Here is a 122,778-nt window from a genome sequence, read left to right on the forward strand (position 1 = left end):
GGTCTCTGATCACAGCTTTTTGTGCAGTGCTGGCGGACCTCCACGCTGACAACAGCCCTGCTAGGAAACTGTATTCTGATCACAACGGTATCAGCGTCTGTTAAGGAGACCACATCTGCTGGGAGGACATTGTAGGTGCTACAGATGTTAATTCAGGCAAACTGAAAATCTTCTGGTACCCCAGAAAGACACATTTTATTTAAAAACACAGTATACAACTTCACAGCAAACAGAAAAGTGAGAAAAAAAAAAGAGTTATGGCTGGTCAATCAATCAGAGACTTTTTCGGTTTAGGGGTGATCACTCCCCAAGCGCCTGGTGAGTTGGCGAGGCCCCTGGAGGGTTTGGAGCAGAGGGGGACCTGGTCTGACTTGCGTGGCCGCTGTGTGGGAAGGAGGCTACGAGGGGACCAGGCAGAGGCTGTGGTGACAGGCCAGCCAGGACCGTGGGCTCCCAGCAGGGCGGGGGTGGCGATGAGTTCTGAGCAGGAGCTGACAGCGCTGGTATGAGCCGCCCACAGCGGGACGTGGGGAAACAGAGGAGCCAGCAGGGGGCGACGGATGTGGTTTGAGTGACACAGGAGGAGGGCCATTTACCGGGACGGGGAGGGAGGTTGCTTTGGGCACCTTAACTACCCACTGTCCATGTGAAGATGCCCAGCAGGGTTCAGGGGAAAGGTGTGGACGTGGGCGGTCAGCAGCACTGGCTGAGGGAAAGGCAGGGTCTGGTGGCATCACCCAGGATGCAAGTGGGCCACTAGCCCTCTGCGTGGAGACTTGGGGACTGGAAATGAGATTGGGGGGAGGAAGCACCAGCTGGGTGTGCTCTGGCAACGTCCCTCCACGGAGGAGCGAAAGGCTATCTTGCTGAGCTAAGATGGCCAAGTGGGAGGCCTGGACCCCAGAGATGGCCACACGGGGTCAGCGGAGACCCAAGGAAGCAGAGTCCAGAGAGGATGGAAAGAAGGAGGGAAGGCCACAGGGGCGACAACTCTGGGGGCTCTGCTCTAAGAGGGCGAGGCAGGCAGCTGACGGTCAGGGCACCTGAGTCGAGAGGGCTTTGTCCTCCAGATGGGGGGGCAGCGTGCCCCCCACCGTGACCTTCCCCCCACCTCGCTGTGAGCAGATGCTCACCTCACAGCCAAGTCGGGGTCAGGAAGCAGGCGTCGCTTTCACTCCTGTGCCCAATTCCACTCACTACCCACGGCTGTGGTGTCACCTACCAAGTATTTTCCCAGGGAGGGCTTGGGAGGTCAAGCCCTCCTCACTTCCTGTTAGTTAGACACTGCCCACTGCACACGTGCCCTGTCCCATCCCTGCTCTTTGCCCTGTATCTCATGGCACTTGGGGTGACACTGCTGTCCCCAGTGCCCCCAGGGTCCCTTGCTACACACTCAATCCGGGGCCCAGACCCTTCCTTCTGCATGGCTGTGGAGGCAGGGTCATCCGGGCACCAGAGCAACAGACATTAGCCCTCGGGAAGCACGGAGGGAGGCTGGGCAGAGCCCTGCACAGTGCCAGGCGGGGCCAGCCCGCCCAGGTGGCGGTAGGAGAGCCCTGGAAGAAAGCCCGTCCTACCTGGGCAGAGGGCGCTCCCCAGGGCCAACACCGTGTGTGAAGCGCGCTCCCCCAGCAGCAGGCTGACGACGTCCACATCGTGCACGGTGGCCGCACTGTAGAAAACCCCACCTGGACGGACACACCTGGGCACCCCCACGGGCTCCCTGCTCGAGTAGGCGAGAGCATCTCCACCACGGGGTCCCACACCTGACTCCCTCAGGAGAAGCTGCCGGGTATACACTGCTGACGACAGTGACCCGATAGAGCCGCCCCAGGGCACGGCCATCCCAGACCTTCTTGTGTAAGAAACGGACACAGGGTCCATGCGCCTGCAGGAGGAGAAACAAGCGGGGAGCCCACCCCACAGCCCATGGACCTCAGCAAGTCTGGCCAGCCGAGCTCCCAGGGCGCATTCAATGCCAGAGTCTCTCCTGGGTCACATCCCTCAAAACCCTTTTAAGGCATGAAACCTGGAATCTCATGATAGCAGCTGGATGCAGGGCCGACAGGAGCAACGGGCAGCCTCCCGGACACTTTTCTTAAGGCTCTATCCTACCTCGTTTGCATCCGAACACTTCGAGCACCATGCAGTTTTTCTGGTGCCATATCGGGCCGTTGATTGCTCTGCCGCTGTCCCTGTCTCCAGGTCGCAAGCTCACGGGCAAGGCCATTCTGTTTCATTCTCAGTGACACCCAGCATGGCTCCTGGAGACCAACTCTGGTCAATAAGCAGTAGTGACCACACTGTCTGCGCTGCACAGAAGGCACACAGGCCCTGACGGTTCCGTGGCAGAGGCAAGCCACAGCACTGGTGACCGGCAGAGCCACAGTCAGAACCTCGCTGGGCTCACTCTGAAGTCTGCCCTCTTCCTGTGGGACCCCTACTGCTATCTCTTTAGAACGAATACTAGTCCCACAAAAAGCCAGTAATAAAAATAATACCTATTTATCACCTCTGGATACGAGAATCTCAGTTAGGGATTGCAGGTTAGCTTTTTTTAAAAAGGACCCTGAACGTTTCACAGAATTTTACTTAGAAATCTTTTCATCACTAGGACGTTGCTCTGACTTGTAACATCCACAGAGCAGAGCCTTGCCTCGTGCGTCTGTCAGCTTCTCAGAAGCAGAGCTCAGCAGTCTGCCTGTCCAAAGTGGGCAGATCCTCACAGAGCACCCCCTTCCCCGAAAATCATAAGGACACCGGGAGGTCACGGCACGGACAGCACACAGAAATTCCCAACCTCGGTTTTCTCTGCCCCAAGGTCTGGCAGCTGTCACCTGGAGCCTTATTTCTGGTGACAAAAGGCGTAGGACACATTGCTTTAAGGATGGCCCAAGGCAGGGAAAAAAACACATCCATCTCGACCTTTAGAAATACAGATATAATTTCTATCAGTGTTTCTCAAGCCTGAATGAGACACGGACTCCTTTTAGAGGGAAACAAATTCTCACACCTGCCCGGTGCTGACTGACTCCGCCCCAAATGTAACACATACAACGCAAAACCAGGTATCCGTTCCTCTCATTAACTATTAACCAAAACTAACGTATAAGCTGAATGTATAAACGCGAAACCAACTACATTCAGGTAAACATTTATTTGATGTGCAGAGGCTTTGCTGAAGTGTGACACCTCCACGCAGGTTTCCGTGTGACGTGCTGCCTGTGGACCCCGAGTCCCCGTCACCTTTCTCTGTTCAAATCACTGCCGATCCTTCCCCGGGTCTCAGTGCCGCTCACAACAAACTCCCACAACAATTAACGTCTATGGCTTCCTGACAACGTGTCAACAGACCCCACAAGCTGGTCACTGAAATGACGTGGCAGTACTGGCTCCCATGTGGTCACCCAGCTGGCAGGAGCAGTGCCAAGAGCTGCAGCCTGCGGGGCATGGTGGGGAGCTGGCTGCTGTTAACACCCGGACTGGCTTCCTTTTCGTAACGTGGCAGAGGGTGAGAAAGGCGCCCAGGGTCATGCAGCCCGCAAGGGGCCAGCCAGGGCGGGACCCCAGCACAGTGGCTCGAGTCTATGTGGCCCCGACAAATGACCAAACGTGTCTAATTTCCTTTAGCTCACCAAAACGTAGAGGCTGAATTAGGAAGTGTTTATGGAGAATGCCCAGATCTCAAAGAATACCCCAGCTTGAGAATCACAGTGCCCTGTTTTTCACTACGCCTTCCCCAGGTGAGGTGGTACTTCTGGGAGAATTAATTTCAAGCAATGTCCATATCATGCAATGCAGACCTAGCTGAGGCCGTAAGGACCCCTGGAGCTTTTCCAAGTCTTCTTTGAATAGGTAACGGTCAGCCTGCAGTTCCTGAATGAAAAGGTTACGACTTGAGAGCCTAAGCTAGGGCCCTTTTGTGGAACACTGAAATATTCTGAAGATAAGATCCAGTTACAAAGACTTAGCGTCCACCTCAAGCAGCAAGGCTTGACAAACCGGACCTAGGTCTGTGTGTGTACATCCTAGGGAGCTAAGAGTCCGAGGCTCACCCCAGAGGGGGACATTACAGCACTACAAGTACCTCTCATGCACAAAGACACACAACTACTTAAGAACTCAGCAAGAGGAAAGCACCAGTACAAACACGGGTAACACAGCATGACTAAGTGAGCTCACCCCAGGAAAGCAAGCACTGGAAGTTTTGAGGAGAACCATTCATCGCCCCAGTACGTGCAGAAACAGCAATTGACAAACTCCACATCCACTCGTGACAAAGCCTCCCAGCTCAGCGGGAACCGAGGCAAACGTCTCAAGCTGCTAGACCCCCTGTTCACAGCACCGTGACTCACAACAGCCCCGAAGTGAAAGCAACCCGTGTCCACTGACAAACGGAAGGATACACAAGACGTGGTCCATCCACACACGGAGTATTCTGAAGAAGGAAGGAGATTCTCACACACGCTGCAGCGTGGACGGAGCCCGAGGACACTGGGCTGAAATAAGTCAGCCTCGAGGGGCTACACACCGTACGATTCCCCGGACGTGAAACGCCTCGGGGAGTCAGCTTCGTGGGAACACAGAGGGTGGGGGCCAGGGCGGGGCAGTCAGTGTTTCACGGGGACGATGGAAGGCGCGCTGCAGATGGTGGCGATTCGGCTGCACAACAGTGTGAATGTACCTGATGCCCCTGAACTTGCACTTAACGACGGTCAGGATGGTGAATTGTATGTTCTGTGCATTTGAACACAACTGAAACAGAATGGTAGCACACACACTACATGGTGGGGAGGTGTCAGATTCTCAGGGACACTGCCACATAACGCCGGAAAGGCCATGTATGTCATGATCTTGTCTCAATCACCTCGTTTCCCCCACAAAGTACTGGCAAGCAAAACCTCTCCCTTCCCCAGTACAGCGCCAATTAAAGAATACGCTGTACAAAGTGCTAACCAGGTACCAGGTACCTGGGAGCCTCCCGGATTTCCAAGGTTCTCGTTTTCGTGTACACCCCCACCCACCTCAGCAGACAGCTGCTGCCCACGGGAAACCACAGGCGTGACGGGGTGGACAGATGCACTCCGGCCCTTACCTGCTCGCACAGCGTCCGTCACTTTGAGAAGCTGCCTCTGGTGGGGAACAGTCGACTCCGGAGACACTGCAGGAATTAAATGGAATGGTAAGTGGGTGTTTCAATTTGAGAGGTAGAAAGTTCCAGAATCCATGCTGTCAACACCACTCTATCCACTGCTCTATATCTCGGTGCAATGCAGGGTCTCAGCTCCCGCTCCCTGCACAACAATGCAAGATACGGTGAGGCCAAAAAGTAACACCAACGGAGCCCTGGGGTTCACACCACTATACGCTCGCCGGTGGCTGGGTTGGAGACACAGGAAGCAGGAGCCACACGACCCACAATCCGCCGTCCGCTTCTCTGCCAACGAACTAACCAACCAGCGTAGCCACAGCAGTTATATTAGTGGCTAATGGCTAACCGGTAACAGCTGAGGCCAAGTACTACTTGAGCCAGCACCTTTCCACGTGAGGCCGAGAGCTTGGAAACTGCTCTCTGGGACCGTGTCCCCACATTCAGGCACAGCAGAATAATGAACTAAGAAATAACTAAGAATTAAGACAGAGGCTTGACATAAGGAGCTGCAAAAACAGTTCCAGAGACCATGCCTCGTTAACTTTCACTAAAGAACTCTGAGAAAATTGTGGACCCTACTCGAGACAGAGAGTATCACAGAATTCCCTGAATTAAATACTATTAAGATTTCCAGAATGACAATCTATCAGCACTTGAACTCCTTCCTCAGCCAACAGTGTTACCCCGGGGTCTGGACTGGAAGGGGCCCCAGGGGCCTCCTGGGAACTGAGAAGTTTCGAGGGGGGGTCACACAGGTCGTGTGTGAAACACACGGAGCTCAGGCACCCTCCTGTGTGTATGTTACGTAAGAATGTGTGCATTCCATGTGTGCCACACTTTGATTAAAAGTGGAAACTTTCCTAAGAACGGAGGTACCAGAAGGGCTGTCACTAAGACCTAACATTCGCCAGCTTTCCATAAACATACATTTTAAATGTTCATAAATGTGCTTATGTGATAAAAATGAGACTTTATCATCAAACTAGACCATTCCACTAAACATGTGCAATAACAAGTGGGATTAAACTTTCTTAATGTGTTATTACAACATATTTAGCATTAAGAGTAGCTAAGGAGTTGGGAGAGTCAGCAGTGGGGTGCAAGCTGGCCAGGCCTGTTGTGTACCAGCCAGCTCTGTGACATGAGCCTGGGAAGTGCCAGGCCCTCCCCTGCCCACCTGGGCCCCTGTGCTCGTGCCAGTCAGCGTTGGCAGCAAGTGTAGAGTACTGCCCCCCAGGGTTCCGCTCAGTTGTTGGGGATACCGTTACCCCAAGCAGGGTGGGTTATTCCGCTCTGCTGGCGTGTCAGAAACGAAGCCGTTTCATCTCCCACATGTAAGCCCAATGCCACCTGGTCCGGCCCTGAACTACAGGCATTTGCGCCGCTTTACTTCACAGGTGCTACGTTTTTACAAATTGAAGGTTGGACCCTCCACCAGCAAAAGGATTACGACTCACTTTATTGTTATTGCACATGTTTAGCTGAATGGTCTGTCTGATGATAAAGTCTCACAATAAAGTGAGTCGTAATCCTTTTGCTGGTGGAGGGTCCAGCCTTCCACCACCCCAGGCCTCCCTGCCTCCTTCCATCCTTGGCCCCCTAGAGTGTGGCCTCCAGCAGCACGGAAGGAACCTGCCAGAGCAATGCTTTCAAAATGTGAGTCACATCAGCCTTCTGCTCACGTGCCCAGTGGCCCCTAGAGGCTCTGTGCCTGGGACCCTGGCCACCACTCTGAGCTTACGTTCCACCCCTCACCCCAACTTTGCTGCACTCCTGCCAGCTTGGTCACACTAGTCCTTGAACAAGCTACACTGGCTCCTACTTCAGGGCCTTTTGAGGACTCAGTATCCTGCCTGTCTAGAGGGCTTGTCCCCCAGACACCTGCAGGGCCAGCTCACTTGCTCACTCAGGTCCCTGCTCCAACGCCCCCCTCCTCTCCAGCAGCCCCCCTGCACGCTCCCTCTCCCCACCGGCTCGACCTCTCATCATGGAACGTTGTACTGCCCCTGACACCCGGCTCCACCTGTGTCTCTGCACCAAGTTCAGTCGCACAGGATGGGGACTAAGCTGCATGGGGAGCAGAGCCTGCCCACAGCAGGTGGTGGATGAAACCTGCAAATGGACTGAAACCGCACCGCTGGTCGGTCAGGACCACTTCTGCATCCTGTTCTGGAACCACCCATGTGTTGGACAGACACTCGGCCCTGAAGGCTCGCTCCACATCACACAGCTGGTCCTCCACCACGTAAAGCAGGAAGCAGCTGCTGTCGTCCACTAAACTCTGCAACAGTGCTTTGCTCCCGTACCCCACCCCAAAGCCAGCCCGGCCAAGGCGGCCGGATGGCCCGGCTCGGACATCGCGAAACCATCTCGTGCTGCCTCCAGACGCCGTGGTGTTGGAGGCTTCCAAGAGAAGTGTCTGGTGGGCCTGCTTTGAGGGGACCAATGGCCTTTTCACTTGGAGGGCAGAAAATGCTACAAGGGGGCAGAGCTAGATGGCACTTGGTCCTCTCGGGCAGGCACATGACTGGTGGGGGAGGTGATGGCACTGGGGGTCCCGGGAGCAGAGATGTGTGGCCAGCGGGAGGAGAGAGCACCACAATGCAGGCCGTGCCCCGAGAATGAGTGGAGGCTGAGGCGGGAGCAGTGGGTGAGTGGGTGAGAGCGCTGGGAGGCGAGGCTACCCAGTTAGAACAGGGCAGACCCGGCACACAACGACCGGGGCAAGACTCCATGTCCCCGGCCCGAATCACCCCACAGGCGCTACCAGTCCGGATCTGCTCACTCTGTAATGTCTCCAGTGTGCGATCTAAGGAGGCGTTCAGAGAACAGGTCACAACCGAACACAAGCTGCAGGATTTCCTCTCCGACTGAACAAACTCGCGTCTGATGGGGCCGCCCGGCCACGCGGTAGAGCCCCCTGCAGGGCAGAGTCCTAGAGTCAACGAGGCGCCCTCCCTCGGCCCACTCGGGTGTCTCGGGTCCGCGTGGGGCCGTGCAGGCGGGGTGACACGTCCATGAGAGGGCGTCGGAGGCTGTGCGGCTCGCAGAGCCTGCGGTTCCCGTAGAGCCAGCCCGAGGCAGGTGCTCCAGGATGCGGCCCCGCCTGCCCTCCTGGGCGGCCCCCAGGCCTGGCGTCCAGTCTCGGCCACAGACGCGTCCCCTCGCTGTGCTCCATCACGTGCTGCTTCCCCACCAAGTCCGTGAACTCGGCCGCACGATCCTGTAACGTCTTCTTCGTCCGGCCCCTCGTGGGGGTCACCGGGCCCCCGGGGGGTCAGGGCGGCGGCAGGGTCCTCGCTGAGCGGCCGCCGGAGCCGCGCTCTCCGCTGGGGGCCGCCGACGGGGCGGGACTCGCGAGGCAGGTCCCACGTGAGACGGGGTCCCGCGGGAGGGGCAGCTGGCGCTCGGAGGGGCTGCTCCCTCAGGCCCCGGTTCCTGAGAGGCGGGGGTCGGCGCAGGCTACGGGGACCGCGGTGGCCCCGGCCCGCAGCCGGCCGCGCCCGCCACCTGCCGGGCCACGGAGCAGCCTCAGCACCAGCCCCGCGGGGCCCCCGCCCGTCCCCGAATGCCTCCCGCGGGAGGGGTCCCACCACGGGCACTGACCCACCACGGGGGCCACCTTCCACTGAGGCGCCACGGTTTAAAGTCCCCGCGAGCCCGCAATGACTCGGAACCGGAAGCTAGGGCGCGGCATCGGGGCGAGGCCCAGGCGGGGGGCGGGGCTCGCGGGGCTCTGGAGGCGGGGCCCTGGGCATGGGGCGGGGCCTGAAGTGGAGGCCCCACGTGCTCGCACAAACACCTGCCTCCGGGTGTCGGCCATCTCCCGACCCAAGCGTCTTTTGTGCGCCTGTTATCTGCACCTGGAGCCTCTCCCACCAACCACATGATGTCCCTGATCAGCAAGATGGCTTTTTTACTTAAGTATTTTTGCAAAAATTGACTTAGGAATTAAACTAGCCTTAAATAGGGGCAGCCCATCGGTCAGTTGGTTAGAGCGCCAGCTCTGAACAACAGGGTAGCGCATTCCATTCCCAGATGGGCAGCTGAGCCGCACCCTCCACGACTACATTGAAGGAGAATGACTTGGATCTGATGGGCCCTGGAGAGACACACTGCTCCCCAATATTCCCCAATAAAACTTATTTTAAAAATAAGTGAATGAAATAGTTTTAAATAACCAAAATCATGGGCTTTTTGGCCATCTGAATTTCCACTCGAGTTTTATTAACAAGATCCCTGAACCACAAGCCTGCTCTTTTCCTTGAGTCAACGGACACTGGACACTCCGCAAGGTGTGCAGCTCTGAGCTCAAGCCGGCCTCTGGCCTGGGTGCTGGCAACAAGACGCAGGTGTGCCTGCCCTTATTTCACACTAGCCCAGCAACACCCCTCCACCCCCGAAAATGGGACTGTAGCAGGAGATAGGGGCAGCTACCCCCACCCCCAAGACGCCCTGACTCCAGGGTACATTTTCTGGTGCTACCTAGCCTGTGTTTATGCCAACTCCAAATATATCCTCCATATTTGGGGAAAATCGAGCCCTTTTCTCATAAAGTGACAACACCAGAAACCTTGTTTTGTTTACATAATGGCATGTCTACCTCAAGGCAAGTTTTCTATTTATTGCCTTCTCCATTGATTGAACTGTCACTTTGGGCTTCTGTTAATTGAATCAGAAATCTACTTAAGTGTTTTAATATATAAGGATCTGGTTAAACTGAATTTAAAAGACCAGTGTAAAAACCAAAGGAAGGACAAGATGTGATTTTCAAACATGTTGGATCTCAGGTGAGTTGAGAAAAGTTCATGTGGTTCCCTATCTGAAAACAATTAGAAATTACATGTGAAAGATACAAAGTCATTTTACCAAAAACTAAATCAAGAAGATGAAAATTATTTCTCAGTATTTGAGGCCAGTGAAACAGGGCCACTTGTTATCCAAATATATCAAAAGTTCAAATATATAATAAGCTTGTTTAGTAATTTCATACTTGGTGGCAAAATTAATCTGACACATAGACACAGACAATAGTTTAGTGGTTATCAGAGGGTAAGGGGGGAGGGGGACGGTAGATGAGGGTAAGGGGGATCAAATATATGGTGATGGAAGGAGAACTGACTGGGTGGTGAACACACAATGGGATTTATAGATGATGTAATACACAATTGTACACCTGAAATCTATGTAACTTTACTAAAAAAATTGTCATCCCAATTAATTTAAAAAATAATAATAATAATCTGACAGCATTTCGGGCTAGTAAATTTATTATTTTTTTAACAATATTTTCTTGGAAAGAATCGTATCCTGAATTTCCTTCCCCCAGCCAGGAAAGATGCCACCCAACTAAAGGCTTGTATAATTAGGATTTTGCTTCTGTGACATTGAAGACGTCCTGAAAGGCATTTGAGGGCCGGAATCTCCGGACATTGCTTTAAAGATGGAAAAATGGAGCCCCTCCCCACTGAAAGAGCTCTCCCATAACCCAGTGACTCCTTCTCAAGGACTCCTTCCCAACAGCTGGGAAGTGTGATGTCAGAACGCAGGATGACTGCTTGGGTCACAGTTGTGAACAGAAAAGGGTCTGTATGCTAAGTAACCTCACAGGGTGGTCTGACCCTAAATTCCTAACTGGGGAGGTCAGGGTGGGTAGCCACTCACGCACCAGGCATGTAATAACTTTTTTACTAAAAAGCTTATCTTTGCCTTCCTGTTCATTGTTTCTGTGCCTCTAGATTAACACACCTTTGAAATGCCCCCTTTCAGACCCCTCCTTCTAAAACATAATACCCTGAAAGAGCAAATAATCCTAACTATCCTATAATCCAGTCCCCAACTTGCTTTCTCCCACTTCGTGTAATCTTCCTTGTGTTCCCTCTGTAATTCCAAATGCATAAAGGAAACTGCACAACAGTCACACTCCGCAGCATGTGAGACCTTGCTCCCCAGTACATATTGTCAGTTTACATCAAATAAACTCTTCTAAAACTTCTCTGCAGGTTTGGACGTTTCTGACATCAACACAGTTGAGTAAAAATAAAGGTGAAGACCAAATGTCAGACCAGGGTGTAAGCTCCATGGGACAGAGACTGTCTTGTTTTCTTTCACCCCCACTGTCCCCAGAACCGAAAACAAGGCTGGCGTTTTACCTGCCTTAAGAATTTACCGAATTAAAGTTTGAAAATAAGCCGGAATGTCCTCAGCTTTTACTGCACTTTTCAACAGGAAGTCTCATAACTCAGAAATACTACTTCACTCATCTGACCCAATACTTTTCAAACACCAGGGATGTGCCAGGCACGTTTTTAGGTGCTCTGAGGCTCGGAATTGCGTCTGGAGCACATCCCAGACCAGCTCATGGCTTGTCAAAGGGAACAACGAGCAGAATGAAGTTGGAGGACCCACAGGTGGACTCTGGGGCAGCACATTGATTCCCTTGAAAGAAATCGAGGTCACTTAAGAACGCAGCTCCACTGAGTCTTCAGGGTCTGACATTTTCCATCCACCTGAAGGATGGGCGGGAAGAATGGCGGGCTCCAACTACCATTTTCTTTTAATGGAGATAAAAACCACCACTGTAAAGTGCACCATCATGGCCTGTGACCCATTCACAGAGGTGATCCACCATCACTACTGTCCAGTTCTAGAGCGTTCCATCCCCCAAAAGGAGACCCCACACCCATCAGCAGTCGCTCCCTCCTCCCTTCCCCAACCCCAAGCTCCCACCACTAATGTGTGTCCTGTCTCTGGATTTGCCCGCTGAGGACATTGCATCGAAATGCAATCCCACCTGACGTGGCCTTTTCAGCATGGTTCCTTTCACTGATCGTCACATTTTCACAGCCTGACTTGCAGCTTGAGAAACATGAAACGGTTGTACAGAAACATCTTCAGGAGGCAGCCTGGATGCAGGGACGCCCGTCCTGAAGTCCTCAGCAATCCTGACACCTGTGTGTCCAGGAACCTGGGATGGGAGGTTTAACAAAATCACAGTGAGCCTAAGCGGTCTCTCCCATCTCCATCCCAGTTCTGTTTTTTAAACAAGAATTACAGTGTTGGGGCCGGCCCGGTGGCTCAGGCGGTTAGAGCTCTATGTTCCTAACTCCAAAGGCTGCCAGTTTGATTCCCACATGGGCCAGTGGGCTCTCAACCACAAGGTTGCCGGTTCGATTCCCACAAGGGATGGTGGGCTGCGCTCCCTGCAACTAGTAACGGCAACTGGACCTGGAGCTGAGCTGCGCCCTCCACAACTAAGATTGAAAGGACAACAAGTTGACTTGGAAAAAAGTCCTGGAAGTACACACTATTCCCCAATAAAGTCCTGTTCCCCTTCCCCAATAAAATCTTTAAAAAAAAAAAAAAGAATTACAGTGTCGGGTGTTAAGAAATGCTTCCACATTGTGGATATTAACCAAGGACGTCTAATTTTCATGTCAGAGCCACTGACCTAGTGTCGGATTTTCAAAAGGCAAAATACTGGTGATGGGAAAAAAGAAAACAAGAGAATGTCTGCTGGTGCCTCAGGCCACTTCTCCAACCTCTGGGGCCCCTGCCTGGTAGAAAGTAAAGACCAATGAGCTGCTGCGTTTCCATGGAGACGTCTGTGACGCCCTGCACTGCTCCTGGGATCCCGAAGGAAGCTGGTCTTCTCCAGGCCTGTGCCAGGAGTTAGGTCCAGGGTGGCGCCTTTCCCTCAACAGCCTGCTCCAGACCCAAGGCCCACAGGAGTGTCTGTCCGGAAATCACTCAGGTGGCAAAGCTTGGTCCTTTGTCGCCCTCTCCTGATGTTGCCTCTCGGGGCCAGGAGGCCACAGAAGCCGAATCTGCTTCCCAGCTTAATGGACAAGGGGCTGATGGCCCTCCGGAGGGTGGCCAACCGGGACTGCCGAGCCCAAGAGCTGAAACAGTGCTCCCTCAGCAGTCCGGCTGAGGCTGTCAACCTGTACTACAGAAGGCTGGTACGGCTGAGTCTCCTGCTTGAAAGGCCTGGGGGGAGGGGGCAGGAGGGGGGGGAGGTCAGCCCAATTGCTCTCCAAACAAGTGTGGTGATGCATCAGACAGGTTGGTTCTGGGAGTGCAGAGCGTGGAGAGGACCCAGAGCCTGGAGGAGAAGGGGCGCCCTGGCCCTGAGCCTTCCTTAGGGGCTTCTTGACGAGGACCACAGCGGGGAGAAGAGAAGTTAGGAAGGGAAGGCTCAGGCGGAGAAGATGAGGCGTCTGCTGAGGGCGACTGAGGGCCCCCATCCTCGCCCCAGGGCTTCCTACATGGATGTGTCATCTGGGCTCTACCAGCTCCATGGCTGTCCGCAAGCTCACTGTGTGCGGGGACAGGGGACAGAACGATGATGCCCTCACCATCAGGTCCTTTCTCTCCGTGACTGTCTTCTTTATCCCACCCCACCAGAACGGCCTCGAGCAGGAGGCCGGCCTGGAGGACAGGAGTTTCGCGCAGGAAATGGAGGAGCTGCGGAAAGTGTTTCTCAGGCGTCCTGGCTGCCCCCAGTTCTGCAGCCGGTCCACGTCCATGTCGCATTACGGTGAGAGCTGCCAACACCGCCCCCTCGGGAAAGCCGGTGGGGACCTTCCCGGCACGTGAGCCTGGAGGGGTGGTCAGCTGCTGTTTCCGAATCCCTGCGTCCATCCATCACTGTGTGTGGAGCCGGGTGTGTATGTGGTGGGAGGGCAGGGGGTGGTGGAGGAAAAGAGAGAAGGAAAGGACCCCCGCTCCCTTTCACTATTCCTGTGGGTATTTGTCTCCCAGCCTCTTGCTTTTCTGTCTCATTCAGCAGAGACTGAGTAGGGTTGTGGGGCAGAGGAGAGGGGAAAGTTTGAAGATTCTGGAAGCTTCAGGCAAGAAGTCCATAAGGCCTAAGATAACTCCTGAGGAACCAATCCCTGTAAGGAACTTTAGCAACCTTCAAACCCCACGTGTTCTGATTGGAACATGAGGCTCAGAGAGGGCAGCTAAGGCGCTCAGCGGTCACCAGGGGTCAGCCCAGACCGGGGCTGGGCCCATTTCCCCCCACCGCACGGGGCTCTCCTGAGCAACGGTGTGAGGGTGGTTATGATCTGCTGCCAGCAACTGAGGTTCTGTTCGTGTGTGGACCTCAGCCAGGACCCCACCCACTGGTTGGCGCTCTGGGCTGTCCCGTCTCAGCGCCAGGCTGCGGAGAGTGGCCGGTGCTCCAGAACCAGGGCTGTGGGCAGATCTCTGGGCAGAGCTGAGGGTCCACACATTCCTGGGTACGGGGTCTGCCCCCTGGCGGGAGGCACTTCTGCCACACTTTGAGGAGGGGCTGTTTTTATAGACTATAGATGGGAACATGGGTCACCTGTCATTCCGTGCGCATCCACTTAGATAAGGTGGCACCTGGTCTGTTTCCGGTGGACCTGCCAGTGATGGATGGGTAGGAGGCATAAGAAGTTTCGATCGAGCCCCAGGATTCAGTCCCATGCTTCCACTGAGAAAAGTCACCTTAATGCTACCCCATGTTTAAAAAGAAATGAAATAAAAACGCCTGCCCCAGAGGTCTTGGGGTCAGAGGCTGGCATTTTTAACGTCCTGCAGGTTCAGCCACGACCGTCTCTTTGCCCGAGGAGCTGTGCACATGCTCTGAGGCCAGGAAGATGACCGAGAACTCCCTTTGCAACCAGCATGGCTTGGACACGCAGGTGGACGGTAAGGGCAGGCCTTGCTGGGCACTGGGCCCTCTCCTTGGCACCCAAGCCCTGAGGGCCTCTACCTGCACCTGCCGGGGACCCTGCACCCCCTAGGGCTACCTGTCTTCACTGTGGAACGCCCGACCCTGAGCACGTGCCTGGCCCCATGTCCCTTACAGGGGCCCCGGGGACACATCCCTCCTTGACTAGAGACACCAATATGCACTGTTCCTACAGACAAATACACTTCCTTTTATTTATCCATGTGGAAATCCACAGCCAGGTGTCCCCTTTGCCTGAATGCAAGGAAACCCCTGGCAAGTGTCCGGGGCCACCTGTGCACGGGACAGCAACAGGATGACCCCGTCGTCCTGACTCCCAGGCTCTGGGAATCTTACAGGCTGCTGGGAGGATTCCCTCCCTCTCTCCAGCACCCACACTGGGCTGGGTGTCCGGGGAAGGGCTTGGGCATGTGGAGGAGCCTAGCTGGGCCGTGAAGGGTTTCTGAGGGGGTCTTGAAAGGTGGACGTTTTCGTGGAAGACTCCAGGGCCACTCGACCTGGGAAGAGCCTGACTCCCCCTGCTTCTTGACAGGGCGCCTCCTTTCCTTGAGTAAGAGCGCCTGCGAGTTCAATTACTTGGGGGACAGGAGTGAGTCCCCGGTCTCCAGCAGCCCAGTCCTGGCATGCAGCCACCTGAGAAAGCGGATCCCTTGGTACATGTTGGTCATCCATGAGAAGGTACCACTGGACACGGGCCCCGGGGACAGACTCTGGCCCTCATGCCCCAGCTCTGCGTCCTGGTGCAGAGGGTACCCTCTCCACACCAGAGGCTCTCTTTCTAGAGTCTGGTTAGCAGTGCAAGCAGGTCCCCAGACGTGGTCTCATTGGACCTCCAAGCCCCTCCTTTGGCATCTGTGAATCAGACACTTTATAAACCTTCTGGCCCCTGTTCATTGCCATCCACAGGCTGGCACTTTGAACTGCAGTGGACGTCCCCCACTCGTGTGCAGCTCGCCAACGTAGTAGTGACCTTCCCCGTCTGTACACCTTTGGACACAGTCATCGCCCTGGGGAGAATGTGTCCTTAAAGCTAGTAATAATCAGGGGCGGCCGGTTAGCTCAACGCCAAGGTTGCCAGTTCGATCCCCGCATGGGACACTATGAGCTGTGCCCTCCTTAAAAAAAAAAAAAAAGTAATAATCAGCATGATATGCAAACACCTACCCACGAGTCAGTATTTATTTCATCGATGTTGATGAGGAAAACTCACCCACAATTTACCGGTCTGGTAATTCCCTTGTTCGTGATTTTAGTGGCAGAGGTATTCTGGCCTCATAACCAAAAAGAAAGTTGGGAAGCATTTCCCTTTTTTCTATTCTCTGAAAAGCGTTTGCATGAAGATTGGTGTTATTTCTTTGTTAAATTCTGAAGAATTCATCACCGAAGCCATCTATGCCTAGAGAGGTCTTACATGGTTGGTTTTTAAAGTAACAAATTCAATTCCTTTTAAGATACTCAGATTTCCTTTTTCCTCTTGCTTACATTTTGGTAAGCTGTGTTTTTCTAGCAATGGGTCCATTTCATGTAAATTTTCAAAGTATTTGCCTAACACTGTGCGTAATAATCTCTGGCTATCCTCCCAAGACCTGCAGGAGATTCTGCAGGAGGTGGCCTCTTTTTCATCCCTGACACTGCTAACTCGTGCCTTCTCTTTTTCTCTCCATCTGTCTTGCTAGAGGTTTATCAATGTTAATAGTCTTTTCTTAGAATCAGCTTCTGTTTTGGTTTTTTAAGCTGGTGAAGTTTTAGTGACAGTTATGGAAACGAGTAATGCCAGAGGCTGGGTGGTTGCTCAGAATGGGGACTGACAGGCCGGGGGAGTGTGGGTTCATGAGTACTCACTTTACATTTATTCCCGAAACTCGACCTCTACATTTTATGATAGATTTCACAGTTGAAAAAGTGTTGATACCCTCTGACCAAGCAATTCCACTATGGGGAAATAGCCTGAGGATATAACTCGATAGAGATAAATGTAAAAGGATGTCTTTTGCAGTGCGGTTACTAACTTAAACAGGAGGAATGGAATTGTCTGCTCATGTATGTGAACCGGCCAAGGAAGGGGCTACAGGCATGGCTGCCTCCAGCAGTTCGAACAGTATACTTAGGGTTCTCTTTCTCTCATCTCTGCCGTCATCTGAACTGTCGCAGGCGAGTACATCTCTGGAGGCAAGACGGCAACAACACGCGTGTGCTGTGTACTCAGCAGCCCCTTGCGAGCACCTCCTCCAGTAATCACTGTCTTGTTCAAGACACATGTGTAGGACACATGTTCTGAGTCACCATGGCCAGTCACCAAAAAAAACCCACATATGATTTGTGCGTGATTATTTTCCCCTTTTATCCTAATAGTACAAATAATCCCCACCTACCCTTCAGGTTCCCCAAATATTAACATGCTGCCATGTTTGCTCTATCCTTCTCTCTTCTCCCTCTCTGTAGCATTCATTCTTGCACTTATCTGTGTTATGCCCTTCCTTCTACATGCTTTAAGTTTAATTTGCAGTTCTTTGTCTGAATTCGAGAGATGGATACTTAGATCATTACTTTTCCTTTGTATCCCCTAGTACATAAATTTGAAGGCTATAAATTTTTCCGTAAGCACAGCTTTAGCTGCACCCCACAAGCATTGATATGTCCAAGTGTTCATTATTGTTCAGTTTACAATATTTTCTAACTTCCATTGTGATTTCTTCTTTGACTTTTGAGCTACATGGAAGCCTATTGCTAAATTTCCAAATTTTTGGAGAACTTTCTATTTACCTTTCCTTCCAGAACTCTGTCTGGGACCATCTCCCGCCTGCCTGAAGAATTCCCTTTATATTTCTCTAAGTTCAGATCAGCTGAGGACAAATTCTTTCAGTTTCTGTTTGTCTGAAAACAGCCATCGTCTTGTGTCTCCCAGTTTGAAGAATGGAGGGTGTTGAGATTTAGAGAATGGAAGTTTGAGGAGCCAAGGGCCCCTAGCAGTGGCTCTGGGAGAGAGTCGCTGGTTAGGTGTGGGGCCGTACAGAAGACTGGTGTCCTCAGTCATTACTGAGGGCTGGCCAGGAGCCAGGCTGAAGGGGAGACTGCCAGAAATCTCCTGGGACGAGGATTTCAGATCTGCCCTGTTAGGGTGTGGCTGCAGCAAAGAAGCATACATCTGGGGCTTGGGATTTCGGGGTCCCAGGACAGCAAGCCTGCTCTTCCTGGGCCTGGAGCTGCTGTCCTGCAGGTGGCTGGGGTGGAGGGTGGGAAGCGTCTGTGCCTGTATGCACATGGGGCTGCCCCCGCTTCCTGCCCAGGATCGCTCCCTGTCCGTGCTGGGGGAGGAGGTCCAGCGTCTCTCCGCGCTGGAGGACCAGGTGCAGAAGAAAGATGAGGAGATCCTGGCGCTCCAGGAGGAGAGGGAGGTCCTGAAGAAGGAGCTGAAATACCTCCTCAGCAGCAAAGGTCAAGGGACACTCGTGTGCCCAGGCATGAAGGTGAGCTGGGGGCTCTGTTTCCAAAGTGCCCAAACCTCCTGGGGACCCCAGGGGCAGGCCGTGGCCCTCTCTAGACTCAGGTTCCTTCCCTGTAACATGAGGGCCAGCTCCTCTGACGTCCTGGAGGACGGAAGGCCCCTGCAGGTGGAGTCCCCAGACTCCTGGCTGTTACCCCGAGGTGGTGGTGACTTGGATTAGCCTGACCTGTTCTGACTGCAGGACCTCAGTGTCCTTGCCTGTGAATGGGCTTGGGGACGCTGTCTCTGCCCAGGTCTGGGTGGAGGACTGGACAAGGACGGGGCCCAGGGGCAGCTCTGCATGGCCCTAGTGAGCAGTTGCCCAGTCTTTCTGCGATCTTTTCTTTCACACCTGAGGCTATAGCCTGATGTTGTGCTGAGAGCACACAGGAGTGGGGGTGGGGGCTTCAGACCATCCCGAATCCCCTGGCCACCTCCAAAGGAAACCGCCCAGACGCCGATATGGCCCGGGGGCAGCAGGAGTCTGGGGAGTCCTGGAAGCACTGGCCAGTCTCCCCAGGGCCGTGAGATAGCTGCGAGTGGGCAGAACACAGGGCATGATGTGCCAGGTGGGCACGTCTGAGGCTGGCCCCACGACTCTCTAAGTGACTGTGCCCATTACTGCACGGCCACTGCCCCCAGGACTGCCACCTGGGGGTCACCTACCGCCTCCTCCTGATGTGGAGAGGCTGCTGTCCTCCTTCCAGAGAGCCGAGGGAGCCGTGTGAGGTCCTGAGGCTCCCACGGGCGTCTTGTAGGAGCGGCCCCCTGAGTCGGCATCCAAGCCGTTTGTGAAACTGAGCCTCCTGAAAGCCTTTTGCAGGGACAACGAGGAGCTGCAGCGCTGGAGGCAGGTACGCTGGCCGGGCTGCTGAGCGAGCGCCACGGGGTCCCACCTGCAGCCCTCCCCTGCTGGCCCTCTGCCAGGCGCGGCCCGTCGTCACTCTGGAGGGGAACAGGTGCGGGTGGTGGGCAGCTCCCTGAAAAGCAGCTCCAGCGCTCCCCCCCCAGGGGTGCTGGGCACTTGCGGTCCCCGAGACTGAGGCTGGAGGCCTGGGCTGGGGTGGTGGCACCGTGCCCAGGGTGCTCCCTGCCCCTGCACTGCCCTGCGGTGCCCCAGGCCCCGCCCAGCACCCGTCCCTCTCTCAGATGCAGGAGGAGTATGCCATGGTGGACAGAGACAGGGACCTGGAAGGAGACTTTGAAGAGGAGGACGGCCTGGAAGGGGAGCCCGAGTCGGAGGAGGGAGCCCAGGGTGGGGTGGGCAGGAAGGGATCTTTGCAGGAGGCGGGGGCTATGGAGCTGGAGGAGGACATGGAGCTGGAGGAGGAAATGGAACAGGAGGCTGAGGGGTACAAGCATGGCAGCAGGAGAAGGACCTTCTCCCTGGACGAGCTGTTTGAGGAGGAGCTGATGGCCCAGCTGGAGGAGTACGAGCGGGTGATCCAGGAAGTCCAGTTCGGGCTGGAAGACACCAGGAGGGAAAACTCCCTTGCAACAGGTAGGCTGTGGGAGGAGGCAGAGGAAGGACCAGCGGCCCGGGCTCAGCAGCTGACCCGCCCAGGCCCCACGGCCTTTGCCGGGCAGGCGGGATGGGAGGACAGGGGGGCCCCGTGACCCCAGCCTGCTCACCCCTCCCTGTCTTCATCATCCCGCTCGTTCTCATCTCTCTCCCTTCCCACTGCTCACTCAGGAGCCATCACGTCTTTACAACGACAAATAGATTTCCAAGAATCCCAACTGCAAAAGATGAACGCAGAAAACGAGCTGCTGCAGAAAGAGCTTCGAGAACGGAACCGTCAATTACAGGCCATGTCCGACAAGGTGCTGACAAGGTGGCAGTGTCCTTAATCACGCCGGGCACCCACATGGCTTCACTCGCCCTCCCAGCAGCTCTGGGGTGGGTGCCAGCTCTCCCATCCCACTGATGGAGACGCTGAACCTAGGGATCTGAAGTGACTTTTCCAGGGTCTCGCCACCACGCCCCATGCTGCCCTCTGGCCCCAAAGGTCATCCCTGTCTCCCGGGCCTCTTGGTTTCTGATCAATTCTCAGGCATCTCCTGGCCTGAGTCCCAAGGGTGAGAAGCCCACCCACTCTTAGAGAGGTTGCCACTCTGCTGAGTTCACTCCTTGTTAAGCATTTTTAGTTTTTATTTTATAGAAGTTTTTCACCCACGTAGCTGAGAGAACCAAAGGAGAGCTCCACAGGCTTGTGATTCACAGAACGGGAGCGTCCCACCCTTCTTCCTCTCATTTGCCCTCACCCCAAGGTGACTACTTCCAACTCTTCTAGCTCATTCCTTAGAAATCACCTTCCAAGTCTCTAGGTAGTGCGCATCCAATGTCCAGACGAGATTTTCCTCCGTCTTAGCGTTACTTATCGCTGCCCTCAGTCCTCCCCGGCCTTTCCCAATCCCACCCCATCACGATGGCAGTGAGCTGACACTTGACACGATGACGACAGTTATTGGTAGCTCACGCACCGAACTGAAACACAAGCCTGTGAAACAGTATGAAGATGCATAAACCGTGTTTTAATACTGCTGCAGCCCACATCTTTCTCTTTCTTGATCTACTCGCTTATTTGCTCTGGAGCACATCCTCCAGTAGTTTTTTGAGAAAAGATGAGTGGGGGTAAAATTGGGAGGACACCATATATCTGCAAATGTCTTTATTCTACACATTAAAACAGTTCGGTTGGATACAGAATTCCAGCTTGGAAAGCACGTGCCCTCGGCAGTGTGAAGGCATTTTGTTCAGGTCTCCTTGCTTCTAGGGTTGCTGGTCTGAACCCAAAGTCATCCTGATTCTTGTACTTTCACACAGCACGGTCTTGATAGTGGATGCTTCGTCTCTGGAAAGGTGCAAGGTCCTGCCTTTGTCCCAGGTGTTCTGGAGATTCACAAAGTTGTGCCTTTTTGAGGGTCTATTTTCATCGTCCGGGGCACTCAGTGGCCAGCTAGAAGCTTGCGTCCATTCATTCTGGAATTTTTCTTGTGTACATTGTTTTTTATTTCCACCCCTCTCCTCTGAATTCTCCGCTGGCTTTCCAGTCACGGGCCCAGCAGGTCTCCAGTTTTGGTTCTATTCTCTCCTTCCTGTCCCTTCCCTCTTACTTTTCACCCCCGTGTTTTTTCCTTCTACTTTGCGAAGGTTCCCTTAACTTCATCAACAGCCCTCCTCCTGAGTTTTGATTTTGCTACAATGTTTACAATGTCTGAGGTCTCTCTTTTGTTCTCTGAATGCTCCTTTTTCCTTTTTTCCCTTTTTCAGTTGCAGCATCTTCTCTCACCTTGATGAGCACCTTCAGGATTGTCATGGCTTTTAACTTCTTGCACCATTTCTATTTCCTGCAAATTCTTTTTGTAACTTTGTTTTGGTCTCTGTCATTCATGCGAGAACTTGGCTCCAATGTCAGAGCACGTGGTGGCAATTTTGTGCTTCACGGCACAGGGGTGTGCATGGGCATTTCAACGGAGAGTTCAAAGGTAGTCTTTTCAGGTCATTCCCCCGGGATCTGAGAAACGGGAAGAATTTCTTGCTTGGGATGTGAAGTCTTCACCCAGTGGGGAAGAAGGCTGCAGCCTCCACCGTCATCACCCACACCCCACACCTGGAGTCTGGGGTCTCCACCCTCAGCTCTGCCTGGCATCTTCCAGGCAGAGACCCCCTGACATGAGTCTCCTGCCAGGTGGAGAGGGGGCAGGCACCCGACAGTTTAAGGTCGGGAACCAGTGTGTGGCTCTGTTTCTGAATCTTCATCCCACCACGCCTCCTCTGTTTCACCTGCACGACCACAAGAACCGGCACCACCACTTCCTGAGGCTTCCAGGGATCCTGAAAAGTGTGAATCGGGCTTGTTTTCAGCTCTCCCTGCTGCCGTCTTAGGATCCTACATTTTTGGGTCCACTTTCATGCCAGCCCCAGTGTTTTTGGTACTCTTCCTCCTCTTCTCCCACCCTCATCAGAAATCCCGCTGCTTTGATCTCACTGAAGGTCAGGGAGGGAGCAGTTAGACCCGGGTGTTGCTGCTGTGACCGCGCCCTGGAGTCCCCTGAGCCAGCTGCCCCTCCACCTTCCAGTTCTCCAATCTCCGAGAAGATAAGAAGCACCAAGAGGTGATGGGGCTCATCGAGAAGGACAACATTGTCCTCCGACAGGTGACCGCGGGGGTGGGTGACCGGTCAGCCTGACACAGCGACAGGGAGTTAGCTGGCACCCCTCTCACAGTTGAGTTGGGGCCCACTTCTCTTAGGCCGTGCCCCATTCGACAAATCAGGAGGGCCCACACACAGGCTCTGAGCGAGCCAGGGCTGGGTCCAGATTTGACCTGAGGGACTCAGAGCGGGCTGTCTTTGGGAAAGAAGAGGTGGGGACATGTGTCACGGTTTGGGCCAGGTGGACCTACTCCCGGGTTCTTCCCCAGCAAGTGTGGGAGCTGGAGCAGGAACTCACCAAGCAGAAACACACCATCTCGGAGTCCAAGGCCAAGATCAACTACCTGCAAGCCCAGCTAAACCAGAGTGAGAAGCACCTGCAGGGACAGAAGCAGCTGGAGGGGGAGATGCAGGGCAAGATGGAGCTGGTCCAGTACTCTGAGCAGCAGGCCCGTGTGGCCCTGGAGAGCGCCCAGTCCAGGGTATGCCCGGCCCCGCCCCCTGAGGTCCGGCCCCTCCCCCTGAAGACTACCCTGTAGCAGGCACCCCAGGGGCCCAGGACCCTCACCCACCTTGAGTTACAGTAGTGGGGACCACCAAATGTTTGGTTAAATGCCCCAAGTGAGAGCTGCCCGAGCACACAGGACTTCCCCCTGGGCCAGGGGGCGTCTCCCCTGGGGTCAGGAGGAGACTGTGCCTGAAGCTCCTTCAGGGAAGGGAGGATACCTGGGGTCTTTCAGAGCTTTGATGCTGTTTTTGTTTTGTTTTGTTTACCATGTGCAGGTTTTACTTCTTCAATTTAAAAAAGTTGGTAGAAAGAGGTAGAAAGTCTTTGGTGTTAGGCCACGCTGTCTGGGTTTTGATCTGGAACCTTCTAGCTCGCAGGCTGAGCTTGTTGACTTCTCCACCCTCAGTTGCTAGTCCCTAAAGCCATGCGGAGTGAGGACGGTTCGGCCGCCTTCTGTAGAACTTGAATGGGCTCCGGGCACCTTCCTTCCTCCCGCCAAGAAAAGTGGCGGTATTTTCCCTTTGCTCGCAGCTTGAAAGGCTAAGAAACAAGATCATCCAGGCCACCTTTAGCATCTCCGGGATCAAGCCCTCGGCCATCGAGATCTCTGATAATGACGTCCTGGAAGCCTTACAGGTATAACCCGCACTCAGCTGCCTCCCAGTCCCTGGGCCAGACTCCAGGCCAGAGCTCCCGGCATGGAGGGTGGACGGAGAGGCCAGGATGGAATGCTGGGGACGTCTGTGCTTATCCCAGCCTGTTGTCACTGTCACTGTGAGCCCGGGCTTGCCCTTTCTCTCTGCTCAGGCAGAGGAGACCCCATCTCATGACGGGGTGGGGATGTTGTGGAGCCCGCAAGGCGAGGATGCTCTCAGCACTGAGCTGCTGGGGTCCTGGAGGGTCTCTGGTGGCAGGAGCCTGTCCCCAGGCTCGGCCCAGCTCGGCCTCCTCAGCATGCCTCCAGGCTCCTCCGTGTAATTGTCATCCGCTGAGCCAGAACCCTGGCACACATCCCCGTCCCCAGCCTGGGCCCATGCCAGCTCCTCACAGACCCCAAGCAGAGGACTCCGGGCAGGGAGGTGTGGCAGAAACAGTGCAGGTTTTAGGGCCTGCAGTGGAGTCACCACCCACCCGCCCTTTGGTGGAGAAGCTGTAGGTCCAACTTGGCTTCACTGAGCCCAGGGCGTCCCCATGAAAAGGAGACAGTGTGCCGGCCACACGGGGTCTCGGGCCAGAGCCCTGGGAGAGTGCCTGTGGTCCTTGTGCACTTGTCACTAGGGGCTGCTTCTGCCCCAGGCCCCAAACCCCCTCTGAGGTCACAGCCCTTGGACCCCAGCAGATGCCCTTGGCCTTCCAGCACCACATTTCCCTGAGACCTGGTTTCTTTCCTCTGTAAACTGCAGTGGTCTACGGTACTCCTGCAGGGGGGCAACAGTGCTGGGGGCGGGGGGACTCCTGCAGGGGGTCTGGGGAGAGGTCTCTGTGGCCTGCCTACTGTTTGGGCAAAGGGAAGAGGGAGAGAAGGGAAGGGGAAAGGAGGGGAGAGAGAAAGAGGGGGCAAGAGGGAAGAGAAAGGGTGAGGGGCGGTGGGAAGGGAGGGGGAGAGAGTAGGAGGGAGGAAGGGGGGATGGGAGGGAGAGGTGGGGGGATGGGCAGGGGGGAAGGAGAAGGGGGTAGGGGGTTGGGAGGCAAAGAAGGAGAGGGAGTGAGGGAGGGTAGATGGGAAGGAGGGAAGGAGAGAGTGGACGGGAGGAGTCAGGACCGCCCAGGAGCCTGGAAGCAGGCCTTTCCTTTGCCAAAGCCTGGCATACAATGGCAAGGGGCCAGAGGAGGTTTAGGGAGGTGATGGGACCGCCTCCCTGGGAGGCACAGGAGGGACCTGAGGGACAGACCACAGGCCTCGGGGTCTCTGAGTCTCAGCGGACTGCACAGGTGGAATTGGGGCTTGTCAGCCGGGGGCGGGGGGTTCTCAGCATAGAAGGTGGCGGTGCTACAACCCAGAGCGTTCTCCCTGACCTCTCCCTGACCCCGGCGCACCAGTGGGAAACACTTCTCAGCGGCTGCCGCCCTCCTGGGAAGGACAGGTGGTGTCCGGCCTGAGCAGCCCCTACTGCATTCCTGTCCTAGAGGATCATCGCGGAGAGAACCGACTACTACAATCAGCTGAAACAGAAGGGTGTCAAGGTGCCCCCCCTGCCGGAGCTCCTGTCCTCGCCCAGCAAATCCAGGAAGCTGGCCCCCTCCAAATAGGCCCAGCCAGCTGAGGTCACAAAGCAGTTTGGAAGCCACCCCAGGGGCCCGCTTTTGCCGATTCACAATTAAACCCCGTTTTTGGCCACGGTCTCGCCTTTTCCTCCTCCAGGACTCAAACGGGGGCTTGGGCTCCATCAACACCCCCCATTCATGGCATCAGATACCAGCCCCCCTCACATGGCTCCTTCCCGGGAGACCCCACACCGAGCAGGGTGCCCTCGGCGGCCCCAGGTTTAGGCTTCCCCACTGCATTCAGGTCCGTCCCTCCCCCGCTGCACACACCTGTGAAGGCGCCCCACCCCATCCCCCATCGTCAGGGCTCCCCTGCCTGGGGCCCCTGCCTTGCTGGTGTGACCCCTTTGGAAGGAGATGGGTGGGGTTGGGTACTTCCGTTCTGTGGACGGAAAAGGGGCCACATGTTAAACCTGACAAACTCAGGAGACTGAAAATAACCACGTAAGATGCGTGAGCGTAAGAAATTTCCTAACTAAGTGGGCCATGGCAGGAAGTCTCATCTTTAGCTTCCTTCATAAAGTCAATCTGTGCCCTTAAGAGGGCCTGTCTATTGTCTTTTTGCCCGTATGATGACATCCTTGGAATGTCAGTAATCCTTTTTCTGGACCTGAGCAGGAAAGTCCAGAATCCCTCATTATTATTCTTGTCTCTTGATTAACATCTCTATGTGAACTATTAACTATCCTGCACCACCTCTGTAAAAGAAGTACCTGTCTGTCCAGTTTACTTTTATCCAAGCCCAAAAATTTCCCTGCTTTGCTCTCTCCCACCCCCCTTAATCTGTCACCAGTGGATTTCATGTAACCCTCCTCCTCTGATTCTATGTATAAAAGAAGCTGCAAACTGCCATTTCGCGGATCATTTTCTGTATCCGTTGAGATTTTGCTTCCCAGCAATTGTCAGTTTGGCTCAGATAAACTCTTAGCAGCTGTCTCTTAGTCTGGATGTTTTTTGTCCACAGTTCTCACCATCGCTCCTGGGATGAGTCTCCAGGAGGGCAGACCCGCTTGTCTGTCATGCTGACTGAGGTCTGTCTGTCCACAGTCCACCGCCCACGGCAGGCTCTGGGCACAGAAGCACGTGCTGAATGCAGGAGGCCCACCGGGCATTTCCCTCTGCTCTCTGCACATCCTGTCCTTTCATCCGTGCAGCACGGTTCGCTGAGTGCAGGCCGCCTCCGCCTCCGGCCCCTCACAGCCAGGAGCTCTGATGACCAGCCTCGAGCCATTGAGGCCCCGAGGCGCCCCAGCCCAGCCACCTCCTCTGTTGCACACGGAGGCTCCGAAACCCGCTTCTGCGCTCCAGGGAGTATTGCTGTTCTAAGGCCTGTGTGCTCAGTGCATCAGCGTTTGGGACAAGAAAGTACAGAGTTCAGCCGTCTTTAACCACGAGAAGGGAGGAGGGGCGGGCACGAGGCGGGTGAGGTTTCCCGACAGCCAGGCGCCCACAGGGGTCCGAGCGAGAGCACGAAACCTCCAGCTGTCTGTTCCCCGTGGATTCCCGACCCCCGCTGATCTGCGTCTGCTCCTGAGATTCTTCTCTTTGATAACCAGTCAAGGCTTTGCTTATCTTTCCCCACCTATTCAGGAGGCTGTTTTTGCAGAATTCCTCAAGTCGATTAGCATATCTACAGTAAGAGCTATTTGCGGGAAGGCTGGGGGAAATGCAGGCTAGACTGTGCGGTAGGAGTCAGACAGGACAGAAGCAGAAGCATTCCACACATTTACAGGGGGACGCGGCGCCCTCGAGGGGCTGCAACGGGGAGACGGGGCTCAGAGATCTTGGCGGCGACTGGCTCTGGGGAGCAGCGCGCCCTGAGACCCCTCCCTCTGCTACTCCTCGGTCTCGCGGTCCCCGCGCCCCACCCCCTGAGGCCCTAGTCCTGCGGCCCAACGCCCTGCAGCTCCGCCCCTGAGGCCTCTCCGCCTGCAGCGCCCACCTCCTCGGTGGTGCGGTCGGGGAGGGCCCCGCTCGCCCCGCCCCCCGCCCCGCCGGCGGGCACAGCCCCGCTCGCCCCGCCCCCCGCCCCGCCCGCCCCTCCCCAGGTCCCTCAGTCTTTTCGGGAGCCTCGCAGCCTCCCAGCAGCCGCCCCGCCGAGACTCTGTGCGTCCCTTGGCTCCCGGGACCAGGCTGCGCCACGCGGAGCGTTGGGGGGGGCGGAGGCGCCAGGTGAGACGCGGGGTCGTGGTGTAGTTTCTTCGTGCAGTGGGGGTCGGGGGGACTTGCTGTGGCTGCTCCCGGCCCTCCGAGGAGGCGGCCAACCTGGCCTGAGTGGCCGGCCTGGGACAGGGGTTGCGGGGGTGGGGGTGTGGGGGGAAGTGGGGTTGTCCCTGGCGGAGGGACGCAGGGCCTGACCCGCCGAGGAGCGGCCAGGTGCGGGCCGCCTGGGGACACCTCGGGGCCAGTTCCCTTTCGACCCCTTACAGGGCCGCTTCTTTTTTTAAGGTTGGAGGCATCAGCAGCGGGCGGGAAGGAGGTGAGATCCGCTGGCCCGGCTCTGAACATCTATCTTCCTGGGCCCCAGAGGCTTCAGCCCCCCCCCCCCCCCGCCCCCCTCCCCGACTCTCCCTTTGTAAACTCTGGGCTCCTCAGAGGTGCTTTGGGGGTGAGGGGGTCTAAGGTATGTGCAGCCCGCGTCCTCACAAGCTCCCGGGAGGTGCTGGGTGGTACCCGAGGCTCCCAGGGCTTGGCAGGCCGCCCTGCCAGGCAGCAGAGCCCCAGGCTTCTGGACACAGTGTGACCATCACGGGGCTGGACAGACAGTGACTGAGCACGTGAGGGAAGCCCTCAGGAGCCCAGCTCTAGGCACCTCGCCAGCTTCCCGTGGCTCTGTCCCAGCAGGACAACTTGAGAGCCATAATCTACATCAGTTTGGAACACATTCTGCTGCCATGGCCCGAGCCCATCGTCCCCGGCTGGAATAGATTGTGGTTGACTACCCTCACACCAGGAAGCCCCCGCTGGGCCCTCGGTGTGTTCTCAGAGGCTGTATCATCAGGGCTGGGGTTGCAGGCTATTTGGGGTTGCAAGGCGGCTGCTGCAGCTCCAGCCATCACATCAAGGTAGGAAGAAGGAGGTGGCTGCTGTTTGTCTCATGAAAGCAAAAGTGCTCCCCCCCCCACTGCACCTCCCAGCACCTTGCCCACATCTGGGTGACAGGAAAGCAGGCATCAGGGGATTAAGCTTGTGTTAGCCCATGGCTGTCACTTAGGGCTGGCACATTGCTACCTGGAACAAGACAAAGATTGTGCCCACTGGAGGGAAAGGGTGGACGTGAGGTAGGTAGCTAACCGAGTTGACGCATAGCCCCTCTCCAGGACACACCCTGGGAAAGAACCCATACTCTACAAATGCGTGACCTCCCTCGGGCCTGAGAACTGGCCTGAGTGGCCGCCTCTGAGCAAGTGCCCCCACCAATGATAGGCTTTGTGGCCCAGGGTCAGGCTCCTTCCTTCCTCCCCGCTGGCCTGGGGTTCGGGAAGGGTGAACACGAGGCGTGGCAGGAGTAAGACCTGCCTGGCTTCGTGACTTTCTGGGTTGGCTTGTAGCAGCTAAGTGGCCCACTGTGACTTGAAGCCTGTGTGTCCAGGGTCACCTGGGATCAAGGTCAGTGTTTCCCAGGCTGGTGGGGGCTGAGCCAGGTCTTAGCCCTGCTGCCCCCTGCCTCCCCAGCCCCTGAACCCCCAGCAGGCCCAGATACCCCCCAAGCCCTGGCTTCTCCCACAGGCAGTGGGGAGGAGGGACTAAGGCTAACAGGCCAGAGCACACAGCTGCTGTCAGGCCTCCCCCAACCGGACAGGCCGTACCAGCTGCCGCCCCATCCCTTTCCTTCCCAACCCCCAGAGATGGCCCTGGGGCCTTATCTGTCCGGAATACGGAAGGAAGGAGGAAAGCAGTTATCGGCCAGCCAAAGACCCATGCTGTCCTACCCCGGCTGGGGGGGCCCCCAGGGAGGGCTGGGTGGACACTCAGCCTCTCACATATCTGAGGGCAGGGTTCTCGGGCTTCAGCCTCCTCAGGTTAGAATTTCCAAGCTTTGCCTCCTGTGTGGCCCTGGGCAAGTGGCTTAACCATTCTGCTTCTGGTCCCGTTAGAAGGCAGAAGGCAGAAGGCAGACGAGAGGATGTGCGTAAGGAGCCAGCCCACCTTAGTGCCACCCCAGCCCCCTGCCAGGCCTTCACCCTGAAAGAGCCCTCCCCACACTGTCCTCGCCAGGGCTGTGCTCTACAGTGAGGTCAGTCCTGAACGCCTGCCTCCATCTCCCCGGCCGACCCTGAAGGCCCCGGCCGCCCTCTGCCCGCTCGCTGCAGCCCCCCCCCCCCGGCCCCAATATGCAGCTCCAGGACAGTGGCGTCCAGTACAGCAGGTGGGACGACAGCAGCCGGGATGAAGTCAGCGCGGCGGCTGTGTCCAGCACAGAGGAGGCCTCGAGCTGGGAGAGGTGAGGGTGGGGGAAGAGCTGCCTCCGTCCCTCCCGGTGGCCTCTGCCCTCTTGACAGTCTGAGCCAGCCTGTGCCCTCCACCTCCCTGGCCACCTCCTTCGGAGGACCCCTGCTGGGCTCCTCAGGACTCCTCCTCCCCCAGCCCAGCCTCCCGGTCCACTTGGGCCGCCTGGGGCTCACTTGCTGGCAGTTCTCACTCTAGGTTCTCCCGGAAGCTGTGCTCGGGCAAGCTGGGCATCGCCATGAAGGTGCTAGGCGGCATGGCCATCTTCTGGGCCGTCTTCATCCTGGGCTACGTCACCGGCTACTTCGTGCACAAGTGCAAATAACTGCCGGCCACATGCGATTGGGGGACAGGTTGGGAGGGACACCGCCCGGCTACGAGAACCCACCATATGCGCGGACCCCCACATACATGGACCCCTGGATACACACACCTCGTGGACATAGACTCCCCTCGCCATGTGCCCAGCCCCTCCCCGCAGTCACAGGCCCCTCTACTCCATACACAGACCCCAGGGGCAGACCCAGCACACAGGATACACGCAGACACCGCTGCAGTTTTCACGGCCCCTACATGGGCGCGGAGGCAGCCCCCAGGGGCACACGTAGCCTGGACACCAGGGATCACCCCGCACTGGGGCTGCAGCACGTACCGAGGCTGGGCCCACAGGCCAGGGCCCCGGCACATTGGGCGGGCCCAGGCCTGGCTGCCCCAGGTGTGGGTCCTTCCTGGGCGATGGTGTGGCCCTGGCAGGGCCCTTGCCCTCTGGGCCTTCCGACTCTGCTGGGCAAGAATGGCTGTCAGGGTAGCTGTGTCCCTCTGCCCTCCTTCCCAGGGCCTGAGACCCGCCCTGGCCTTGGCCTAGGTTCCAGACCACCACCTGCTCCCCCCCAGTAGCCAGTACGGGGCCATGGCTCTCCCTGGGCTGTGTAGCACGCGGGCGGCCCAGTGGGAGGGCAGGGCCGTGCATGAAGACAGTCATTAAACGTGCTGAACTAACGAATGATGGATGGAATGACGGAGGGACGACGGCCTCTCCCTTGAGTCCCCTAGGCCAGGTGTGACTTTGCTCCGTCCCCCACCCCCATGGGAGGCCAGCTGGAGGGCATATGGCCCAGGAGGCCTCTGACCCCTCCTACTTGGTTCTGAGCCTTGAAATGTGACCCCGCCTCGCTGGCCCTCTAGCAGGAAGAAAGCCAGGACAGGTGACAGCCCTGAGGCCCGACGCCAGGATGTGGCCTGACTGTTCCTGCCTCACCTGACCACACGAGGTTTTAAAGTTCCTGGCCTCCCATTCTCAGCAGTGCCCTCCTGGGCCTTGTGCTCAGGCGTCACCTACTGCAAACTCAGGTCAGGCCCCGCAGATTCCAGCCAGACACATCTTAGGGAAGTGGCACTCACCCTAGGACTGAGGCTGAGAAAGGAGGGACAGTCACTTCTCGTGGGCCCTGAGATGAGGCCGAGCTGGCAGGGAGGGGCAGACCCCACCGGACCGGCTTACAAGGGCGGCGGGCCTCAGGTGGGGCTGCACCGCCCAGGTGACCCCTGGCCTTGGCCAAGGGAGGTCAGCAGGGTTCTGGACCCTGGAAGGCCTGCTGCGGGTGCGGTCAGGAAACGGGTTATGGGTGGGGGGGAGGGGTGTGTCTGGTATCGGCCTCAGCACCTGTATCCAGAGGCCCCACCCATGGCCACATTTGGGGAGGCAGTGGCGCTGCTGAGCCCCGCTCCTTTCTGGTCTCACCCTGTTGCCACCACATAACAGGTGCTGGCGTGGGGGTTGTGGGGACGTGGGCGGGGGCCACTGGCAGGAACAGGCCTGCTGGTGATAGGTCAGATGTGACTGGCCCAGGGTAAGGCCAAAGCCCCATGGGGCAGAGAGGGGCACTGCTAGGAAGGGGGTGGACCTCGGAGCCTCTAGCTCTGTCCAGCATCACTGGATGACACCCGTGGGGACCTCATAAACACCTCTGGGGTCAGAGGAACCTCATGGGCGGCAGCCGATGGCAGAGGCCAGCTCAGGTCCAAATGGACCTGGCAAGTGGTGCCCTGTACGCCCGGCAGGTCTCAGGATGGAGAGCAGGTACCCCAGCCCGTCCCCTGGTGGATGACAGTGTCCCCTTCCTGTGGGTTCCATCTGCACCCCCTGCCCATCTGAGGGGGAGGCTGAAGTCGCCCAAGGAGCACACGCTCTCTCCATGAGATGTGACCCCCCAGAGCCCCACCAGACCTGAGGAGCTGCATCCATGGAGGGGCTCTGGCCCCATGGTCACGTACCCCGGACTGTCCTTACAGCCCTGGGAGGGTTGGGGAGGGTGGAACAGGAGCCTACTTAGTCACCACCCGGCCTCCTCCCCAAAGATTCAGGAACCTGATGGTCTGCTGGGGGGTCCTTAGCTGCTCCCTGGGCCGAGAGGACTGGCAGGAAGCTGGTTCCCAGGGTCCTAAGGTCAAGGGCAGAGGTTTCTCTGGGCTGGGCCTGTGTGATTGGCTGCTGAGTGTCTCCTGCTCTTGGCTGGCAGGGCGTGGGCAGGGCCAGCAGGCAGGTACCGAACAGGTGCTCAGTCTCTCCAGACACTTCCAACACTCACCTCCAGAAATGCAGGCAGGAAGACACCCATTGAGAAGGCGCTGGGTGTTCTTAGGGTTTTTATTAGAGGGTCGGGCTGGCAAAGAAAAAAATGTCAGCTTTCTGCCGTACGTGAAGTACATTCTAAATCTCACACAGACTCGAGCTGCATCAGAAAAGATGCAGGTACCAGTGGCTTCATCAACATTAAGGTCGAAGACGTGACACAATGTGGCCACTGAACCCTAAGTCCCAGCAGCCGGAGGGCAGCTGGCTGCGGCCTCCCCAGCCCCGGAGCTCCCAGCGGCTCCTCTGTGACGTGCCACCCTGTGCCAGCCACAGCACCAGGAGCCTCGACTGCCAAGAGTCATGGCATGATGAGGGGGACACAGCAGAAGGGAAGCTGCCAAGTGGCACCGGCGTCAGCCCAGGGACAACGGGAAGGCTTGGTGGTGAGCCCGCCATGTGCTGCAGGGCAGGCTGGGCTCTGGGGGCCGTGTGGCTCTGCCTGTACGCGCCACAGGTGGTTCGATGGTTAACTGCATGGGTTAAGTGGGGCTCTTTCAAATGCTCCCCCCAAAATGACAAAACACACAAACTGTCATTTGTAGGTCAGAGGCCACCTAATAAATGGTGTCACTAAATAACAAGAAGCTGAGGAGTCAGTTCCCCAAATTTCAGCCAGAACGTAAAGCAGTGAGGTCAGTAAAAAGCACCAGCTCCACAGCTGGCTGGCTCCCTACACCCAGGAACATTCTGGCTCCAGGGAGGGGCACGGACGCGTGTGCGTGCACACACTAGGAACACACGCAGATAGACGGTGCAGGCCTGTGACATGGAAAACTAAACACCTCCAGTAAAAGACGGTGCAGACCCCGTGGTGGGGCGCACACCTTCGGACTCCTGGCTTCGACACCTCAGGCCTGCAGTCAGTGCTACCGTCGGCCTGTCAGCTGCTGGCAACAGCTGACAAAGTCCAGGGAACCGCCCTGGAAACCTGTGCATTTCCCCCGAGATGCGGTCCTGCCGTCGTCCGCTTGTGACTGCGGTGCTCGTTTCCAGCGATTGTGAAAGCCCACTGATCCTTCTCACATTTTGGCCTGGCCCAGTGGATGGTGGCCCTGGGCTGGAAGGCTCCACGCAGCTCCACGCGGCTCCACCCCAGAAGCAGCCAACAGCAACATTCAGCAATTTACTGAACAAAATTTTTTCATAAAAAATTTACCGCAAGCTGGAGAACATGACTCGTTGCACATTTCTCTGGCAGTGTGATTTTAAAAGACGTGACGTCGTAGAAAAATAATTGTGCAGTTCAACGAAATGCATGTTGTTCAGCGTCTCCGTTTAGAACCGAACATTCAAACCAATTGTAGTGGCTTTTTCCCCCACGAAGAGTCATGGGCTGCGTCTACATGATTTCAGAACATCTGCTATTCGATTAACTTCATAAAAAAACTTAGTAAGAGCTGTGGGCAGGACAATCTCAGCACATGACACGTAGCACACCTTCACAACCAAACCTTCTGGAAACAACAAAGAATGCAGGAAGCTTAGAAAAGGCCGAGGTGAAACGTGACGAGGTATCTCACAGCCCACGCAAGCCCTGCAGAGGAGGCAACGCTAGCGCTCTGCCTGCTGTGCTCGCTGACTCCCTGCCGCAGCCTGGCTTCTGTCTCAGTGGGTCAGCGGGTCACGGTCACGTGGGATGCGGAGAAGTCCAGGTCCGTCTTGGATGGGTACACCACCTTCAGGTGCCCGTCCTCGTCCAGCACCCGGACCTGCTCCACCAGCAGCGGGCATGTCCCGCCCTTCTCAGCACTGGGACCTGACACTGGCCCCGAGGTGGCATCGGCTTCCACATCTGACAGCGAGCCCTCCTCTTTATTTTCTAAAGTGTATTTGTTGATTTCTGCCATTTTCTGCAAGTGAAACATGTCCTTTTAACCTAGAGATTAGAGGCGACCCACAGAAGTCGCTGCCACAAGGGGCAGCTGTGCGGAGGGTGGCAGGAACACAGGACACGCCACGCTCTGTCCCCTGTGGCCAGTCACCCGGAAGGAGCCGGCGGCCTTACTCACCAGAATGAGGGTGTCCATGATATCTTTACAGATCTGCAGACTCGTTGCGCTTGTTACTTCCAGAAACAAATCAGAAGTTGTTTTCTTAATCTTAAAAAGATTTCAGAAAAAGAATAAAATTATGAAAAGTAGACACGAGCAACTGCGACACTGAACCTGAAGAAAACCCTATAAAACGGCATCACACAAGCCCACTGTCACCTTCCTACGACAGACACAGAGCAGGGAGCGCAGGGGGTGATGGGTGTGGCACCAGGTGTGCAGGCCGGCCTGGTGCAGGCGGGCAGCAGAGCGACGGGGCTTCGGGGCACAGGCACGGTGGTAACTACGCGTGAAAGAGCCTCAGGCACCGCCCACCTTGGTCTTCTCGCTGTTGGTTATCGGTGGGAAAGAAATGACATCGCCCTGGGCATCCACGAGGCAGGGATAGTGTTCTCTTCCGTCAAGTAAGTGAAGGTATCTGAGGGAGAAACGCCCGCCATGGGCACGGCTATGAAGACACACCGAGAGGCTAACCCAGACAAATCAAGCTCTTCAGCCCAAGTAAGTGTAACACGCAGGGCACGTGTAACAGGCTCACACCCGTGTCTGCACGCGACGGCAGCGGGGCTAATGAAGGCAGCCTGGGACCTGCGTTTGGTGCGTTTCCCAGCCCGTGAGATCTGGGTAAGACGCAGCGGGTTTGATGGGTTGTCTTCCCAGAGCTAGTGGGCGACATGGTTCCCTCTTCTCCCCTGGCGCCTGTCCTGAGGACCGCCCTCCTGTGACATGACACCAGACTGCACTCCGAGCACTGGCTCTCTCGGCAGTGGCATCACCTCCGACACGCCCACAGGACACGCACCCAACAGTATTTAGCCCATGTCAGAATCCCTAAGAGTACAGTGAACGATCTGTGGGGGATTCCTCCAAGTTACCGAGAGGGAGGACAGCGTGCCGCGGTCTCCTGGGAGTGTGCGCACGCCCCCGGCCGCCCTGCCTGCGCCCCCCGCAGGCCCCCGCAGAGCCGACCTGTGCAGGCCCGAGACCGTCTGCCGCTTCCGCTGCTTCCGGTGCTCCTCGGCCTCCAGCTGCAGCTGCCGGATCAGCTCCTGGGCCTTGACTTCTCTGCGCCCCAGGGGGACGATCTGCGGGGTGCAAACCTCAGGTCAGCGCACAGGGAAGCGCGCTCACAGCTACAAGACATACCCATCCTGTCATCCATTCTGGCTCTAAGTGTCACCTCTCTCCTCCATTAAGTGTCACACCTCTCTCCTCCATTAACCTCCACGACAGGGACAGGGGACAACAGTCCAGGAGCTCGCAGTTCTCCTGCCTCGGCAGCACACGTATTCACACTATTCCCACGGTGCCTTCAGAGGTCACCAGGGCCCGAATGCCCAAACACTCAAGTGCTTTGGAAACTGAGCTTGACCTTGAACCCGCCCAACACACAGCTGCGCTCCAGGGCTGTAGACCTTGGAATGCCGAGGAGAGACGGGGAGCAGGGGAGCCTGTCAGGGCAGGCGTGCAGCTCGCCACCGACGGCAACAGACATGGAGCAGGAGCGACAGAGCAACCCCCGCTCAAGTCAGCCCCAAGTTAGGGGTTTTGCCATTGGGATACAAACCATACATTTTTGGTTAAAAGTTAGCGAGCAAATGAAGAAAATCATTCTCAAGTTACGTACGACCTCCCTTGAGGAGCTCTCTTCCCAAAGTGACTGTAAACATGGCCTGTTTTGTTTAGGGTACCTGCTAGGAACAGTGTCTGATTCTATCTTCAAATGCTCAGATGCAATCTCTAGCAGGCGTATTTCTCAAAAGCACAAAGGACACCTCCCCTTGCGAACGCAGGAGGGGCGCTGTGTCACCTGGAGGTCCTGTGGTGGGCGGGCAGTGTACAGCAGGGGCCCCCGCACCGCTGTGAGGTCGTGGGTTGCGATGGTGGCCGCCGTTCTCTTCTCACAGAGATCCTCGTGGAGCTTCGTCTGCAACACGAGATGAGAGGCGAGCAAAGCTCAGCGTGCCCAGTGGGGCAGGCGCCCAGTCCGGCCCTCGGCACCGCGGCCTCCCTCCTCCACCTCCCCAACCAAACATTCGTTTTGTGACACCAACCTCAGAAAACTGTTTTATCTGTTTATCAGCAGAATTTCTTCTTTCCCTAACTCTAGAACACAATATTTGAGACTTCAAAAAACCCATCTTGAACTAAAATTTATGACCGAATTAACAAAAATAGGACTTGAAAAGGAAAATCAGCCCAGCATGTTTTCTTCTCAGACACTGGTCTGTGAGTTCTAAACTCGCGGCTTCGCATGCCCTCTGCATCCTCCAAGCGGGAGGATTTGTAAGACACAATAATACATGAACCTCCAGAAAGGCGCCTGTCCCCACAGGGCCACCCTCAGGGGTCTTTCTCACATCAAAGATGTGCTTTTGATTTTAAGAGATGGGCAGACTGCACAGAAAGAGGACAGATTAGGAAGTTTATCCAGCTAAGACCTAAACAAAAACGAAACAATTCACCTAAGAACATGCTGGCGCGAGTTGACGATTTCAACACTATCATATGTGCAACTAAATGTATGATTAGTTACAGACGTCAGGACGCCCACCAGGCATCAGAAACTCCAGGAACGCCGATTTTCCACGGCAACAAAGCTGTCTTCAGAACTACGGCTCAGCTGCGAGAGCTGTGGGTGGAGGGCAGGCCACCACTGCCCAGCCAGGTGCACGGGTCTGTGTGCGCGAGGCGGCCCACGCTCGGGGCCCACGTGCCATCCCCACCAACACCCTGAGCCCGCTCAAGGCCACTTGCCCCACGGCCTGTCCCCCCCAGCCCCCCTCGGGCTGCACCCACCTGAGAGGTGAGGAACCGCTTGAGCGCGTTCCCGGCCTGCAGGTCCATGCCCCTGACGACGGCCCCCACGATGAACGGCCGGACGTCCTTGACCTCGGGGCTCACCCTGACCGTCAGCGGCGCGGGGTTCTCGGAGACGTGCAGGACCCGGAGCAGCAGCCGGCAGGCTTCGTCCACCTCCTCCTCCTCCCCATCCCCGCCCTCCCTCTTCTTCCTCTCCCTCCGCTTCCGCCGGCTCTCTTCCTTTTCGGGGTCGGCCTTGCCCCTGCCCTTCCCGCCGCCACGGCCTCCGACGCGCAGGTACTCCAGGATGGACTTGGTCTGGCAGCCGCCGACCATCTTCTCCAGCCGCTTGTCCTTCAGCTTGTTCCCGCGGAAGTTGATCTCCTTGAGCTTGGGGCAGTCGGCCAGCTCCGCCGGGATTTCGCTCAGCTGGTTGTTGGAGAGGTCCAGCGTCTGGAAGGGGGACACAGAAGGCATCAGACTCCCGGACTTGGGCCCGGCTGGGGACACGGGGGGCACCGTCAGTCCCATCATGCCCCTGGGCCAGCCTGCGGTCAGCCGCCTAAGCGGCTTCCATAACACACGGTCTTGACCACAGCCTCCTGGTGGTCACACCTATGGACCGCCAGAACCATGGGGGACAGGGGTCCGAGCAATCTGGTATGAGCAGAGAAGCACCTCAGATGAGGGCTGGGCACCCCACAGAGTGGTGCTAAGATGTTTAAGTCAAACGAGCTGGAAAGAACACAGCAGGAGTAAGGCAGCCTCAGTGCACACAGTGAAATGCGACGTCCCCAGCAGTACGTCTGAGGGCCCACAAATGGCCAGCTGGCGTTCATGCGGGAGGGAGGTCCTCAGCCAGTCACGACCCAGGAAAGAGTGCAGGGGCCACGGCTGTCGGCCCCATAAGGAGGCCTAGGAAGCCCATGGCCCACGGGGAAGAACCTTCTATCAGCATTATCGGCCGGACTCTGACAAAATGATGAAAACAAGCAAAGCAGCCACCTTACAAGGTCACAGACAGGCTTAGGGACACTAAGGGGCGTGGTCAGATTCCAGGGCACGGAAGGAACCTTCTTCCCAGCAGGTGCGGCCCTTACACCAGCGCGACAGTGCAGGGCAGGGTCCTCTCTCCCAGGAGGCCCAGCCGCACCTCTTATCCCAGCACGACTGCCCCAGCGGCAGACTCAGGGGTACTGGGCGCTGCACAGAAGTGCCTTTTGGTCATTTCCCCCAGGGCTTGCGGGAAGCTCTGGGTGGCCTTGCCTGGCACTGCTGAGCGCTGCCCTGGGGCTGGGGTTTAACAGGACAGCCTTGGAAGAAACCCTCCCTGGTTTGGTCGCAGTGACCCCAGGGACAGGCATTTGGGAAGTGAGGCAGCCAAGGGGTGGCAGGGGACTCTCGCTGGGCTGCGGCTCAGGGACCCGTGCAGAGCGGAGGCCTGGTCTGTGGGGTCTGCACCTAGCCTGCGTGGATCACACGCGAGTCAAAGCGAGGACGACAGCGTGGCGGGCAGCCCCACATGCACGCTCACAGCACAGCGAGGGCACACACTGGCCAGCGATGAGTCGGGTCCTGGCTGGGGTGTGACAGAGCGGCAGGCGGGCCACTGTAGGTGGCGGATTTTATTAGGACTGAAAAGAGGCAGGGGCTGCGATTATTCAGAAGATGCTATCAGCTTTGGCTGATGCAGAGGACACTTTTAATGAAATTTCACAGATCCCAAGATAAGAAGGAAATTACAAACGAGTCTGAATCCTGTGACTGAGCAGTCAGGCTGCCAGGAGAACCAGAGTGGAGACGCGGCGTCAGCGCTGAGTGACATTCCTGAGGAGCCACCTATGGCAGAGCCAGGACTCAAGGAAGCAGGGGCACCTGCGGAGCAGGCGTCCAGCTCACAGTCAACACAGGAATGAAAGCAGGACAAGGGCCACAAAGTAAACCAGACATGGTCTTCAGTCACCACCCGGGACCAAGCGGCCGAGGGGCCACTGGGTTACCAGCACTTCTTACAATTGTCACCATGCTGTGCCTCTCTAGGCCTTTCTCCACTGGGGGGGGAGGGGGCGGGGGAAGAGGGCTGGATAGGGTGGGGCAGATGGACTGCACCCCTGCACCCACCTGCATGTGACCTGGCAGCCCCTCCCACGAAAAGCCAGCAGGGAGGGGAGGGTGGGGCGGGGCCATGGCTCCAACCAGAGATGCTTTAGGACAAAGGTACCGGGATACTGGGGCGTGGGGGGGCAACAATCACCAAATAATCGGCATTTCAGAGCAGTGCCGGAAGTGGCAGCTCAGGAGAGGAGGTGGGAGAGGGATGGAGGGAGGCAGCAGCAGACAGGGTCCTGGGGTGCCAAGGCACAGACGTGGGGGTCCTGGTAGAGATGTGGAGACTGGTTGACAAGGGCAGACTGGTCCCTACACCAAGACGCCAGATTCAGCGGGAAGCGGGGTCCGCAGGTCTCACCTGGGGAGATGCCCGGAATGGAAGGGGCCATGGGTACAAAGTGGGAATCGTGCAGGAGGCACGATGCACAGGCTTTCTCACAGGGGACGCTGGGTCCAACCCGAGGGCAGGACACCCACAATCACTTAACAGGGAGAATCAGGTGCACATGCGGTGGCTTCCAGGCTCGCGCCCGGAGCGGACACCGAGGACAGCCGTCTGCTCCTTTCTTGCAGGTAACACAAACACCGACAACAGCGGCGAGGGGGGGACAGCCCCCAATCCTGGACGGTGAGGCCGCCTGCCTGGTGGGAATGTCACCTCTGCACAGGACACGCTGCCAGGAAGGGGTCTGAAGTGTCTGGTGGTGTGAGCCTGAGACAAAGCCTCCGCTTCTGCCGGCGTGTAAGGCACCGTGCGCGGTCCAGCGGGCGGCGGGGGCCTGGACTGTACCCTGGCACTTAAGTGAACCCACCGCCTCCAGCAGCAGCGGAGAAAATAAAAACACTGAGGAAGTGTTTGTTTTAACTTCCGTTTCTCTTATTACTGCACAAAGGTTTCACCTTCACAGTTGAACTTCTGTGAAGCCTGCCTGTGGGAGGAGTCCCATATGTGAGCACACTGGCCCACCAAGTGGGAACCACTCCTGGACGCTGTGGCCTCTCAGCTAACGTGCCTTCCTGACCCCTTTCAGGAGTTTGGGGGCACATCTGTCCTGTCTACTGCTCTGACAGGCAGTGCCACAGGTCTGGGTCACCTAAAATGCAGGCAGCGGTGACATGAGGTGCCACCTCTCCTTGGTGCGCTGCAGCCCTGGCAGTGGAGCCCAGTGGGTAACAGAACCCCGTTCAAGAATGTCCAAACCCGGGGGAAAGCCCACCCCACACTCTGACTTCTCCCGGACAGGTGGGAGCTGAAGGGTCAGAGGCCGGGCTGACGGTGAAGCTAAGCCCACCAGAGGCCTAGGGGACTCACGGGGAGGGAAGGGGGGCAGGTCTTTACAGCTGTCAGCTCTGGGGCCACCGCCCAGCGCGGCTCCCTGGGGAGAGCGCACCCATGCGCCGGCCCTGGGGCCCCGATTCGGGCAGGCAGAGGCCTGCGTGCTGTTACCCTGCTGCCTCCAGGATTCACACCCTGTGATGTCGCCCCACCAGGCTGGACTGGGCTGTATTTACTCAACAGGACGCAGGGGACACAACAGGGCGCTAGTGCCAGGTCCAGCTCCTTAAGAAGGCCTAGCAGTGTCTGCTTTGTGCTCTGAGGAGCCCTGACCTGCCACGTAAGGAGTCAGAGGAGGGAGAGGTCCCCGATGACACGGAGGGAAGCCCAGCCAGCCCGCATCCGGAGGAGCCCGCCCTGAACCGAGAGCCCTCACCAACAGAGTGCCGGCTGTCATCTGAAGCTCCAGCCCGGGAGCTGTAAGTCAGTGTGGGTGACCTGTCCTCCCGGGCACCGAGGGGCCTGTTCTCACAGGTGAGGAGACAGGTGCAGGAGCCAACGGGCCACGAGAGACGAGCTGAGACCCACGCGCTGTTTCCCAGCCTGGTTTTCTCCACTCGTGCTGTCTCCCCACAGCACCAGGCAGGCCAAGGACAGCTCTGCACTCAAACCTCCGGCGTGTGCGGCAACGCCGTGCACACACTTCTAATCCTCACGAGGCATCCTTTTAGAAAAGGCCCCCAAAGGGCATCTAAGCCCAAATGGGGTTCCAAGTGGCGCTCGCATGACACTCTCCAAGAAACAGGCCTCTGCAAGTGACACGGATCGAGCGGAAGTCTAAAACTGGTGGACAGAAGGGCCGGCCAACGGGGCACTGCCTGTGCCGTCACCTCAGTGAGGGCGTCTGCACACAGTAGACGCCTGCTGGTGCAGGCAGGCGCCAGAGAGGGTGGTGCACAGCGCTGGTGAGACAGCACGCCCGGAGGACAAACGCAATGACTGAGCGTGCACTCCCGTGACGCCACCTAAGCCACACGTCTGCTACATCAACCTTCCGGAAAACCAACTCCGTCCGATGGGAGGACGGAGTAGAAAGTGTCCCCAGCACAGCCCGGGAGACCAAGGGGTCCTGGGGAGTCACCCCTCACAGCTTCTTCCCAGAAATGCCAGCAAGCACGTGCCATTCTGCAGCGGTCTCATCTATTTCTCCTACACACACAGCCCTCTGCATACAGACGTATTTGTACAACGAGTGGGCATCAAGGGTAATTTCTGCCGCCAAGACATCAGTTGCTAAACGGCACACACGTTTTATTAAGGACAGTCGGCCTGGACAACAGGAAGAAGAGACACAGGCCTGCCTTCTGAAAGATGACACCACAGGGAAGACGCAGGGGAAAGAGCACTGCACAGGTGGCTCTGCGACTTCCGTCCACCTGTCTCCGGGACTCAGCAGACTTAACGGGCACCTGTTAGGAGCCAAGCTCCGCGGGGGCCTGGACACCCGGCGGAACAAGGCAGCAGACCCCCCCGGACAAAGCCGTCCAGAGGAAAACCCACGGTATGTGCTGTGGACGTTGGGCCACCCCTCCGGCGTCCTGTAAACAGCACAAATAACCCCCCCCCCCCAAGGCTGCTGGTGGGGTCCAAAGGAGTCTCCCGTATGAAATCACATCGTGTGGCCTAGTGTGAACTCCAGCCAGTTCACACCTTCATGCCCTGTCTGGGTGCCTCCCCCCCCCACACGGGGCTCCTTCAGTCATTTCACACGTGCGTGGAGCACAAACAGCGAGACATGGGGCCCGGCTGTTGTCCGGCGTTGGACCTGAGAGGGAGGGCAAGTTTGCTAACAACTGCGAGGCGGTGTGTTCCGCGTCCAAGCCCAGCTGTGAACAGCGTGGAGCGAGTGGGAGAATCCCCCGAGGGTGACGGCCGGGCTAGTTGTCATCTCATGGGGGCGGGGACGGCTCCGCAGAGGTACCGACACCGCGGGCCCTTCCCAGGCCGGGTGCCCGTGGGCCGTCACCGGGGACGCCTAAGCCCCCGGAGGGCTCCCCTCCGCGGCGACAAGGGCCCGCCCGCCCGCCCGCCCCGCCGACCTTGAGCGACGCCAGGTGGGCGATGTCGGCGCTGAGCTCTCGCAGGCAGTTGTCGGCGGCCGCCAGTTCGCTGAGCAGGGGCAGCGCGCCGGGGCGGAAGAGCTCGGCCGGGAAGGCGTCCAGGCAGTTGCCGGTGAGGTTGAGGGTCTGCAGGCGCGGGGCGCAGCGCGCCAGGTCGGCGGGCAGCGCGCGCAGCCGGTTGCCGCTGAGATTGAGGCTCCGCAGCTGAGGGAAGGCCGGCGGCTCGGCGGGGCCCAGGCCCTGGCCCGGCGGCAGCGCCTCCAGCGCGTTGCCCGACAGGTCGAGCACGCGGAGCGCGGGCAGCGGGCCGAGCTCGGGGCTCAGGCCGGGCCCCAGCGCGTTGCGCCGCAGCACGAGGCTGTGCAGCTGCGGGAGGCCCTGCGCCAGGCCCGGGCCCGGCTCGCGCAGGCTCCCGCAGCCGCTCACTTCCAGGTAGTGCAGCAGCGGCAGCGTGAAGAGCCGCGGCGGCAGCCGCCCGCCCGCCGCGCGCACCCGCTCCTCCAGCCCGGGCCCCGTCAGCAGCAGCTCCCGCCGCCGCTCGCGCTCCGCCAGCTCCAGCTCGGGCCACGCCTCGGACACCGCCGCCGCCGCCATCGCGCCGCCGCTCCCGCGGCCGCGCCCAGCGCGCTTCCGGGGCACGGCCCGGCACTTCCGGCCAGGACCGGAAGGAGCGTGGAGAACGCGGTCCGACGCCGGCGCGCCGCGCGAGTGCCGCGCAGGAGAGGGTCCCCCCACGCCGGGCGGCCGGCGGCTTTGGAAGTTCCCACCCACTGAGCGTGGGTCGGGCCGCGGGTGGGGGCGGCGGAACGGCGGCCTGGGGCGTCGGTAGCCGCGCGGACCACTCCCACCTGGGCCGATGCCCCCGGCGCCTCTGTTCCGAGAGTTGAACCCCGGGTCCGAGGGACCATCGTGGCCAGTCCTCGACCCCACCTGGCGAAGCCCGGTTCCTGCACGACGGAGACGGCGGGAGGAGCCGGAGTCGTCGTCCCGCCACCGCCGGGGTCTTGCCTGCAACCGGTGATAACAGGCACAGTGACTAGTTCATTGACACGTCCACCTCGTGGATCCACCGGCGACGCGCAGGGACACGAGCGACTCCGAGGAGGCTTAGACCCCGGGCTTAAACACCGTCCAGTGGGGAAAGCGGCGGGAGGGAGGCCGCCTGCGGGGGACGAGGTGGCTTTTAGGGAAGACGAAGGGGCCCTAGGAAGAACAGACGACAGACGTGTGACAGTGGTGACAAAGTCTGGCGATGCTGTCACGATCGTCTCCTCTCGCGACAGGAGTCGGACTTCTTCCCTGGCTGGTGACGCTCCGGAGGGGATTGCTGACAGCTGAGTGCCTTTGGAGGATCTGCTTTGAGGCAGGCGATGGGAGATCTGAGAAGGCCTCTCCCTGCGTTTGCTGGTGTCCAGGCGCCCACAGCTCTAAGTAGTCCGTGTACCCACGTGGCATGAAATGGGGGGCATATCCGAACCAGGTTCCTCCAGTAATTTTCCACGCACTGGCTCCCTGCCCCTGCACGGTGACCGTAAGCCCTCGGCCGCCCTGTCCGTTCAGAGCTGAGTCCCCTTTCACCCCTATCGCCGGAGTCTAGGCTTCAATCTTCCCTGCTGTTGTTTTTGTTTTTAACAGCCATCCAGGGCATTTCTTTCCCTTTTACAGATCAGTGGTTCATGTGTTGGAGTCTCCAGGTGACGAATGGCTGGTGCTGCGTCCACCTCAAGGTTCTGACTGAGTCTGGGCTGCAGGGCAGGCAGAGGGACTCTTACAGGTCCCCCGTGGTTCCACTGATCGCTCGGGACCAGCTTGTTGTCCCGTGTCAGGACGTCTGAGCTGGGGGCATTTGAGGGAGGGATGGACGTGTGAACACTCAGGGCAGCCGCCCCTGCTGTCTGCCCGTGTTCATGAACTCTCACCCCAGCAGGGTTTTCGGCTGTTTCATTCTGTTTGGAAATCCCTGAACTTTTTATTGAAGTACACCCTGGAAAGTGTACCCACGTCATAACTGCATTTTGCCCAATTTGAACACATCCATATAACCATCCCCCTGAACAAGAAACAGGTTGTTATCAGTCCCCCCAAGTCCCCCTGTGCCCTGACGTCTGACTGCGGATGTGTCTTGCCGGCCTTTGCCCTTCATTGTTTTGTGCAGGGTGTGCTCCTGGGTGCCTGGCTTCTTTGGTGCCACATTACGCCCGTGGCGTTGATCTCCGTGTGGGAGGCACTTGTGGACCATTTGCTGTTCCGCAGTGTAAGTAAATTGTGAATGTACCAGATTTATTTCCAGCAGGGCCGTTGTGCTGGCCTGGATCCGCCCCACACCCTCACTGCACCACACACAGCAGCGGCAGGTTTTTGTCTTGGTTGCTGTCAGTTGTGACCGATTCCATCTGTGAAGGGCAAACAGTGAGTGTCCCCAGGCAGCGCCGGGGAGGAGAGAGTCGGACTTTGAGCCTCCTTCCGGTCTGTACTTTCTGAGTCAGCTCCAGCTGTCCTCTGTGCCTGCTGGAATTACCCCAATTCCCAAGAAGTTTTGGTCTCTGCAGAGATTCTTTTGGGAGACTGTACACATGTGTACAATACTCCTGGGGTCTGTGTGTAGCCTTGCTTGCTCAGTGTCTCTGGAGCAGATTTTTGCCATGCAATAGCTATTTATGCCATCTTGCCAGGCTTCAAGAATATTAATGGTTTTATTTATGGGCAACAACCCAAATGCCCATCCGCAGGAGAATGGATGAATAAATGGTGAGACACTTCTTAAAACGGATGACCACATAGGGAGCGAGTTAGCGACTACACACAACAGCATGAACGGTTGTCAAGGTCATGACGTCACGTCAAGGGAAAAACGCGAACCACAGGAGAACACACAGAGTGTGATTCCATTTGCACAGCTTAGAAATGTGTCAAAGTCAAGGTGATGTTATTTTGGGACACATCCCTACGTGGTAAGTCTGTGAAGACAACCGGAGGTTGATGCAGCATTCCTGGGAGCAAAGCAAGGGAGAGCTGGCTGGTCTCCCGGAAGGTTGTCCGGGCCGCCTTGTGTGGATTAACCAAGTGATTAGTGGTTCGTTTTTCTGGAGCCCAACCAGTGCCACCAAGCTGACTTTGTGACACTGTACGGGGACAGCTTTTTCGGTGGTGATGTTGGCTGCAAAGCAACTGCCCAGTCCCTGTGGCTCTCCAACAATACAGGTCTGCTGTCCACTTGGCATGTCAGCTGCTGCGGGCCTGGCCCAGCCTGTGGGTGGGCCCTGTCTGCACAGCGTGTCCTCCTGAAGGAACGCCCCTACCCGGCCCAAGCTGTGCTCTCACGGCAGAGGGGCCAGGCGAGGTGGACAGAGTGAAACCCCTGAAGCAGGAAGCTTCCGCTTGCCTGTGGTGTACATCAGTTACCTCTGCTGTGTACTCGGGCTGAGGGAGCCGCCTGCAGGACACGCGGCACGGCAAGGAGGAAGCAATGGCGGGACCCCACAATAGAAGCGTCCCTCGAACTGGGGGAGACGCCTCTGGAATCACAGCCTTGGGGCTGGAAGAACCTCAGACTTGAATCGGCTTGAGCTGCTTCCCCAGCCAGAAGCATCTCCCCTTCATCCCAGGCTCGGCTCTTCCCATCCTGCTGGTAACAGACCCACGCCACTTCCCAAAGCAGCTCTGTCTCTCTCTCACCCACCAGTTCTAGGTCTGCCCTCGGCCTCCTGACAGCCCTGCACAGACACAGCTGGCCGCCTGCCCCGCACCTCTGTGCCTTTCTGGTGGCCTGCAGAGGCTTTGTGTAGGGGGCGTCTGCCTGCCCCAAGGGAAGAGTCAGGGCTGGTCACGGCACCCCTGTTAATGAGTATTCTAAGGATAGACTGTGCCATTGACCTCCTTTTTCAGTGCATTGGGTAGTTTCGTATAAAATCAACATACTCCAGTTCCACTAACAATGCTGCTGCTATGACGGTAGCCAAAAACCTAGGCACTGAGAATGTGGAATAGTTCAATCCTTATCGGAGTCCTTAATGTATGTCAGTGAAGTTAAAATTTGTTTGAGTTCAGGCCATGCACGCCTTTCATTAGACTTGTGTTTTATAGCCGTGCTACCGTTGAAAATGATCTGCTACTATGCGTAGCAGTGCAGTTGCTTTTTGTATGATGGCCGTATATCACCAGTTAGTTTTAACAATTTGTCTAGTCATTCAAATCATTCTACAATCAACATGAGTTTTGCCTCACCTTCCCCGTAATTATGGCTTTATTTTTCTTATTGTTTTACCTTACCGCTTCTCTTATTTTTCTTGTCTCATTAATTGTCTTGTCTTGGCTAAAACAATACTGAATAGAAGTGATTATTCTTGATGTTATTTTTGGTTTTCAAGAAGATGCTTCCAGTGCTTTCTCGTTTAGAATAATACTTTTGTAGACATAGTCTGACATGTTAAAGGTTTCCTTCTATTTCTAGTTTACTAACAGGTTTTCATGGATGCATTTTGTATTTTTTTCTTCATCTGTGGAGGTGATCATACGGTTTTTTCCCTTTTGATCTATGAATGTGGTGAAGCACGTTTGTAGATTTTCTTCTATCGAAGGGTCATTGGAAATTTCTGCTTCTGATCAAGATTCAGTAACAGACTGAATTTATCCTCCACATATGCTAATAGGAAACGACGCTTTTCAAGACACTGGACCTCAGGTGACAGAAGAGAATGGTCCCTAAGAGAAGGGAAAGAAGTCAGGTGAGCCCTACAGTTACCTGAGCTCCCTGCCTGGCTGGTCTCTGGGCTGCAGAGCAGAGGGGAACGGAGGTGGAGACTGCAGCCTCCCTGAGTTGGGGAGACACAGCTGAGAGTGGGGAGCCTGAGGCTGCTGGGTCACAGGACACAGCACCATGAGCGGTGGCCATTCTGTCCTGCATGGTCTTCCCTGCTTTTGGAATAGGACATGTTATTCAGTGTTTCCCATTGGGGGCAGGTGGCCCTGTTGCATGACAACCAATTTCTGTCAAACCATGCAACCTGAGAAGGAATTCTTTTGTGTTCTCCAGACGTTTGAGATTCTCAAGTACCAGAGACATGGCCTCTGACCTCTATTTCTATGAGAAATAGTAGGTGGTATGTCAAGCTTTCAGAAGCAGCTGAGGGGACAAAATGATCGGCATTTGTTTCCCCTGGACGACCCTACAAGAAACAGGTGGACAGTGCTGTAGCCTCAGCCTTTCCCTGGGGTGCCAGCCCAAGGCCAGCCCTGGCCATGCTGATGAGGGGAGACCCAGGGCCCTGGCCTGTCCACCTCGCAGCCCCAGGGCACCCCAGGCCCCTCTGCACAAAGCTCCAAGTTGTGCCGGCCCAGCTCGGGTGCAGTGGCTCCCTCCTCGTCTCTCACACACACCCCACTGAGCAACTGGAGGATAAATCATTCGAAGTAATTTTTGCTGTTTCAACTGTGATATCCTGTTTCAAATTCATGTATATTTGTGCAAAGGAAAAAACTGTACATTGTAACTTAAAACAGAAACAATTCTAAAACTATCAAAGTTAACACAAGCTTAAAACCACCCTACCAATCTGAGAAAATGCTGCACTTATTTTAAAAGCAAAATAGCCTTGCTGCTGGTAAAAAGACCCTCATTCAGAGGGTAAAAAACACGAAGAGACTCTAGAATCCTCTTAACGGGCACCATGAGCGGTGGCCATTCTGTCCTGCATGGTCTTCCCTGCTTTTGGAATAGGACATGTTCAGTTAAGAGCATTTACAGAGCATTCCGATTTATTCCACAGGGTCAGATAGGTCAACAATGTTCTCTAATTCGTGTGTAGCTTAAAATCTTTCAGCTTCTTCAGCAGTAAACCCATCTGAACAAATTCATTATTTTAGAACCCAAACTCTCTACTCTTCCCTGTCCCTTTGTCAACACTCCTGAGCCTGTGCTCTGCGGTGTCGGCCCAGCCACACCTGCACATTTCGAAGGTGACTGTGACCTACACATTGCTTTTGAGTTATAATCTCGAAATAAAAGCGACACATATTTAGCCATCTTTTTATTATTATATTAATATACTCGGTGAATTGACTGGAAACAACAAAAATATATTACTTAGTTTATCATTCTGGTACCTGAAATAAAGACAAATAGAAAACTATGTTAAAACATTAAAAAGTTGCAAATTTTCATTAAAAGTATTTACATTTGTATTCAGAGACCAAATTTATAGATAACAATTCTTTTAAATTTACATAGACTATTTTGAAATATGAAAACAATAGAAATAAATATTGTTAAATACCCATAACATATTCATGAATGAAAATTCAATTACTAATTACTGTTCCAAATGTAGATACTTATATCTGTGAATGGCCAACGAAGCTTACAGTTCCTTTCACATTTTTATCCTTTATTCTTGGTTCCTTAATAGTATATGACTCTGTAAAGCTTTTCATACTAATCACTACCAGGAATCATTTCAACATAAACACATGATTCTTCTGTCACCAGCAAGACTAACCTGTTGTAAATGTACCCAATTTTGTCCGTCACTAAAAGTTAAATATTTTTACAAATATCTTTTTAAAGTTACAATATATAGAAAACATTACATTTATATTTCTTAAAAGTTCTGATTGGAGAGAAAAGAATAATTTCTTGGTTAACTTCTCTCATTATTGTTCTGTTTAAAAAAGTGTATCATCTGTATTTCAAAAATGGATTAGCAAACAATGACCAGGATTGGGGGGGCTGGGTGAACAGGGGAAGGAGAACACAAGCAATAATATTGTGATATTGGATACCAACTACACTTAAAAAAAATAAATTAGAAAAAGAGAAAGTAATGGCCAACATCTTTTTGAAGCCAGAAAGGATTTCACAATTATCGTCCTCTTTGTCACAATTATCTGTACTCCGCGTTGTCTAGTCAAGTCTTAACATTATTTCTCCCCGTACTTCTTTCCTTTTTAGTAGAGTATATGTAGTTTTAAAGATAATTCTGTTGGTCAGATTTATTCCTGCTCAGTATTTTGAGTCAACCAGAAGGTATTAGTTTACCAAAAATGGAGATTGATTAGTGCAAATTCCTGGTCACTAACTTAGGTGGTGAGTACACTGATCAGCTATTAGTTTTTACGTATTTTGTTGCTTTGCATGGTGGGAATTCAGATGTTTACACACTAATTATGCAGGACACATTTCATCAACCCCACGCACTTCTAGCGGGCACCCTGAAAGCTGCCTGCACAACGCTCAGGAGGAAAGCGAACATGTGACCCTGGTCACCGAATGGGACGGGGAGGGCCAGCTTCCTTGGGTCTCTAGTGGACGGGGTGCCTGGGGAGCACAGGCGCTGGCAGGAAGACGCCAGGCGTTTCCAAGCGGATCTCAGGCAAACACTGGCTGCCTGGCTATGAAGCACATGGAAGTATGTCCAGGGGGTGGGGGACTGGTCAGGCGCTGGGAAGGAGACCGGATTTGGAAGTTTGGTTTCATCATTTTAAGTGATGTTTTGGTTTTAAGTATCACATGAAGTGTTTTGAGAAGACACCTTACAGTTCCAGTTCCAACATGGTTTCACGAGGGACAGGCGGACAGGCCGAAATGACAGTGTGAGTGCTGGACGGGGAGCAGTTCTCAGCGACTGGTTTTTAACCTTTATTACTCGGTATAGTGGAAACACAGGCTCTGCAGACGCCGCGTGAGGGAGCAGGAGCGATACTGTGCACGCTCCCTCTCCTGTCCCGTTACACCGCCCAGTGAGCCAAAGCCCGGGAAGTTCTGCCACGCGTGAGATGGACCAGTGTGCAAAGGTTTACGGTGAAGGTTTTACGGATCCGTCCGAGCAGCTGAGAGGTGGGGGGTCTATGCTCGTGCCACCCCCTCTGCACGTTGACCAGACCCTGGCAACTGCTTTCACGCGCTTCCGATTCTCTTCCAACAGCGCGACGACTCTTCTGTTGGTGCTAAGGCCTGCGAAAGTCGGAGGCCTGACAGCTTGCAACTGCGGAGCTCAGGGTCCAACTCTGGGAGGCGGGTTCTTCCGTGGGTCCCACTCACGGTGCCCACGAGTGAGCAGCACGGCCAGGAGCCGGGGACAGCAGGGCGAGCACGCGGTCGCCAGGCCATAGACGGATTTTAGGAGAAACGGTTCACACTCAAGAGCCTTGCTCAATCCCGCACGGAGACGAAGGAGACAGAGAGCTGTCATGTCATCGCTTGGTGTATGTCCTGCCAGAGCTGCGACTCAGGCCTCCCTTTGGGGTGGGGATCTTGCTCCCAACCTTTGTTCCTGAGGTCCCTGATTTGCTCATGGCTGGGCCTTTACCTGCAGTGGACATACAGACATGCAAAACACGGGCACGTGTTAGGAGGGAGACTAACACACCAATCAGAGCACGAAGCCACGGTGACAGGAGATACTCAGGGACGGACAGAGCACGAGTGGCTGTGACATCCCGCCCCTCGTCTGCAGGAGCCGGCCTGACCCTGGCAGGTCGGCAGTGGACGGCGCTCAGCCCGCCCACCTGCACCGGCTACAGATGGAGGTGTACGCGGGTGGCTGGGGAGGAAAACCCTGCCACGGGGCAGAAGAAAGAGAACGGAGTCATTCACCTAATTGTATCTCCAAAATTCCGCTCCAGGGATGAAAATGACATGCGTGTAACTAGAGTCTCACTCACTGAGTGGCCGCGGCGGCCCCTCCGTGACCTCCCTTCCTCATCTACAGACGAGGCCGGAGGACGGCGCAGGCCCGTTTATCACGACGGTCCTCTCGCTTCCTCCTCGGCTTCCTTACACTCCCACAGCAGGGGCGCCCCAGGGCTTCTGGCCAGGGACAATTTTCTAATGAAAACGGCCGCTTCCTTGTACGGCCTTCTAACGCCCACACACACCAGCTAAGCGACGACCATGAGCCAGGCAGTGGTGCCACCTACGGGTCTCCACGTGAGCCCTGCAGCGGGGGAGGCCGACGGGCACCAGACCAGCTGTGCGGCGGCGACACCCAGGAAGTTCGGAAACAGGGAAAGCCCCGCGGGGCCCCGGCAGGAAGAGCCTCCCTGCGGAAGTCGCCGCCAGGAGAAGCCTGCGCACGTGACGGGCCTGCTCCCTCGTCACGGGAGCCGAGGCAGCACTGAGCCGCCGGCGGGCGCTCTGCCTGGGGGGGGGGTGGCACGGGGACCCCGCGTCCCCAGGGCCCAGCTCACCCGGCGGCGGAGCGGCAGGCTTGTGCAGCACGTGTGTCCTGCGCAGGTTCATCGTGCAGCCCGCGGCGCCCATCAGGTGGGCCTTCCACGCCTGAAACGAAAGAGGCACGCGGTGTGTCAATCAGGCGCCCACAGGGCCACCCGACACAGCCCGCGGCGGAGACCAAGCCAGAGGCAGCCGCCCGGGCTCTCCGTATGTACGCACGCACGGACCTGTGTGTGCAAGCACGTACGCACGCACGCAGGTGTCTGTGGGCGCTCCCCCGCCTCCCCGCGCTCCGTGCAGAGTGCGCGTCAGGGCGCAGCCGAGTCTGCGTTTCACACCATTGCACACCCTACCTGCAGCCAGAGCCCCGGGGCTCTCGTCACAATGAGGCCATTGTCACATGAGAGTGAGCAGGGTGTGACAGCTTAGGTAGCCATGGGGCGGGAGCTGTGGGGGCCCCTAGAAGCTCAGGTGGCCCCTGCTGACAGCCAGCAAGATAACAGGGACCTTGGTCCTCCAACCACAAAGAAAATTCTGCCAGCACCTGGAATAAGCTCGGAAGCGGGCCCCTCCCCAGCGAGGACGCAGCCCGCTGACACCAGCTGCCGCCTGTGAGGCCCCAAGCAGAGGACCTGGTCAGGTCGGTCAGGTCGTGTCCAGACTCCTGACCCACACAGACTGATGTACTAAGTGGGTGTTTGAACAGCTAAGTGTGTGCTGATCTGTTATGCAGCACAGTTGACTAAAATATGGAGAAAGCAGATGAAAAGTAAAACAAGCCTGTTGACGGCCTCATAGCTGTCCGCTGTCAGAGGCCGTCACTTCAAATCACAGGTTGGAGGACAAGAAATCGAGGAAGAAAGGCGAGCAACCAGCTCACGTCAGCACTGCTCAGAGGAGGGGACAGTCACCGCGAAGAGGGCCTGGGTAGCGGTGAGAGGAAGCGTGCAAAGCTAACAATGACAACAGAGACACAAAGGCTCCTCAATTCTAAGACGGGGAGAGCGAGAACACGTGTGTGCCCGTCGATGAGAAAAAGGGTAAACCACAACAAATCCGTCCCCTCGGGGGAGGAGGGCCAATGGGCACCTGCAGGGACAGTAGCCCCTGCGGGTCTTCTCTGAATATGCCTCATTGTACAGACTCTGGAACCACCCACGTAGTGTATCTAATTTTAGAACTTAATTTTAAAAGCCTCCTAAAATGGCATATAGAATGAGACAAATGGACCTAAATGTGTTTGCAGTTGGTGGCAGTGACTATAAAACAGCCACCAGTGAAACACACAGGAAAGACGAAAGAATTGGGAACAAATGGGACCTCCAGCCGTCACCCCATGGTCAGGCGTGCTGACCCTGTCCTACGTGTGAAGTGAGGCAAAAGCCAAGTGCGTGCTTTGGGACATTCTAACATGTCCAGGGGCTTTGAGGACTGGGCTCTTAGGAGGGGAGGGAGCTGACACAGACGTGAGACAGAAAAGGTTAAAGAAAACGCTCGCAGCTCAGACTCTGAACTGAAACGTGGGTGTGAACTTACGAAGTGTTACTATTTCTCTTACCAACCGCCCTGGCTGTCTGCAGAGAGGCCTCGAACAGCAGCTGAGCCAGGAGCGGTGGGCATGAGGCAGCTGGCGGTAGCCTTGCAACATCAGGTTCCCCGAGGGCAGCCAGGCCTCCCTGAAGAAGGGCTGGCCCCAGCTCTGAGCCCCCCACATAGCCGGGGAGCTCTGAGTCCCTCGGGTCCCAGCAACTATGTCAGGAGCCCGTGTGAAGAGGCTTCCTGGCCAGAGAAGGGACAGTGCGTGCACCACTGAGGACATGACAGCACGTGGGATGCAGCACGTGGTCCCCGCCCGCGATGAGGTCCCGCGGTGCTGAGCCAAACAACACAGTGACCCGCTTGCTGCTTTGGAAACCAGTAAACAAGGGAGAGGAGGAGACGTTTCTCTGGCCTTTCCAGTGCAGTCCAGCCCTGGGTGGCCAAAGGGCCGGGAGGGAGAGTTTCTGCCTCCAGCTACACCAGCTAAGGACTGCGGGAGCAGTGGCAGGGCCGGAAGCTTTGGACTTCGCGGTCCCGAGGTGGGGATCGGGCCCTCACAGCCGGCACTTGCTAACATCACACATGCCACATGCTGCTTCCTTATAGAAGACGACGCTGCCATCCACGAAGCAGCCACAGGAAGAAAACCCACTGGGTCAAAGCTGTGTCCGCTCAGTCCTCGAGCCACGCTGCCGTGTGCAGGACACAGAGGGCCGAGAGACAGGTTCAGTGCCGCCCTCGGGTACAGTCAACAGCCAGACTATGAAGAGCCCTAAGGGACAAGTGGCTCCTCACAAACTCGAAGACAGCACGAGGACGGAGCTGGTTAGAACAGCCAGCCAGTCCCCAAGTGTGGCCTCGCCGGGTCCTGGTAAACAAGCCCGCTGACGCTGAGGTCAGGGCAGTGTGGACACTGTGGCCAGCGGAGCGGATGCTGCTGTGGACACACAGTAGTCGTGTGTTTAGAGCTCGAGGGGACATTTGGTGAGGCGACATCTGTGTGGTGGCTTCAACAGAGCACAGAGGGAGCAGGCAGGTGGGCTTGGGTGACAGCCACTCAGGGGTGTCTGGGGCGTGACGGGTACGCGCGGCCCCTTTGCTCCTCTGTCTACTTTGCTACGTATTTGACATTTTCTGCGAGAGGACGAGCCCTGGACAACTGGATGGAGAAAGGAGCTGCGAGGGCAGCTGGGGCAGCCTGGCCCCGCTGTTTGCTCCGAGATTTCTGTGGCCGAGAGAGTGCAGGGCACTGCTGGGTGAGCATCATGCTGGCACCTCATCCCCCAGGGCCCGGCAGCAGTGGGTGCCTGGGTGGCAGTGGCTGAGGCAGAAGCAGGTCTCGGGGTGGCACACACGGGCTCAGCACCCGCTGCCCACCTGGCACACGAGGGCAGTGTCCCCCTCATGTCCCTGGAACAACCAACACAGAGTATGTGACTCCCTCTGGTCCCTCCCCCAAGCCCCCAACACCAGGAGCAGGGCACATGGGGAAGGAGGGTGGGAGGACCCTGCCCCTCCCACACAAGCCACTGAGTCACAAGTGGAGCTTACACTGGGGACGGGGGGAGAGTTTGGACTCGGACAGGAAGTAGAGCTGCCAGACCCGGCTGGGCTGTCTTACTATAGGGGTCTGAGTGGTACAGAATCTGGCCCCGACATACAAAAGAACGCAAAGAAAGACGGGAAAAATGGAAGCCCTCGATGCTTATGTCGCACGGAGCTGAGCCTCCACAGAGAAGGAAATCACGTGGACAGGTAGCGAATGGAACACCCGCCCAGAGAGCGCCGCAGCGCAGCGGCGTCCCCTGCAGTGGGCTGGTACCACGTTGCGTCACCTCCCCGTCAGGACCCTCACCTCCTCTCCAGGGGTGAAGTTCTCGTGGCACAAAGGACACCGGTTTGCCAGCTTCTCTGGTTTGGCAGCTGAAACAATTTCAACAGAACAAGCTTCAGGTACTCCTGAGAACACCCAGGGGCACCTCCTAGCGACATGGGGTGCCCGAGGAGGCCTGACCCGACAGCCCACCCACCCACTAGTGACATGGGTCCCCGAGGAGGCACTCACGGTTACAGTCTCTGGTTTTTATGTGTTTGGGCAGCTCTTCTTTTAAAACAGCCTCGTTGCAGCGGTAACACTTTCCAAACCCGTCCTTTTTGTCACATTCTGTCAGCAAGTGCTCTGTCAAGCTGGCTATCTCGACCACCTGGATCGTGAATCAGAACAAAGCGTGCAGCTGGGGACACGGACGTGCCCTGGCCTGGCCAGCCGGCACACTCACCTCCTCTGCCCGGAAACGTCATTCCTATTTTCCCGCCATGCACGCGTGCAGTCGGCACACACCTTTCCCTCTGGCACTGACCCCACAGAGCTCCTGTGGTCCTGTCTACCTTGCTCAAGACCCGCGTCTTCCCTGCCATGTTACCTGGGCTGCGTCTAAAGGCTGTACGTGGCTGAGGACTGGGCTACCTTCTGGGGGCAGGAACAGCCCAGGGGTTAAACGTGTGGCCTTTGGGTTCACACCCGGCTCCCGTCCACTTCTAAGAAGGTGCACAGAAACAGGGTCACAAAGTGCTGCAGGACGCTCTCGCCACTTTGGCATCGCTGGCAGGAGTGACCTGTGACCTAACTCCAGGCAAACGCGTCCGCAGCCCACTGGAGAACCAGCCACCTAGGCTGGGGCCGAGGCGTCTGCACTGTCACCACAAATCAGTGTGGGGTATGTCCACTCATGCTTGAGAGTCCCCAGGTGGAACAAAGAAGTTCATTCTCCTTTATCCAAAAAAAGGAAGAAAGAGAGGGAAGGAAGAAGGGAGGGAGGGAGGGAGGACTACTGCACCAAGAGACGGAAAATTTGGGGTAGGAGAAGATTTCTTAAATGGGACGCAAAAGGCACTAACCATAAGAAAGACGACAAGGTGGACAGCAGTACAAGTAACAGCTTCTGCTCATCAAGACACTCAGACAATGAGAAGACCACACAGAGTGGGAAGGTGGGCACCACACATGTCACTGACAAAGGACTCACATCCAATAGGTAAAGAGCAGCTACCAATCAGCAGAAAAAAGATCGGCAACCAACTTTACAAACGGGCGAGAGACTGGAATAGAAGGTGCCTCACCAAAGAGGGCCGCCAAACGGCCGACCGACAGCTAGACAGGTGCCCATCCCCGTCGGCGGGGCCACGAGGCAGCAGGGGGCACCGTCATGCGGGGACCAACAGTGTGAGTGCGGACACGGCCCCGCCAGCAGTTCCACCAGCGGGCGTGCCCCTTGGGAGTGTCACACGCAGGGTGGGAGAATACAGGGACACATTGTGATACAGCAAGAGGGTAAACACGACACAAAATGATTACATACAAGGTGGGATCGAAAAATATCATGAATGTGTAAATTAAAAATGTATTTCAGTAAAAGACACATTGCGGTTAATGCCCCTCAAAATGCCCCCCTCACTTCGAACACACATATGTCATCGTTCTTGCCACTTTCAGAACCAGTTCTGGAAGTTTTCTTTAGTGACAATCTTTAGTTGTGCTGTGATGGCTGTTTGGATGTCCTGAATCGATTCAAAATGTTTACCTTTCATGGTCATTTTGACGTTGGGGAAGAGCCAGACGTTGCATGGTGCCAGATCCGGTCAGTAAGGTGGATGAGGGCAGACTGTAATGTTTTTATTTGACAGAAATTGCCAGAACTGGAAGCGATGTGTGACAAGGAGCCTTTCTGTTGTGATCACAAAATACAGTGAATGCTGCTGCCGAATGCCATCCAATGGAAAGGCAGGGATCTTCAATACAGGAAGCAGCACGGCAAACCTCAGTAACAGTGTGTGACAAGTTTCAGCTTGTTCGGTGCAGTCAGTCGGGTGTGAGCTACGATTGAGAGCAGGTGTGTTTTAAAGTGTGCCCTAAATCACCTTCCATCATGACAACGCTCCGTGTCACACATCACTTCTGGTAATGGCAATTTCTGTCCAATAAAAACATTACGGTGTGTCCTCATCCACCTTATTCGCCGGATCTGGCACCGTGCGACTTCTGGCTCTTCCCCAAAGTGAAGATGATTCAGGACATCGAGACAACCATGACAACGCAACTAAAGACACTCATGAGAGAGGACTCCAGAACTGCTTCAGAAGGTGGCAAGAACACTGGGAGAAGTGTGTTCAAAGAGAGGGGGAGTGTTTTGAGGGGGATGAATGGCAATGTGTCTTTTACTGTAATTTTTAAAATTGAAATAGTCAGCATATTGTTTGAGCATACCTCGTATTATTTGATTCCATTTACATAAAACTCAGAAAGAAAAAGCACTAATTTGTGGTGTCAGAAACCAGGGCAGTGGCAACTGGGGAGGGGAGCAGAGGTGGTAGAAGCCAAGGGTACCTGGCTTGGGTGGTGGTGACACAGGGTACCGACTTTGTGACGATTCGTTGAGCTGTGACACGGCACGTATACATTTGCACATGTGTGTGATACATTAATAAAAAAGAAAGAGCAACCCCAAACACAACGCGGTGATAGGCATTCCACTGCTTTCCCCACAGCTTTTCCCCTGCACGGTCTAAGACCTGGGTGTTTTTGTGTTTCGGCATTTCACGAACGGCGCGTCTGCTCCCAGCCCAGCGCCTGACCTGTCTGCAGTGGTCACACCTCGTCAGCATGAGGCACTGCTTCCAGTAGTGGAGGTCCAGGCCCTCTTCGGTGAAGGAGTCACTCCTTTCCCCACAGAAAATGCAGAGACTAAAACAGAAAAGTCAGAAGTGAAGGCACAGGCTACAGCAGATGGCTTCCTGGTGACTTGTCCCCACGTGTGCAGGCGCTCCCTCTCCTACGTGGTGGCCTCAGCTCGTGGGAGGGGCCTGGGGGGCTGGACGGCCTGTCTGTTAAAGTGCCACGAAAGCATCTTCACCAAGTAGGTGCGTCAGGTAAGTCTGCTTAAGATCTCTTCAAATTCTAACTTGTAGGTATGATAAGCACAAAGGACACTCAGCCACAAGCAAAGACACGGCACAGCCATTCCCTTAGGTCCCTGGGAGACCTGTCTTGGCACTACACAGGAAAAGGCACTTCTGCTGTCATATTCTGTGCCTGTGCCAGTGCTTCTGACAACAGGCTGCTGGCATCTGCCGGGTCAGGAGAGGGAGAGGCATCTTGACAACCTCAGGGTTAATGCTGGGGGCTCGGAGGGCAGTTTTCCCAGCTTTGAAAGTGACTCAAAGAGCCGACCAGCTACATAAGCATAACGCACTCGGGAGAAAATATCACCTTTTCTGTGGCTATTCCTTGACCACCATGTAACTGGCAAAGGCAGCTCGACTCACTTATCTAGACAGCGTGTATCCGGGGCGTCGGGAGTGCTGGGTGGGGCTGCCTTCCTTCCTCGAGCATCTGAGGAAATTAAAGAGAAAGCAATTTACATAAATTTGGGGGAAACTATTTTCAAAGTTTCAGTAACCAGTTTCTAAAACATTAGTAAGCAGGATGGTGTGAAATGCATTTAAAAATATATACTAATTATACAGGTAGAAGTGTGTACGTTCCGCTCTAAGGGTCTGAAACGCAGCAGGTGAACAGACAGCTGCCAAATGAACAGAACTGGTTTCCAGGCTGCGTCCTGACACGCGATCTCCGTACCTGGGTCCTTTGCCTTCGTGGCCTCGCTTTCTTTCTCCTAAGACACAAAACCAGAAATATCAGGGACAAATGGCTGCAGTGAGTAAATCTACCCAGAAAACATTTTGATCCTGAAAGTACTCTTAGGTTTCTCCTCGAATTCCTAACAACAAATAACAGGACTCTTTCAATGAATCCCCTACACACAGCGTCTGTGGTCTCCTTCCCCGCCGCCCCCCACGGCCCCTCCCCACCTCCTTCCCTGCCTCTGGGTCCTGGTCCCCAACCCCATGGAAACAGCCCTTTGTCAACACCAGCAGGGCCACCCGTCACCTCCCATGGGATCTCAGCAGCACACAACCGTTTCCTTCTCAGTCTGGCTCCCAAGGGCCCCTGGCACCTCATTTCCTGCAGCCTCCCTGGCAGTGTCTTCCTGGGGCTCGGCCTGTCCCTGCCCACACTGTCTGCAGCCACTGCGATGCACTCCAGTCAGCCCGAGACTGGGAACCGGCTCGGTGCTGCTGACCCTGCGCCTGCCTCCAGCCTGACCTCGGCTCACTCGGCATCTCTACTCGGGTCTCTAGGTGTTGTTTAGCAGACACCCTCCTGCTTCCCCAACGCCTGCTCCTGTCACTGTCACGGATTCCAGGCCTGCAGGCCACCAAGCCTGGGCAGATCGGTGGCTTCTCTCTCTCACCTTCCATCTCCCCACAGATCCTATATCAGACTCATCCGCAAATCCTGTTGGCTCAATTTCCATTTACCCAGCGTCCACTTGCTTCTCAGCACCCCCACTTCCGAAGACGTCACCTGGCTCCTAGCAGAGCCAGAGGGATCCGTCAGTGCCGCAGCGTGGGGATTTACTTTTGCTCAAAACCCTGGAGGGCTTTCTAGGTCTCTCAACTCATCTCCTATGTGCACGGGGCACCCTGTGCCCTGGCCACTCTGGCTTCCCACAGCCCCTCAGCACGCGGCCGGTCCCCACCTCAGAGCCTTTGCACTTGCAGGCCTTGGCCAATTCCCCAGGGACCTAGAGGCTGTTCCTCCAGGTCCCTCCCCCAGATGACCGTCAGTGAGGCCCCAGCCACACTATTTTGCGTGCTGCCCTCCCCTCCAGGACTCTGATTCCTCGTCCGCTCGGCATGGATCACTGTCATAGTTTCATGTGCATCTTGTTTCCTGCCTGCCCCACTGAGAGAAGGGAAGGTCCACGAGGGCGGGGATTCTTGTCTGTTCACGGGTGGGTCCCCGGTACCTAGAACAGAACAGTGCCGGGCACACAGTAGGTGCTGACTAAATAAGTAACCCAGGTGTTACACAGTTCTTTCTGCCCAGGTGACCTGTCGGATGGCCAGTCTTTTCCACCAAGCTCCCGTCCTCCCTGTGCTCAGGTGTGCTAATGACACAGGTGGGTCTGGCTGAGCGGACTGCGCAGAGACAGGTAGTTACTGGCGGTGGCTGCACAGCAGCATGTGACCCTGCTCCCCACCTGTGCCTGTTCCCTGCCTGTGCCCATTCCCTGCCTGTGCCCGTTCCCTGCTCCCCACCCTAAAGCCTCGGCAAACACCAGCAAGTTGTCCCCCACCTCCCACTCGGCCCCCCAAACACTGCTGTCATCTGCAAAAACAGCACGTGTTCAGCTCACACCGCCTGTGGGCTGAGGGGCTTCTAGAACTTTTGCTCTTACAGGCGAGCAGGGATAGCTGGCCACCGTCTGTACACAGCAGGTAAGTGATGTGTTACAAACAGGGACCCTGTCTACCACTCGCAGAAAACACAATTTTACATGAGAGTAATTCCTCTCAAACCCAACCACTGAACATAAAAACACATATTACGCACAAGAATACAACTTTAGAACTAGAAAAGAACTTAATAGATTAATATTAAACCTACAAATGGGGCTCACAAGGTTTATATTCCTACAGAGCAAAGAAAGCAAACTTGATATAACTGCATTCCAGGCACCAAAATGATTCCTGTTAATGAGAGATGGATTTGTCTATTTTTCAGGGAGACAACACAAACAATGCCACAAGTTAAACTTTAAATTTTACCTTACTATGCTTTGAACAGCTTAGAAAACTGATTAGCAATTTTAAGTCCTTTTTTTCTAAAACTCAGGAGTAAAAAGGCAATTTAAAAACATTCTGTCATTCTATAAAGTCTGGAGATGGATGGTGATGGTTGCAAATCTGTGAATGAACGTAACAGCACAGAACTATGCACTTAAAAATGGTTAAAATGGCAAATTTTATGTTACGTACATTTCACCACAATAACAAATGGAGCAAATGCTGCCACTCCCACGCGTGACGCCTCCAATAACCACCTTCCGACAGCAGGCCGCGTCCAGCTGCTTCCCGCACTCCCAGGCCCCCCGTGCCGTGTACACGGCCGCTTTCTCTTTCACTGTCTTTGCTCGGCTGCATTTCCAGAGCCCAGATCAGTGCCAGCACACAGTAGGTGCTCAGCAAACACTGAATGAATGAAGACGCACAGTGAGGGTGTCCCAGGAAAGCTGTGGGGTGGCCACAAAGCACCACCGGCACAGACGTCTGGGGACACGGTAGCTGAGGCCGGGCTGTAACACGTCTGCGGGACAGGAGGGAGGACGGGACTCTCCTGGCTTGAGTGCCGACTAGTTCGTGACCTTGACTATGTCACTTTGTTTTCTCAATCTGGGTCCTCCTATGTATGTCAGGAACAATCACCGACAACTGCCCAGCCTGCTTCAGTGGGGCACTGCGAGGCTGTGGCGACAGCTGAAGTCCCACCAGGCCAGGACTCAGGGCCTGCAGCTAAGGCACTGTCACCTCCTGGCCCCCCCGACTTTCCCCTCCTCCCACTCCCACGTGGGCTCTTGCTCCGTCTCCGACATTCCAGCATGTAGTGGAAATGTTACTGTGACTTTCTGCCACAGGCACTTCCACATAGTTCACTGTTTTTCTGTTCTCACCCACTTATCTTTGTACAAAGGAAGTGGGGAGCACGCGCTGTGCAACGGCCCTCCTGACACAGCTAGGAGCACGGAGGCGGGAAGCACAGGCTGGGCCGACCCCTCTGGGACCCCTCTGCTCATCCTTACGCTTCTCCACTCCCTCTCCCCTCTCCTTTCTTTTTACAAGAAAGTTTCTTTCAACTTAAGGAACTTAACCAGTGGTAGAAACTAACCGAAATTCCAGCAACCGGGCAGTTTAGAAGGAACACGGTTCTGTTCTGCCAAACCTGGTCCCCCACACCACGCACATGCCTCCGGCAGGCCCAGGACTCAGGGCTTCCTGAGTGCACCATTTCCCCAAAACCTTCCTTTTTAACGCTTGGAAATCAGAGCTTCACATTCAAGTTCACTTGTCCCATTTGCCTCTGACAGGCTAAGGAGCTGGCGAGAGCCCACGGGCCCTCCAGCCCTTCCTCCTTCCTCCCTGCTGCCAGTTTGCTCTCGGAGCATTTCCAGCAGCTCGCCCCACCCTCTGGAATAGGAAACGCATGCAGGTCAGCTAACGGGGTGTAGGGACCCGGCCCACAGGCAGGTGAGCGGGTGGGCGGGCAGGCCCCACAGGAACGCTGCTTATCACACAGCCAGTGCTGCACGCTGGCCGCTGGCCAGTAGTCAGGTCTCCTGGCTTTTTGGACACCGTGTGTGTGAGAGCGGGCGCAGGGACTCCCTGGTGATCCTCCCACAGAACGCTCTCTGTTCTCTGTGCCCAAGTAACCTGGCTGCTTCTCCACCTGCGGGCGGATCATGAGCCCTCCAGCCGGCTGCCTCTGGACACTCTCCCCGGTCAGCAATTCTCAGAAAACCTATGTCTTCCACTCAGCCGTCTGGCGTGCTCTTTGGGATGGCGGTGACTTAGGCACAAATCTCAGAACAACTCGGACTTGGTCCGAACACGAGGGTTCCTTTCATTTACCCCAAACAAATGTAAACAACAACAAGAATAAGGATGCCACTGGCAGGTGCCCCAGGAGTAACTAGTGTGCCGTGTCCCTACACAGGGACACACACGTCACGGGATTTCAGCCTACACACAGTCACGGAGAACAGGGAAACTGGGCCCACCTGGACTTCAGCCTGCATCTCTTTCAACGCTGCCAACTGCCCTTGTAAAGCTTTAATTTCGTCTTTCTTTTGTTTTTCTGCTTCTTCTGCAGCTGCTTTTTTCTGTGCCTGGTATGAAAATTATTTTTCCATTAAAATAGCTTTTTAGGGTAGTCTTAGAAATTGGGAATCAAATTACAGCAGATAAATTATTTTCTATCCATTATAATAGTCACTGAGACCCATCGTATAAGTAGGGTTAAAAGTAAATCACCAGAGTAATTGAATGGAGGTTTACCGACAGACAGAACTGCCAACGTCCTCACGCTTTCATTGTTCCTATTCACAGATGGGGAGACTGAGTCTCACAGGCAGAAAGGGAGGCGCCAGGGTCTGAGCCCGGGGACCCGTGCTGTGGGGTGCTGCTCCCTGCACACGGCCCTCCGTGAATACTGTCAGTTTATTCGTGTGTCAAGTCACCTTTTCAATACAGGACTAGATCATCATTGCAGAAAAGTGAACTTACCCTAATTTCCGCATCGGTAGGTCTGCCATCTAGCTTAGCAAATCCCTCAAAAATTGTTTTATAGAGAACATTCTTGCGTGTGCTGCTGTCATCCGGAGGGAGGTAGTCCAGAGTGAGAGCCCGGTGCTCTTTATACATGTCCCAAATAATTCTCACCGCTGTCTCTCGGACCTCATACACTCTGTGCTCCAGCGCGCCCACTGAAAACTAAAAACAAAGTTGGGAGCGGTTCTTGTTGTTAGCGATTCTTAAAATAATGATGTTTATTTTTTCCAGTATAAGAAAAATATAGGCACATTGTAAAAATTTGAGAAGAAAAAGAAAACGTCCACAAAATGCCAGCTATTAAGATACAGAGAGTTCTGCTTGCTGATTACCTTACAGATACAGGTGAACTCATGCTGTTTTGCTTTTTTCCACTTAATGTGTTAATATGCATTTGTAGGTTACAGCCGTCCATAAACTTCACGTTAAGTATTATGAAATACTCCAGAGAGAGGGGAAATACAATAAACCACACGCATCCACCACCAATATTATAATTTGCCACATTTGCTTCAGGTCTTTTTGTTTCTTAGTATAAAACACTGCCTACGTGCACCTCCCTTTGGGCTCTCCGGGGGCCCAGTCTTCTCGTGCTCTGTGGAGGCAAAGCCCTCCTGGAGCTGGCATGCACACCCCGCCCAGACGTCTTCATTTGACGTCTTCACTTGCCACACAAGGTACAGGTACGGTACACGGGGCTTGTCATCTGGAAATTTGCTTTTTTCCTACTGAATGTTACGTTTTCAAGATCTGAGCACGTTCATTCATCACGATCCATTTCGCTCATTTTTTCTTTCTTTTCTTTTTAGGGGAACACGACTTTATTGGCGAACAGTGCGTACTTCCAGGCCTTTTTTTCCAACTCAAGTTGTTGTCCTTTCAATCTTAGTTGTGGAGGGTGCCGTTCAGCTTCAAGTTGTTGTCCTTTCAGTCTTGGTTGTGGAGGGCGCAGCTCAGCTCCAGGTCCAGTTGCCGTTTCTAGTTGCAGGGAGCACAGCCCACCATCCCTTGCGGGAGTCGAACCAGCAACCTTGTGGTTGAGAGGACGCACTCCAACCAACTGAGCCATCGGGAGCTCAGTGGCAGCTCAGCTCAAGGTGCCGTGTTCAATCTTAGTTGCAGGGGGCAGAGCCCACCATCCCTTGTGGGACTCAAGGAACTGACCTGGCAACCTTGTGGTTGAGAGCCCACTGGCCCATGTGGGAATCGAACCGGCAGCCTTCGGGGTCAGGAGCACGGAGCTCTAACCGCCTGAGCCACCGGGCCGGCCCCATTTCGCTCATTTTAACTGCTTCACGGTATTCTGTCATACGAACGCACTGCAGCACATCTACCCCCTCCAAGACTGGCATTACGTGTCTGGTAAAGCGACGTCTCCCGACTGTCCTGGGGGTGCTTGGCCTCTCATTTCCTGGGCTCCCTCACGTCCCACGGTCTCAACCTCTGCACTCACCCAGACTTCATCATTTCCAGTTGCTGCACCAGCTCCAGAAGCGTGGACCTTAAGGATCCCAGCCGCTGGCATCACCTCCTTCCTCGCCAGCTCGGCTTCGGTACTCGCTCCCCTGACCACGCCTCAACCCCATTGGGACGGCAGCTCTTTCCCACCACCCACTGCAGTCCTCTCCCACCTGTCCTCTCCCTCAGATCCTTACTGGACAGTACAGTCCACCAGGAAGCCACTCTGGAATCCATGCATACCCTCAGAACCGGGGGCCCCCTTCTCCTCTCTGCTGCTCACCACGCGAGCAGAGGTGATGGCGATTTGAGAACCATGCTGACATCTCCACGCTGAACCCACAGCCCCACGGGTCACAGTCTCCTTGACACTGACCTGCAACTTTACCCTGAGACGTTCGGGGGGCACAGGCTGGAGACAGAGATCTGAGTTTTCCATGAACAGGTGGCGGGGTGTGGAGTGTGTGCATACAGAAAAGAGAGAGGCAGGGCCCGGGTGCCCCAAATATGCCAGTTGGGAAGATGAAGAAGCCGGTAGAGGGACTGAGACCACCGGCCAGGTGGTGGGAGAGCCCGGGCCGTGTGGGGTCCTGGAGTCAAGTGCAGAGAGTATTCCAAAGTGTTTCTTTATTTCAGTGTCTAACTCACACCTTTATGAATAAACAAACAGAAATAGGCTGTCTATGATCCTTGTAAGTATAATTACGTCAGGTCCAAATCCAGGTCTCAGTCCATGGATATGCAGAAGCCACAGAGAACAAATGACATCAAACCACATCACAGCTGCCTCCACCTTCCTCTCCCGACAGGAATGCGTACGGAGACTCAGCCCGTGGGACGGACCAGGGACAACACTGGGGAGCATCTGTCCCGTGCGGCTGGCCAAGAAGCTGGCTACCCGCTCCCCCGTCCCACCCAAGCTACACTTCAGTGTGATTGAAATCAGGAAGCAGGGAAGTTTGGGCAGAAAGTTTCCCTTCTGTAACTTCCATGGTCCCATCAGGCTGTCCAAAGCATGAAAAATAAACACTTCCACACATCTGCTATTCTCTATTGCACTGCAGTTACCTCTCGCGGACACGCGGCCGGCCTACTGATTGGCCAGCATGGACAAAGACCTGTCCACATCACGTACCAGCTCGGGAACAACTGATGCAGGCGGCCTCGGGGGCTTGTTTGTCGGGTGGGACAACTCGGGTTTTCCCGCAGTCACTCATTCATTCACTCAACAAACAGGAACCCACCTGGTCCAGCCACCGTCCCCAGGGAGAAGACACGTGCGTCACACAAGGGGAATCACACAGGTGCTCACCTTCATCACGTTGTCCACGGTGAAGCCTGTGTCGCTGGTGCCCAGGTCTTTCAGCAGCCGGGCCAGGAGGTCCATCTGACTCAGCGCCAGGTGAGTGGAAGTGTTGGCTTTTAGTGGCTGCACCAAGTAAGAGGGGATCATTTGGAGGGACTTAACTTCCTTAAACAAGGCTATTTCCTGTAAAAAAAAAATACCAACACAATTTATTACTTTTTTGTTGGAAAAGGCTGGAGGCAATTTAGTGTGAGCCTCAAAGTCAAAGCTGAAGGACAATATTGGGCAATTAAAAATGATAGCGACACATGGTAGTAAAGTCACTGATGTGTAAGCTCACATTTCTATTTAAGACATAATTACAAATAAAAACAAAAACCTGAAGCATAAGAAGTAAAACCATGATCACCTGGAGATTAACGTAAGCGTTAGAGAAAACGTGATCGAAAACTTAGGGTTTCTCTTCTCAGGATTTCCCAACCTCAAGAAAACGGTTTTCTAGTTTCTAAAATGCTAAGAGAAATTAGTTTTGAGAATCATTTTAGTATTTACTAAATGTCAACCCCGAGTGTAACACGCACGACACTCTAGTTGATAAGATCACTGACGGGCTAAGATGGAAAATATAAGTATCACCTCACGGTTTACATCTCCAAACAAACAAATCTTTCTTTAGTCAAGATTATAGGAAGATATACAATTACTACTTCATTACACATAATGTATACAGTGACCATTTAGTTAGCCAGAAACGGAAAAAGAAAAAATATTGAAGTATGTAAGTTGAGTATAGAAAGAAATCTGTTTTTAATTGCTTGCAGGTCACATCCCCTAAAAGAACATCTCATTTTACCAGCACCAGTCACTTGTGTTTGGGCCTGAGTGACTGTACAAACACAGAATAAGAAGGTGAGCCTTCTTCAGAGAAGGATGAGTGGTTAGCTCCCTAAGTGACAGACAGGTGCTGCTACTATGTGCAGACCCAAAGCCAGTTAACTGGCTCGCGGCACAGAACAGAATTCTAACCTGCGACCTATGGCTATGGTGGCCTGGAACAGGGAGGAAGTTTCGGCGCTGCCCAGCGACTCAGAAATTACAATTGTGTAAAGACAGTTCCAAGAACATGTCCTCATTCTCCACATACCTTCTGAAAGATGACCCTACCGCAGGCCTACGCTGCATTAACGAGGGGTACATTGTGGGGCTTGAGGATAACATGTTTTCACCTCTTTACTTGTGTTACCTGTTCGTTTTCCCTGACAATTTAACTTTATGAAATGAAACGAGAGCAATGATTCTTCATAGTGGAGAAGTGACCCCTTTGAGAAATGAAGGAAGCTTCAATTCCTTTCCAAGAAAGATGTGGACACTCACAAAATCTTGCATAACATTTTAAGGAATTTGCAGGTTTTTCTGAAGCCCACCGTGGACCTTAAGGACCCCTAGGCTAGGAGCATCCACTAGCTAATTTAAAGACAGCGAAACAGCTCCTCACACTGCCGGGTGCCCTAACACCCCACATACCTGCCCTAGAGGACGCTGCTGGGGAAAGAGTGAAAACAGTTACATCAAGACAGTTACACAGTCACCACTTTCTTACCCTGCATTTTCTACTCTGACGTGGTTGTCCATGTATTTTTACTTATTTAAAAATTAATAGTATATGTTGATTAGAAAAACACAAGAAAAGCCAAACTGCACCTTTCCATCAAAGTGCATGTCTAAGATAAAATTCACCTTCCAGAGATGAGGAAAGCAGGAGAGTGGCTGGCAAGGGCAGAGTCGCCCCAAGCACGAACCAGGGCAAACCTCCGCAGGCACACGCTCATCACCAACAGGTCCCAACCCACGGCGATGTTCGTACCTGAATGAAATTTGAAGCTACGATCCGGAGACGAGCGGAAGAGTCTCCCGTTCTGGTGAGCAAAACAGGAACTGTTCTTTCCACACAGTAAGTTGTGTCAAGTTTACTCAGTTTATGTTTGGGAATATACTGTGTAATTACCATTTTCAACAATTTCAAAGAAGCCTGAAAGACCTGAGAAAAAAGTGACAAAAACAGACGAGCTACTCGCATTGAATTCCCCAAAAGTAAACATGAAATTTACTATCAGGAAGAAAGATGACCGTCACACTGAAAACTACATGTTGTCTGTGGGGCTGGAAATGGCAAGTTGAACGCTGCTTTCTAAACAGTCCCCGTGTATGGAGGACATGTGCTCTTACCTCATGGTGTCGTGAAGCACCTGACCTGACCCTGATGCGCGCTGTCTAACGGTCCTGCCTAACTGCATAAGCCCCTGTGCGAACACAGACAGTGGGCAACTGTGCCCTGTGCATTCCCCGGGTCCTTCCAGAGTCAGGAAAACTCAACAGTAACTCCCCAGCTCAAGTTTCACGAAAAAACAAAAAGCTGAATGTTATGAGTCGTGGGGAAGCCGCCTCCGGGCACTGTCCTTAGAGCACAGGAAAGCTGGAGTTTGAGACCAGAGAGAATGACCAGGCAGACGGATTCCGGACCGCTCACGGACTGCATTTCTAGAACCTTAATTCCTAGGGACACTGCTGCGCATCACCAGGTGACCTCTCGCGCTACTGTGACCTCCTGGGGACGGTCACGGCATGGCGCTGCAGATGCAGGGATCACTGAGGCGGGGCGGGGCTCACCGGCGTCACGATGTCTCTGATGGCTCTTCTGATGAGGAAGACGGATGCTCTCAGGGCGCTCCTGAGGTCCTCCTTTGGGGTTCCCACAGGCATCTCCCCCAGCCGCTCACACAGGGTGAGCAGCGCGTCCTCTCGGTACGACCACGTCTTGGAATAGGCCCCCGCGACCTGCCGCAGACGCAGTGCTGTGACACCACCGCCACCCCCCAGCACTGTGCAACTGCAGCCTTTGTTTCAAATGAAGAAACATCTTTTCTAACAACAGGAATAACCTCTACGGAATAAACACGTGTATTTAGAAAAACAATTTTGCTAATATGGAAAATTTCAGACTATGTTAAAATGTGGAAAGTGTTAAAAGCTCCACCAAAAGAAATGTTTTAAAGCTGGAAGCATGGGGAAAAACCCACTGGGCCCATCTCAATAAGGAGACACTTTCATCTTTTGTTTTCCCTGGAATCAGCTGGTGTTCACAGTAGGGAGCTGAGTTTTACTTCTAGCTCTGTGGATACCAGAAGAAGCAGTCTTAAATGAACACTCATTCACAAAATCTTAAATTCTAGCTTACATTTCTGCTGTTTCATACAGCCAGTAATTAGTAATCATCGGAAGGCTTTTCAGTGGGTTCATGAGGACAAAGGGAAGTGAACCAGGTCACACACGTCCCCCCCCCACGCCCACATGCTGTTTTTACCAAGGCTTCTCCCAGCACGTCCACCGCACAGCTGGCTTCTCTCAAGGCTTTCTCTGTGAGGCGCTCCGGCTCACCCGCAGTGGCCCCTCTGGGAGCCTCGCTCATGTCTGCGTCACCATCTTCTGGCTCCACAGCCGCCGCCCCGGGCTGCTTGTGGACGGCGGGAAGAGGCCGCTCGTCATAGGGCAGGGACTGCAGCTGCAGGGGGAGAGGAAGGGCGGCTGGCTGCAGAGCCCGTGCGGAGACCCCCCCACACACACGGTGTCTACACCGCAGGCTTACTGCTCTGGACTTACCTGGTCTCAATGCTGCTACTTTGCTAAGTACCAGCCAGTATCATCAGATTAATTTATACAACAATGGGATGTAATTGGAAAAAATCAGGTCAGGGTTTCATCAGGTTTCTATTTCTTTTTAAACGTACGATCGCTCTGATAAAAGTGACGCACACGCTGCCCCACTGATGACTCACCACTAGCAATTTCAGTCCACTGACAAGTAGATGACTCAAGTAAAGCTATTACATTTTCTTCCGACAAGGTTTCTGATATTTTCTTAGTCTATGGTTTAGAAATGTGTCCCCCCGATTTTAAACATGTCCATTACCAGCGGCCTTGCACGTGAAGCAGGCAGCCAAAACTAAAGATCTGAAATTTCCTTGTTCTGGAGAGGCGTCTGTCCACCTGCCCGTCTACTCCTTCAGCTCACACTGACTGAGCCCCTGACTGTGCCCCACGGGGAGCAGGGGGCGGGAGGGAACCCACCCGCCCTCATGGCTGTCAATCTCACGGGGGACAGATCCACAAACAAGTAAACATGCAGCAGACTTTTGGGAAATTAAGTGACAACAAAGAGTGCTTCCTGAGTCATTTTCTGAGGCAGGTGTCATTTTGACACTGAATAAACTATTTACTCACACTAATACTTATGGAGACAAATTGAGATATTAATTGTGTGCGTCTCAAGTATGAGACTGTTTCTCATTTTTCATAATTTGCTCATAGTTGTAAAACAAAACACATTGAAATGATAAAAAAGGAGAAACTCGAGTATTTAAGATGAAGTATTAAATATAACTTCCAACAATTAAGTTGTGACACGGTCCTACCAGTGGGAATAACGGTGCCACTCAGACAGGTGTGCCGGGGGAGCCAGAGGGACAAGTGCCGTGAAGGTCGCTGTGACAGCAGCGGTCCTTCCAGCTTTCCCAGGCCCCTGGCGGCAGCACACACTTGCCTGTGTTCACCTGGTATCCTGCTGGCACTGGCAACGTGGCCAAGCATGTCGCAGAGGCTCTAACGAATGAGGTCCTACCAAGCCAATCGGCACCTTGCCCTCCTTTGCTCCTGTCGCTTCAGAGACTGGCATGTGACTGAGGTTGATCTAATCAGGGTTAACTTGGGGACTCTTGCTTAGAACGGGACTTGTTCTCCCCTCAGATGGTACAGTGTAGACCTGAGGCTGAGGGCCATGTGACAGCTGCCTGCCCGAGGGTGACTCGGAATCACAGAAAACAGACTGGAAAGGTAAGAAGCAAGCAGGCTTCTGATGACACGGTGGGGCTACCGAATCAAAGCGGCCCTGACACCCACACGATCTCTAACGTGTCTCGTTACAAAAGCCAATAAAGCCCCAGATGGAACCAGGTCTTCCGTTACTTACAACGCGGAAAGTCCTAACAGGTGGAGTAGCTACACCGACTTGTCGTGAGGTTCTACTGAGGTTAGCTCACGTTAGACTCTTTAGAAACACTGTCTCATTTACTCCCGGAAACAACTCTTTAAGCAGATGTCTGTACATTTTTACAGGGAGAGAAGCAGAGGCTCAGAAGGATGCCATGTATCCAAGCCCACTGGCTGATGGGGACGGCAGCAGGTGGGGACCTGGCGTGTGTGACTGCGTGCCGGCCACTTAGGTCACCACGGTGCCTCTGCACTCGACCACCCCCCACCAGGACAGCAGCGAGTCCTCCGAGCCCCACACAGACCTGCTGGACAAACTGCACATAGTCCGAAACTGAGTCACCTACGTGGGTCTTGAGATGAGGGTGAGTGGCGGGCAGCGACTGGTCCACAGGGGGCTGCTGAGAAGTGTCCAGGGAATGTGACGAGAGCTTGTCCTGAAGGAGAGCTTCTGCAAACCGGTTCTCTGTCACGCCTTCCTCCTGCGGTGGTGGTGAGAGCGTGGCGGGTTGGTGGCGAGGGCTGCCAGGAGGAACAAGGGGCTGGAGGGGCAAACCAAGAGGCCTTCGCACCTAGGGAAAAAGGGACATTTTGCTCCCAGTGCCACTGCCACACCAGGTCCCTCCCCCGCACTCCCCAGAGAGGAAGCGTTTAGGAAGCAGAGTGACAGTCTCCACTCGAGTTGGCCCACAGTCACGTCCCATCCCTTCAGCTGTCTCTGCGTGGCTACTGTGTGGACTACACAAGTGACACACACCCCAAGATACTAGTGTGACAATGAGCACTCGCCTGTGGGTCACCACAGTGTGGAGGCGCAGCCACGCGGACATGCCAGCGGAGAAGCGGGTGCAGTACCTGGGCTGGACCCAGGGATTGCGGTCGAAACCTAGCACTGTTGTGCCCTCTGTCTGAAAAAGCAGGTCATCCTGTGTCACCGTAACTGTATGTGGTGTAAGTGCTTTAGACAGGTCACCTCACTTCACGCTCACCATTTTTACCCCCCGGGGCAATGTGACAGGGAAACTGAGGCACACAGTGGCTATGGAATTGGCTAGATGGTGGAGCCGGGAACTGGACTCGGCAGTGCAGCTGCAGAGAGTACACCCCAGCCACTCCTGGCTTGGCCCCGGGCCTCGGTTTCCTCATCTGTAACATGGGCACAGACCACCTGCTTGGGTGCGTCTGAAGACCCCAGGCCGAGCGCCGCCCACGAAATGCCCTGTTAAGCAGCCGAAGGCCCTGGGCTTATCCTCCCAGCAGACGAGCTCCCCGGGACACCTCATTTTCACAAAGAAGGACCCGGTGAGAGCGGCAGGTGGAGGGGTCCCCCCTGCTCCCCCCTCAGCAGCCCAGGGCCAAGGTGAGCAGACGTCAGCCAGCGGCCGCCCAGCTCTGAGCCGCGAGGCGCCCAGCCTGGCCCCTGCACCCACCGGCTCGGCGTCCAGCAGGCCGTGCAGCTGCAGCCGCGCGTAGGCCCGGCCACGGTAGCGCTCCATCTGCTGCTTCTTCTCCTTGGCCAGGTCGTAATCCTCCTTCTCCACCGCGCAGCGCTTCTCCACCTCGAACCTCCCCAGCCGCTCACCCACCTGCAGCGCACAGAGTAGCTCACCTCAGGCGCAACGCAACAGTGAACGCGCTGCTCAGGCGGCAGCCGTGCTGACCAGCCGTGTCTGGGGGGAGTGGGGACGGCAGAGCAGGCGCCAGGAGGGCCGCGCTCGCGCTGACCTCACGCTACCATCGCTGCCCCACGCGCTCACGGCAGGTTTGAAACATCTCTGATGTTTTCCTACCACTTGTGACGGCAGCAGGTGCCGGGGTGAGGTCTGAGGCAGGTCTGAGGAGGGAGGCGCAGCACGCGCCTCCTCCTACGTGAGCACGTAGGCTCAGGACCACGACTGCGCGGCTGAGCTCCTTGAGCCTGCACCAAATCCCTCAGCTTGGAGCAAGTCCCTGCTCATTTCACACACACTTTCGCATAGACGCTACCCCGGCGTGGACGAGGACGGTTTCCCCAGAAGCAGTACCTTCTGCAAGTCAGCGATGGCTTGTTTCAGTTTCTTGGCATAGTCGTAACGCTCCTTCTGGACAGCTTCACGTTTTCTTTCATCTAATTTGCGTATGATCTGTGCAACTTCTGGGTCTTGGTACATATCGAAAGCTAAGTCATCCAGTGGAGAAATATAGTCAGACTTCCTAGAGGAAAGAAACGAACCTTTTAGAGCCAGTTTCCATCTGTGTGGAGCAGCAGTAGTCGGGGGACTGTGGGCTCTGGGTGAAGATACGGTTGGGAGGGCAGCACCCATGTCCGGTCTGGGGCGTCTCGGCCTGAGGAAGCTGCTGGGCTGTAGGTACCCAGCTCCTCGCTTGAGCGGGTCTCTTGCTCCACCGCTCATGCTCCTGGCCCTCATTTAACGGCACTTTGGGGGTGCCTGCGCCTCTGTGCTCGCCTCCAGCCACGACCATTCACAGTGCAGACTGTGCCGGCTCTGTCCCAGGCACAGCGGACGTGAAGTGCATGTGGATTGTTAGTAGAGGGGGGGAACCAAACCCTAAACCAGTAGTGGGCCCGGGGGGTTCGGCCCCCACATTCATGCCAGCACTACGGTCATGGTGATGGACAGTAAGGATGGACTAGCAGGGTTTCCCAGCCAGTGACACAACCGTCACGTCCTGCAGGTAATCAGAACACCCTCCCGGGAATAAGGGATCCTTTCAGTTACCGGAACAGCACATTTCTGTTTAAGTATCACCGCTAGTCTTTCAATTTCTACAGCAGGCCACGGCTTCTTCTGGGCCTATCAAGCAGAATGATAATGCCAGTCTAACTACTCAGCAAAATGCTCCGAGAGGACAGGTTTCAACGTTTCCCCATCTGCTCTATCAGCTACAGGAAATAAGCCACTTGTAGCTTTGACTTGGATATCTTCATGCCCAGGAAAATTTTAATTAAAGTGTTGTTTGTCATACAAAAATTTTAATTAAAATGTCATTGGTTGGTAAATTTGTATAATAATAAATTCAAACAAGACTGGGGACTGTGTCACCTTTCCCCATGACCAAGTCCCCTCTCTCGGCTCCCCACATCCCCTCTCCCTGAATTCACACAGTTTGCTCACAGCAGCGGCACCAGGCGAGGGGGACAGTGCCAGTTCTTCTCAGTGATGACTGAACAATGACATGTTCTACTGTGTCTACAGGATCATTCGGTTCTTTTTAACGAAACATAGATTATACTGTTAAATCTAAATAGCTTTGCCCTGAAGCCCTAGAGATGAACACAAAGACTTCATCTCATTATGAAAATCCTAAAAGAAAACTGGTATCGTAAGCTCTCCGAGTCAGGACTCCAGGCGATCAGTGCGTCACGCCAGCAGGCCTCTCTCCACGTTCCGCAGGCCGCACCTGCGGAACCCACAGACCTCCCATCCAGCTCCCTGTGGCCCTCGGCTCTCGCACAGCCTTTCCGCAGACCTCCCTCTACCTTCCGAAAACCCTGCCGCCTATCAGTGGGTTTGGCCGTCCCTTTCCTCCGGGCACTGTCGGTGGTGATACTGTCGGGCTGAGAGAGGATTTCTGCTTCAGGGCCTCCCCAAAGTGTTTTAAGCCCACCTGGGAGGTGAGGAAGGTCCTGTTATTCTCCAGCAGGCCTGGATGGAAGGGTCTGGGCAGAGACTGAGGAGCTTGGGTCGGGGAGTAAGAAGCTTTTTAGCACTAGTTTTGGTGATGGCCTCTGGTCTGCCTCTCTCAGGCTGAGGGGTTCTCATGAAGACCAGGCCTGCAGGGGGCAGGGGCAGGGAGACCTCTGCAGGCAGCCAGGCTCACTGGCCACTGTACACATACTCGGGGAGCCCATGACTCCTGAGTGACCACACAGAGAATCTGTTCCGCATTTTGTGCAAACACAAGAGCCCACCTGAGTACTAATTACTCTGTGTCACAGCTTTGTCTGAAGCGAAAGTGGAATTACAATAGAAGCTATGGACAAATTCCAACCTTCTGTGAAAATCGAAGTGCTTGCCTTTCCTTTATGGGGAAGCTGCTGTCAGAGAAGGGGGGCTGGGCATCGTCTTGAGCTCCCCTCCTTTGCAAGCACCTTTAGGGGGGTCCCCTTGCTTTAACAACAACGTGCAGGCTCCAGGTGCTGAAGGCGCTCTCCGTTCCACGGACGTGCCCCAGGAGCAGAGGGCGAAAGGGACATGCAAACGGGGCTCCTTAGCTTGCCCTCCACGCTGACCTACCGCAGGTCCTTACGCTGCTGAGACGAGAGGCAGCCACGCCAACAGGTACGTAAAGTTGGGGATGCGAGGGAGGTGGACAGGGATCGGTAATAACTGCACCCGTAAAACTGCCATCATACGTAGTCTCTCTCCCTACCTCAAAGGACAGAGTTTTCGAGCGGACATAAGATGAAGTCTCCAGTAATTGATAATTAATAAAAGTTAACACCTTTCATTTTTGCCTGTGCCAATAAAATATCAAGGGATGGCTGGTGGCTCTTTCTTCCGAATGCATTTTAGGAAACTTCTAGCGATACCTGACCGCACAGGAAACGAAGACGTGCTAAATAAAACAGCGACCTTAACCTTTAAGTGTATTTACGACAATCTCATCAGTGGCTGACCTCGTTCTCAGCTGTACTCAGAGGCCCTCAGACTGGGCATCCTCTGGAGAGACTCCCATTTCCCAATTCTCAGGACAGGCCCAGGTTTCCTGCCTTCGGGGCAGGACTCTTACCCAGTACATGTGCCTTCCAGAGCCGGGTCCTCTGTGGTGTGCCCCAGGTAATGATCAATCAGCTTCTCTCTAGACGCCTTGGGAGCGAGAAGTCCTGCTTAGTATTTCAGAGAAGAAACAGCACAACAGCTTAACTGAGAGATGGTTTGCTACAGAGACATCAGCAAGCGTCAATGATTCTTGTCTTTTGGAGGGAAAGTAACAACTCGAGTAACAGAAAGTTTAAAAGTTATTCACCAGTCAATCTCATAAAGATTTTTAAGATGGCACTTTCTGTGACAAAAATAAGCGTTCCCCTCCTGCCGAAATAAATTCTCTTCTTTAGGAATGAAACTTGCCAAACTTACAATATTGCTTTCATCGCCGAGATCTGCAGGGTCTCCAATGATATTTATGGCAACCAAAGCAACCTAAGAAAGAGTTACATCGATGTAAATTAAGTATAAAATGTTGGCAACAATCTAACGTCTTTATAACAAACTGTCGACCCATGTTGTTATCAAATGGGTGGCGGACATCGAAGTGCGTTCATTGTAAAGCATCATGAGCACGTACAGAATTAGCAATAGCACTCATTAGAAACTCTATGTTAATGTTCTAATGCGGAACCCAGTGGCTATTTTAATGTTTTAAGGATCTTAAAACACTAATAGCTAAAAATCTCCCCATTTTAACATAGCCTCGTGTGGAGCCATCTGTTCAAGGTCCAGTTTGGGGTCATCCTGTATGATCCTGATAAACTAGACAACGAAATGAAAACCCCAGTTGTCTAAGTCAGTGATTCTCCTCTGAGGGGCAGGCGTCCCGTCCCACCCCTTCGGGAGCATCAATGTGGCTGAACTGCGGACGTTACTGGTGACTACACGCAGGGGTGGGGGAAGGGACGGGTGGAGAGTCACCCACCCTCCCGGCCACAGCCCTGCCTCAGCAGCTCCTTCACCTCCCTGCATGCTCCCAGGGTGCCCGGCGGCGCAGCCAGCGGCTCCCTCCAGCAGAGCTTAACGTTCCTCCAGAAAAGATGCCATTTTGAAAAGACCTAGGACGACGTCACCCTACCAAGCGCTGGGGAGTCGTCCTAGGGGAAGGCATGTGAGTCTTACCTGATTATATACATTGTATTTGTTGGTGTGATTTTCGTGAAAAATCAGTTTAAGAAACTGACCGACTGCGTCCACATAAACCGATTTCAGCTCCCGGGCTTTGCAGCCCGTCATTTCATTGTCACAGAGAGAGACATAGCTGAAAGAAAGAGCAGAGTTCAAGCATCGTGTTGATACGGAAATGTGCAGGCCAGTCAAACGGCCCCTCGGCGTCCCCTGAACTCACTAGGTTTGAAGGAACGTTACGTCTAGAATTAAAAAAAACCTAGGAAAAGAGCCTGAAGTCAAGTTCTATTAGTATTCTCAAGTTCTGCATCTGACAAGTGGGGCTGAAAACTCTGGGTCAAAATGCTAACACAGCTTGTTAACATGTATGAGGCGGGGCCGGCCCGGTGGCTCAGGTGTTTGGAGCGCTGTGCTCCTACGCTGAGGTCGACGGTTCCATGGGCCTGCCGCGGGCTGCCGCGGGCTACCAGGAGTGGCTGATGGCCAGCTGCTGTGAGCGACCAGCAACCGCCTGCCTCAGAGGCTCATAAAACCCGCGTGGGCCAAGGAGCTGTGTCCTACACAACTAGACTGAGGAACAACGGCTTGAAGCGGAGTCGGGGCGGGGTGGGGGATGCGGAAGAAGGGGGAGAAAACAAAACAAAACAAAACAATATGTATGAGGCGGGTGTTAAGAAATTGCATAACCTTGACGCCAATACAAGTACGTAACACAGGACCAAGGGGAAGGAGCAGCTCAGTAGTTCTCCATGGCTTTGGGTCAGGCGGAAAGTCGTCATGAGGACTTTAAAATTTCCCTCTTACCCAAGTCTTCGAAAGCGCTCTGCGTGACACGGCGAGAAGCACTCGGGCAGGCTCTCGCTGATGTAGAACTCCACCCGGCTGGGTATCATGTACTGGTGAGCAAGCAGCTGCAGCTTTCTTATCCGACATCGCTCCACCATCTGGAGGACAATTTCCTGTGGGAACTGGCAAAATCTGAAACAAACACATTTGGTTTTTCCGCATGATCACCGCGGAGGGTTTCTCGATGCTCGTACCCACTCTTGTACGTAACCCACGCTTGCCCAACACCCGCAAAGCTGACAGTCCCCGGGTGCTGATGACACGAGGGAACGACGACGCTGCTCCTGCCCTCTGCAGACTTCACGGTCGGCCCTGAAGCTCAGAGTCAGGACTCCATTTGACCGGCCTGCCACCCAATGAGAATCACTGTCGGCAGCTAGGAAATGGTCTGCAATGAAACCTGAAGTTTATCACAAGATAAACCCAATCTTAAGAGACTGTGTGAGGACGCAAGACAGAGCCAAAGGACTTCCCACTGGAACCGAAACACGTCAGGGAACCACAGGCTACAGACCCCTGAGTTCTGAGTTAACGGCGACGGCCAGTCTGTGATGAGTGCCTACCCGTGTGCTCTGCGGTCTGGGGGAGGAGGCCATGACCGTCCACATTGGAGCTTCTAATTGTCCTGGAAGTGACACAGCATATAACACGCTAACTGAGAAGAGGCAGAGACCCCAGTGTCAGCACAGACCTCACACTATAGCACACGACCGTGTACGTGGCCACACGGTGGCTACTACGTAGGAGGGGTGAGCACTGGGTTCAGACACAGCGGCACCAAGGGCGTCTGGAGCAGGAGATGCACCGAGGGACGGCCCTGTCCCCACCAGTGTCACCGCCCTCAGTGAGCTCAGTGACCCTTTTGCGCTCCTGCCCACTGGCCCACCCGGCCCTGCCCTCACGTGTCTCTCCCACCCCCTCCCCCCGCGGCCCACACTGCACTGAGCACACATGGGCAATCAGGGTCTGTCTACGATTCTCCCACCAGGGAGCACCACCCACCAGGTGGCCCACGCCCAGACCCGCCAGCCAAACGGCACCAAAGCCAACGGCACCAGATCCGCCCGCGTCGGAGCTGCCCGGCCCTTCTCTCCACGACCATCCCCATCAGTACACAAACATGCTCTCGGAGCCCCAGGTTCAGAAAAGCCTCCTGTGACCCCGTGCCCTCCTCAGCCAACGTCACCTCACGCAGCTGTCTGCAGTCACCACGCAGCTTGCTCACACCCTGCTCCTCACACCCCACCAGGGCGGCTTCTGCTCCTCAGGGTTCCCTGCCCCCCGGCCAGGCTTGAATGTGCTCCGGGCGGGGCTCCAGGCTCCCTTCTCTCTCTAAACTCACCATGGGGATCCTCTCCGCCCCATGGCTTCAAAAAGCCTTCTGCTTATCAAGGAACCCCAACTAACCGTCATCCTGAATCCCATCTCACAATCTAGTTGGTGACTTGCCTTTTCCACGCAGACACCTGAAAGACATCAGACGAGACACAGACAAACCCTGACCCCAGCTCCCCACATCCTGCCACCACCAGTCTCCTCCTCCCCCAGCTTTCCCCACCTCAGTGTGGCACCGGCACCCACCCAGTGGCCCACGCCAACCGGTAAGCTTCTCACAGGATGATTGGGTCTCCTGCCGGGCTCACCGCTGGGTAATAAGCGCCTGGCATCACACCAGGGCGGTGAGCACCGACCGCTGGTGGGCACAACAAAAGGAGGAAAGAAGACAGAAAGGAACAGTCCGAATGGATGTGGTCTGTGGTCCCCCTTACCCGCGGGGGACACGTCCCAAGGCCCCAGGGGAGGTGTGAACCGCAGAGGGTACCAGACCCCGTCACAGACTTGTTTTTCCCTGTGCCTACATACCTATGACGGAGTTTACTTCACAGAGGAGGCCCAGTCGGAGATGCACAACAGGACTAGTAATGAAGTAGAACAGTGACAACCACCTGCTGGGTACACTTAGTGCCTGTGGTCGGTCACCTTCAGGGTCCCTTGCTGAAGTCCTCGCAGAGGCGCCACGCTTTCTGGGAAGCACGTTGCCATCACCGGGAACACGTTTCCTGTCCGTCTCCCACCACCAGTTCAAGGCCTTTTCCCTCCTAACCAGCTCCCCTCACGCACTGTGGCCGGAACTTCTGCGGCCTGAGGGGCGACAGCAGAACCGGCACCGATGTCTTTCTCCTTCTTCACAGTTTCACAGATCGAAGACCCTTCCTCCCCGTAGGTCTCAGCGACCTCAGCATACGGTACTTTCCTCATTAAGGCGAGAGCTTTCGCCTCTTTACTTCCAGGAAGCACTTCACGGCTTCTCTCTGTCACACCCGACTGCCAGCACCCCCCTCCTGTGCTTTGGGGCCAATATTAAGGGACATAAGGGTGACGTGGACACAGCACTAGGACAGCGTGACAGTCCATCTGATCACCCAGACGGTTACTAAGTGACTAACGGGCGGGGAGCGTGTACAGCGTGGAGACGCTGGACGAAGGGATGATTCACGTCCTGGGCGGGATAAAGCGAGAAATAGCGAGACTTCATCACGTTCCTAGAAAAGCACGATTTAAAACTCATGAATGATTTATTTCTGTAATTTTCCATGAATATTTTCGGACCGTGGTTGACTGCAGTAACTGAGACCCTGGAAGGTGAAAGGCGGTCGCCGATAAAGGGGCAACTGTATGTTTACTTCTGAGGGACGTAACAGGACGACTGAGACAGTGTGCGATGAGAAAGCGGGGCTGGTGACCACGGATCGGATTGGACTTATTCTGGGGACACATCGTCTGGTATTCCTAAACTGAGTGTTCAAAAATGCCAAGGTGGTGGACAGGAGGGCAGGTCGGGAACACTGGAAACCAGGCACCAGCTGACCGAGTCCTCTTCTGCCTCACGTCAGGCAGGCGCTGCTGCAGGCACTGCAGATGGTCACTGTTTTGAGGCAGAGCACGTATGACTGGTGGGGAGATCACTCTAGACACAAGAATACTTCGTAATCTCTGATGGGAAAAAACCCTCCAAAACTGTTACTGTTTAAAGAGAACTAAGACAACTGACACAATTTTGAATTTGCATACTTTTAAAACTCCAAAAACGGGTCTACGATTTAGCTATCCAAATGTAGCTTATAGAGATTACAGATGAATCAAAAACATCCTTTGAGCTGATTATAAAATGAAACATCCATCTAAAAATGCTAGGACGCATTGATCTTTTCAAGACAAGTTGACAGCTCTAGATTTCTTTTTGAATAAAAATTCTGCGATAAAAAGTTCATGCCTTGCCCAAGGCTCTAGCTGTTGCCGTCACTTTCAGCCGTCTTGAAGAAGCATCTCGCCCTCTGAAGATTTCAGGCTCCTTAGATTCGAGGTGGTGGAAGGGCACCGGAGGGACATTCCCGCTGCCCAGGCGAGGCCCTGCCCCTACTCCCCTCTCCATCAGAGCCCCAGCACACCCTCCTAACCTGGGCTAACAGCTCCGTCCTCTCTTTGGGAACTTGGTTTGAGGGCCTTCTCCTCGGCCTTTCTGCGAGATGTCTGACCTCAGGGAAGAATGTGTTACAGTCAGGAGACCCCAGCCAGACCCAGCATGACCGTATGTCTCCTTTCCTGTGGTGTAGCCTGGAAGCTTACTATGAAAACGAAGATCGCTTATGCCCTGAAATACACTGTCCCATGTCAGTGCACAAAGAATCACGTTAGTTATTTTCATACATATGATCAGCAAGGGAACCTGTGCATAGATTTAAGTACCTTTAATCCATATAAACACCGACCAAGTGAAATGAACATGAAGGAGCTCTGCTGAAGGGAAATGCAGGGGTGGGAATGGAAGTGCATTTGCATAAAAGTGTGGGCCCAGCTCACTCCAGGTCCCCTGGCCCGGAGAGAGGCAGGACAGCACTGAGGTGAGTCTGGGGGTGCACACAGGCGTGCTGGCTGCCTGGCATGTCCTTCTCCCACTCTTCCAGCCTGCCGACCTGGTAAGGCTGCTGTGGCTGCGCTGGCGAGCGGCTGAGCCGGCTCAGTGCCGGGATGCTCACTCGTCGCCTAGTATCGGTTGGTTTCATCAGCAATAAAGGGGCTATCTGTCCCCATCTGCATTACTCTTCACTTCTCAGTGTGTCCAGGGAATGGGGGTCTGTCCGGTCTGTGGGTCCCCTCAGGAATTCCAAAAGGAAATACATTTTAGTTTTAAATGGGATTTGTATTCAACTTTTCAGCAACAAAAGCAAATAAAAATGAATCACGAGTATATGACAGAATTTAGAATGTCATACACATTTACACATGTATGAGTTAAGAGTAAATAGTACCTTCTACTTAGACCTGGAAAACAGGTCACGAGGGGCAGGGACACCGAGAAGGTGGCATGGCCAGCCTCCAATGACTGCAGGTCCTTGGGCTGGCTACTCAACAACTATGACTCTACCTTTGCTGAGGAAGGAAGACCGCTCAGGAAAGACTTCAGTGTTCAGAGAAATACTAACGGTGTTACACTTCTCACGTAATGAACATTTTTAAAGGTGTGCAAATATTTCAGACAAATTCGAAAGAGACTTTCTTGGTTGGAGCTTGGTGTTACATAAAAGCAGTTAGATGCAACAGCTTAGCACAGGTGCACAGCCATGAAACTAAGAACCCTGGACCACAAACATCTGCACAGAACGCAGACAACAGCGTGAGTGAGGCCGGCGGGCGATCGGGGAGCACGGTGCGACAACTGGGGGTGGGGGTGACTATCTCCCCTCTCCTCCTTTGTATTTGCACATTTCTTAAGTGAGCATGGGTTAATGTTATGACGGGAAAAAGGTCCAACAACTCTTCTTTAAAAACACAAGCAGAAGGAAAAAATTCCATCACGTAACCAGACAGATGGCAACGCAGCACTGCCTGACAATCCCGTGGTTCTGACATCTGAGTTATAACAAAAGCAGAAGCTAGAACGAAAGGGGCCCTTGCTTAGGAACCTGTGCTGCCCCCAGCCCCCAGCCGCCAGCCCCTTGTCCAGCCCACCTCGGGGACCTCCACCCGCTGACGGTCGGTGCGTGGATCATTAGTTCCCGGGCACTGAAGCCGTCTTCGTGTCCAGACGAGCTGACGACGACGAATCCAATCTTGTGGGGCATTCTGTGTGCTGGGGCTGTTTAGAAGAGCAGGAAATGTACTTTAAAATAAAGGAACTTACTGACATATTACAACAATATTATCACATTGACAGTGTTAGCTCATGCTTTGCTAACACACAAAGTCACTCAGTGTCTTCAGAATTTCCCCATCACTTGGAAAGATTCCAGTATTTTGTTAAGTGCTTTTTACGGGAGCCTCTAATTCTACGTAGGTATCACTGAAGTTATCTCGACTTTTCCCAAATATATGTCCAAAAAGTTTGACTGGTGTTGTGGGCTGAATTGTGTCCTCCCCCAAATATGCTTAAGTCTTTCCGTGAATGTGATCTTACTTAGAAATGGGTCTTTGCGGACGTAATAAACAGGAGGTCATGCTGGAGTAAGGTGGGGCCCTACACCAAATGACTGGTGTTCTTATAAGAAAAGAGACACAGACACACAGACGGGCAGAAGGCCGTGTGACAACAGTGGAGCCACTGGAGCAAAGCATTGACAAGCCGAGGAATGCGAAGGACTGCTGGAAAGTGCCAGAAGCTGGGAGAGGCAGGGAGGACCCTCCGCTTGAGCCTGTAGGGAACACGGCCCTGCGACACCGGGATTTGGGACCTCTAGCCTCCAGCATAAATGTTTGTTGTTTTGGGTCGTCCAGTTTGTGGGACTTTGCTATAGCCAAAACAAAGTTTTTGGCTAAGATACAAATACAAAGTTTTTTTAAAATTTTAGTTCAACTAATACAACCAGTATGTTAATAAGTTCTACAAGAATAAGGGAGTAAAAGGGACTTCGTAATCAGCAACACAGTAACTACTAAATGCAAACGTGTGACCAGAGACACGGAGCAGAAGCGGGGATGGAGCCTGGTGAGTGACTGACTCAGGAGGTATTTCTTATACATGTGGGCAAATGATGTTTTTATGTTACGATTATTTAGTGAACTGGACTTCATTCATAGTTACACACCGTGTTTCCCCGAAAATCAGGCCTCGCCGGACAATCAGCTCTAATGCGTCTTTTGGAGCAAACATTAGTATAAGACCCGGAATTATATTATATTACATTATATTACACCCAGTCTTATAGTAAAATAAGACCGGGTCTTATATTAACTTTTGCTTCAAAAGATGCAGTAGAGCTGCTTGCCTGGCGAGGCCTGATTTTCGGGGAAACATGGCAGCATCATTTTGAGGGTGCATGTGCAGTGTCTACCTCTGCCTGGTGGTGTCCTTCCTGTCTGGGTTTGAAAACAGCACGTCAATCGCAGTTTCCTTCAGTGACCTGCTCTCCCCAGACCCGGGTCTGTGGGGCGACCACCCCACGCTGGACTCTCCGCTCCCCGCCTGCCGCGGGCACATTTCCCAGGCGTGGCGGGTCTCTGAGTTCCACATCCCCCGCGGGTAACCGGCTCAGGGATGGGGCATGAGAACAGGACCACTGGTGCCACTCAATCCCAGGACGTCGCTGGGGCCTTCCTGCTGGGACTTGGGCTGCAGGATAACAGCTCTGGGGGTTGCGGGGGTCAGCAGTGGGAGGTTCTGCCTGAGAGCCAGCTCACATGCTGAGGGAGCCTTAGGTTCAGCCACGTTTAAGCCCAAGTACGCATGCACTTCCGGTTACCTTCCAGCTACTAAGTCAATCACGTTCCTCTCCAGCAGACCAATCTGAGTTAGGTGTGAGGATCGCAGCCAAAAGAGTCCTCAGTAAAACAGAGGATCAAAAACGCTCCAGAAAGTTCTCTGGGGTGGGACACAGTATTGAAATTCTCAATAGCAGGTAACGTATAAACATATCTCCTTGAAATTTTGCTTATCTTAACATGCTTGATGCGTGATCTAGATCTTTCTTTTACTTTCATTAAGAACCTGAAGGAGACCATGTCAATAAATTATTGCTTGACACCTGCTGATGTTTCTTGGAAATGTATGAACAAAGCATTAAAAATAGGAAGATAAGCCATGATTAAAGGTCCTAGCTATGTTTTTAAGCAAAGCTCACTGCAGGATGTCACAATATACCAGAGGAAAAAGCTAACTCAGAAAATAATGAAAAGCAAGCACAAAAAATGTACGCGTGTGGTTTCACCCACGCTAAGCTGCACAGCCCCACCTGTGTTCCCAGCACCCCCTGCCAGGAGCCGAACTGGGCCTCGCACAACCTGCAGCCCCTCCCACGTTTTCAGGCTCTCAGCCTGGACTTACTTTTCCCTTGACCATGGCGCCGCCCCGACCCACCTTCCATCTACTTGTGCATCCCCCCTGCCCCAGCCAGTGCCAAGTCTCTCCGGTCCTGCCTTTGGGAGGGTGGTTGCACACCTCCCCTCTGCTCTACCCACAGTCTTTTCCAGACAACAGCCAGCTCTTCCTACCTGGAGCACTCCCTACCCACGCTTCCTATGCGCCTGCCTGCTGAACACTCAGGCCCAGCACGGGCCATCGCCACCTAACTCAAGAACCCGCGATGGGCTCCCTGTGCAGGGTTGGAGGGTCAGCTCCATGTCCTGACCCAATGTGCTGTTCCTACCCTCACCCCCTGCACGAATTCTAAAGCCCAGCCAAACCTACTAAACCTCAGTTATATCCCTGTGCCGAGTCACTTTAAGAGCAGGGCCAGTTATTTCCTAACCCACCTTGAAAATTGCAGGGAGCTATTAAGTATTCTCAGCTGAATGTGATTATAGGTCTTCACCTTCTAAAGATCTGAAAACAGCGCTCACACCGCCCAGCATGTGCAGACTCACTCCTTGACCGGCACTTGCGACCACGGGGGGACACAGCTGTGAGAACACCTACGGTGTGCCAGGGACTGTCCTCAGCCCTGGACACATAATCATACCTTCATAACAACTCGGACATAGGTTCTGTTGTCACCCCGCCTTTAGAGACAAGGAAACTGAGGCTCAGACAGAGCGGCCCAGGCCCAGGGCCTTCCAGCCATACAGACCGGGTTTGATCTCAGCCGGTCAGGTTCCAGAGTGTGTGATTGTGGCACTAAGACTTAAACAGAGGACCTTTTAAATCCACACAGACGACGTGTCCACTATATCAGCTCACCTCAATGAATCCGAAACGAAGTGCTGCCATCAGGCACCTGGTAGGAGAAATGCCTGGGCGCTTAGAGACGCCGTTACTACCTCAGTTTGGGTATTGGAAAAGGATTCTGTTTCGGTCACCTCCGTCCAAAGTCCTTCCACCTTGTACCCTAGGGTCCCCTTTGTGTAAACCTTCAAGTGTTACATGAGATATTGGGGTGTCACTAAAAAATGCTCCATGAGGCTCTATAAAAATCACCGTTAACATTTTGGGAAGAACCAAAGCTCTGCTGAGTGCTCAGTTATTGGCACGTGGGACCCAGCTGCCCTAGTGCACGTCGACCCTCATCACCAGCAAGTGTCACATCGCACGACTCCTAAGCGCAGTGGCTCTCCACTGCTCCCTTACTACACGTGCCCGTCCCGCATGGAGACAGGTAACTCAGGGGTTCCTTCCGTGAAGGCAGCTTTCCAATATGTATCGGGGGTAATGACAGCTGTAAATCAAATCGAAACAAGTTAGCAAATTCCAAACGTTTGCTCCAAGACTAGGAGACAAAACTTGTTGCCAGTTTCCTTTCTAAGAAAACGTAAATGTTACATAATTAAATACTTTTTGGTCCAGTAATCTGAAAGGTTGAAAGTGCCTGTGAGAATATGTGAAATGGAAGAGCTACAAAATAACTACATCAGCGAAAGTTTGCGAACTGGGCCTGTCCGCGGCAGGGCCGCCTTCTTCACGCCTGTTCGTCACGGAGTTCTGCCTGGGTCACGGTCAGAACAGCGAAGTCGGGACGCGAGACCCGCGTCCGTCCCTGAACACTAGGAACCGAGCGGAGGCGACCGCAGGGACCGGTGTGGGCCGGCTCAGCGGGCCCCGGCGCTCGGGACCACCCGGCCAGGGCCCACCCCCGCGGCCACCCCGCGGCACTCCGGCCCAGCCCCGCGACCCCGACCCCGCCCTCCCCGCCAGCCCGCGTCCCCGTTAGGAAGCTCCGGTCGGCGCGTCGCTGGGGCTCGGGTACCTGTCAGGACCGAAGGCCTCCCGGACTGCGGCGTCCACACGACCCTCAGGGCCTTCCTCCGAACCTTGGCAGCGCCGCGCCCTCGGCGGAGCTCAGGTGGCGCCGCCTCCGCTGTCCTGGGCCCGCCCGCAACCCCAAGCGGCAGACGCGGTGGCAGCCGAGGAGCAGCCCCGGCCGCCTACGCTCAGCGCCCAGGCCGCGGCCGCCGCTCTCATGACAACCAGACCCTTCCGCGCCTGCGCGATCCCGCCCTGCCCAGCCGCGCCTGCGCACAAGGTGGTGCTCCCTGCCCCCGCGTCCCCCGGGCCTTCTGGGTAATGGAGTTTCCGGGGAAAGCGCGCCTGCGCACAAGGCGGCGCGGCGCCTCCCTCTCCCCGGACTGCTGAGCCCGCTAATGAAATTTCCGGGGAAACGACGCCGGTGCGTAAGGTGGGAGGGCGCCTCCGCTCCCCGGGCCTCCTGGGTAATGTAGTTTCCTGGGGCGGCGCGCCACCGTCGTCCCCTTCGCGGAGTCCTCCAGGAGCCGACCCTGGCGGTTCGGGTGAGGACGCACCGGAGCGGCAGACCGAGCAGGTGTCGCCTGCGGGGCCGGTAGCCCTGAGGATGTCTGCGGTGTTGCGGAAGCCCAAGACGTTCAAGCTGCGGGCCCTGCACAGCCAGAAGAAGTTTGGGGTAGCGGGGAAGAGCTGCCAGGAGGTGCTGCGGAAGGGCTGCCTCCACTTGCAGGTGCCGCCGGGGCCGCAGTCGGGGGTCGGGGGTCGGGGGTCCGGAACGGGGGCTGCGTGCCGCCACTTGCAGGACCCCGGGCCGGGGGCGAGGGAGGCTGTGCGAGCTTGCCCGGGCTCTGGGGGGATGGGACCACGCCGAGCCGTCCGCTGTCGCCCTCGGCCTGGTGGGGCGCAGGGTGTCCCGGAGTCCCGACAGCGGCCCCGTGAGGCGGGGACTGTGCTCGTCTCTCCGCAGGCGGAGAACCCGAGCAGGACCACGGTGCCCGCCGCCCCGCACCGTCTCGGCCCTTTACGTGAGCTGTCATGGGGTCCACGACAAAACCCCGTGAATCGGGTGCGAACGCCCGCGTTTCCCAGACGGGACCCGGAGGCGGTGCATGGGTGCTGCGCAGAGGTGGCCTCCGACTTCCGGGCCGCCTGCTGCTCGCGGCGGGGCCGCGTCTCCGCAAACGACGTTAGGGAAGCCGCTGCCCGGTGCTCAGCCGCTGACCTGCTTGGGAGAAATCTGGGAGAATAAAAATGCTGCTTTTCCACTTAAAAACGAGGGGTGTGGGAGGTGGCCGAGGGGCTCCAGGGAATCAAGTGCATTGCCGTTAGTCCCCTGAGACCCCTGGAGTCAGGAACTTCTAGCTCCTCAGCCCCACCCAGAGCACAAGGGGTCTGGGACGACGCCTTCCCTCTTCTGACCGCGAGGGTCACGACCGCTCTGGCTGAGATTCAGGGACTCAGGTTCAGTGCACATCTGCTATCTCTGCGTGTTAGGACACAGCCACTTGGCCTCTCTGGGACTCAGTTTCCCCTGGTGTAAAACAAAGGGGTTGGGCTCTAAAGACCACGGAGCACTGATGGAGGATTTCAGCCATCATTCTCACTCTTACTGTTTTCGTTCCCTTGGCTGGGTTTAGACCAGCGCTGGGGTGAGTACCTGTGTGGGGTGAGGCTGATGGAGAAGTTGCCATCACAAAACTGATCAGTCGAGCAACAGAGTGCCAAACCTCCGCAAATGCACAGTCCAGTGTGCTGGGCACACTTCTGTAGACAGAGGCAAAGCGTCATTTTCAGTAAGATGCTCTCCTTAGTTAACCAGTGCCCAGGAAACAAGGAGCACACTACGTGGGTGTGTCCTGACACCTGTCAGGTGATGTGCCCTCTAGATAGGGACGTGTTTATAGGCTTAGCGCCAGCAGCTGTGTCATTTTTGGAAACAGGCTTGGATTTTTACGTGCCCCCGAGGAGCTCATTTTGAAAGGGTTCTGTGTGGTGCACCCCACAAAGCAGTCGCCACTGCATATGTAATTTTATGAGGCTTTTCATATTTTAGAAAGACCTACAGTAGGTGCCCTCATTTCTACACACTGATTCTTCAGACACCGGTGCTTGTCTCGGGTGTTCACCCCGCTGTAGTGCGCTGACAGCATCTCGAGTGTGATTCATTAAAACATACTTCGTTCTTGTTCTTGTGAGGGCTGCACGTGGAAGGACCTCGTGTCACCCCCTCCAAGATCCAGTAAGTAAGCGTCCTGCCCTGCTCTCCCCGCTTTCCTTCTACCCAGCTGCCCGTTCATGGCTCCCGCCTGTGCCTCTATGAAGATGGTACGGAGCTGACTGGAGATTACTTCTGGAGCATCCCCAACAACTCAGAGCTTGTGCTACTCACCGAAGGCCAGACCTGGCAGGGCTGTAAGTGGTGGGACCTTGGAGAGTGGCAGGGAAGCGGGCGGGGCTGTGCAGGTGGTCAGGGCAAACGATCTGGTAGACATGTCTCCAAGGAAGTTATTCAGATGGTCAACAAGCACGTGAAAAGATGCTTGATGTCAGTGAGATTTACCCCACACCACGAGGATGGTAAGTGCTGGTGAGAATGTGGAGAAACTGGAACCTTCATGCATTGCTGGTGGGGTGTAAAATGGTGCAGCTGCTGTGGGGAACAGTGTGGGGGTTCCTCAAACTATGAAACAGAATCACAGGTGACCCAGCAGTTCCACTCCTAGGTATATACATATATGCATATATACTCAAGAGAAATGAAACACAGGTTCACATGAAAGCTTTACATGAATGTTATAGCCGCTTTATTCATAATGGCCAGAAATGGAAACAACGCAAATGTCCCTTGATGGACAAATGGATAAACAAATATGGTGTATTCAAACAAAGGACTATTATTTGACTACGAAAAGGAATGAAGTCCCCCCACAGACTACAACATAGATGACCCTTAAAAACCTCACATTAAAGTGAAAGAAGCCAGGGGCAGCCGGATGGCTCAGTTGGTTAGAGGGCGAGCTCTGAACAATAGATTTGCCGGTTCGATTCCCACATGGGCCAGTGAGCTGCGCCCTCCACAACTAGATTGAAGACAGTGAGCTGCCGCTGAGCTTCTGCTGAGCTTCCGGATGGCTCAGTTGGTTAGAGCTCTCAAAAACAAGGTTGCCGGTTCAATTCCCATATGGGATGGTGGGCTGGGGACCACCTGCAACTAAAGATTGTACACAGCAACTGGACTTGGAGCTGAGCTGCGCCCTCCACAACTAGATTGAAGAACAATGACTTGGAGCTGATGGTCCCTGGAGAAACACACTGTTCCCCAGTATTCCCCAATAAATCTTTTAAAAAAAAAGTGAAAGAAGCCAGTCACAAAAGACCACATAGCATTCCACCCTTAGCTTCTCCACCCATGTCCAGAATGGAGAAGTCTGTAGAGACAGAAAATAGCTCAGTAAAATAGCTCAGTGGTGGTTCAGGGCTGGGGAAAGGGATGGAGAGGGAGGAGATGACGGCTAAAGGATAGAAGGTTTTGAGGGGACGAAAATGTTCTGAAATTTGATGTGGACACGCTGGCACAATTCTGCATAACTAAGACCCACTGAGTTGTACATTGCATATGGGTGCATAGTGAGGAATGGAAATTAAATCTCAGTACAGTTAAAAAAAAAGAAAAAGCAAAGAACCACCACACTGTTTCCAGGAGCGGCTGTACCCCATTATATTTCCATAGCAACGTATGAAGGGTGGGGTGTCCGTGCAGCCGCTCTCTAGCTGTTGGTTGTGCTCTTCTTCATTTTATTTATTTGTTTATTTATTTATTTATTTATAAAGATTTTATTGGGGAAGGGGAACAGGACTTTATTGGGGAACAGTGTGTACTTCCAGGCCTTTTTTCCAAGTCGAGTTGTTGTCCTTTCAGTCTTAGTTGTGGAGGGTGCCTTTCAGCTTCAAGTTGTTGTCCTTTCAGTCTTGGTTGTGGAGGGCGCAGCTCAGCTCCAGGTCCAGTCACTGTTTCTCGTTGCAGGGGGCACCACCATCCCCTGCGGGAGTCGAACCGGCAACCTTGTGGTTGAGAGGATGCGCTCCAACCAACTGAGCCATCCGGGAGCTCAGCGGCAGCTCAGCTCAAGGTGCGGTGTTCAATCTTAGTTGCAGGGGGCGCTGCCCACCATCCCTTGCGGGACTCGAGGAATTGAACTGGCAACCTTGTGGTTGAGAGCCTACTGGCCCATGTGGGAATCGAACTGGCAGCCTTCGGCGTTAGGAGCATGGAGCTCCAACCGCCCGAGCCACCGGGCCGGACCCTGTCCATTTTCTAATTGGTCTTTTTTAATGTTGAGTTTTGAGAGATTTTTTTTTTCTAATATATTCTGGATGAGTCTTTTGTCAGATAGGTGTTGTAAATAGTTTCTCCTACTCTGTAGCTTGACTTTTCACTCTCTTACAAAGAGAAAGGGTCTTTCACAGGGCACAGGTTTGTAATTTTGAGGAAGACCGATGTGCCCATGTTTCCCTTTATGCTTGTGCTTTTGGCATTAGTTTGAGAACTTTTCACCAAGCCCTGGTTCCTAAAGTTCTCACCTCTGTTTTCCGGCATCAATTGCTATGATCCTGGGATGTCTCCTGTAAGGGTGGATTGCACTGACGCTGGGACACTGAGCAGCCTCGAGGCCCTGGACCGACCCCGGTTCTGTGTGCACACTGCTGAGTTGTGTTTGTAAGACGCTGTGAAGGCCTTGGTAGACTTCGGCTCAGCTTGATCCTATGTGCTTGCTCGGGGGGCTTGGCGCTTTGGGGCACGTGTGAAAAGTCTCCTGGGGACGGCGGTAAAGTGAGTGGAAGAGCTGGAGAGAAAGGTCTCGTGTGAGGTCCAAAGACATGGCGGTTTTGTTTGGAGAAGGCTGAAAGGAAGGAGGCCGTTGGCTTGGGTGGCACTTTTGTTTTCCGAAGCACATGCCATGTCTCTCTCATCTGTCCTCACCCCACCCTGAGGGGTGGGTGCCAGGTTCGAGGTCCAGAGGACCGCGCTAGTTGGTGTTGGGTAGGACTGCAGCCCAGGACAGTGCCGAGATTTGGCAGCTCCCCGAATGGAGAGGGGCTGGACATGTGGGAGCCCTTTGTCACACCAGCCGCAGTCATGTGTCTTCCCAGGTGACACCCCAAGGACTGATGGCTTTTCTGTGTGTCCCCTGTTCTCGTGGCAGACGTGAGTGACATCAGTTGCTTCCTCAGCATGTTCCACAGGCCGCATGTGGAGGTCATCCAGGCCGCCCGGCAGCTGCTCTCCGGCGAGCAGGCCCCGCTGCGGCAGAAGCTCCTGGCCGACCTCCTGCACACCGTCAGCGAGAACATCTCGGCCGAGACCAGGGCCGAGGACCCGCCCTGGTTCGAAGGTGCCTCGTGGATTTGGATTCGGGGCCGAGAGGGGTGGGAGTGGGAGGACACGGCAGTAGAGACCAGAGTCTATGTCAGTTCCCAAACGAGGGGCTCCCCAAACGAGGGGCTCCCCAAACGAGGGGCTCCCCAAACGAGGGGCTTGCCTAGCTTCTCTGCTCATGGTGGCTGGATTCCGGGCTGCCTAGAACTGGGTGGGCAAGTACATAACATACGATTCACCATCCTAACCACTGGTGAGTGTCCCACTCAGGGCCTTAGGTGCAGTCACCCCGTTGTGCAGCCATCACCACCATCATCTCCAGAACTTTCCATCTTCCCCAATTCTGTCCCATTAAACGCTCTCTCCCCCGCCCCCTCCCCCACCCCCTCCCCGCCCCTCCCCCGCCCCCTCCCCCGCCCCCTCCCTAGCCCCTCCCCCGCCCCCCCACCCCCTCCCACGCCCCCTCCCTAGCCCCTGGCACCACCATCTACTCTGTGTCTCGGTGGATTTGACTCCTCCCACGACCTCATGCGAGTGGAATCGTGTGACTGGCTTATCTCACTCAGCGTAGTGTCCTCCAGGGCCATCAACGGACTAGCAGGTGTCAGGACTTCCTTCCTTCTTCGGGCTGAATGGTATTCCACTGTGTGGATGGATCACATTTTCCTTATCCATTCATCTGTCAGTGGACACCTGGGGTGTTTCCACCCTTTGGACCGGTCAGTCCGAGGCAACCCTGAGAGGCTGTAGCCCTCTTAGAAAACGGGGGCTTGAGGTGTCCCCAGGCAGACGCCCCTGGGTGGCGTTTCAGAGTGTCCATGCCCGTGGACCACAGAATTGCCCCAAATGAGCAAGAACCAGGGACAGCGTGTGTGGCACCCTCAGAACCTGCTCAGCCTGTGCCTCCTGGCCGAGGACAGGCCATGGACTGAGTGCAGGGGACCTTGGCTTCTTCCTGCCAGGTTTGGAGTCCCGATTTCGGAACAAATCCAGCTATCTGAGATACAGCTGCGAGAGCCGGATCCGGAGCTACCTGAGAGAGGTAGGGCCACGTTACCGGCAGGTGTGCTGGGCGGGTTTGGGTTTAGGCAGCTGGCTGTGCTGTCTGGAAGCAGGGCACCACCGCTCGGAGCTCATGTTGCACACGTGTGTTCCCAGTGCTTGTCTGGCACAGTTAGCTTGTGACTTCTGGCCACACACAACGAGATGCTGGGGTCTGTCCTTCTGCCGCGCTCTGGCTGGGCTGGCTGGTGCCCCAGCCAGCTCAGCTTTCATCCTCTCCCATTCGCATGTGATTCTCCCTATGGGTTTTCAGTGGAAGTGATGTTTAATATCTTCATGTGAGGTGGTTCGATTTGGACGTGACCCATGCCAGTAAAGATCTGTCCCTGGTCCCATGTTAGCTGATGGACGAATAACTGGGTCCCGGGGGACTGGCACTTCACCACAAGGGTGGGGTCTGTGCGGCCCCTGCAGACCTTTCACAGAAGGACACAGAGGAGGGGCGGCTTTGGGGCAGCTTCAGGAAGGGGTTGCCGGGCTCTGCGCTCCGTAAAGATAAAACTGTCCACGTGTGGTTCCCTTGGGATCCTGCGCAGAGGCTTGGGGTGTCTCTCAGGGCGCCGTTCCCCATGTCGGGTGAGCGGACGTCAGTCACAAGGCGGTCCGTTCCCTAACTGCAGACAACCCTCCCACCCCACACCATGACTGTCCGCACCAGGCACGCACCTGGGACGAGAGTTTCATGTTTGGTGGAAAACTGCCCCCAGCTCTGTGCTGCACAGAGATCCTGTTACACAGAAGGAAAGCTCCGGCGGGCCTGGCCACTCCCCGTCCTCCTCATGTCTGACCGGCCGTGCCCCTCCCGCTCCCCTGCCTTGCTGCCCAGAATGCACGTCCTGCACTGGCCACCCCGTGGTACTTCGTGAGTGGGCAGCAGGGGTGGTTGTTCCTGCCACTCCGTTTCTTCCTGTGCAGCAGCGGCCAGCGCCAGGGAGACAGGGCCCAGGGTGCTGGCGCCTGAGTTTGTTATGTGCCCGACTGTGACTAAAACTCCATGTCATAGCCCAGAGACTCTCCCAGGGTTGGGCAGCCGCGGCCTGTGTCAACGCTGGGACCCCAGGACCCCTGGAGGCCGTGGCTTTGGGTGCACGGGAGCCCGACTGCGGGCTCCGGGCCTCAGCACCAGCACTCAGCCGTGCCCTTGGTGCCCTCCAGGTGAGCGCTCACGCCGCCGTGGTGGGAGTGGACACCCGGCAAGAGTACGTGCGCATTGTGGACGCCATGGGCCAGAAGCTCAGGGCTGCGCAGTACAACGGCAGCTACTTCGACAGGGGCGCAGACGCGGGCAGCCGGCTCTGCACACCGGAAGGCTGGTTCTCCTGCCAGGTGAGCTGTGCCCTCTACCCTGGGGCCATCTGAGCCTGTCCTCCCGCGCCCTTGGCCTGCTGGGCAAGGCCTGGTGAGGAGAGGCGGCTCTGGGCGCCAGCTCCTCTTTGCAGTGAGGGGAGGACACTCAGCCAGCAGCACTGTCAGCCCCTCGAGGGCCGCTGAAAGGCTGCTGGGCCCACGCAGAGCTTCTGTCCAGCTGTGTGCACGGGCCTGAGCCCTGCATTTCTGACAAGTTCCCAGGTAACACTCCCGCTGCTGTGGGTGGGGAGACAGCTGTCCCCAGAGCAGAGATGTCGCTTTGGCCTAAGAGGAGGGGGACGTTGCTTTGGGTGGACTGATAACAGAAGGACAGTTCAGGAGCCTCTGAAAAGCATTTTGTTCCCTTGGGTAAACTTTCTAGATGACAGAGAGCTCAGGGATTTCAGGGTTTGTGGCTGGATGTGACATTTTGGGCACTGCCGAAGCTCGACTCTGGTGGGTGCCATCGGCTGGAAGCAGCATTTGGAGCCTGGCAGGCAGACGTCACAGACATCGCTCACTGTACTGCCCTCACTCCTTCCAGCCTCCGTTTTGGTGCAGTGCCAGCTTTGGTCCAGCCTGGAGTGCTGATGGCATCGGGCGTCCCCTGCCCTGCTGAGCTGTGGAGAGCCACTGAGGTGGCACCTCTTGATCTGAAGCCTTCACCTTGTTCTCTTTCGCCCCAGGGCCCTTTTGACATGGACGACTGTGCGTCCAAACACTCCATCAACCCCTACGGCAACAGGGAGAGCCGGGTCCTCTTCAGCACCTGGAACCTGGACCACGTGTGAGTACGCGGCCCGCAGCGTCATTAGCATATGCTGGAGAACTGCTCACGGGTCCCACGACTCCCGAGGGGCCTGTTGCTGCCAGGGTGCCTGGGGCTACCCGGCTGCCTTGTGCCGCACGTGCTGAGCTCAAAGGTGTCACTGGCATGTGGGGTGGGAGGGGCTGCCGGGCACACACTGCTCCTCCCCCGTGTGACTGCGTGTCACTCAGCCCTGCGGGCCCGGCCGGGAGCTGGCTCCGGTCCCGTCCACATGCGTGTGACCTTACGTGTCCCCTCCCACCGCCTGCTCCCATTGTGGAGGGGGTCGGTGGTCAGCGTGCCCGCTTCCCAGGGCTGCGGGAGGACGGGCCGGGCCTCTCGGGGTCCAGTCAGCGGCCGTCACAGGGTCCTGCACGTGAGGCGTCCTGCCTCCACCAGGATGAGCAAAACTCTTGTCAGTTATGCTTGCTTGTTCTACAAAAGGGAAGACGTGGAACATCTCAGTATTTTAAATGAGGCCCTTTTATAGAATTTTCCTGCTTTATGATGACAGATCTTCAAATGCCCTTCAGTTTAGTTTTACTTGTAAGGTTCTACAAAAAAAATGTTCATATATTATTGTATTATTATTTTTTTTGGTAACTGTACACATAGATAAAAGAGTGGAAGCAAGTAAGCCACATTGTTGTTGGGGGGAGTAGTTGTGATGGGACTTGGGGTGACTCCCAGACACCCAGTTTTTTCTGTATACTTTTCAGTATTTAAAAAAAATGGGCACCCGTCCAATTTTCAAAGCGGGACAAGCAGAGCTGCTTGCATCAGGCTTTGCCGGGCAGACCTGACCCGGCGCGGCCACGTTCTGTGCCGGCACTTTGATGCGTCTGTGAAGCACGTGCCCATTCTCGTCCTGCTGACAGCTCGCTGAGTCTTCTGTGTGTCGTGGCCTCCCTGCTTCTTCTGGGGTGGTGCCAAGTGTGGTTTCTTTTGAAATCTTAACAGGTTTCCACTTGTCTTTTCCAGTAAGCAGCCCAACGTTGTTATGTTTTAGCTACAACCAAGAGGAAACTACACTTTAACTGTCTGTGGTTTACTAGGCACGTGTCTGTGCGGTTGTGACAGCAGAAAATGACCCTCTCTGACCTTCCTTTCCAGAATAGAAAAGAAACGCACCATTGTCCCCACACTGGCTGACGCGATTAAAGAACAGGTTGGAAGAGAAGTAGACTGGGAGTATTTTTACCGCCTGCTTTTCACCTCAGAGAATCTAAAGTTAGTTCACATTGCCTGCCACAAGAAAACCACCCACAAACTCAGCTGTGACCCACGCAGAATCTACAAGCCCCTGACGAAGGTGAAGAGGAAGCGTGCTGCTCGCAAGTACCCATGACGCGGGCACACGTTCTGCACCGTGGCCAGGCCTGGTGACCTGAGTAACTTTAACTGGTGCTGTTTGAAAACTTAAACAAAATCTTCCTATGAATTTCTGATTTCCCCACCTTTCTGAATCTGTGTCCTGCACCCCTGAGAGCCCACAGCAGAGGACAAGTCTGGTGCAGTGACGGGACGTGGGCAGGGATCGGGGCCCGTGTCTGCCATGACTGGACCTGTTTTGTACACTCGTGTGGCACAGTCTGTGTGCTACACGCGTTGTGACCAGAACGGATCACTCCCACCCGAGGGACACGCTGTTTGCTTCTGTCAGCTCTGCTGGGTCTTCCCTCCCCACGCAGGTGGGGGGCCCCATCCTCTAGACTCCTAAATGCTCAAAAATGGGTGGTGCCCCGTTTTGGGTAAAATGTTTACACTCCATAAAGAACGCACACCGATGTCCCCGGCCTCACTACTTATAATGGCGCCAGAGGGAAACCTTCCAAGTGCCTGGCAGTCGGCAAACGGCTGACTGTGCGTTATGTTGAACCCTATGAAATTGCTGTTTTTGTAGCGCCCAGAATGGCCAGGTAGCATTAATTTCAGGACTCCACTGAATACATCTACACAGCGCAAAACTGTGTACAAATGGGACGGTGTCTCATAAATGCACAAGCAAGTAGCCTAACTATGCAGAGTTATGATCTGTTTCATAAAAGGCTACGAGTGTGTCCCACACGTGTCAGTGTGTGCAGAGACAGTGTGCAAGGGGACACACGTCTATGAACAGCAGTGATCCTGGGATGGGGTGGGGTGTGACTGGATTACAAAGGACCAATTTTCTGAATCGTGTTTACAACACAGCTGGCCCTTCACACTGCGGGTTCCACACCCGCGTGGGGCCTGGGGACGTGCAGGGCCGACTGTGGCCTGCTCGTCTCCATTTTATGTCAGGGACCTGGGCACCGCGGGCTTTGGTATGGGAGGAGGGGGCCTGGAACCCATGCCCCGCGGACACCCGAGGAATGGCTGTACTTGAAATTTTTTAAACGTGCATTTATTTCATAATTTAAAAGATTTACTTTTTACATTTTGTAACATTTGAATTTTCACATTTATCATGTAATCGGAAAAAGCAATAAATATTTTTCATAAATAGACATGTCAAAAAAAGTTTGCACTCATTGAAAATGATGAAAATAAAGATAAAAAGACGGGGTCAATGATTTAAAAAAATCCTAACCCCCCTCCCGTTGCATTTTCTTCACCGAAATGTAGAAATACCTTACATTGAGCCTGTTCTGTGAGGAATGTTGGTAAGGCTCACCTTGCCATGCCGTGTCTACCTGTCGGATCAGGGCGTCCGGGCCGAGGGGCGCCCTCTTCCCAGGTCCCCAGGCACATGCCCGTCTCTGGAGCTCACAGACCCCATCTGTCAAGGAGCCTCCGAGGTCCCTCCCCCTGAGACCGCGAGTTTGGGGAATGGCTGGTCCACCTTCCAGGCCCGGAAGTGCAACTTCTGCAGCGCATCTTCATGATTCGCTTTCTTGACCGCTGTCTCAGCAGAGCGGAGGGCGCCTCGCCCAGCCCAGCCGCGCCGGTGCCACTCCCGTCACTGGGCTCGGGAGCTGACTACTAGGAGGGCTTTTGGCGGCTGCCCCACGGCTCTCAGCTCCTGTACCTCGCCCCCCGCATCTTCCTGCTCTGCAGTTTCATTTCTGCAGGCGGCGGGAAGCTGAGAGCCAAGCTCGCTGAGGCTCTGCTCAGAGGAAACTGAGGACTCCCAAGGCTCCCCTGGTTGCAGCGTTTTGTTGTTTCCTGCTTGCTTCTGAGCCCTCGGCCACGGGTGCTGGTTGTAGACTTGGCGGGGTCACCCGTCAGGAGTTATGTCACCCAAATTAGATTAGGTAGCTGAACCTCTTTGCAAAATATGGGTTTGTGGTCTGTGCCTTCTCAGCACAAGGAGGGGAGGTCTTGGAGCTGGCGGTGGGGGGAGGCTCCTGTGAGATGCAGGCACGAGGTCACCCACTGCCGGAGGGCCCCGGTGGCCAGAATGTGCTTCGCAGGGACAAGCCCCGTGGGTGACTGTCACGGTTCAGCCTGCTGCAGTGCCATGACTCCCAGACCCCAGACCCCAGACCACAGCCCCTGCTGGGAGCTGGGAAGGAGCAAAGGGTGCAGGATGGCGGGCAAGGGCAGAGACCACTTACGCACAGGGAGGCATGAGGAGGGAGACGGCCATTCCAAGAGCCGGGCGTTAGTCCCGAGAAGAGCCACTGTGGCTAAAGGTGTGCCCAGCGGAGGGGCTTCAATGAGGCGAGTGTCCAGATGGCTGCAAACTGAGGCCAGGGGCAGGGGCGGGTTTCATTCCCAAATGCTCTGCAGGTCCCTGAAAGGATTTGGGGAGGGGCCTGACTTCCTAAACCCTCCCCCGTTCCCATTCACTTCACAAAGCCTGTGTGCACACTGCCCTTGACTCCTGGGGAAACCGAGCCCAGGCCCCACTGTACCAGTGACCTGGAGTGGGGTGGGGCTGGGGTCCAGCAGATGAGGGCCTCACAGGGGTGCTCTGAGCCTATGTGGCTGGCCCCCAACAACACCCGGACCCCAAGGCCCGGGCGAGAGTCCCTGGTGGGCACGTTTTAGTGTCATCTCATGTCCTGTGTCCCTGACACACTGCAGACTTCAGGAAGCTCGTGCTGGCTCCTCCTGGGCCTCACCTGCCCCTGTGCCTTTTCCCTGTAATAAACTGTGGCCGTGAGTGTATCGGCTTTCCTGAGTCCCGTGAATCACAGAGCCTGAGGCTGGCCTTAGCGCTCCCTACGCAGACGTAGGGAGCAGGAAATACAGCGCTGCAGGGATATACTTAGAGGAGGCATCCACAAGTCCTGTCTACTCCCCGCTGAGCCGGGACGCGTTCGTTCTGAGAAATGTACCGTTTGGGGACTTCGTCGTCGTGTGGACATCACAGAGGCACTTATACAAACCTGGAGGGCAGAGCCCACTACATGCCTAGGCTGTGTGGTACAGCCTACTGCTCCTGAGCTACGAGCCTGCAAAGCCCGTCACGGCAGAAAACGACCCGAGATTACGTCCAGCACAAGAGAAAATGATGCCATCACGAGACACGGTAAACACGAGAAGGATGAGGCAGCAGCCAAGTGTTTTATAAGCAGGAAGAGTCCACTGTAAAATCAGGGTGAACAGTGTAGAACGGTTAATACATTTAACATCACCATCAACTGTTAGGTACTGGACACACACGCATGTGCTAGACGGTTACATGGCAGGCAGTGCACTAGGTCTGTTTACACCAGCACCCACCCACACACACACACACACACACACCCGAGTGGGCTGCGTTGTGCTATGACGTTATGATGGCTACGACGTCATGATGGCTACGACGTCACTGATGATAGGACATTTTCAGCTCCATTATAATCTGATGGGACCACCGTCCTGTATGTGGCACACGATTGGGTGTCATTTTGCGAAGACCAACATTACAGAGTGTTTCCACCCACTGGCAAGAATATATCACACGGTGCTCCTTGACGCAAGGGGGGCTGGGAAATGTAGTCTGTGGCAGGGCAGCTGGGCCCGGTGACACTGCCCCATGGAGGAGAGCACAGCCCTCGCTGCCGCTAGCACGGCTCCGAGAAACGTGTTACTGGTTTATAGTCAAAGGTTGTAACTCAGCAACAGCCAGACAGGAGAGATGCACAGGGCCAGGTGTGTGGAACAGGACGAGCAGCTTCTGTGCCTTCTCTAGGCACACCACGCTCCCGAATCCACGTGTTCACCAACCCGGAAGCTCTGACGAACAGGACCAACGAGTCGTCCTGGGTTTTTACTGTGGCTTCATGACAGTCATGATTGGCTAAATCATGGCCATTGAGTCAACCTCCAGCCCCTCTCCCAGGCCTGACGGTCCAGGGGTGGGACTCAGTGTCCCAACCTTCTAACCACTTAGTTGGTTGGCCTGGCAACCAGCCCCCACCCTTGGGTGGGGTCCCAAAGTCACCTCATTAACATAACAAAAGCCACTGTGAACACTTAGGAAACTCCAGGGGTTGGCAGAGCTGGAACTGTGGAGAAGACCACAGATGGCACCTCACCTCCCTACCACCCGGGTGAGGAATGTGTTGAAGACCCCTGAACGAGAGGGGGTCCGGGGTCCACGTCCCCCCAGGCCCACAGCCTGAGCGCTCAGCCGGGGGCTGCACTCAAGGCTTTGCAGCTCCGGCCTCACGGGGACGAGGCGGGGCAGGACACATGTCCTCTACTTGACTCACAAACAGTTCAGAAACAAATGCAGCTTCAGGGACATACGCGCACAACTTTTTAAAACATACTTTCAAAATATATTTTATTTCTTCTCATGTGCATTTTGCAAAATTCCAAGGGAGACGTTAGCTTCATATACAGAAATAGAGGTCTTTAAGACCTGCCGCTGAGTACATCCCAAGACGGATCAAGTTTCCCTAAGGGAACAAACGTGCACATCATCTAACTAAAGAGCTCAGCCATGAAGCTTCTTGCAAGTGTTTGTGATTTAACCCCGTCCCTTGGGCCAATGCAAACGTCTCCACTGGGCGGACAGAAGCCAAGACCTGCAAACAAAGCGGCAGCTTTCCACCCTCCACCAAGGTTTCGGTTCAGACGTAAATCCCCCCCGTGTTCGGGGTCAGTTCTGAAGTCTGATTAAGGACACGTCCTTTTGGGGATAAATTTTACACAAATGCCGTAATTTGCTCAAATGTCAAATGATTAACTGCACTGCGTCTGCAAATGACTCGTCGTACTTTATTCCCTACATTTCTGCATCCTCCTCCTCCTCTTCCTCATCTTTGGCTCTGAAATGCATTTTCCGGAATTCTCGTCTGCTCACTGAAGGACAAGAGGAAGACGCTGGCGGGAGGTCCTTGGGGGAGAGAACATTCACTTCAGTCGCGAACAACCCGCTGCCTTAGCACCTGCAGACGCTCACCCACCTCCCCGCTCTGCGGAATGTGGGGGCAGAGTCACAGCACCGCTCTCTGGATGAGGACAAATTGCACACCAAGGGAGAGATGGGGGAACACCAAAGACAGCCCCGAGTGTGGGGCAGCCAGTCACAGAGCCAAACACAAGTCCGTGACCCTGCAGTGAGGTCCAGACACACATCCAGGGCAGCCCACCCACACCGAGGCTACGGTGGAGTCGCCACCAGCGCCACCAGCGGCCCCAGCCTGGGAGAGGGGGGCGTGCCCCCAGCGAGTGGCGCTTTGTTCCCTCATCCTGGGTTACCATTCTTTACTGGCCGCTGACTTTGCTGAGGTCGTGTTTGCACGTGGTCACGTGCCAGTGCAGCCCCTGGGGAGCACCCCGGGAGGGAAGGCGCCCCAGTCTTACCTGCATGAGCTCCACGTTCCCAAAGAACCGACTCACTGGCATCGGCTGACTGCTGTCGTCATCCAGAAAGACGCTGCTGTCCATTTGAAGTGGGGCCGTTGGGACCTGGCCCACCTCGGGTGTGGGCTCCTCCCACGCGGCAGGGCTGCTGTCAGACTTTCTTTCGGGAAGGGCACCACACTTTGGCAAGGAAAGGCCGTCTTCAGTCTCTGCTGAGCAAGTGTCACTCCCACCTGTGCAGTGGCCGAGGAGGAGGCCTGCCGTGTCCGGTGGTCCAGAAACACCGGCTTCCTTTTCTGGGGGCACCGGGCCACCTTCGGCAAACTCCAGAGGCTCATTTTTACAAGAGGTCTCCGGTGGTGCCTCGGACAAAGCAGCACTGTCGGCCTTAGGGACTCGTTTCTGTAACTCTGATTTCACAAGATGACCTTTGTCATACTTGAACTTCTTGGAAATTCGTCTGTCGGCAGCTTTGTGTGACGAGGAAGTCTGTTAAGAAAGAAAAACGTCAGGGAAAAGCAGACAACCAGGATTAAGAAGTGGTTGGCAAATAAAGTGGTCTGAACCCAGAGGCTAGCTTTTTACACATCTTCAACGATGCAGACGCTGAAGCACTACTTCTGTGGCAGGGCTGGCAGGGCCGTTTCACTGCCACCAGAGGGGCAGCTGGGAGAGGATGTGGACACCCAACGCTGCTCCACACCTGTCCTTCAGTAGGGCTGCTGTATGTCCCGAGGCAAATTCAGAGGCATGTGCTGACAGATTCTACAGCTGTGACAAAAATCCAGTTTCCATTCATTTCTGCTGGAATGTAGGCTACGTGAAGGCAGGGACCCGGCTTTATGGTCCAGGGCGGGTGTGGACAAACGTCGCTGAGGTGACTGCAGCACAGTTTCAACACGCTGCACACTGTGCGGCTGCCGGCGGCTGGTTGCAGCCAAGTCCCAACCAGACCTGAGCCGTGGCTCGGCAGGGCCGACTGGCCTTCCAGCAACATCGGGGCGTGGCCTGCAGGGCACCCACAGCGCATTGCCCATTACACGGAAAGGTGACACAGGGGCACCTGTCCCTGGCCCTCTCTGCCGTTCTCTTAAAGCCTTTGGCAGGGAACAAGATGGCACCATGCCAACATCATGCAAGAGGCTGCGTGATGAGAATGAAGGAGAATGACTAGCAAAGTGCACCTTGAGACGGGGCCTGGGATACACGCCCGACGGGGGGCAAACCCTCGGAAAGCAGAGCCCTGGATTGGAAAGTAACGTGTCTCTGCTGACACGTACGGCACTGCCACCCTGTCCTCTGCCATATGAGCAATGCTGGTTTCTAACACGGCACATCTCGGAGTGAAATTCTGTATGAAAATGGTCACCCGGGTCAAGACCGTGGGTCTTCGTGGAACGCAGCTCACCTGACATACCGTCCGGGCGGACGTGGCGGTGCTGACTTCCTGCACGGAGGCCGAACTGGCGGCACAAGTCCGGGCCCGCAGGCGCGCTGAAGCCCGCACTCCACCTGTGAGCTGGACCAGAGGCAAAGGCCGGTCAGACGGCGCTCCCGCGGGACACCGCGCGGGCTGGAGGTCGCCTAAGTGAGGACAAGCCGACGCCGGTCCCCCCACCCCCACGTCTTCATCACCATCACGGAGGACACCTGTGACCTACATGTGCCAATTCAAACAAAACTGCGAGTTCCACGGGCAAGATCTCCTCCTTCCACTGTCTTGGGAGCTTGGGGTGTTCGTCCTCCTGACCTCATACGCTCCGAGGAGCCTCCATTTAGAAGCTCCTAGATACTGAGTCAGCTTCAAATGTGTTTAGAGTAAGCAGCACGTATCCTCCCTCAGAAGCTTCTCAAACTCCTGCATGGTGTCAAGTTCCTGATAAAAGGTCACATGAAACACAGGACACCCCCTCCTACGGCTCCTCAAGGTATAGGTGGGAACAGTCCTGACTCCATCATCTGAAGCAGTTAACGTCGGCCCCATCACTCCCAACACGAACACACTGGTCCGCCTCCATTTCACTCCGGGGGCAAAGGAACGTTTCCTACCAAGAAAAGGAGCTCACTAGAATAACGAACCTTAAATCATTTTATTCGGGAGTAACTCTCGGTGTGTAGTACAGGGAGTCCCTGTGTATGCATCACCCAGCGTCCCCAACGCGGAACAACCACGGTACATCCGTCAGCGCGGGGCCGACGCTGGTAACTAAACGCAGACCTGGTGTGAATTTCGTCAGCTTTCCCACGAATTCCTTTTCTCCATCCAGAACGGAAACCACACACACTCAGAAAACCTGACAGCAGCGAGCGGTGAAAAGCAGAGTCAGGAGGGACAGATGCTGCAGGCGACGGGCTTCAGAGCCGAGGGCGCGAAGGCCCTGCAACAGGGAGCCCCGAGGGGGACGAATGAAGGGCCGCACGCTCCGCAGAGGAAACAGACCAGAGAGGCCAGCAGCAGCTTAGAAAGCATCACAGTGGCACCTCAGCCGCCCAGACCCGCAGCCCACGGCGACCGAGGCCCCTGGAGGTGGCAGCTTGCCAAGGCTGTGGTACCCCGCCAGTTCCGGAGGCATTTCAACAGGAGAAGCAGGTGCAGCCCGGACAAAGCGTGGCAGGCCCCCCACTGCCGTGGGGGCCGGGCCCCGACTTGCACGGTGGCAAAGGCAGGGGCCTGCTGACAGGGCGTTGGCAGTGGTGTGGTGACAGTCACAGCGAAGGAGCCCAGCCCACAGAGGCCGTGTACATCGGTCTCACTGGGATAAAGCCCTACCAGCTTCCTCAGCAGCACTCTCACACCCATCACAGCAATGGACCATTTAGTCCCAGGAAGCCACCGACTCTCCTCGGCCCCGTTACGAGTCCTCCTGCAAACATTTTTGTACATGGACTCTGTCCTTTAGGGGGCCTGATGGCGGCTGCCACTGTGCTGCCGAACAGCTTTGGAAGGAGCGGTGTCCCCATCTTAGGTGAGGACGACTTGGGTGAGGAACCTGTTGGACGTCACACAAGTGATGTCTGCTTCAAAGTCCTCTCACCTGCTCCGTCACTCGCGCTCCCCCCAAAATGGCACTGCCCGCTGCTCACGGAGGGGCTGAACAGAGAGCCTGCCGGTGGCTCTGTGGTTCCAGACCCTCCAGGCCCTTCTTAGCAGCAGTGTGCTTCTGGGTGATTTCCATCATAACCTTTGAAGCAGTGGCTCCAAAATCTCAGGGGGCAACAGGCCCCATGGGGCGCCGGTCAGTGCCCAGCTCTCCTGTCCCTGCGCAGAGGTAAACTCGGCAGGTGTGGCGGAGGCCCGGGGGCTGTGACTGTCAGAGGTGCTGAGAAGGCTATCCGTCGTCTGCTTTAGATCTGCGAGAGCCAAGTCTGGGAGACCCCTTTTTGGCTTCCGTGTCATCATGGGTAAAGCCACCCACCTCGGCGGTGGCAGCTCCAAAATGTCAAGAACCTAGTACCTTTTCCTAACTTGGAGAGCTGTTGCTCTTCAGCTGGATGGCCTGGTTGCTTCCATGGAAACGATCCCTAAAGGAAGAACTTTCCACCACCGAGGTCTTCCTCTTCCCAAGCAGACTGGTTACCAACTGGGCCGGCAAAAGCAAAAACGTGGCTTCCCAAAGTGGGATGGAGACAACTGACTCCCAACATGACAGCACGAGGGGTTCCTCTGACCGTCTCCCCAGTCAAACTGGGGGAAAGTATTGAAAACAACAACTACCGTATGTAAAACCTTTGGACATGGTCTTACGGGCAAACAGCAACTTAGGAAAGTTACTCACAAACAGCTATAAAAACTCGGGAACAAAGGCACGAACTCCAGGTATTTGAACTCCAGACGGCCACAGCCAAGGACACAGGACCCGCCACCCCAGTCCAGGCCTTTCTTCCCAGGGGAGCACTTCTCATCCTTCTCTCATCCCATTTCATGTGAGGCTAAGTCCCGAGTGAGTGTGGTTGAGAGGAGGCGGCTCCCTCCTGCCCAGACCCCCTCGTGGACCAGAGCGAGGCTCCACCGTGGGCACAGGGCACTGAGACGGGGCGCATCACCCTTGCCCCTGCTTGGGAGGCAGTGGTTCCAGGCCAGGAGAGGCAAGCCCAGCAGATCTCAGGCTGCTGCCACTGCTCTCCTTCCCCTGAGCACTCAGCCCCTAGAGCAGGGGTGTCATACAGAGAAGCCTGTCCGGTCCCCAGCATTACAGAGCCCTAACTCAGAGATTTTGCCCGGGGAGAGGCAGGCATCACAACAGAAGGCTCTTAAGCTCTTCCCAGAGGAACTGACTTCATTTGCAGCAGGGGGCTCTCAAGAACAATGGAGGTTGTGAGTGAAGGCAGCTGGGAGGAGAAGCAAGATAAACTGAGTCCTCAGGAGCGGTCCAGGGAATAACACAGCTGGAGGAGCCCCCCTGGGGTCAGAACAAATATCAGACACTGACCTTAGAAACTATTCCTCAAAAGAAGCCAGAGCTTGACTGGATTAGTTTGTAGAGCAACTTATGCCCCAGGTCACTGAACAATCAGCTGGCCATTAACGGAGTGTAACAGCTGGGTGTGGTCAGAGAAAGGAGGAAGAGAGCCCCGTAAAAGCACTGTCACCCCAGGGTGACTGGGGGCATACCCACCGTCAGAGCTTTACACTGGGGGAGGGGAAAGGGACGCTAACAGAATAATCCACCTGTCACTAGACAAATAAAAAAGCATATTAACAATAACAAGCCCTGGGGGGGGGGGGGACACCAGTACCCAGAGTTGCTATAGTATCTAAAACGTCCAGTTTGCAACACCAAAAAAATTACAAAGCATGCGAGGAAACAAGAAGGTAGACCCATACACTGGAATAAAAGCAGGCAACCCAACTGCCTGTGAGTGAGCAGATGTTGGAGTTAGCAGAAGACTTCAAAGTAGCTTTACAAACATGTTCAAGAGATAAGAGAAACCATGATTAAAGAAGTAAAGAAGGATTTGATGACAATGAGGCAGCACATAGAGAATACCAATAAAAAGATAGAAAGTATAAAAACAAACCAAGTGCAAATTCCGTAGTTGAAAAGTATAACTGAAACAAAACATTCACTAGAGGAGCTCAACAGCAGACATGAACTGACAGAATAAGAACAGGTGAACTTGAAGACAGACTGATAGCTATGCAAGCTGAAGAATAGAGAGAGAGAAAAATGAAGAAAATGAAGCATCTTAGAGAAATGTCAGACATAAGTGAACCAATTTACGTGTAATGATAGACTCAAAAAAGAGGGCAGAGAAAAGCAGAAGGGATATTCAAAGAAATAATGGCTGAAAACTCCCCCAAATGTATTAAAAACAACCACCTACACATCCAAGAATCTCAAACAACTGAATTCCAAGTAGGATAAATGTAAAGAGATCCACAAACAGACATGTTATTGTAAAAAATGCTGAAAGTCAAAGACAAGGGGGAAAACCTGAAAAGCAGCAAGAGGACAAAGACTCCTTACTTACAAGAGAAGCCTTATCAGCAGACCGGTCTGCCCGATCAGCAGAAACAGTGGAGGCCAGACCACAGTGAGTAATACGCAAACATATTGAAAGTTCTCCAAGAAAAAGACTGTCAACCAAGAATCCTATAATCCAGCAAAGCTCTCCTTCAAAAATGAAGGCAAAATAGACACTTCCAGATAAAGAGGAACTGAGAGAAACTGTTGCCAGCGGACAGACCCACCTTACCAGAAATACGGAAGGAAGTTCTTTAGGCTGAAAGCAAGCCCTCCCAGAGGGCAACTCAAACCCCCAGGAAAAAAAGAGAGCACCAGTCAATGCAATTATGTCCTTACAGAAGACAGCTGAAATGAATAGTATCTCCTTCCCTTTACTGATACAAAAAGAAACCACAGACAACATGTATACAATGTATATAGAAATGTGGTATATTTGCCAAGAACAACATGAAGGAGGTGGGGAGGGGGAGCGAGGCTAGTTTGGGCTAAGAAAATGACTACAGAGGGTAAAATAACCACGACGGTGCATTACTGGGTGTGTAACAACAGGTGTAATATTTACAACAACACACCCAAAAAGTGGGTAAAGAAAGAAAACAGAGCTACAGCGGAGCACCAATTTCTAACGTCTGGGATGGAGCCAGGGCAGACCTGACGCTGATTCTGCTAAGTTACAATGTATAGGCGAAACCGAGAAGAACAACGGGAAAGAAACGTTTTTAAACAGTGAAAAAAATCATTCCATCCACACGCCCAAGTAGAAAACATTCACTTCGCCCATTTAAGTGCGGAGCGGAAGAAAACACAACAGAGACAGTATGAAGGAAACAAAAGTAAAATGGCACGTGCGCACCCCACTGTCAGAACCACTGGCTGCGCAGGGACCGGACCATTCAATGCGCAGGCAGGACGCGGGACTGGAACAAACCACCGCCGCACACGAGCCCCAAGTCCGTGCCGCCGAGGAGACACCCCGAGGCTCACAGCTACAAACAGGAGCAGCAGTTGGACGTCATTCCTGCCGCGCAAACCGGGAGAGCGCAGCTGCAGCTCCCGTCACTCAGGAGGCCACCAGCTGGCCCTCCCGTCAGGGGGATTTGTGTCCCCGTCCCCGGCCCTCGCTCACACACGTCACCGGTCACCGAGTGCCAGGCACGGGCGCCCCTCAACCCTCACCACCGCCTGGCGGGGACCCACATCACCCCACTTCGCACTGAGGTAACTGGGTACAAACTGAGGTCACGTGCCGAGGGATCCCGGGCTTGGGGGGTGGCAGCAGAACGTGAACCCTGGCCTGACAGCACCGGAAACGCCCGGGGTCCAGACCAGTTCCGGAGAGGGAGCCCCCTTCCCGGGGGCGTGGCCTGGGAGCTCGGCCGCCGCGTCCCGTGGCCCCCCCTCAGCTCCCCACGCACCCGGCGGCCGGTGCCCTCGCCTCGCCCCGCACAGCTCCCGCCCCGCCTCGGCGCCCTCACCTTGCGGCTCCTCATGAGTGTGAGAGGCACGCTGCCGCCCCCAGCAACGCCCCCGTGCTCCGGCCTAGCGCTTTACCACCGAGCAGCAACCTCACGGCCCTCGACCCGCGCTGTGGCATCTGACGTCACCAGAGGATTGGCCAATCACAGTGCGGGATCCCCAGGCATGTGACCCAACAAGGCGGGCCCTATACGTAGTGGGCGGGGCGGCGGCCATGTTTGTGAGGGGTACTTCCGTTGCCTCTGAGGCGGCCACGTTTCCGGGATGGCGGCCATGTTTGTGAGGGGCACCTCCCTCGAAGTCTCTGGCCGCGTGTCTGGAGGAGGGGAGGGTGTGAGTCTCCATGGCGGTCTTTCCGGCCCATGCTTTCTGAGCGCCTTCAGCGGTGCTGGCGTCCGTCTGTCCTGGAGGATGCCTTCCCTTGGCGGTCAGACCTTGAGCCTGGCGTGGTTCTGCATTTCTGGCTGATGGAGCCTGGCGGGAGGGCCTCCTCCCTCTCTGCCAAGGACGGAGCTGCACGCTGCATGGGGTGGGTTTCATTGCACCCTACTTGCAAGCAGGCCCGTCCCTGGGGGCCCTGCAGGGTGGTGTTGGGAGGGGCCTGGCCGAGGATCCCAGTATGTTTGCAGGAATGAACTCCAGCCTTAGACCCTGTCCCCTTTCTCTGCACCTTTGGTAGAAAGGACGATAGCTGACCACTTCCTGTAACTGGCCGACTCCCCTAGTAATGGGGATATTCTCCTTGGTGTTACCTTTTGAAGTGAGAGGCAACAAACATTTATTTGAGATCGAAGAATAGCCGTTTGGGAAGCACTGATTCAGGCAGAATCCGAAACAGTGTTCCGGTTAGGAGACAGACGCACGGGGTGTTCATGACAAAGGGAAGGGAACAAGTACATCAGTACAAGGAAGGCATTGCTATTGGTGCAAACAAGCTAACATAGTGCCCTTAATTCTAAACAATGTTTTACATTTTCAGTCCGAGTGTCATCAGCCCATCAGTTAGAATATCTTCCTGCTTGTGATCTTTGCAGACAGTTCTCTGGGACACGAACTTGGGCCTAGTGCAAAGGTTACTTGCATGGCAGCTCCAGCTCCCTTTTAAAGTGGCTCCATTTATATTATTGTTTACAATGGGGACTAACCCCTCCACTCCGTGCCACTCTCTGCATCCCTCCTCTGCCTCAGTGAGGACAGGTCGTGGGTGGCCACCTGGTCTGTTTCCAAAGCCCCTGGCAGCATACTGGCTCTTGTCAGCCCAGGGAGGTGTGTTAAAGCCCAGTCACTGCTCCTCAGTATTTGAGACTTTTCAAAGGTGCCATCCAGCCATGTCCTTCAACACCCTAGACCCTCAGTTCTCTGGGCTCTAAGACGTATGCCTCATTAAAGGACGTAGGGCTACAGGGCCCTTATGGAGCTGAAGGACCCCCAGCCTGCCCTGCGGCCACTGCTTCAGGAACCCGCCTCCCCCGGCCGGTGCAGGGCTGCTTCTCAGCAACCACACGTGTGCTTCGCAAACACGTGAGACTGCCGCCTCCTTGTCCTAAGATTTTCTTTGCAGGTGAGAACATTTAAATCAGGCTGTTTTGTCAGGAGCATTAGGTTTTCCAGTGAAAACTAAAGGTTGAAAACTGAATGATGTTGTGCCACGGCCTTGTGTCCTGCTGGAGGGTTCCCCATTCGGTGTTCACAGCAGAGGTGAGATACATACTCTCTTCCTAACGCGTCAGTGTTCTCTGCTCATGTGGAAGGACTCCCTCAGAGCTGGGAATACAGGTGGTGCCTCTTTTTAATGCCTAAAAGTGAGAGCACGTGAGGATTAGCCAGCCCTTCCAGCTCTGCAGACGATTCTTCAGGGAGACTACAGGACGCATGCAGTCTTACTGTGAACACACACACACACACAACCACACACACACACACCCCACCTGGCTGTGGCACCCTTTTACCTCCCATTTCTGTGCTTCTCCCCATGGTGTTTCCCATGGTACACACGGAAGGGGGAAGACAAGTGTGGACTGGCAAGAAATCCATTTGAAAAGGAAACTATTATAACTGCCAGCTACTGTGTTTCCCCAAAAAGAAGACCTAGCCGGACAGTCAGCTCTAATGTGTCTTTTGGAGCAAAAATTAATATAAGACCCGGTCTTATTTTACTATAAGAGTGGGTCTTATGATATCATATAATATAAGACTGGGTCTTATATTAATTTTTGCTCCAAAAGACGCATTAGAGCTGACTGTCCGGCTAGGTCTTCTTTTAGGGGAAACACGGTATTAAGAAAAAAAACCAAGCGATACCGTATTAAATATCTAACGTGCCCCATTGTCACTGACATTTTCTTCGTAATAATCTGGGTTGGTTCAGCAATTTTATTTTGGAATCCGTCAGAGCTCCAACTTTTCATAAGCCGGGGCTTGACTGCCACAAGCCCGTTTTTGGCTTTATGGTTGTTCATGGCCGGTGTCAGTTCACAAACACTGCTGAGTTTGAGCGGGCCTCACTGTGGCCCCGGCCCCCCATGCACCCGTGTTTAACACCCCAAGGGGGCTCTTGGTCTCTGTTCACAAATACGCTCTGCTGCCCCCTCCCCCCGTCCCATCCCAGTCACGTGGCTGGTGTTTCCAGCTGTCCAGCTGCTCAGGCCTGACAGCCAGGGCCACCTTTGACCTCCCCTCCCACATTGCCCACATCCAATCAGCAGCCATTCCTGCTGATTCAAAGCCTCACAGCTGGTCCCCGTTCTCTTCTCACCCACACTGTCCATGGCAGCTGGGTAATCAGTTATCAGATCTCTTTGGCGGGTGGCCTAGTGGCCTAGTGGCCTAACCCCCTCCCCCCCCAAAGCTCTTTAGTGCCTCCACACTGCTTCTAGGATCAAGACCAGCGGTCTCGATACGACCTGTCAGGGCCAGCACCGTGCCTGCCAGGTAGCAGGTGCTCAGTTAACGTTTGTTGAATGAATGTATAGAAGGCCCTGTGAGGTTGCCCCCTGCCCCTCTCCAGATTCCTCTGGCCCCACTGCTCTCTGCCCGCCCCCTCTGCTGTCCACACGGCGCCCTCTCAGCCCCAGATGGCAGCAAAGCTCCTTCCCCACCTTGCACACACCACTGGTTCCTCTGCCTGGAAAACCTTCTCCCCTCCCGCCCCACATACACACATTTTGTCTGGTAAACCTAGCCTTTAAACCTCAGCTCAACTTCAATCTCCTGTCCTCAGGGGGACATTCTCGGATATCCTCTCCACCCCCAAATTAAATCTGCCCATTTTCTACTTTTTTAGCATTCTGCACTTTTCCTTTAGGACATGGTGGCAGGTAGGCTCATTGCTCTCCTCTCCTTCCCTCCCAGAGCATGGGTCATTCATTCATTCATTCATTCATTCACATGTTTGCTGAGCTGCCATGTGTGCCCAGGACCGAGTTAGGCCTGGGGTGACAGCAGTGATGAGCTCAAGCCAGACGCCAGTCCCGCCTTTCTGGTGCTTTTAGTTCAGTGGCCTGGCGATGTCTCACTGCTGCCAGCAGATGGTGACCTATGCAATGAGGGATTGTCTCTGATGTGCTGGCTCTTTATACCTGAAAGAAAGATGTGATCGTTTTTCAAAAAGTGAGAGAAAACCACAAGCAGAAAAAGCTCACATTAGGACGTGGAGCGGCAGGAACTGTCACTCATCGCGGGTGGGGATGCACACGGCACAGTCACTCGGGGAGGCATTTGGGGCCGATTCTTACAAAACGAAACGTGCTCTCCCTGTACGGTCCAGCCATCACACTCCTTGGCATGTACCTAAAGCAGCTGAACACTCACATCCACACAAAAACCTGCACGTGGATGTTTACAGCAGCTCTATTAATAAATCTCCCCAACTTGGAAGCAAGCAAGATGCTTGGAGGGGTAAGTAAATGTACAACCAGACAACGGGACATTATTCAGCACGAAAAGGAAATAAGCTTTCAAGCCCTGAGAAGACATGGAGGAACCTTACATGCATATGACTAAGTGAGAGAAGCCAGTCTGAAAAGGCTACAGACTGTGTGGTTCCAACTCTGTAACATTCTGCAAAAGACAACACTATGGAGACGCTGAAAAGATCAGTGCTTGCCAGAGGTTGGGGGTGGGGAGGGGTGCATACACAGAGCACAGAGGATGTTTAGGGCAGTGAAAATACACTGGACGACACTATAATGGTGGCTACATGTCATTGTAAACTGGCCCAAACCCATAGAAAGTACATGGCCAAGAGGGGACCGTGGTGTAAGCTATGGACGCTGGGTGACGAGGACATGTCAACACAAGTTCATCCACTGTAACAAATGCCCCGTCTCATGGAGGATGCTGAGGCAAACTGTGCATGCGTGGGAACTGGGGGTACGTGGGACATTTCTGTGCCTTCCCCTCAATTTTCTTGTGAACCTAAAAAGGCTCTAAAAAAACAGCCTATTAAAAAATATGTGATAAATTTCCGCACTGATTGACGAGAGAGTAAAAGCTTGCAGCCCGACGTTTTAATGTTCTCTTTTGATTGACATGAATAAAAGTCTCCTCAGTAGCTTACCCTCTCCTTCTGCCTCGCATCTGCTGCTGCAAAGATCTTGCTCCTCACAGGAGCCAACCCCACAAATTTGCCAAAGTTCTAGAAGATTTGAGGCGTCTTCAGGACACGGAGGGTGCAGGCTTGGAGCCCATAGGGCACATGGGAGATGTGCAGTGTTCCTGCCGTAGCTGTCAGAACGTGCCAACCAGTTCCAAAGGGCCATCAGTGTTGACCAGGAAATGGTTTCTGTGAAGTTAGCTTGGTACAGAAAAGCTTCCCGGAGGCAGTGGCGCTGGCATGGGGCTTTAGATGTGTAGAAAGTGTCAACGCGCACAGATGGAGACTTTCCTCACTTGGCTTTCCATTCCTGACTTCTGTCTTTTATCTGCAATTAGTTGTGTGTGTTCTAAACGTGTAATTGTGCGTCTGTTTTTACTGAGAGCAACTCAAAATCATTTTGGTCAAGTCGTCAGATGTGAACGCAGACAGAGGAAAATCCTTAGAAGACCGCCCGTCCCACCGACATTGGACCAGTGGAAACACACCTCCGTCAGCCAGGGACTGACTGCTCGGCATACTGTAACTGCGTCATTCATCAAACATCTACTGAACCCTTTGTGCTGTTCCGGCATCGTAAGAAACACTGCAGACGACTGAGGCGGCTTGGCCGTGACGACCAGAAGGCAGGGCTCCTGCTGCAGAGGGGCCTCTGACCGGCTTGGAGAGTCAGAAGGCGCATGTGAAGCTAGCAGAGAAGTACTGCCAGGCAGCTGAACTTGGGGGGCTACCATCGCCTCAGTTTCCACACAAAGAACACACCGATTTGGGTAGGAGTGAAACCGCACTCAGAACAGGACAGGGAGACCATGAGCTCCGACGTCACCCTGGCACAGAAGCGCCCCAGAGACTGGCCGTGTCGCTTGGGGCTGCCCACAGTCTTGCTCTGCTGGGGATCAGATTGCAGTGTCTTTTGACTACAAAGCCTGGGATTTGCAGATCCTGGAAAAGGCTACATTTCCAGCTCGATGAAGAAAACGCCGCTCCCTAAGAACCTTTGGGCAGGCCGGAGGAAAACCACAAAGATGAAAAGCCCGGTGCTGAGAGCTGCCGGGCCCTCCAGGGAGGAGGGCGGTGGAAGAGGAAATCAGCTTGTGATCACACGCGACCAGAGGCAGTGCAGACTGTGACATGGCCTGTGCACACTAGTCCCTCACAGCAGATTTACTTCTGCCTCCCACTCGCACACGCTCCCAGGTTCCCTCACCCTTTTGGCTCATTTGGCTAAACAGCAGTGACACGTTGGCGACAGCCGCCAAAGAAAGGAATCTTGCCCATCAGTGTGACGATCACTAACTGTCGGTTGCTTTCCCTTCCGTGGCCGTGGAATGGTACGTGGGCGGTGCACAGAAGTGGTACGTTCTTTAGGAATTGTCTGTGTTCAAGGTGTCCTGCCACCACTGACGTCGGGGGAGGCCACCCAGGAGAAGGCACAGTGGCGGCTCTGCCACTTCTCACGGATGTCACATTCTGGCCGGACGGAGACCCAATTAGGACCAGGAGCCGTTGCCGTCCGTTCTCGTAGGTCCGTTCCCGCCTGCTGCCTCGCAGAACTCAGATTCTACATCGAAGGAGTTTTGTCTGGGCTGCGGAGATGTTGCACGGTGCTCGCCTCACCCCAGTGGTCAATAACCGTGAGAGACCCTGTCAGGGGGCAGCAAAGGCACTTGGAAAGCATGAGGACTGGCGACGTCACCCTCCCAGCAGCCTTTCCACCCCTTGAAAGACAAGCCACTATTATGCGTAGCTTTGGTCTGAGACATGTAGGACTGGAGCGATTCTGCACCAGCAGCATTGACTTTGGACACTTGGTGAGGGAAGGGGGAACCCCATGTCAGTGCCACGTGCTGGCCTGAGGGCAGGGAGAGGGTGTCGAGTAGGGCGGGTGGTTAATTCACAAAAACGTAACTGACACGTGTGTGCAGGTGGGCCGAGAAAGGCTGCTCTGTGTGAACTGGGGTCCTAAGGGATGTCGGAAGGGCCCCCACTCCCTCTGTCGGTTGGTGGGGGTCTGCCCTGCTCTGTGGGCACAAAGAACAGATAGCCAATGGGCGGGCCCTGCTCACGCAGCCGGCTCCTGCGCACGGAGGAATCCCGGACGTCCTTGAAGGGCATCTGCCTGCTCGTGTTTCCACGGCTGGTGTCCCCATCAGGCCGCTTCCCAAGAATCCAGAGCGGATCCAGGTCAAGGCAGCCGAATGCTGGATAAATGGCACCGTACGTAACTGTAAGTGGCACGGCCAGGGTTACCTGCGGTCTCTTCACAGCAGCTAACAGGTGTGAGCTGATGTTGTGAACACAACTTTGCTTCCCAGGTGGTGCCTCGCCGAGCCTGCCTGCTACCCCGCTCTCTCCCGGCTGCTTAATGAAATGCTCTCACCTTGTCTCGCTCTGGCAAAAGCCCCCCTCCTGCCTTCTTTGCAAAGTCTGTGCACACACTCGAGGCAGGACCTGCTCTGGAATCTGGTCTCCACACACGGCTCTCTCGGTTCGTGGGGTGTTGGCTCGGGGACAAGGAGCAGCTACCTGCCTTGTGGAGGGTTTGATGACAGAGCCATCTGGAGTTCCTGGACATTTTCAAGTTAATGTGGTTGGCATGGACTTGGAGGGGAAAAGGTGAGGCTAACCTTCCCCTGGGAATTACCAGGCCTGGGATATGTCACTTCAGTGTTCCAGGTACAGACTTACAGCAGATGAGGACGCTGGGGAAGACCCTCATTCTTGTTCTGTTTCTCTCTCTCTCTCTCTCTCTCTCTCTCTCTCTCTCTCTCTCTCTCACACACACACACACACACACACACACAGAGCAAGAGTTCAGAATAACTACAAAGTTAAAGGACATAGCTCACACAAGACCTCACTTCAAGTGCAAGTTTTGGGGTCCCCAAGGCCACCCTCAGGGTGGCTGATCCTCTAGAAGGAATCACAGAATCCCCTGGGAGCTGCCATCCTCACTGTTATGGTTTCTCACAGGCAAAGATGCACCTGGAAATCAGCCAAAGGAAGAGACGCACGGGCAGAGGTCTGGAAAAGAGCCCCGATTGGACCTTCCACAGTCCCCTCCCCCTGGGGTCAGGACACGTCAACACGCGTGGAAGACTGCCGACCAGGGAAGCTCTCTGAGCCTCAGTGTCCCCTGTTCTTATTAGGTGGGGCTCCATCCCAGAGGCATGATTGACGATCGTTGGATGATGCGTTGCCTACGTTGTTGATCTCAGTCTCCAGGCGACACCTACCCACGACCCAAAGCCCATGCTGACTCACGAGGGGGGTCTTTCTGGCACAGCCAGTCCCACCCTAAGACCACCAGTGTGGCTGTCACCCACCCTACATTGTATTACTGGACTATCCAGGTGACACAGGGCCTCAGGAAAACAAAGACACCCCTGTCATGCAGGACATCTTAGAGGTGACTGCCCCAACGCAGGGGACAAGGGGTAGATGAAATTCTGTACCCCACTCCACGCACACAGAGGAGGAAATGTTGTGAAATGCTGTCCCGCTGGGTCTGTAACTCCGCCTTTCACAGGCTGGTTAGAACGTTCTTATCTCTTTGTCCTGATTTCTGTTGAATCCCCTGGAACTAATGACTATTGTACGTACCTGATTACAAAGAAAAAGGTTTTACGGAACATTTTTTCCTCCCAGGAAAAAAAGAAAAAAGAGGCACCCTGCCATTTTCTCAGTGAGAGAGAAATGTTCTTTGGAATACTTTTTTAATGTACTAAAAGTTTTGCATGCCATTGCTGTGAGGACGCAGTCTTCCGGTGGAGAGGCACACGGATAACATTTTAATATTTGCGCTGCTCGGAAGCCAGGCCTGGAGGCCCAGGGGCGGCCGCAGTGCACTGACTTGTACAACAACTCCCGCTGTCTCTCCATGATGACGAAAACGGGTCCCCAGGCTGTGCAGCTCAGCCTCGTCCCTCCCCAGGACCGTGGGGACCCAGGTGAGGCTCCGGGATGATCCCGGATGACCTGGCGTTTGTCCAGACCGGAGGCCAGACGTCCCTGTCTAGTGAGAGATTAATTATCTGGGTCCCCAAGGAGCTGTTGTTGTTCTTGCTGTTCATTTACTACCTGGAGTTTTGCAAAGCAATGTGCGTCAAGCTCGGTAAAGTTCTGATGGCTCCGTGCATGGCGCCACCTGATTCAGTGGTTATTTAACACCCAAGGGCAGAGCGCTCCGTCCAAACGGTGATGTTTTCACTTGAGATGCCCAGTGGGGTTTCTCTGGCAATTGCTTTTTAAACTTTGCAGGCTGCTCAGCGTCAGGGACCCCTGACTCTTGCAACTTGAGGTCCCCGTGGTCCAGGCCCGGAAGGTCCATCTACCTCCCAAACTCTCTTGCCTGGCACTGATCCCGTGGATTATGTGCTCTGGTTCTCACAACCACCTTACGAGCCCTGTACAGCTGGGGAAACTGAGGCATGGAGCGGGAACATAAGTTGCCCAAGACCACAGAGCAAGGAGTTGGTAGCCTCAGGATTGGGACCCAGATGCCCCTCACTTCACCCCCACATGGTCTCTGCAGGGGAGGAGCCCCTGGCGCCTGGAGAGGGGCCTGGGTGCTGACTGGGTGCTGTGTGTTGGGTGGCCCGCTGGAAAGCCGGTCCCTTGGTCTCCTCACCCAGCTGAGTCTGCTGTCTCGGGTCCCCGACACCAGGGGGCAGGATGAGACAGGAAACGGCGCTGGAGTTGCTCAGCAGCAGCCCTGAGTCCAGTGCAGGCGGGGCCTCCTCTCTGGGAGGGCCCGCGGGCTGGGAGGGCAGGCAGGGGAGGGGCAGAGAAAGAAAAGTGGCTCCTTTTCTAAAGACCTTCGGAATCCTCTGTTTGGCCAGGGTCAGCACGAGCAGCAGTTCCTTCTTTAGAAAAATGTGAATTTTCAGCTTCTTGGGTTCCCAACACCTTGGTAAGTGCCAGGGAGCGAAATCGGTATATTAAAAACAAATTAGCCAGAGGCAGCTGCCGCTTTCAGCTCTGGGTTCATCAGCAGAGGGACTCACCTGCCAGATGGCTCCTGCCAGGAGACCAGTGTCCATCCACCTGAGGACACCTGGAGCCCCAGCCCCCACCTGCCCTCTGGTCCGGGGACAGCACTGACCCACTGTGATCCCCACGGGTTCTGTGCTTGTGTGTGTGAGGGTGGTTCCTGGGGAAGCAGGCACTGTGTTTCTGCTGCCAGGATTGCTGCCAGCCTGGGACAGGCTCAGCACCCCCATACTTTGCCGGTCTTTTCCTGCCCGGAGTTTGGGGGACCTCCTTGTGCATTGGCAGGAGCCCAGACGCTCTGCTGAGTCCCTGAGGTGGTGCGAGCTGGTGCAGACAGGCTCCTAGGGTGGGCCAAGCTAGGCTTCCACGTCCACGGGCCTCTGCCTGCTGGGACGCGGGAGACGCAACGAGAACTTAGGACGTGGGTTGAGGTTTCCCTGACTTCCTCTCCTCATGACCCCCTACTCCCAGGGACTTCTAGAAAACACCTGTTCTTTTGTGGGTTCACCGGTGAGTCTGCCTGTCCAAACCCCTCATTCAGAGGGCAGGCAGAGGCCCAGAGTGAGTCAGGCCCTGACCAAGCCGGGACTTGCTGGGCCCTGGGGTGAGGTTGCGTGTCTGTCTGCCCATCTCCCTGGGGGCAAGGATGGTGTTCTTTGCTCCCCACTTTTCCTTTCTCTCCTTTTGTCTTGTTCCTCTGCTTCTATCAGGGCACCCACGCCCCCAGCCCAGCAGGAGGGACTCCTCCAGCCCCATCTGGAGGTTTGGGGATCAACTGGGGATGGGCCAGTGGACTCCAGGAATGTTCGGAGCTGTGCTTGTCAGCTCCCTGCGGAGGTCAGTGTTGACTTAGCAGGGAGAGTCCCCGTTGGCGGTTCAGGCATCCTCTGCATATGCTCTCAGTGCCTTTGTTCTGAGTCTTCATTTACCCAGGACAAAGAAAGCGAGTTGGAAGTGAACATGCAGACCCACTGTCAGGTCTGCCAGCAGGCACAGGCACGGCCGAGCGCCACCAGCGTCCGTGTGCAGGAGTAGAGGTGCGTTGCAGGCACGCACTCCCTCCAAGAACTGAGCCTGCTGGGTGGGGTGCGGTTTGGAGCTGCTGCCATGGCACGGGGACCCGAGAGAGACTGTGGCCCTGAAGGCTGCAGGACGCCTGTGTGTCCGGTGGTGAGCAGACCCAAACCAAGCCAAGACATGGAGAGCCATCTCTGGTCCTGTTCTCCCAGGGCCAGCTGCCGGCCACAGGCCTGGGACGTCCCAGCTGCCAAAGCAAACCACATGTGTGCATGGTTGTCCCCTGCCCAGAGAGCAGCTGCTGCCTTGAACTCTGCGACACATCTCTGCGCAGGCGTGGGAGTGGATCGCAGCTTCGAGAGGCACCCTGTCCTGGCCCAGGGTCCGGCTGGCCTTCGAGGTTCTCCCAACCAGGTCGCCTGTCTGCAGCCCTGGCTCACTGGGCCGAGGTGGAGCTCTCATCTGTCCTGACAGAAAACGCGGTGAATGAAGCCTGGGGACGGAGCTTCCTGTGTGGGTAGCGGCCGCCGAGGGGAAAGGTGGTGCTGGCCAGCCCAGCCTCACTCACTCAGCCAGTGCTCGGGTCGGCTCGTCCTGAGTCCTCACCCGTGTTTCTCCCACCTGCTCTCTGTGCCTGGTCCTCACTGGGCTGACCAGGGGCCCTGGGCAGAGAGGCTGAGCAACGTGGCTTTGGAGGCAGACCCGTGGTTTCACTCCAACTTCTCCCTCCGTCTTAACCGCTGCTCTTCACAGCTCCTTGAGGGTGAATTTCTATCCGAGGGCAGGGCCCTTCCGCAGCCTGCCCCGCGCCACAGGAAGTGGATCTCTGCAGCAACCGGATCCCCTGGCACCAAGTTCATGCCTGTGCCATTGGACCCCACGTGGGCCTTCAGGGACCCCACATGGGCCCTTCTCTGTGGGAAGCGGCCAGAGGAGCAAGGAGGCTATGAATCGGTCACCCCCACTTTCTGAAGTTCGGCACAATCTCCTTTGTGTCCCAGCTGTGCTCCCCCGACATCAAGCTCTCACCTCCAAGCCCCGGGACCCAGGTGAGCCGCATCGGTAAGAAACACAGCCGTTGGGCTCCCGGGCGCAGACCATGGAGCTGGAATGGATGGAAGGCCGACGATCGCGCTTCTCACCGGACTCCTGTGGCAGATCTGCAGACTCGCCTGGTGACCCTGCCCCCCAAGGATGCCCAGGCCACCTGGGTCCAGCTCCTGCTGCTAAGGCTTCTGAGAGCACGGGCAGGACACAGAGGGAAGTGTGTCAGCGATGAGGCTGCTGGACAGAGAGCGGGAGGTATTGTGTGCAGCCTCCACTGGACAGGCTTAGGTCAGAAAAGGAACTTGAAATATTGATTATCCATTCCTTCAACAAGTATTTACTGAGTCTCCGTTATGTGCTCCACGTTGATGTAACAAGGCTGGAGACCCGAGGGCCTGCCCTGGTGATGCTTAGGGTCTCTTGGGGGAGATGGAAAATCAGTAAGAATGCAGCTCAGACCACGTGGACGGGGTGGGGACAAAATGAAGCAGGTCAGGGGTCAGACACTGGGGGAGGCCCTGCTGCGTAATGATGTCCGTGCAAACAGTCCAGGCAACGACGCCGGCAGACCCGGTGGGAGGGCGCGGCTGGGGCACCAAGTTTCGCATGCCAGTTCCCGGAACGGACTCTCCATGTGTATACACGTCACTGGTTCTTCTTCTCTGGAGAACGCTGACTGTCACACCAAGGCAGGACTCACGGAGACTTCTAAGCCAGGAGAAGGAAGACGTGCTGGCTGGCTGCGAAGCAGCAGCAGTAAAGGGCGGAGAGCATCCCTCATGGGCTGGGTGAGCTCTGCCCGGTCACGGCGAACACGACTGTGCATTCTGAGTGTGTGACGTTTGTGGAGTAAAGCGTTCCAGTTGCTAGAGCACGTCGCCGGTGGCCGTCATCGGACCCTCACCTTCCCCAGGAAACCCTTTCCTTCAATGCACAAAACACACAGCCCACACCCCTTCCTCCTCGGTCATCTACCCCCAAGGGAGGCTGGGCCCCTCACAGGGGTCTGGCCGTCGCCCTCTGCCTCTGGCCATCCCCTTCCAGTCCCTTCCCCGTGGCTGGACCGATGGCGCACTTAACCTATGGTGGTCCCTGGCCCCCGTTTTCTCATAAAAATCTCCAGAGAGGAAAAGACAGGAGAGAACCTTACTGGCGTAATTCTGAAGGGTCTCTCATCCTTCTATCCACATGGGGTCCTCTGCTGCGTTTCTCCCCTCATCCCCAGCCCACCACCATTTTGCAGCCACCCCCTCCCAACTCCCACAACGGACTGTCCCTCCTTCCAGAGAGTTCAGACCCCTTCCTCTCTCCCACTCCAGCCAGACGGCTGGGTCGTCTGTTGTCAACTTGCGGCCACCATTCCTGCCAAGGCTGGAACCTGCCTCCCGGGTCACGATGGGGTTAGCCAGCCAGAGGAAGCGGTGCGATCTGGGGGTCGCAGTGAAGCCGAGGCCGTGACCCTCAGGAAGTCCTGGCGGCCACACGCGTGGTGCCAGGCTCAGTGGTTTCGTCAGCATGATGGATGTGAACGTGG

The 122,778-nt window shown here is 55.0% G+C and overlaps 7 protein-coding genes across 15 annotated transcripts; 4 read left to right on the plus strand and 3 right to left on the minus strand.

The window, feature by feature from the left end:
• Positions 1–9,928: 9,928 nt before the first annotated feature.
• Positions 9,929–25,287, plus strand: CCDC27 (coiled-coil domain containing 27). The gene is made up of 13 exons (XM_033113703.1): positions 9,929–9,942; positions 12,960–13,113; positions 13,559–13,691; positions 14,723–14,833; positions 15,409–15,554; positions 18,194–18,343; positions 19,119–19,214; positions 19,510–19,861; positions 20,054–20,184; positions 22,444–22,521; positions 22,788–23,000; positions 23,558–23,662; positions 25,154–25,287. The coding sequence occupies exons 1-13, from the start codon at positions 9,929–9,931 to the stop codon at positions 25,274–25,276; spliced, it is 1,806 nt and encodes a 601-aa protein (XP_032969594.1). The 3' UTR covers positions 25,277–25,287.
• A 453-nt stretch (positions 25,288–25,740) lies between these two features.
• Positions 25,741–29,613, plus strand: LOC117026735 (pre-mRNA-splicing factor CWC22). The gene is made up of 4 exons (XM_033113704.1): positions 25,741–25,750; positions 27,198–27,463; positions 27,740–27,770; positions 29,389–29,613. Exons 1-4 carry the CDS (start codon positions 25,741–25,743, stop codon positions 29,478–29,480), a joined length of 399 nt encoding a protein of 132 aa, XP_032969595.1. The 3' UTR covers positions 29,481–29,613.
• Positions 29,614–29,616: 3 nt separating this feature from the next.
• Positions 29,617–30,845, plus strand: SMIM1 (small integral membrane protein 1 (Vel blood group)). Of its 2 annotated transcripts, none has more exons than XM_033115772.1 (2): positions 29,617–29,735; positions 29,927–30,845. In XM_033115772.1, the coding sequence occupies exons 1-2, from the start codon at positions 29,626–29,628 to the stop codon at positions 30,063–30,065; spliced, it is 249 nt and encodes an 82-aa protein (XP_032971663.1). In that variant the 5' UTR covers positions 29,617–29,625; the 3' UTR covers positions 30,066–30,845. The 2 variants fall into 2 exon arrangements, with proteins under 2 accessions (XP_032971663.1, XP_032971664.1); XM_033115773.1 differs by having other exon boundaries at positions 29,939–30,840.
• A 1,524-nt stretch (positions 30,846–32,369) lies between these two features.
• On the minus strand, positions 32,370–43,342 carry LRRC47 (leucine rich repeat containing 47). Its single transcript, XM_033115769.1, has 7 exons — positions 42,713–43,342; positions 37,226–37,681; positions 36,237–36,353; positions 35,396–35,511; positions 34,742–34,844; positions 34,385–34,474; positions 32,370–34,225 (listed from the first exon to the last, which is right to left on the minus strand). The coding sequence occupies exons 1-7, from the start codon at positions 43,325–43,327 to the stop codon at positions 33,989–33,991; spliced, it is 1,734 nt and encodes a 577-aa protein (XP_032971660.1). The 5' UTR covers positions 43,328–43,342; the 3' UTR covers positions 32,370–33,988.
• An 822-nt stretch (positions 43,343–44,164) lies between these two features.
• On the minus strand, positions 44,165–87,575 carry CEP104 (centrosomal protein 104). Of its 7 annotated transcripts, XM_033115762.1 has the most exons (23): positions 87,335–87,575; positions 84,899–85,017; positions 83,172–83,298; positions 78,120–78,293; positions 77,310–77,448; positions 76,557–76,619; positions 76,210–76,286; positions 73,500–73,668; positions 72,906–73,061; positions 71,823–72,047; positions 69,794–69,991; positions 69,100–69,267; positions 68,297–68,470; positions 66,439–66,615; positions 63,624–63,830; positions 63,119–63,226; positions 59,077–59,113; positions 58,764–58,830; positions 58,074–58,182; positions 55,507–55,645; positions 55,297–55,364; positions 51,917–52,007; positions 44,165–51,036 (listed from the first exon to the last, which is right to left on the minus strand). In XM_033115762.1, exons 3-23 carry the CDS (start codon positions 83,282–83,284, stop codon positions 50,921–50,923), a joined length of 2,775 nt encoding a protein of 924 aa, XP_032971653.1. In that variant the 5' UTR covers positions 83,285–83,298; positions 84,899–85,017; positions 87,335–87,575; the 3' UTR covers positions 44,165–50,920. The 7 variants fall into 7 exon arrangements, with proteins under 7 accessions (XP_032971653.1, XP_032971656.1, XP_032971655.1 ...); XM_033115765.1 differs by lacking the exon at positions 84,899–85,017 and having other exon boundaries at positions 71,823–71,957; XM_033115764.1 differs by lacking the exon at positions 84,899–85,017 and having other exon boundaries at positions 71,823–72,017.
• A 144-nt stretch (positions 87,576–87,719) lies between these two features.
• Positions 87,720–98,398, plus strand: DFFB (DNA fragmentation factor subunit beta). Its single transcript, XM_033115774.1, has 7 exons — positions 87,720–88,060; positions 89,616–89,742; positions 92,535–92,723; positions 93,670–93,749; positions 94,925–95,095; positions 95,803–95,903; positions 97,038–98,398. The coding sequence occupies exons 1-7, from the start codon at positions 87,938–87,940 to the stop codon at positions 97,270–97,272; spliced, it is 1,026 nt and encodes a 341-aa protein (XP_032971665.1). The 5' UTR covers positions 87,720–87,937; the 3' UTR covers positions 97,273–98,398.
• A 3,210-nt stretch (positions 98,399–101,608) lies between these two features.
• Positions 101,609–109,722, minus strand: C9H1orf174 (chromosome 9 C1orf174 homolog). Of its 2 annotated transcripts, XM_033115770.1 has the most exons (4): positions 109,594–109,722; positions 104,059–104,169; positions 102,651–103,139; positions 101,609–102,180 (listed from the first exon to the last, which is right to left on the minus strand). In XM_033115770.1, the coding sequence occupies exons 1-4, from the start codon at positions 109,606–109,608 to the stop codon at positions 102,070–102,072; spliced, it is 726 nt and encodes a 241-aa protein (XP_032971661.1). In that variant the 5' UTR covers positions 109,609–109,722; the 3' UTR covers positions 101,609–102,069. The 2 variants fall into 2 exon arrangements, with proteins under 2 accessions (XP_032971661.1, XP_032971662.1); XM_033115771.1 differs by lacking the exon at positions 104,059–104,169 and having other exon boundaries at positions 109,594–109,714.
• Between the last annotated feature and the right edge of the window lie 13,056 nt (positions 109,723–122,778).

This window comes from Rhinolophus ferrumequinum, chromosome 9 (genome assembly GCF_004115265.2).
Source record: "Rhinolophus ferrumequinum isolate MPI-CBG mRhiFer1 chromosome 9, mRhiFer1_v1.p, whole genome shotgun sequence".
Classification (NCBI taxonomy): domain Eukaryota; kingdom Metazoa; phylum Chordata; class Mammalia; order Chiroptera; family Rhinolophidae; genus Rhinolophus; species Rhinolophus ferrumequinum.

Coding starts and splice junctions, on each gene's coding strand:
- CCDC27 (XM_033113703.1), top strand. Junction 13,692..14,722: donor CACGTCCATGTCGCATTACG/GTGAGAGCTGCC, acceptor AACGTCCTGCAG/GTTCAGCCACGACCGTCTCT. Junction 15,555..18,193: donor TGTTGGTCATCCATGAGAAG/GTACCACTGGAC, acceptor CTGGGGGAGGAG/GTCCAGCGTCTCTCCGCGCT.
- LOC117026735 (XM_033113704.1), top strand. Junction 27,464..27,739: donor GGGGGGGGCGGAGGCGCCAG/GTGAGACGCGGG, acceptor TCTTTTTTTAAG/GTTGGAGGCATCAGCAGCGG. Junction 27,771..29,388: donor CAGCAGCGGGCGGGAAGGAG/GTGAGATCCGCT, acceptor TGGTCCCGTTAG/AAGGCAGAAGGCAGAAGGCA.
- SMIM1 (XM_033115772.1), top strand. CDS start 29,626: ATGCAGCTCCAGGACAGTGGCGTCCAGTACAGCAGGTGGGACGACAGC. Junction 29,736..29,926: donor GAGGCCTCGAGCTGGGAGAG/GTGAGGGTGGGG, acceptor ACTTGCTGGCAG/TTCTCACTCTAGGTTCTCCC.
- LRRC47 (XM_033115769.1), bottom strand. CDS start 43,327: ATGGCGGCGGCGGCGGTGTCCGAGGCGTGGCCCGAGCTGGAGCTGGCG. Junction 36,354..37,225: donor AGCGGTTCCTCACCTCTCAG/GTGGGTGCAGCC, acceptor CTCGTGTTGCAG/ACGAAGCTCCACGAGGATCT. Junction 35,512..36,236: donor GCCCACCACAGGACCTCCAG/GTGACACAGCGC, acceptor TGCACCCCGCAG/ATCGTCCCCCTGGGGCGCAG.
- CEP104 (XM_033115761.1), bottom strand. CDS start 83,284: ATGCCCCACAAGATTGGATTCGTCGTCGTCAGCTCGTCTGGACACGAA. Junction 63,831..66,438: donor CCGTGGACAACGTGATGAAG/GTGAGCACCTGT, acceptor CTTTGTTTTTAG/TTTTCAGTGGGCGCGCTGGA. Junction 51,037..51,916: donor GCCTGCCGCTCCGCCGCCGG/GTGAGCTGGGCC, acceptor TGTCCACTGCAG/GTAAAGGCCCAGCCATGAGC.
- DFFB (XM_033115774.1), top strand. CDS start 87,938: ATGTCTGCGGTGTTGCGGAAGCCCAAGACGTTCAAGCTGCGGGCCCTG. Junction 92,724..93,669: donor GGACCCGCCCTGGTTCGAAG/GTGCCTCGTGGA, acceptor TCTTCCTGCCAG/GTTTGGAGTCCCGATTTCGG. Junction 95,904..97,037: donor ACCTGGAACCTGGACCACGT/GTGAGTACGCGG, acceptor CTTCCTTTCCAG/AATAGAAAAGAAACGCACCA.
- C9H1orf174 (XM_033115770.1), bottom strand. Junction 103,140..104,058: donor CCGCCCGGACGGTATGTCAG/GTGAGCTGCGTT, acceptor CTTTCTTAACAG/ACTTCCTCGTCACACAAAGC. Junction 102,181..102,650: donor GGAACGTGGAGCTCATGCAG/GTAAGACTGGGG, acceptor CTCTCCCCCAAG/GACCTCCCGCCAGCGTCTTC.